General features: G+C 34.1%; 10 protein-coding genes and 2 non-coding genes across 14 annotated transcripts; 5 read left to right on the top strand and 7 right to left on the bottom strand.

Moving 5' to 3' along the window:
- The first annotated feature begins 1,100 nt into the window (after positions 1-1,100).
- On the top strand, positions 1,101-5,061 carry LOC132624029 (transcription factor SPATULA). Of its 2 annotated transcripts, none has more exons than XM_060338850.1 (8): positions 1,101-2,221; positions 2,351-2,455; positions 2,615-2,680; positions 2,792-2,857; positions 3,803-4,114; positions 4,191-4,260; positions 4,350-4,500; positions 4,580-5,061. In XM_060338850.1, exons 1-8 carry the CDS (start codon positions 1,862-1,864, stop codon positions 4,647-4,649), a joined length of 1,200 nt encoding a protein of 399 aa, XP_060194833.1. In that variant the 5' UTR covers positions 1,101-1,861; the 3' UTR covers positions 4,650-5,061. The 2 variants fall into 2 exon arrangements, with proteins under 2 accessions (XP_060194833.1, XP_060194834.1); XM_060338851.1 differs by having other exon boundaries at positions 1,129-2,221; positions 4,592-5,061.
- Positions 5,062-9,901: 4,840 nt separating this feature from the next.
- Positions 9,902-19,038, top strand: LOC132621952 (nicotinate phosphoribosyltransferase 2-like). Its single transcript, XM_060336435.1, has 15 exons — positions 9,902-10,213; positions 10,397-10,544; positions 11,438-11,557; positions 11,674-11,808; positions 11,890-11,951; positions 12,682-12,757; positions 13,793-13,894; positions 14,799-14,915; positions 15,252-15,310; positions 16,876-17,050; positions 17,633-17,767; positions 17,839-17,937; positions 18,082-18,190; positions 18,514-18,626; positions 18,729-19,038. Exons 1-15 carry the CDS (start codon positions 10,077-10,079, stop codon positions 18,804-18,806), a joined length of 1,665 nt encoding a protein of 554 aa, XP_060192418.1. The 5' UTR covers positions 9,902-10,076; the 3' UTR covers positions 18,807-19,038.
- Positions 19,039-19,080: 42 nt separating this feature from the next.
- LOC132621951 (DNA polymerase alpha catalytic subunit) lies at positions 19,081-31,768 on the bottom strand. 2 transcript variants are annotated; one of them, XM_060336433.1, is made up of 32 exons: positions 31,375-31,767; positions 29,847-30,664; positions 29,262-29,432; positions 29,085-29,168; positions 28,883-28,957; positions 28,646-28,710; positions 28,125-28,215; positions 27,849-28,037; positions 26,823-26,986; positions 26,617-26,731; positions 26,119-26,298; positions 25,914-26,027; positions 25,249-25,368; positions 24,828-25,151; positions 24,469-24,561; positions 23,920-24,038; positions 23,727-23,799; positions 23,584-23,640; positions 23,405-23,497; positions 22,704-22,826; positions 22,514-22,611; positions 22,372-22,417; positions 22,029-22,142; positions 21,792-21,875; positions 21,583-21,696; positions 21,333-21,422; positions 21,171-21,247; positions 20,544-20,760; positions 19,908-19,961; positions 19,701-19,820; positions 19,526-19,600; positions 19,081-19,409 (listed from the first exon to the last, which is right to left on the bottom strand). In XM_060336433.1, the coding sequence occupies exons 1-32, from the start codon at positions 31,688-31,690 to the stop codon at positions 19,263-19,265; spliced, it is 4,620 nt and encodes a 1,539-aa protein (XP_060192416.1). In that variant the 5' UTR covers positions 31,691-31,767; the 3' UTR covers positions 19,081-19,262. The 2 variants fall into 2 exon arrangements, with proteins under 2 accessions (XP_060192416.1, XP_060192417.1); XM_060336434.1 differs by having other exon boundaries at positions 19,257-19,405; positions 31,375-31,768.
- Positions 31,769-35,062: 3,294 nt separating this feature from the next.
- LOC132623128 (PI-PLC X domain-containing protein At5g67130-like) lies at positions 35,063-38,973 on the bottom strand. Its single transcript, XM_060337833.1, has 9 exons — positions 38,814-38,973; positions 38,636-38,716; positions 38,422-38,541; positions 38,185-38,322; positions 37,142-37,240; positions 36,748-37,051; positions 36,251-36,474; positions 36,080-36,166; positions 35,063-35,462 (listed from the first exon to the last, which is right to left on the bottom strand). Exons 1-9 carry the CDS (start codon positions 38,820-38,822, stop codon positions 35,286-35,288), a joined length of 1,239 nt encoding a protein of 412 aa, XP_060193816.1. The 5' UTR covers positions 38,823-38,973; the 3' UTR covers positions 35,063-35,285.
- Positions 38,974-56,196: 17,223 nt separating this feature from the next.
- On the top strand, positions 56,197-59,116 carry LOC132623126 (uncharacterized). The gene is made up of 3 exons (XM_060337831.1): positions 56,197-56,918; positions 57,702-57,887; positions 58,552-59,116. The coding sequence occupies exons 1-3, from the start codon at positions 56,430-56,432 to the stop codon at positions 58,834-58,836; spliced, it is 960 nt and encodes a 319-aa protein (XP_060193814.1). The 5' UTR covers positions 56,197-56,429; the 3' UTR covers positions 58,837-59,116.
- Positions 59,117-63,250: 4,134 nt separating this feature from the next.
- Positions 63,251-64,916, bottom strand: LOC132623129 (mitogen-activated protein kinase kinase kinase 20-like). The gene has a single exon (XM_060337835.1). It carries the CDS (start codon positions 64,667-64,669, stop codon positions 63,578-63,580), a length of 1,092 nt encoding a protein of 363 aa, XP_060193818.1. The 5' UTR covers positions 64,670-64,916; the 3' UTR covers positions 63,251-63,577.
- A 28,569-nt stretch (positions 64,917-93,485) lies between these two features.
- LOC132623534 (mitogen-activated protein kinase kinase kinase 20-like) lies at positions 93,486-95,006 on the bottom strand. The gene has a single exon (XM_060338314.1). The coding sequence runs from the start codon at positions 94,750-94,752 to the stop codon at positions 93,679-93,681; it is 1,074 nt and encodes a 357-aa protein (XP_060194297.1). The 5' UTR covers positions 94,753-95,006; the 3' UTR covers positions 93,486-93,678.
- Positions 95,007-110,584: 15,578 nt separating this feature from the next.
- Positions 110,585-111,968, bottom strand: LOC132621909 (mitogen-activated protein kinase kinase kinase 20-like). Its single transcript, XM_060336384.1, has one exon. The coding sequence runs from the start codon at positions 111,855-111,857 to the stop codon at positions 110,775-110,777; it is 1,083 nt and encodes a 360-aa protein (XP_060192367.1). The 5' UTR covers positions 111,858-111,968; the 3' UTR covers positions 110,585-110,774.
- Positions 111,969-123,120: 11,152 nt separating this feature from the next.
- Positions 123,121-123,918, bottom strand: LOC132622134 (protein RALF-like 34). The gene has a single exon (XM_060336674.1). The coding sequence runs from the start codon at positions 123,721-123,723 to the stop codon at positions 123,340-123,342; it is 384 nt and encodes a 127-aa protein (XP_060192657.1). The 5' UTR covers positions 123,724-123,918; the 3' UTR covers positions 123,121-123,339.
- A 5,241-nt stretch (positions 123,919-129,159) lies between these two features.
- LOC132623106 (transcription factor HEC1) lies at positions 129,160-130,396 on the bottom strand. Its single transcript, XM_060337816.1, has one exon. The coding sequence runs from the start codon at positions 130,273-130,275 to the stop codon at positions 129,634-129,636; it is 642 nt and encodes a 213-aa protein (XP_060193799.1). The 5' UTR covers positions 130,276-130,396; the 3' UTR covers positions 129,160-129,633.
- LOC132625297 (U6 spliceosomal RNA) lies at positions 129,370-129,473 on the top strand. The gene has a single exon (XR_009576733.1). It is a non-coding gene; the product is annotated as a U6 spliceosomal RNA (small nuclear RNA).
- Positions 130,397-137,113: 6,717 nt separating the features above from the next.
- Positions 137,114-137,186, top strand: TRNAR-UCU (transfer RNA arginine (anticodon UCU)). Its single transcript has one exon. It is a non-coding gene; the product is annotated as a tRNA-Arg (tRNA).
- The last annotated feature ends 6,993 nt before the right edge of the window (positions 137,187-144,179 follow it).

The raw sequence follows: 144,179 nt of genomic DNA on the forward strand, positions 1-144,179 counted from the left end.
ACGGGGGTAACATTCTATTCGTTTTCCTTCTTTTTCATTCAAGAGAAAACAAATGAAGACAGAGTACTACCCTCTTAGATTAGCCAACTCTATTTTGGAAAGCGACTAGTCAATATAATTGAGGAATCAAATGATTTCTGCTGTCAATTTTCACATTTCATTGAATTGGTAAGTATGAAAAAGCACGTCAATGTTCGTTTTCTTCATCAATTAACTACCTACATGCATAGCCTGCGACTACAAGGCAATTTCAATTGAAAGAAGGAAATGAAGTTGGTTGGGTGCAGGCCTTGCTAAAAAGTAAAAACTATGGTATCACTGTTGCCTTTCTCTTTGCTTCTTCCTTTCAATTAAGAACACACAAAAAAAAGCAATTAATACTTCTTGTAGCCAATTTGATGTGGTCCAAAATAAATCATTTTTAATGAAACAAAAAAGGACTTTTTTTAAAAAATATTGTATAATAGTTGCTTTGATAAATGAAGTAAAAATTTAAAAGACATAAATGGTAATTTGAGGAGAGACAAAAAGTAATTTACTGAAATAATATTCATATACCCGAGTCTAACTTGTTGTGGACTGAGACGCAGTTGTTGATCCGAAGTATTTATAACTACATCAACAACAAACCTAGTGTAATCGCACAAGTGAGGTTTGAGGAGAGTAAGATATACGGAGCTTTACCCCTACCTTTATGGAGTAGAGAGATAATTTTCGATTGACCCTCAGCAACCCTCCTCCTTAATTCGAGCTTGAGATTGACAATGTGAACGAGCTCACACTAGCGGAGTTGTAATATTTATAATTAATGCTATTAACTAATGTTATTAAAACAATATTCCCTCTATCTCAATTTGTGCGGCATTTTTTCACTTAGGAAGAATCAATTTGACTTCTATTCGTTGCAAAATTGAATTAGACCAACTTATTTTAGAAAATAAATTTAAATATTAAAAAATTGTATGAAAATACTATAAGTTGTAATTTTTTCCTATACCTATAAAATGAAAAATATTTTTCAAATATTAATAACAATTCACATTATTTGAATCTCAACAAACAAAAATGTAACATTGTAACATAAGTTGGGACAGAGGGAGTGTTTGTTTTGGACCGGAAGTGGTAAGCAGCAATCGTGGAGTAAAAATACTCTTGAAAACACAGAGAGAAGTCAAAAAGAGAGCATAAATGGATACTGAAATGGAGCAGAGTTCGATAAAAGTGGAGCGTATATACTGTCTCTGGAACTGAGCTAGTTCAAGAGCATGTCTACTATTGTGCCTCACGTGCACCAGAAAGTTGGCTTCACCTGACAGGCTGACACTGTTAATAATGTACACAACTAAGAATTTTCCTATCAACCAACTGCCCTCTGTCAAATTATTTCTTTTGGTTTTTCCAATTTACCAACCCCCTAATGGTTCAGTTCTCAGAAACAAAAGAAGACCAGTCAAAGTCTAAATCACTTGCTAGTTACCCCTACTTTGGTTCTCTTTCAGTAGTTTAATACAGTAGGTGGATAGTATATAAGACAAGTATATACTCTAATTATGACGTTAATTCAATTGGTTTATTCAATTTAATGCAATGACCTATGTCTGTCTCTACTGTTAAGTTACCTCAGCATGGTTGGCTAATAAATACACGCTCGTTTGGGGCATATACCCAAAAATGTCACTTACTCGTAGACACATATAAAAAGAGTGTGCTAGTGGGTTTTTGCAGATAAAAGAAATTAACATGACAAGTCTTTTGCCCAATAAAAAGTTGCAATCCTTTGGGAGTTGCCTCTATTTCTAACTTATTCTGCTCAATGCTGTGATAAAAAAAACTGTCTTTTTTGTTGCATCTCTACACTAAAATGGCTAACAACAATGTGTATTATCACAATGCTAGCAGTGCTCATTTTTCTTTGACTGATCCTGACCCTGAACCTGATGATATTTCTGTTTTTCTTCGTCATATTCTCCGTCCTTCATCTTCGTCTTCATCTAATTTTATGGCATTGAAGGGTAATGAAATGCAATATTCCTCATCACTACCTCAATTTATGCCTAAAAATCAACATGCTATGGGTATATCAAATGGCGAGTTGTCTTCCATGCTGAATTCGTATGGGGCTTATAATATGCCTGCAAGTGCAACAAATGTTTCTTCTTCATCTGTTGGGACCATGGACAACGACCCAGATGAGTATGAGTATGAATGTGAAAGTGATGAGGTATTTCTACACTTCCTACTTTGTTTTGATTAGTTTGTAAATTTTAAGTTCCGAATTTGATGTTTATTTTATTATATATGGCCCTGTTATATTACCTATTCTTCGTGATAACAGTGATTCATTATGTAGGGGGGTACAGAGGACTTTGGGGTGGAAGCTTCAGCACAACCACCACCATCTCGCAACTCTTCCAAGAGAAGCAGAGCAGCTGAAGTGCACAATATGTCTGAAAAGGTTGTTTCTGTTTTGTTAAGTTCATTTTTTTTATGGTTACTTGCAGAAGTTCAATAAGTTCTGTGCTAAGGGTCTTAAAAGTTGAACTCACCAAGTTTAAATCTTGAATATGCCTCTACCTCTGCTTAGCGCTGATGTTTTTTGGTATATGCTTGGCAGAGGAGAAGAAGCAGGATTAATGAAAAGATGAAAGCATTGCAAAAACTTATTCCAAATTCAAACAAGGTGAGGGGTTGCATGTTTAGCAATTTTGAGTGATTCTTGAAACTAGAAAAAAAATGATTTAACAGTGTATTGGATAGTGATTTAATTATTTTGTCATGGATTTTTGGACAGACCGACAAGGCCTCAATGCTTGATGAAGCCATTGAGTACCTCAAGCAGCTTCAGCTCCAAGTACAGGTCTGCTGCTTTTGTTTGAAATTTGCTGCATATGATTTATTATACTTGAGTTAGATTCTAGCTGGATGGATTTTAAGTGTATTTGGTAAGGTGTTATTTTCTATAAAAAATATTTTCCGAGGAAAAATGTATTATTAATAAATAATTTGCAAATTAGATAGTGTTTTAATGAAAATCTTGAGTATTAATGATAGATAATATAGTCCAAAAATGTTGATTTGGCCCAAGTGTTGTGAAATTGGAAATAAAGGTAGTTGTAAGGATAAATGAACATCCCTTTCCTGTCTATGTCTTCTGGTTCTGAAGTATTGAACACCTTGATTTTACTGTTTTAGTTTGGATACAACTTTCCCCACCAATGCCTGTGTTTCAGCATAGGACCATTCTAGCATTAATCGAGACCTGATTAAATACCTATATTTTCCTTCAACTGAATAATGTTGGCTTTCGTTTTCTGCAATGTTGAATATGAACTAATGCAATGTGTTATTCCAATCGTTCAGTAGGCAGATGACTCTTCTTTCTCCTTAATTGGATGATCAGTTCTAACAACTGGTGCGTGTGGAATGACATTGGCGTTATTAATGACGCATTGGCTTGAAAATGTTTGTGGATAATTTTGAATTAAATAACCAATTTCCTGTTCTATGATAATGGTAACTGATTATGAAAAGAGTAGAGAAAATGGAATTGGTTACATTCATATTGGATTAATTTGGTAACTGACCATGGAAAGAGTAGTCAAAATGAAACTGGATACACTGCCATTCCGCAGTTCTCGGGCTGCATGCTGTTTTGGATGACTATTAATGTGTTCTCCATCACCTTTGTCTTCAAAAATTCTTTTTGCTAATCAGGATATTTTCTGGATCGGCTATCATTTGACACCAATTAATTCGATTAAGTTATATGATTTGTAGCATAGCAATGTTCTTCAATTTTCAGATGTTGACAATGAGAAATGGCATGTATCCTCTGGGCCTACCACGAGTGCTACAACAAAATCAACTCTCCCTGCAAAAAATGGGATTGTGCAAGGGGAGTGGATTCACAAATGCTAAAGTGGCTGGGAATTTCCAAGTAAACCAAGATGCGTCGTTAAATGCCATTTTCAGTTCAGCTGAAAAGTATAAAGATACTAAGCTAACACCTGTGGCAACTATGTCAAATGTAAACCATTCAGAAAATGCTTTTGAGCCAGAGTCATCGATGAATATTCACGTTGATCCTTTCCACCTCTTAAGATCTACCAGCAAGGTAAGTTGAATATGTGACCTACAGATAAAGAAATCAATAATTATAACCATTTGACATTCACATTCTGTTTGTAAAGGAAATTTGGAGGGAAGATTGCTTACCTCTATATGGAATGAATGAACGAACGTCCGAATCTGCATCAATTGGTAGATTATTTGCTTAACATCCTTGCTTATTTGACAAATTTTGCCTCAGATCCTGGTCCCTTTACCATTATCTATTCACTGTTTTATAGGAGCAAATGTGGCATTCCCAGTTCTCTTTGATACTGATGAATCTAACCTGAAGAGAAACACTCTAGAGTCCTGCTTGCTTCAATATCAGTTTGGTGCTGGGAACGAGACCAATATGGATTGCGATCAACTTCTTGCCCCACTATTGTATAGGTAAGTTAATTTACTAAACACTATTGCGCTTCCATTATAACAGTGAATTACTTTTTGTTTCTATTCCTAAATTTCCTAGTTCTATTGTCAGTCACGTCGGAAGAAGTACATCTGTTGACATTATCAAAAGCGAAAGCAGCAACTTCTGACATTTTAGCCTGCATCATCCTGCTGGATTTTGTTGAAGAAATGTCATCCATCTTGCTGCTTACTGGCATAGGATATTGTTTAATGTAAGCTATCTTATGGGTTCAAAAGCCATTGTATTGACTGAATCGCATCTGACTTCTTGTAAGATCATTATGCGGAGAAGTTGGAATATAAATGTAAAGATTGGACTATTTTCAATCTTTTTAAGAAACAAGAGTAGTACTACTAGGCATAGAATATGCTTCTTGAATACTCATATTCGTCCTACTAATCTGAAGCTGGTATGACATGCTTCCAGGGGCGGATTTATAGTAATTTATTTATAGATATTTAGTAGATTTCTTCATATGTACACAAGAACCGGTAAAGTTAATGGGTTCACGTGAGCCTGTAACCAACACTCAAGATCCATCCTCGCATGTTTACAAAAATAACAGCATACCCAGTGTAATCCCATTAGTGGGGTCTGGGAGGTTAGAGTGTACGCCCTTGCATGCTTCATGCTCATAATCTTGTTAATGGATGAATCGAAAGTGGCTAATCACAAAGAAACAATAACTTCTATAGGTTTATATATACACATCTTCCTTGAAAGATTATAGATTCTTCTTTTCTTATTAGAGGAAAATTGGAGATTGCTATGATAATTTATTTAAACAATTGCTACTGTTTGTCAAAAAGAACAGGTCACGTTTTCTTTCAATCAGGCCATTTCCAACCTTGCACCATTTTTTGCACGAAATGCTATTTTGGTGCAAAAAATGGTGTTTTGGAGCTCCAACCTTGCATTATTTTTTGCACCATTATTATTCATTAATAATTTTTTATTATTATATAACACTTTTAATTTAACATGTTATAAATTTTAATTTATAATTTTAGATTCCTAATATACCTAATTATTTTTTATGTAATATCTTATAATATTAAATTTACATCTTAATTTTGGAGTGTAAGTTTTATAAATTAATTTTTGTATATATATTATTTTATATAAAATTGTAAGTTTATTGGAGCAACGTACTAATCATGGAAGTTGAATATTTATGTAGAAATTAAAATAAATTCTACCTTAATGTAATAGTATTTATTTAATTATATTTTATCAATGATTTCACTTTTATTTGAATTATCCATTAATATATATAACGTATAATATTTGCTTACGATTTATATTATTTAAAATTTTATGGTATAAAATAATTTTATATTAAATGATTATATAACAAAGGATTATGAATTACATGGGATGGATATGTAAAAAAGAAAAAGAAAAAAAAGGATTTTTTTTATGAAATTTAAAATAAAATTTAAGTAAAAGAAAATAATATAATATAAAAGAGAGAAGAATATAAAAGAAATATTTTTTTTTGGTGCAAAAAATGGTGCAATAGGTTGGAAATGCCCTCAACAATGGTTAATTGCTTTTAGACTTCACATGCTACTACATCTTGAAAAATAGTATGTAAATTGATTTTGATTTGAGGATCTTCTGGATTAATGCAAAATCCAAATTTGCTTCTTCCATTTTGGAGTGTTTGTCATAATCATGAAACCTTTGCTTAAAATGTTTTATTTGATGAAACCATTTTTAAGAAGTTAATTCCCTATATGGTCATCCAAGTTTAGGGAATTTTCTACAAAAATTATTTTTGTTTCATTTAGGACAATAAAGTCACTTAATTATTACTATTTTCCTCAAAAAGTACCTAAAACTGCAAAAGTCTCTTTTTTTCCTAGTTGACATGTTATGTCATTCAAGTCCCATCCTTTTTAACAATAGGCATATTTAACTCATCAAAACCTATTTAACCAAATTCATATTTTATATCTAATCAAATATGACCCGGTTAAAAAGCGTCAAAGAAATCAAACCATACTTTTTATTAAGCCACATTTTCAAATCCAAGATTTTTTTAATCTCAATTCAAATATATTACCTTTCAATTTAAATTAAAATTCAAATAGTTTAATCTTTCTATTTAAATTTAATTTTTTAAAATAGCATACTATCTTTTTTCACATTAAAAAACATATTCTTTCTACATTAAAGTAAAATTACTCAGATAACACAAAAATTATATTTATATTATTTTAACTTTAAAAAATCTAATTGATTGTCTAAAAATAAAGCTAGTGTAAATTTTTCCTTTGTATTTTGAGTTATTTATCCTTAAATACGTAATATGTAATTTTTGGTATTTCCATTTCCATACTATCAAAATCTTTTATTTCTCATGAAAAAGGTATAGAATTTCATTACGATAATATTTATTTTAAAATATTACATTATTACTCTTACTTTTTATTTTGAAATATTATATTATTAGTCTTATATGAAATATAATATATTCTTAATTCGTTAAGATTTAATTCCAACTTGTCATGTTAATATCTAGCAATATATTAAACTAAAACTCTAAAATAACTCATGTTCAATTTTTTTAATATTTTAACTTTAATTTTAAAATTTATCTATAGATTTAAAAAATTCATCTTTTAATTCAAATTCATTTAGATTACACGCTAGTTTGTTTCTTTTCCCCTTTTTAATAGGGTCATATTTGATTGGGTATAAAATATAAATTGATTAAATTAGTTTGATGAGTTAAATATCTCTATTATAATGACATGCCAACTAGGAGAAAGGATGATTTTGAAGTGTTTAATTACTTTTTGAGAAAAATAGTGATAGTTGAGTGACTTTATTGTCCTAAACGAAATAAAAGTGATTTTTATAGGAAATTTCTTAAAGGAAAATTTACATGTCATAACTACTTCTAAGAGCTATTTATGGATTATAACTATCTTTTGCTATAATTACATTCTGTAGCTATATTTTACATTTCGTAGCTACTATACATGAGGTGCTATAGCTGGAGTGGTCATTGGGCATGTGCTTTGCTCTTGCGGGCCCAAGTTTGAATCCCGCTGGCCACATTTTTTTTCCTGAGAAATTGCAATTTCGACTGTATTTTCGTGTTTTTAAATACAGCGAAATACATGTATAACAAAGTGGTTGCACCACATTCACATCATATTTATTTGATGTATTGGGCTGTATTTCGAATGACAACCTAACATTTCACTGTATTGGACTGTATTTTAGTGTATTTGGTCAGATTTATGTCACATGTATTTGATGTATTCAGTTGTATTTTCGGATATCAACCTTACAACTGTATTTAAAAACACATAAATACAGCCGAAATTGCAAAGGTAGCTACGATTTGTAAATTGTAAACTTATAGCTATATATTGTTAGGAGCTCATAAAAGGTAGTTATTTATGTAAATTACCCTTTCTTAAACTTGGGTGACCATAGGGAGAATTAACCTCATTTTTCAGTCTACCGTGTTTGAAAGTTCATTCAACGAAAATGCCTGTGTATTCACCTTTTTTCCTTGTTCTTTCTTTCTTATTTGGCGTGTAAATAATGAACATTGAAACCAAGTATATCAAACTTCGCCACAGTAAAATTCTGATATAGGAGGATACGAATAAGCTTGGAAGTTGTTTGGTTCAAATATTCTCCTTACTAAAGCGCGTCAGTCAAACAAAAGACCAGAACTCAAGTGATTCCCACTTAGAACGGTCCTCTTCATTTTTTTTTCCCTGTATAATGCAGAAAATTGATTTGCATTCTCATTCTATAAAGAATGGACTGAAAGGTGGAATTTCGAAGAAAACTGAAGTTGATTGACTTTTAGCAGTAGGAAGAAGAATTCTAGTCTAATCACTTAATTTGAATCACGTCGATTGACGAAGAACAGGAATAACTACTTTGAACGTGTCAATTTGGAAGGTAGAAATGGGTTCGAGACAATGTAATACTATAAAATTTTCTTAATAGCATTGTGCCAAGAACAAAAAATTAGAAACGGCATAAACAAAAATAATCTTAGAAAACAAATAGGAAGTGTTTTTAACCATCTTACTTCATTGTCATCGATTAAGTATTGAAGAATGTGCTTAAATTTGTCTTATTTCATTTCGCTATTAATTTTGGACAGATAAAAATCTTGTTGCTCAACGCTGGCACTAGCCAAGGAACATACAAAAGAAAAAGAAACGAAAAGTAGTGGTGTTGATCTATTGCAACCTTGTAATCGAAGAATAATTAATACCCACTAGTCCTCCATTCCTTTTTTGTGATGAATGGGAAAAACAAGATAGGTCTACATTCGGCAAAGATATCTAGTTTTCCTTTTTTTCCAAAAAAAAAACACTATTATATTGGGGGCAAGAAAAGAAACAATGAAAACTCAATGTACGGTGCGAGAGACTTGTATAACTAAATTATAAGCTTTATAATAAGAATAAATATTACGTCTTAATCTCAAATAAATTGAAGCAAGCTGTATGAGTTCATACTAATATTATAAAAATTAGATAAAATTAAAAATACTACGTATAAGCTTTTATATATCATTAAATTTCTCCCTTTTTATGATAGGGACGTATAATTTCTCTTACATGATTAAAAGATTCATAGAGAACATATGATCTATAATAAACATTTTTATTTTTGGTAACTAAATATTGTATTCTCAGGGAGAAAATATTTACAAAGTCATTCGAAAACCTCTAGAGTTGGATACTTGGATAGATGCCCCAACTTCCGGTGCAACTAAACACAATACACAAAACAAAACGTCAATGATTCACCATTCTTCAGCACTTGCAGTACTTTTACTAATCTAGGATTCTAGGCTTCTTCCCTCCTTTGCAATGCACATCTTATGTGATTGTTTTAATCACCACATCACATGCCGTCCTCTTGTTTTGAAAAATCCTCATATTTCTTTCTTGTCATATGTAGTATAAACATTAATATGAATAAAGTATATTACCTAATAAATATCGCTTAGAGAATTATTTTATTCATTATGTCATATATATTTTTTGCCAAGTCTCATCTAAGGATTTTAAAAAATTGACAGTACCAATTTCTTTCGTTTTTTCTCTTACATCTTTTCCTTTCCATTGGTGCGCCAAAGTGGGTGAATCTGACTTTATTACTAAAAGTTTACAACAAACACTACTCACCCCAAAACTTAAATAAATACTTAAAAGAATATATAGTAATAAATAAAGAAGAAGACTAGTAACTAATTATGTGGACTTCCTAGTTCAAATGTTTGACAAAAAGAAAAAAAAGACTTAGCAGTCCACGTAACCCGAAAAGAAAGCCAAGCCGGCAGGCGTAAATTAATAAGTGATGTACGCCTTTTCAGCATTCTCAAAAGTTATAAAAGGAAAAAGCTAACAACAATCCGATCTAATCCTATTCCTTGGCGCACTTCTCCTCGTCTCTTTTATTTATATATATAAGGAGTAATATAATATTCGTCTTTGTTTGTAACGGTCTCAACAAAAATCGTCTCTTCTTCACCGAAGCTGCTTTGCTAACCCTAGGATTGACAATGATGGCTGAAAATGGCCGGCCTGCCAGTATTGATGGACCGACTAATCCTATGGTGACACCGATTTTAACAGATCTCTATCAGTTTACTATGGCCTATGCTTATTGGAAAGCTGGTAAACACAATGAACGAGCCGTGTAAGTACTCATTTTCCCTCATATATTTTGAATTCGAACAGTTTGATGTTCTAATGTTATTGATCATTTACTTTATGGTAAAAAAAAATGATGGTCTCATGAACATTTGAACAACTTTGATCATGTTAGCATTTTTGTTTGCTGAGGAAGCGGATTATTTAGGTGTTTGGTTATGTTTTTCAGGTTCGACTTGTATTTTAGGAGGAATCCGTTTGGTGGTGAATATACCATATTTGCTGGTTTAGAAGAGTGCATAAGGCTTATTGCTAATTTCAAATTTACTGAGGATGAGATAGCTTTTATCAAGTCATCGTTGCCCGACTCATGTGAGGTAAAGTTGTTATTAATAAGCTAATATGGTGCCATCCATCATGTGTGATTCAGTTTGTTCTTATGCTGATATATATCGATTCTGCTATCTGAATTTGTGGAATAAATGCTTTCTTGATGCGCTTATAAAACATTAATGTATAATGCATACATGAGAGGAAATGGTAGGATTGAAGGCTCATTCTGAATCGTCGACTTTAAATGTTCTGCAGGCGACATATAAATGTGTAATTGGGAAAAACGATTCTTCACATTATTTTGTTGTAGATAGTATTTCATAAACCTAAATGCTTGAAAGGTTGAGGGCCTTATCTTTCTGCGTAATAGCAATAAACTGAGCATAGGTATTAAGAGCAAGCCTGAACAGTTGTGGTTTTGTCCAATTAATGCGACTGTACGTCTTCTTCTTTGGGAAGTCCTGTCCTATGTCATGAACATGTCGTCCCAGTATGTTTGAGATAATCAAGCTGCGACTTCTGATGTTCCATCTGGTCATGCTTTTATACTACTTCATCGATTCCATTTTGTTTATTCACTTATGACTTGGCACAATTTTTAAACAAGATATTAGTACGCGCTGTTCAATATTTGTTTAGGAAAACGCGGGCCCATAGTTTGGCTTTTGTCTTGAAGACAAATAGATTAAAAGATAAAAGTTCAATTGGAAAGTGTAGAAGTAAGTCTTTGATAAAACTTTTGTGGTATTTAAAATGTATTACGTAAAATTTTTGACTTATTAAAAGTGAACTGGGAAATCTAAAAAGGAAAAGTAGTATAAGCATTTGGGGAATGGAGTACCTCTTCGGGGAATATATTTCTTTGTACTTAAAGAATTTTTGCAATGCTAAGATTTGTGAGTGCTTGACTATAAGCATATTTAAATGGATTATGTAGGATGGCTTCTATGAGTACCTTCGAAGACTTGACTGTTCAGATATTGAGATATGTTCTGTTTCTGAAGGATCAGTAGTCTTTCCCAAGGTACCGCTGATGAGGATTGAAGGACCAGTTGCTGTGAGTCCCATTAACACAATCCTTTGTTAGTGCTTGTTTTTGAAGCATCTCAACAGGGATGTCTGTTTTATCAATGTTCATCTTTAATATGCTTGATGATTGCTTGTGTCTCAAAGGTGGTCCAACTACTGGAAACTCCATTCGTAAACCTCATAAACTATGCATCCCTAGTTACTACTAATGCTGCAAGACACCGTTTCGTGGCTGGAAGGTCCAAAAGATTGCTTGAATTTGGGCTTCGGAGAGCACAGGTTGTTTATCTTTCCTTTTGCTATCTTTCAATTCTATAAGACTTGCAAACTGTGAACAGACTTTTGTACCTTCATGATTAGGGTCCTGATGGTGGTATATCAGCATCGAAGTATTGCTACATGGGGGGATTTGACGGCACAAGGTGATTCCGTGTTTATTTCACTGTGTCTTCATAAAATGCATCATCTACTTATCTTATTGAGATGTGAATTCCTAAGTTCATTATATTTTATTATAAAATTTAGAGACTCAAGAGCTAGAAACATCATAATTTCTTTCAATACGTAAAAAGGACATTCTATAAGCTCTTCCAAAAACGAAGCAGGCCATATTAGAAAGGATCACTGCAACTGTGAGTCACATGTTGTTTGATTCTTATTCAAGGAGCACGATCACACGGTTGAAAAAAGAGTAGGATCTTGATATGAGGGTTTTCACATCAATACAACTACATACCCAGTGAAATCCCACAAGTGGGGAGTTTTAACATCAATAAACATCATGAAAATGCACATTTGCATGTCGCTGCGCATGTCAGATAAACTATTAACAGTATTCCTTTTGCTTTTTCCGATGATAGAACTAAAAATCAATCGTTCAAGGACGAATTTTATCCACAAGATGGACAAGTTCACTTGATAAACAACTGTGGTGCATTTTTACGTTTGAATGCTGCATTACTGCAACCTAACATTCTTTTTTTTTTTTCTTCCTGGTTATGTTTGTCATTTTATTGATAAGAAAAATACTGCTTCTTTTTGTTAGTTAGAACACTGAGATCCCCTTCATTTCCTTTTGGTGTTCTGTTTCTTTTATCATAATTTGTTTATGATAATAGCCTGAAGGATCACTGTGTTTTTGTGATTTGACAGTAATGTGGCAGCTGGAAAGCTGTTTGGAATCCCACTCCGTGGAACACATTCACATGCCTTTGTTAGCTCATTTCTGGTAGGTGCAACCTTCAGAACAACTTTGCCTTCCCTTGAAATAAGTCAGACCTGTACTGTCAAAGTGCTCTGGCAGTTTCTCTGCCCTCTATATTCAAGACGATAATTTCTTAAAGACCTAGTCTTGAGTCAGATCATAGTAAGAAACATGTCTTAGGCTAGTCAAATGCTCCATTCAAATTCCCATTTTAGTCCTTTCAACAAATGTTAGTTTGTCTTCAGTTACCAATCTAATATTATTACAGTACCAGTTTTCATTATTACAGTAATTTTGAAGGTAGATTTGCCACATCTATTTGCATTCTGGCCAATGTCAATGCAGGCATAATCATTTTTTTTGTAAACATATCTGATGACAATATTGTGAATTTTATACAAAAAGACGATTTTGGTTGTTAAACAAATTACTTGAACTCTCTAATAGAGTCATTCGCTGTTGTAAGTGGAATGCAAGTTCTTTGTTCTTCTTATGGCTCCATATGTATTGATTAAGTACATAAATGCTTGTATATACTCAATTGGTTAAGTGACAATTGTAGTTTCTTCCTCAATGTCATCGAGTGGCATCAGTCAATGCATAATTGCACATAGCTCGATTATGAGCTCATATTCGATCATGTGCATTGGAATGGAAAGCTTAGAACTAATTATCAGTACACGTGCGATCAAATGATTTTCCGTCCTGACTTATCAAGAAACACAAATAATAGTCTTTTGTCCAAACTTCAGCCAGAACCCTTAGTAGACGAGTGAGTTGTAATTTGTGAACTCGTTAGGTTATGATTTCTCCGTGGATACTAATTTCAAGTTCTGTGACTATCAATTGTTTTTTCGTATGCACTTTCTCTTGCTTCTTTGTGAATATAAAGACAGCTAAACTGACTATTCATTAATTATCTATTTCTTGATCAAAAACTAAACTAACTATTCAAATGTTGATCTCTACATGCCTAGTACTTCTTTTGCACTGGGCTATGCACTCAACGCTCTACTTGCTTGAAGTCATCTGTTATCTAACTTAATCCTTATAATGCAGAGCCCAGATGAAATCATAGACAAATCACTTCAAAATCATGATGGCTCTAGTGTTTGTGAGGATTTTGTTAGTCTGGTACAGACATGGCTTAATAAATTAAAGGTATTTTCTCACTTAAATTCAGCTGCTTATCTCATTCATTTGATGTACTAGTTGGATCATCAAAATTTATTGAACTCTCTCATTTGGTGTATTTTTGGAATCTGACCATTTCGAGTTATGCATTCTGATAAATCATACCATACTGGTTCTCTATATTGTTATCACCTCTTTCAATTCATATCATTTAGCTTTTGACTTCAATTTCACCTTCCATTTCTATTATACTGTCCAAGCTCCTGATCTTCCTTACCAAACCTGCTCAAAATTCACACTGTCAGAGTCAACGCTTGTTGGTGTTTAATAAAATTGGCCTTATATAGAAAACCTGATGAACTCTATGGTCCCTATGTAACCATTTAATTGCCAAAAGGGAGTATGATGTATATATTCTTTCATTTAATTCTGCTTAATCCACTAAGTATAGCTGAATTCATAGCCAGATTACTGGATATGTGCCTAATGTGTGATCCCTAGGGTATGGTTCTACCGAGCAAGTTGTGTCCTCTCAGGTGATTTGTGCGTGCAGAGGTAGCCAATGATGCTAGGTCGTGCCCCTACCTTCCACCCCATAAAGGAATAAATAATGCTATTGGGGGGTTGCATGCCATTACAGAACAGAATCTACATGTTTTTTGTGATTGATTACGGTGAAACAATTTCATGAATTATAGTCTTCTCAGTTCTCTGACAGTGATGCTGGAAAATGTATCATGAATCTTTTGTGGGCCTTCCCTTAATTCTGTTCAAATTAAAAAAAAACCCTTGTAGCATCATTAGATTATCTCCCTCGTTGAATGTATCAAGCATTTGCTAATCTATCAGTATAGGGCATTACTCTAGAATCTGCTTCTCTTCTATTTTGAGCATGAATATCATTGATGTGATGACTCTTTGATCTTTTCAGTGGTCACACTTATTAGGTGGAATTTTCAGTGAGACAAACCAAAGTGAGTTAGCAGCTTTTGCCTCATATGCACTTGCATTTCCTGGAAGCTTTTTGGCCCTGGTAGACACTTATGATGTAAGTAGAACTTGTGGACATGTGCTTTTCCTCTGTATTCTGAGATATTTGGCCTGGCCATCTAAAACTGTGCACATGTAGTTGGTAGAGTAAAAACTTAGTCAACAATCTACTTTGAAAGAGAAAAGTTTCAGTGTCATGATATTTATGTATCAGGCTAGGCATAAAATCTATTTGTATTTGAAGTTGGAAGTGAAATTCGGCTAATAATATTGTTTCTGTTGAGTTATAATTATGCTGCATTCCCCTTTGTTCTTTGTTTACAATGTGCTTCTGCACTGGTCAACTTTGTTGGTTGGTATTGATCTTTTAGAACGTTTGAATATACTTTAACAGGTCATGAGAAGTGGTCTTCCAAATTTTTGTGCAGTTGCTCTTGCACTTAATGATTTGGGGTAAGCTGTTTGCCTAATGAGTTCTATTTAGATTGTAAAATTGCTTTCCTTTCTGCATGTCTCGGCTCCCCATGTGATATTTAATTTTTTGGAAGGTGTGGTGTCATAATATTCTCAGGGATTATAAAGGATATGCCAACTGGAATTCCTAATTTTTCAATTGTGTTAACATGATAGTTTTAAGCTTGTGTTATTTTGTTTTTACTTCATGAACGTGTAGGCTGAGAAACATGTGCCCTTCCTCTTAGTATTTTCATGATGACATGTAATTATTTTTGCTAATTATATATGTATGGACCTGACAAGGGAGGGATAACCTAGTGGAAAGGACTCTCCACCTTCAACCATGAAGTTAGAGTTCAAGTTACCTATGGAACAAAGTAGGAATGGGCCATTATCGACTCTTGGGCAGAAGGGAGGGGCACGACCTAGCATCATTGGCATATTTGGACCTCTTATTTACAATTGATATTTACTTATCAAAAAAATAAAAGACATAGTTGAACCTCTTATTTACAATTGATACAGAACCTTTCTATTTCATAATTACACAGGAGCTATACATTTTTTAACTAAGAGCTCAATATAGATATCTCCTCTTCTTGTCCTAATCAAATACAGTCAGACCTCTCTATAACAACACCCGCATATAACAGCACCTCTCTATAACAGCTAAGATTTTTTGAAACCGATTTTTTATGTTATATTTTACTAGTCTATAACAACATTTTACCTATAGCAGCAACGACCAACTTTACAACAGTACGCTCTTTGTAAAATTACCCCCATATAACAACTATTTTTTTTTTCTGTAATATAATAATTAATCATCTTTATAAAAATAGAATATCTATTATTACCAATAATAAGTGTAGAGATTTTGATCAAATATTTAATTTGATACAACGAAAGTGCTAAAGAAGAACTTGGACCTTGTTACTTGGACCAGGATAGAAGATTCAATGGTTCAACTCTTAGATTCCTTCAAAGGAAAGCAATTGGATACCGGTTTGCTGAAAGTTTGGATGCAAATTTTCGTCAATTCAAGTGTTATATCACCACTAAGAGATTAGAATCTACGAAACAAGCTACAATTCTAAATTTCTTCCATCATTCTTGAAAGAATTTAATTTTCAAGTAGATTTAAAATGTGTGCCTTAGAGCTTAAACTTTATACATTTATGAATTTATTGAAGCTGTATTAATTTTCGTTAATGTTTAGTTAGTGAAGTATGCATATCTTTGAGATTTAAAATTTAAATAATTTTGTTATTTTTTATAACAATAACAAATAAAAACAAGATTTTATGCATCTTTTTTGCTTATAACAGCTATTCTTTATAACAACCAAAAATTTTCGGACCCAACAATGTTGTTATAAAGAGGTTTGACTGCAAATTTCTTTTGTGAGCAATGTATTTCTTTAAGCCTGAAACTTAACTATCTTTAAACTTGTCTGTTTCTATTTTCTTATGGTAACTTTCTAGTGTACTCGCTTTCTCTTTTGCGCCCATGCCTTCTATATTTTGTTTTCAGGCTATTTAGCATTACATACTATTATGCAGCTATAAAGCAGTGGGCATTAGACTAGACTCTGGTGATCTTGCTTATCAGTCATGTGAAGCTAGGAAATTCTTTTGTGCTATTGAGAAAGAATTTGGATTGCCTGGATTTGGAAAGACGAATATCACAGCTAGCAATGACCTTAATGAAGAAACGCTGGATGCACTAAATAAGCAAGTAAGATCATGAGGATCCTCTCACATACTGCTACTGTCTTGTAGCTTGAATTCTGAAGTTGGCTTAAATATGACTAGCTCCCGCAGGATTGTTGTGGACACAAACAGTTCTACTAGAAATAAATTCATAAATCATGACCTCCTACTGGTGGACAAAAGCATGTCCCTGTTCACTCATAGTTAATGGGAAGGTAGAAAGACCAAATCTTTGCCGACGTTGGAATATGATGTGGAGGCATGAATTTTCTACCTAAATTGATGCCTTCTCATGTTAAAACCCTCAATTTAATTTGGGTTTATAACTTGAATGTTGATTTTTCTTGCCTGTTGACTTTCATTTTTCTCCTTCAGTAAAGCTACATCAAGAAGGGAAGCCTTGGAGCAACAGTAAAGTTGTCTCCCTGTGACCTATAGGCCACGGGTTTGAGCCGTGAAAGCAGCCACTAATGCTTGCATTAGGGTAGGCTGTCTACATCACACCCCTTGGGGTGTGGCCCTTCCCCGGACCCTGCTAATGCGGGATGCTTTGTGCACCGGGCTGCCCTTTAGTAAAGCTACATCAACTAACTTATTTTTTATGCAGGGTCACGAGATTGATGCATTTGGTATTGGAACTCATTTAGTTACCTGTTATGCTCAAGCTGCTCTGGGTGTTGTTTTCAAGTTAGTTGAAATAAACAATCAGCCTAGAATCAAACTTTCTGAAGACGTATCAAAGGTCTGCTGAAGCTATTTAGATTCATTTGGCATTTAGATTCAGTGCGGAAGTTCATAATTTCTTGTTTCTAGGTCTCTATTCCATGCAAAAAGCGGTGTTACAGATTGTATGGCAAGGAAGGATACCCCCTTGTAGACATAATGACTGGTGAAAATGAGCCACAGCCTAAGGTGATTTATGAGGCTTGTCTTGCTGAGTTCCTAGTAGTTCTTCCTGATATTTCTTCCTTGGTCAATTTTAATTTTAGAAATTTGATAAATTTTGTGGGTACAAGGAAACAGATTATGGACAATTTTTTTCCTGCAATTTGACAGGCAGGTGAACGAATTCTGTGCCGCCACCCATTTAGTGAATCTAAAAGGGCATACGTGGTGCCCCAGCGTGTTGAGGAGCTTCTAAAGTGCTTTTGGCCTGGAAATTCAGGTGAGTTGTTATAACTCAATAATAATACCAACTTTTTAGTCTGAATTGTTGAATTTCCGTAAAAGCATGACCCTACTTTTCCGTAGATTATGTCAACTTTATTAAGTTCCAGTGTCCAGTGAGACTAAAAATTGACTACTTCGGCTTAGAACTGCCAGAAAATATATTTTACAAAATTATCCTGTTTGATCGCGTTGAAACAACCAAACCATTTACTTTTTTAAGGAGGCTTTGATGATTACATAGTGAAACCTTCCATATCAGCTGCTCCTAAAGTTCATACACAATGTTGACTAATGGATGTTGGTTTGTCATTTCTGAAGATAAAACAAGAGAAGATCTTCCTCCGTTGAAGGAAATCAGGGAAAGATGTATTGAACAACTGGACCAAATGCGACCAGATCACATGAGAAGGCTGAACCCAACACCATATAAGGTAAGTACCAATAAGAATGATTGGTACTCATTCTCATGTCATAGCTGAAGCATTTTTTTTCTTTCGAATTTTGCTGGTTTTGATTTAATTATTGTTGTGCAGGTCAGTGTAAGTGCAAAGTTGTATGATTTCATCCATTTCCTCTGGCTCAATGAAGCACCAGTTGGGGAGCTGCAGTGAACCATGAATGAAAAGTTTTGAGGACTTTTAACGGGAAATCTGTCAAAAAGAGTCTTCTGGGATTTCAGCTGTGTATCTTTTTCCTTGTGTCGACTAAAATTTTACATAAAAGTAACCAACCAAAGGAAAGAACTTTTCTTATTTATTTTTTCTCAGATGTTGTTCCGAGTCCATTGTATAAGCTTCCTTCGAAGTTTGTAAAGGTCAATAAAAGTGCGTATCTTCTTCCTTAGCTTGATTCTTTCTTTTCATCTCAATTAATGTGTAATCCATGGGCACAGAGAATAGTTATGATTAAGATAACTTCAGTGACTACAAAAAGTTTCAGTTGAATAATTATGGAATTTCATTCTTCTTAAATTGCTCTGCTAGTTGGTTGCTTGTTGCGATGCCAACTAAACATTTTTTCTTAATAATTTACACGAGATATCACAATGTTGTACAGTATTAGCCTTGCTAGAATGAGACTGTCAAGTCTTTAAGCTGCACCCACCCGTAGGCACATCTATCCCGGAACTTCTGTACGGTTGATGCTGCTGCTTCAACCACGGGCCGTATCCTAGCAAGCTCCTTCTCTACTTGTATCCTCATGTTACTCTCTACCTACCACTCGAATAGAATATTTCTAGATTAGCAATTTTCTCAATGGAGGCAAAAGTACAAAAACAAAAAAGGACATCTCATGTTGACGAATTCACACAGATTGAGCCAGAGACAACCTTATCAATGCAGCGTACAGTGTCTAAGACGTAGCAGAAATAAGCAAGTTGTCTGTAAAGATCTGCTTCCGTGTACTGCCAGGGTGGGTTTATGCAAAAGTTTTATCAGTAACCAACTAAAACAAACACTACAGGTTGACTAAACGGAGGAAGCAAGCTATATCAGAAAGCAAACCTGTCTTAGTAAATGCCCGTTACAACGGGGATAATTTGGACAAACAGTTCCTCTCTCTGAGTCCCCAATTACTCGCAGGTTCAGGCTACGAGTTGTGTAGTTGCAAGTTTCATCATCGCACTGAAAAGAACAAAAGTGTTTAATTAGACAGTTGCTGTCTAGCAAGCTCCATAACAGCAATAGCTGTATAAAATTTGAAGCACGTACCATCATCACTCCTTTATAGTATGTTGAAATAAAGCCTTCTACTTGCCTTTTAACCTGTCAGTGATGACATTACAACATGAGTCAACAGAATACATGCATCATTTTCCTTTCTTTTTCAGTCAATAGAACAAGAAAATAACACAAAGCAAGAAATATCCTTAAAGAAGTGACAGTTATTCAACACAGGGTGATATAACTTTAAAAAAGATGGCGATTGCCAAAACAAAAGTGAAAACGTGGAAATGAAAGGTTGAGCGCGCAAGAAAAATGAGATTGGTGCCAAGTAATCACTAATTCGGGGGAAGAAGACATGACACCAGGAGACAACCACAGAAGTAAGGTTTCGAATGAGAACATTTAGAGATGCGATGGTCTTAAGGTTTCGAATGAGAACATTTACAGATGCGATGGTCTTGCAGGTAACTTGGTGTAATCACATGGCAACCTAAAGGCTGAGAGCACTTCATTGCCATCTATAGTCAGACTGAGAATGAAATCAGATCAGTTGGAAAGAAAAATAGACAGTACTAGGGCAGTTCTCCATGATTACATGTTCAAACATTTTAGATGACAGAAAGCAGACGACACAAATAGTTAACATGATTGTGTAAGGAACAGTTGCAGGTCAAAACGTACCTGGTTTGCTATCAACGCCGATGATATATTCCCCCCATTCTCCTCTGGGCATTTGGGACAGCTAAATCTTTCCCAGTCTTTGCTGGCAGCCCCTTCTACTTGCAAGTCTACTGGCTTTTGACTAATTGATGAACATATGGAACTAAATATAGGTGCACACTCAAAAGAGCCAGAGCAGCTGGGACATGTCAAAGTCAAAGGCTCACAACCCCGATATCTGCAGAAGAAAAATATGTTCATATAGTAGAGAAGATAGCATACTAAAATGTAACTGAAGACTGGGAAGTTGGAGGAGAGAGGTGAAACAGAAAAAGAAAGTGTGAAAGGAAACTGATACCATAAAGAAAATTAGAACAAAAAAAGAGTTCAGTGAAATCAGAGAGAGATTGAGGAAAGGCTGAGATTGCACGAAAGAATAACTAGTGTGAATTAAAGTATATGAAAGGAAAGCTAAACTTGTTATTTCCTTTCAGTCAATTGCTAAAGCTCATTTTATTATAACTACTGAAACGATTGAGACAAAAATGTCACTTATGCCCCCAAAAGACGTCTCTCAAAAAGAAAATTCATGATCATGCATCGAGTAAATTAAATTGTTAGAAACACTTCTGTGAAAGAAATTGATACCTCTCTTCATCGTCTGCTGCACATAAAAGCAAGTTTGAGGGATCATCGTTGACAGCTTCACTTGATTTATTTTGGAACTGAAGAAAAAGTTACACCATTATGGTATTTGTCAAAAATGATGCCATGTTAAATTAACGTCAGTTTTGAAAAGTTACTATTTACCTTGGATGAATCTAGTCCCAAGCAATCAGCCAGACGTGCAGGGCTAGTACCCTGAATTGATGCACATAGACGAGATATTACAGGATGTATCTGTGACATTGAAAATGGTTCACAGTTAGGTGGAGTCACGAAATACATAGAAACCAACATTAGCCATTAAAAATTGAAGATCAAAATAAGTAGACTGCAAACATAGAAACCAATATTAGCCATTAAAAATTGAAGATCAAAATAAGTAGATTGCAAAGACCTGTTGCGCAAGGTAATAATCAATGTCAACCATCCAGTTTCCATTGTCTTTTTTCAGTTCATCTGGATGTCTTGCCCGCTGAGCAATCCCCACAGAGGTACTTGAACCATTCCCCTGCAAATGTGTGTGACAACTGCATTTTAAGACAACAGAAACCAAAAGAAAAATATGGATATCATCGCATTGACCATTAATAATAGGAAATAAACCTGCTCACAGCAGATGACATATGGTACTGTATCACCAGCAGAGCAACCAGTAACATAGCCACTTCTCTTCAACCTAAGTGCTACCTACAGAAGATGTAGAGGATGACAATGTTAAATCTTAGTTTGAAAGTAAGCTATATGGTGACAAGTTGACAACATAGAAAGGTAAAAGCAGAGATGATTGGCGATACAGTTCCTTGGTATGAGACACGAATTGATCAAAGTTTTCATACTTACTTCAACATGAGGCTGACTTTTAGCATCAGGATAGGCTTCAGGTGGTTTAGTCAATGATTTGGTGATCACGTATTTTTCCAGCTCAATTTGCCCATTCCTCATTTCCTCCTGTACCTGCAGTAGAGAACAGAGAAATTCAAGGATAATCACAGTAAATTGGTATTAAGACCAGTTCACAAAAATAAAACTAAAATGAGTTGACTGCCTCTCCAGGTGCTAACAATAGCAGGACCTGGAATTCTCAATCCTAAAGAGTATAGCCTATTACATAAACCAAACCGTGTTCAATATGAAAGGTGCACAGCTCCTGGCTTATGATTTTCCATATCATTGAGAATGTTACCTTCATAAGTGCATTATGTATTGATTCAACAACATCTTCACAGGACCTGCAACCATTATAGACACCTAAACTATTCAGTACTGAGCAATCACATGCATGAGGATATGAAAAGAAGAAAGAAACAAGTTCACAACAAAATTACCCGCCGGACAGTATTTGGCTCAGGCAGAAATCTCCCAATTCCTTTGACAGCAAACTCCAGTCACGACGCACCATATCAAGACCTTTTTTTTCAATAACCTAAACCAAAGAGTCAGTAACATGGAGTAGTTAGAAAATTATTTCAAGAAGGTCAAAAAAAAATTCAACTTCAAGTAACATGCAATAGCTACCTCATAGGGTCTTCCGTCCTTAAACTGCACTTTTACAGCTGCATATTTCTTTTTCTTGAGAAGCAGCATTCTCTTGTACAGACCATCAAGATCAATCTCTAAGCACCTATATTTCTTGTTAACCTATAAAAGAGGAGGTACTTTCACGTGATGAATCCTAGTTGATTAAGAAGAAATATCATATTTTTTCTTTGTAAAGAGATACTAATTTCAAGCAAAGTTATCTCAACTTTGATAACTACATGTATAAATAAATTGAAAAAAAAATACAAAAAGAAACGGTAATGGGAGTAGTTGTCCTATATGTATAAATTCAAATAGGGCGGATCTTTACCCAGAGTAGAGCATAAACCAGCCTGAATAAGAATGTTAGTTTTTTGTACTATAATATAAATATACCACATTGATTCATTAAGTATGGATGAATATTCCATTGATGTGGAAAAGGCCAGTATCAATAAATCTGATTTTGTGTATAGACAATTCCTCAATATCTTGTTCTTTCGCAACAAAATAGACAATTCCTCAATATCTTGTTCTTTCGCAACAAAATAGACAATTCCTCAATATCTTGTTCTTTCGCAACAAAATATTTTCTTTGTGCATCAGTTAAAAGTCAGAAAACCTAGACAGATTCTCCTTACAATTATACCAGTACATACAGATCTAATTCGGGAAAAAAGTGTGGAGCCAATACCAACCTCTTGAATGACTTTGGCTGCTATTGCTTTGGATTTTCCTATGTCATCAAGTCCACTATAAATCATAATTGAATCTGTGTCACCATAGATAACCTGATTCATAAGAGAACAATGGGTTCAAGGGACTAAATTTAACATCTAAGCAGGATACGCAAACAGAAATTCCATGAGAAGAAAACCTCAAGGTTAAGTGAAGTCTGAACTAGGTCAACAGTACTCTGTAGAATTTCCCTTCCCTACAAAACAAAATAGAGATGTCAGACTGCAGTCATAATCTGCTTAAATAAAACATACAACAGCTTAGGAAAAGCGAGCTTCCTACTTGTGAGGTTATAAGCTCTGCTAGCGACTTCGCATAGAATCTTGAATTGGAGAATCCTAGGCACCCATACATACTGCAGTAAAATTTTATCACCTCAGGAAAAATATCTCCAATAATATGACAATTGATGATGATGCATAAAGTAGCACAAGTATATACAATGAGTGTGTGTATATAACAAAGACAGTTAGACCTGTTTGCTGTAAGCTTCAAAGCTTGTTGCTGTATGTCAAACTGTTGGGCCTTCAGGCCAGATGCTGTTTTTAACCATGACTTAACCATTCTTCTCCTCTCAACCAAATTCTTAAGCAACTGCAAAATTTACCACAAAATCATGAGTATGTACCACCTTCAAGAATTGTCTAGAACTGCTTGATTACTTGTATCTGCAATTGACCATAAACTTAAAAGAAGTCTAGATTTAACCAAAGAAAGACCAGCTTAAAGTTCGATGGAATCAACAAATTGATACAGTATATTGTGAAAAACCAACAAGAATGCTCGTGCACATATTATGTGTATGTCAAATTGTGCTTCAGAGCAAAACTTCCAACACCAAATAGTCCTTTAAAATCTTGGGATGAATTATCTGGGGATGCACTTAATGCTTATAGAAGCTCAGGAGATGCAGAAGTGGTTGGTTTAATTATATTGCTCAGAAGCCAATTGGGAAGATTTGCTATTTAGGCTCAAAATTACTCAAGAAGTTATCAAAATATGCAATCGAGTATAATGTGCTTACCTCTGGTAAAAGTCCCGTTCTTTTACTAGATGGTAAGCGAGGAACTGATCCATCCAAAGACCTTTCAACTGTTGTGAAACAAATATTGAATTCCTAAAGAGGAAAAGAATAAAAGAGTAAATTAAAGTATGAAGCGTGCAACATCAGATGCAAGTATTTACTATTTAGCAATTGACATCACTTGGCAATAAATACTAAAAATATGGAACCTTCCAACCTAGCTAGCACTTAATCACATTCTGGGAAAGTTCAGGTAATGCTACCCCATTCTAAAGAAAAGAGGGCAGGGGAGGAGAAGGAATGAAGGGTAATTAATGATAGAGGGAAGGAGAAAGATAGATGTATTAATAACAACTAACCTGAATAATGGAAGGGTATAGACTGTTGAAGTCCAGTAGCAGGATGTACTTATCATATAAACCTCTTTTTGGCTCCAAAACTAATCCCCCAGAGTAGGAAGGCCCCTTTTTTGTTTTCCCATGGTCGACATCCGGAATCCCGCTTTCAACATTTGGATCATCAGCATCAAGGGGATCAGTTTCTTTTCCCTCATCACCGTGGTTCAACTTTCGTTTTGTAATTTTAGCTTCTTTTGCATGAGAAGAATATTTGTCTGGCACTATGAATTTCTTAGCATGGAATGCATGCAACAAGAGGTACTCTACTCTTTGGGCCCTAGCACCCTGAAATAAAATTTAAAAAAATTAGCATTCACATGTCCCTATAACATCGACAAAGTTTGGTCTCATGAACATGAAGCAGGTTTTTGTAACAATTCACCTGGAGGGTTTTCCCCCAAAGATTACCACTGATATTGGTCAACTGACGAGTTAGGGGAAGAACACTTAAATGAAACATGAGTTCCATTGATAACCATGCATCAGTTTCTCCGCATTCAATCTGCATAGATCACGAATGCCCATTAGGATGCTACTTAGAAGGCAATATCAGTTCTCTGTGTATTAGAGAAAACTATTAGGTCAGCAAACTTCATTTCAGAAGGACGAGACAAGGTCCAGCCTTAAAGATTAACTAGAAATGGAATCAGTACATCCGGAGATGCAAAGCAAACTACTCCATGACAATCTGTTAGCTAAAAGATGATGCTTCTAGTTTATTCATGTAATGTTAATTGCACAAAGGCGTGCTTATGTTATATTGCTTCAACATGTAAACTCCATTCCTATTTTGTTTCTAGCTGTTGAAAAGCGCATTAGCAGTAATTTTCGTTGGTTATGGAGTGGTACATTGTATTCAAAATGTTCAGCACAACAATAAATGGCACAATGCAGCTGGTACATCTATTATGAAATGGGTTAACACTTAGTTTTATTGTTGAAAGCAAATCCCAAAACTAAACTACAAATAACTCTCTCTATGCTAATAAAATAAGAGCAGTTGGATACTTGGATTAGAAAAATTGCTAAATTAGAATCGGAACCTACAAGTTCCACAAGTGAGTCAGCAGCCTGAAACATTCGAGGCACATCGTGGGGAGAAATCTCCTTCCTATCTTTGTTCAGTTGATTCTTCGCAAGTTGTGTCAATGAATAACTAACCTGAGAGGGAATATAGTTAAATCAATGGTTACACATGTCAAAAAAAATTATGCAGCTATCTCAAAAACAGCTCAATGAATAGGAACTCTACCTCTTTTAATAATTCACGTGAAGATAAAAAGGTGTCACATAGGAGACGCCCAGCAATACAAGACATGATCCCTGGACTTGCTCCTGAGCCGAAAATTGTACTGCCCTTGGTAAGCTTTGGCATGACAGAACGCTTAAGGCGACCTATCCTTGACCACATAATGCTTGGGACTTTGCAGGCCTGCAGAAATTGCAAGAATACATAGCACCGGAGGAACAATAAGCAGGCAGCTCAATCCCAGATTGTATACTGAAAACCTTTAATTTCTTATTTCAGATATTACTGCAAATTCGTCGCTTTTGTTTAGAGCTAAGCATTAATCGGAAAATTCTCAATGCCCTTTGGTATAAATAGGAAGACAGACTAACTATGACGAGAAAACAGTGAGTGTAATATATTAAGATTCAAAATAGAAATGGAAGATTCAGAAGATCCTGTATTCTATAATTTTCAGAGATCACTACTATGGAAGGTGGAATGTATAAAATATACACAAACCTGAACTCTGTGAAGAAGAACATCCAAGTCAAAGCCAGATATATTATGACCAATAAGCACGTCACTGTCCAATTTATGCAACTCTAGCATCAACCGGTTCAATAATGCCCTTTCACTGATTTCAAATAGAGAAAGTGACACTTCAGTAATGCAAACGAGAAACAAATAAAGGTATAGGCAATAACATAACTTCCCAATGAACTTGCCTGCTTTCAGAAATAATAACATTTGATCCAGCTTTTGCATTTCTCTCTGCTGTTTCCTTTGTAAATCCCATAGGAAATATGCCTCCCTCAAGCTTACGCACAACAGTAAAATGAGAAAGCATCCCTGGCTTTGTCCATTCAGATGTTAACATAGGCGTATCAATCTGCAAAATTAACATATGCTCTGTTTCGTGAAACTTCAAGGAAATTCTTGTCGAGCAGCTTTCACATCAAACAAACTACAAGTGTCCTGTTTTTCCTTTTCCCCAGTACCAGCTCTAACATTTTTATTTCATTGATACTTAGCAAGGATATTTATATCAAACAAAGTGAAATTCAGTTTTACCACATCAATATGTGCATATGCGTGTGAGTTGCATCTATGGGTGTGAAAGAAGACGACACACCCTGATACATTAGAATGCAACTTATTACGTGATTATGATACAAATACTGTTTCACTTCAGTCTTCATACAAGTAAATAATGTAGGGCACTTTATTAGAGACGAGGGTCTATCAGAAACAGCCTCTCCACCTCCCAAGGTAGGGGTACGGTCTGCGTACACTCTATCCTCGTCAGATCCCACTTGTGAGACGACACTGGGTATGTTGTTGTTGTTGTTGTTACTTTATTTGTGAAAATCATGTGCATCATACAAGATCTACCAAGCCAAAAAATCCCTAGTAACTAACCCAAGAAAATGACCCAATGTAAGCTGATAGATCCTCTGCAAGTGAGATGGCATTCCCTCGACCTGACTTACCATAATATTTACTTCATAACACATAATCAAGCAGAGCACAAATTTCTAGAACTGATGCACGAAACAATTACAGATGGCAACTCAGGCAATAAACATGACTGAGGTCCATTTACATTTTTAGAAGCATGGAATGAGTAAATAATCAGAAGATCCAATAATTCCTTTATTATAAAAAAGAGAAAAACTGCCTCCGATATCCTAAAACCCAATTGTATTTGATCAGACCGTGATTGCAAAAGTAACTAGCCCCATGGACTTTACCTTCGCACTCTGACAGCAAATGACAGATGCAGAGACAATTTCATTTATATTTTGTTTTTCGTTGATGATAGTTTTCAGATTTATTGCTGTAACAACCACTGGAGGAATCTCAGCAATATTCTTAGAGGACGTGGAGATTTGAATGTCTTTTGGACTATCTACAATGACCTCGAATTTACACCAGCTCACCTGTGCAGAAAAAAAAAGAAGCTCAGAAATATAGACCAGGTGAACCACCTGAAGACAGGGGATGTAAAGTTGCTTTCATGGCCTTACACGTTGAGCATTAGGACAACTAGAGAACTTCATAATTGATAGCCATGAAGGTCCTTTTATTTTCCTCTTGATCAGGAATAACTCCATCGCACTGCATATAGTAAAGACTGGTTGGATAACCTCACATAGACTCAAGAGATCCGAATCAAGTAGAATACTAAACAAGGAAATATACAAATATTGATGATAATGAATGTTCGCGGAGAGGGGGATGAGATCTTTATGTATAACTGATGATTCATAGCTGGAGCCACACACTCCATAGAGAAATAAATGCAAATTTCAAAATGTACTATTGGTCTTGAGCTCTTTCAGTTAATAGTTTCTATTGAATAATGAAGCACCCCGTTGAATTGATACGAAAAGTAGTCACCTTTCAATTAATCTCTTCGTAAAGAGAGATATCATACATGTTAGGAAGCTCGTAAACTAGAAAAATCATCCAAAATATACTTGGAATGAGTACACATAGTACACATGAATGTATAGCATGTAAACTAGAAAAGTTGGTAGAAATGTACCTGGAATGAGTACCAAGCAAGGCACTAAAGTTTTCTCCCCTGAGATCTGATGGAAGTGGTGGATCCTAGAATGAAAGTTCAAAACAGGTAACTTGAAGACATGACACTATGTAACATAACAGAGGAATCTGGAATATAACTTGAACTTGGAATTACAGAATCCATAATGTTTGGCTAGTGTAAGTTGTATATAATGTTCTAATCAATTAGTAATACATAAAGAAATACAAAATGTACCTTGAAAGGATAGTTAATCTTAAGGACAAAATTCTCCCCCCGAGGTACATCAGATCGTTCAAATGCATAATTTCTCTACAAATGTAGCAGAGGAATGCAATGAATAACAAAAAAGAAGAGAAAGAAAAGAAACAAATAGCATTGCAAATTGCTATCAGTAAAATTTACAGAATACAATTTGCAAGCAAATTACGCTTCAAACCTTCACTGGTGACATGCTGAAACTTGAGATGTTATGTTCTAGCAGCTTATTTCTAAACTCAGCCTTCAATCCTGATGCCATCTCCTGGAGACAAATTTGCAAGGGAGCGGGTGAGTAAATGGCAGTATGTAGAATAAATTCAAGTACATGAAATGAGAAGGCATTTCAAGAGATTACGTGCAACTGACTGAGGAAGGCAGAGGGAGAGATTTGAGACTCTTCTACATCTCTGGAGAGCTTTGAGATTATATCAGTACAAAATACAGAACCATTTGGGACCGCATAAACACATCTTTGCATGTTCTTCACAACAATACAGCAACTATCATATGTACCTCCAACTTTCACCTACACTCATATAACAGTATTCATCTGTCAGCTATCAATTTAACATATTATTATATGCTGTTCAATTGTCACTTTATCATACAAACTTCCCAAATCCCTACACGAAATAAAGTCCTCTAAGCAACATTAGGCTGTATAGTGGTTATAATCTTCAATATTGAAACACTACAAGTATGTTCATTTTACTTGGTCATAGGCTCATAGCAGCAAAGGGTCCAAATGATATTGTGCACTTATGGCTAAAGATAAGCAAATGGTTTCCAAACATAAGTGATGCAAGCACACACGTTTATCAGCAAAGTTTACTCAAACAGAGACACCAGATTTTCAGAAGGTGTCACTTGTCAGTAATGACTCGAGCTCATTTAAATCAGTAAAGAGAAGGAGTACATAAGCAAAGCCTTCGAAAACTACCTTCCCAAAAAGATAAATATTGCCGGCATTTGGACCATAGAGCTCTTCATGGGCATCAAGTATGAAGAAAGGCAATGATCCATCAGAATCCAACTCAAAATCTGTTTTATCTTCATCTAGTTTTGCCCCAGATTCATTGCAGTTCGAAACCCCGCTGCCTGCATTCCTTAAAGCCTGCCATTCAGCAGTAGCACTCAAGCCAGAATCCTTTTCCTCTTTAATTTTTGCATTTAGTGCAAACACCTTACTCTCCACCAAGGGCTCTAATTTCGCTTCAGCACAATTTACCACAGCATCATTATCCCTCGTTTCCACATCAGCATCTAAAACCTCACTATTTTGATAATCATTGGCCGAATCATTTCCTTCATTGATGCTAATTTTAGGTAAGCCACTGAAAATAGACTCACTATTTTCAACAATAACACTCTTGACTTCCTGTCTAACCATGAAATCAAGGTTATTATCAGCTACAGCCTTCTCAGTTTTGACAGTAAACGAGTTGGAATTAGCAATTGAACTCCTCGAAGCGTGCAATGAGTTAGAATTTGAATTTCCCCTTCGCCTTCGCTCTCTGTCAGCCTCATCAGGAGCAAATTCAGCTATAACATCATCTACAATGCTATCACACGACAAATTCCTCGTCGTCTTATCGTCTCTCTTAAACACTGAAGAGGTAAACATACTAGAAATCCTTTGCTTACCCATCAATGCTGCAGCAGCTGTAAGTGCAGCTGATGGCTTTTTTGTAATTTGTTGCTTCTTCTCCGATGCCTTCCTCTTATTCTTTGGCCTCTCATCCTCATCTCCCGATCCTTCTGTGGGAAATAATAATTCAAAGTTGATTAGGATTTGGTATTTTAATTCATGTCCAGTAAGCATCTATAGTCAAATTTATATAGGATCAAGTTTTCCTGTTTTGAGTTGAAGTAGATTTCGTACCACTAGAAATAGTGGTGCTAGTAGCTATTTTCATAGCGTGGAATTGTAGAGAAGAATTCAGATATTGATAGTTAAAAAAATGGAAAATTTTCGAAAATGTACAGCTTTTGAAAATATTTACGTGTAGCCCAATATTCAAAATTATACAACATTATACCTGAGGGTGAAAAGCATTATACGTAATGTATCAACCGTGTATAATAGATGTTTATAAACTAATATGTTGAAAATCAGGTGTTTATACACAAACATTAGGTGTTTATACACAAAGGTTATGAGTTACGTGGCGTACATATTTTCAAATATAGACATAGAGCGTAATTTTCTCATTCCTTCACCTTCGGGTGATGACACGTCAGCAACTGACCAATACTCTTCCTGGCCTTCATGAAAGTTGATTAGGTCATCGTATTTCAATTCATGTCTAGTTAGGATCCTATAGTCAAATTTCTATAGGAATAATTGTTTTGAGTTAGAGTAGATTTCGTACAATTATAAATAAGGTGCTGCTAGTTATTTTCATAGAGTGGAATTGTAGAGAGCTTTCAGATATTTATAGTTAAAAATAAATAAATAAATCGTTTACCTTCGGATGATAACACGCCGGCAACTGACCAATCCTCTTCCTGTCCTTCATCTCCATACCCTAATCCATCATCATCAACAATAAATCCCTTAGACGCTTCACGCCGCTTAGCAACTATGTCGTCATACTCGTCGTCTTCGACTATATCGTAAATCGGTTCATCTATTTTGATCTGAAAACCGGTGCTATCAGTGGACCGGCGATTACCGGTTCGGAGAGCTTTGATTCGTTCCAGTGCTTCTGCTCTTTTACTGACCGTTGGTTTTCGACTCGACCGCCTTCCTTCGACTACTGTTGGTTGCTCGTCTGAAGACATTTTTTTTTTCACTTTGAGATCTGGAAACGTAGTGATGGAAAAAAATTGGGAATGTAGTGTTGATGATGAGGAGATAAATGGCGGGAATGTTTTGTTTTCGCGCCTAAAATACTGAAAGCCCTATTGGGCCTCAAAGGTTCAAAATATTTGGACTGGACTATAAAGAAGCTAGCCCGCCCAATTGGACAATGAAGAGTTTCCTGGTTTTTTCAATTTTCCCATTTTAACCTCTTCGACTTTTTTTGGGTAAATTGCTCCCTGATGTGTTTATTTGTTACTCCCTCCATTCCCTTTTAAGTGATTTTTCCAGTATTTTTAATTTGTTTCAATATACTTAAGTGTTTTTAAAACGAATAAGGTATTAAACTCTTTTTTAATTATCCTTGTTTACTGAATGTTGATCAAGTTTTTCAAAACTTCTTTACATTTTCTTATGTACTCCCTCCGTTCACTTTTACTTTCTAGTATTCTAAAAATAAATTTTCACTTTTGCTTATCACTTTTAATATATCAAGAGAAGACAATTTATTTTATTAAGTGACTTTTATAATAAGTGTGTCAAACCCTTAAAAATCACTTAAAAGGAGGAAGTAGGATCTAATGCAGCCGTGTCTTAATTCCACGCGTAGTTCACTAAGTTTGACTTCTTCGTTATTTGTAACAATAATATAAAATTAAAAAGTATCCAGATTAAGAGATTTGTGCATATGATGGTGTATTGAATCTCTTACTTGTTAAAGATTATTCATTTGCGTCATTAGTAAATTGGATATATAGCGGTGATTCTATTGCATGAAATTTCGACCTACTCGAAAAATTGAGGTATTATAATCTTAAGATTATATATATTTCAATGATGTTTGGGAACAAGTATCTTCCATTTGTTTATGATATGCGATTACTCATTACTTATTTATAACTAATATTGCAAATATCTCATATAGATAATAATTGTCGATTTAATTAAATCCACGTTTTGTTGATTCAACATAACCATTCATTACAAAAAGATTTCCCTCAAAGCGTCCATAAGAAGATGTACTTTGTAAATAGAGTACTTTAACATCCTTGTATATATAATCTCTAGGTGCAACTCAACAAATTAAAAATTCAGGACCGTCCTTGAGGAGTTGCGCATATCCTGCAATTAACAATATAATGATGCCTAATTAAAAGAATGCCATTGATCTTTTAATAGGCATGGAAAGAAAAGTACTATAGTAGTTTTACGATCTTACTTTCTAGAGGGTGTTGGGTGACTGATCAGCTCATGCATCAGTAAATAACATTCAATTCAATCTAAGGTTGAGATAGGCAGTTTTACGATGCCTTAGCTAGCTCATAATCGGTTTACTAAAATAATCTCAAATTTAACTTAGAGTCGAGGTAAGACAAGAGCGTACTTCACCAATCAAGAAATAAATCTATCTTGAGTAAGCAAGCAAAATTTCTCATATCTCTTGGAATAGACCTTTATTTATCAATTGAAAAAAAGACCTTGTATACCAATTACCTAACAGTTTGCTGGACAGAAGAAGGTAAAAATCGCTACTACTACTTGTTACCAATATAGAGGGCGGGATTTTCTTATCTTTTGACGGTCGATATGAATGGTTTCCTTATGCAAAGGGGGCTTTTCAGAGGCGGATGGACTGTAAATCCGATGGATATTTTTACAAAAATATCAACTATATTATAATTTGAGTAGAAACCATTGCATACTCATTATTATTAGAGGGGCGGAGCTAGAAGGTTAATTGCATATGTGTTCAGCCAAACTCAGTAATTTTAGTTTAAACTCTAGATTTTGTTAAGAAATCCACCAAATATGCACAAAATTTAGATTCAGAACTCAGTTACTAACATCTGATATCTCTATCCTAGAATTTACAACGCATAATAAATTCAAATCACGGATCCATCTCATACATTGTTGCCTTGCAAGGTACATATGTACTCTATCAGTTAACGAGAGTGAATAATTGAGGAATACCAGAATTAAACGTACCCAAAATAATATTAGCTAGCATAATCCCTAGTAAAAGAATTGTGATCTGGATCAGTCATGATGAGCATGTCGGAAGACAAAACAAAGAGCGGGTCGATTCCTTGAAGCTCCGAATTCAGCACTAGGAACTTCAGGGACCTCCAAGCCTTTGCACATAACTTGAAAGGCAATGAAAATGAGTATATTATTATGCTCTTCCAATTAGCCATCCCCAAAATTTGCTCAATGCCCAGAATAATGTCTCACGCTTTGTGTAAATATTCATAATGCTTCTCAGAGATTCTTTCTGTGACTCATTAAGATCGGCGCAAATATTGATGATTGATCCTATCTATATACGTGCACGTACTCCTCATATTGGTGGCATGCAAAAGGTGATGGCCATAGTTTTAGCCTTTAAGAGAACGATGATTTCTCCCACGAAATTTGCATGATCCCCTTCATCCTAGTGTTATTTCCCGACTTTACTAGACATTTGGACAATATTTGGTTGAAGTTAAAAAGAAAAGAAAAGAGTATGGAAGTTGAAAGAAAATTTAAAAGTAGAAGTTGTGAACATGATTTTTTATTTTTTTTTGAGAATTTAAGATTTGTAAGTAAAAACTATTATTCACAAATTAAAATACACTTCAAACCAATATTGAAATATTTGTTATTAAAAACATTATCTTTGATAAGAGGGGCTTGCTCAAGTGGTAAACACCCTCCATTGTTAACCCTAAAGTTGTGAGTTGGAGTCACCGAAGGAGCAAAAAGTGGGGGAAAATAATATTTGCAAATTTCTGATGACATTACCCGTTGGTGACTCGAACCCACAACCTCAGGATTGGTTGGAAGTGGAAGGTACTTACCACTTGAGCAACTTCCCTTTTTATTTGCGAAAGAAATTAATGTTGAAGATGCGTAATTGGCAATAATTAATAAATTTTTAGTTTGAAATATCAAATGTGTGAATTATTAATGAATTCCAAACATCTTGATGTGAGAAGTAAATAAAATATGTTACGTATCAAATACTTCAGTGTGAATGTCAGCATATTTAACTTCTGATGACGTTACTCGTTGGTGACTCGAACCCGCAACCTGGTTGGAAGTGGAAGGTACTTATCACTTGAGCAACTTCCCCTTTTATTTGCGAAAGCGATTAATGCTGAAGATGCGTAATTGACAATAATTAATAAAATTTTAGTTTGAAATATCAAATGTGTGAATTATTAATGAATTCCAAACATCTTGATATGAGAAGTAAATAAAACATGTCGGCATATTTAACTTCACATTCATTTATGAAGATGTGCAGTTTGACCCTGTCTAATTTATGCGCTGAGAGGAAAGTCTAACACCAGCTGCGATACCTAACTAGAGAAACAAAAAACAGAACAATTCAATTTCCCGCTGCAGTTCATTGCCCCATCATGTGTCTATACACATTTTAATTATAAACACATCAATCTCCGATAAGTGAAGAAACTCAACCAGTAAATACAAGATATATTAAATAAAAAAATCAAAGATAAGGAGGATAGTCATTCCGGGTAATGTGTCTTATCTGAAAATTTGAGTATAGACGTTTGGAGAATGTAGCAATTATATGTGCAGAAGAAGAGTTGCTGCAAAAATTGTGCCAATCAACCAATAAAGTGGTTTACTTCTGCTTGAATGAGAGTTATTGTTGCCATCTTGTGATGTTCCTGTAGTTGTTGCTTGCGCGGGTGGTGGGGGTGACAACTTTGGAGCCTCGCATTTGTAGGATGTACCATTTGCCTGCTACCAAAGAAAATCAAGTTTCAGGGGAAAGCAAGACAAGAATAGTGCAATGAAGCAACTAACATAAAGAGAATCCAATTCTGGGGGTGAATAGAACGAACAAATTTTAAAAGAATACAGCAAGACGGGTTACACAGGTATACAAGAGAATAAAAAGGGAATACCCACATTATTAGTTCTGGTAGCATCAATAAGACAACCAAGTATGTGTCTAATTCACTTCTTTTTCACCTTATATTATTTGCACGCTGCCAAGTATAAAGTACTTAACAAACTTCATGTCTACTTATTATCAATTCAAATTTGTTCTTGGCCTAAATGGTCAAAAGTATTCGCCTTCTCTTGAATTGTTCCAGTGAAAACAGACTCTGAAATCACTCACTTGAAACCAGAAAATGCAGGAACTTCAGGCGTTATTATTGCAAAAAGTGTTCTTGGTTAGAATTTGCATCTTAGCTCATTTAATTTCTAGGTGGAAAGGGAGTAAAGTATCAAGAGCGAGCAAGAAAAGCAGGAACATAAAAATACGAAATACTGCTAGAATGATGATCTAATAGTGTCAAATGTTGTGTTATGTGCATTTTAGCAGTTGATATCAAAGCTAGCAAGCGCACCTTGCAATAGGCAATACTGCTACAGTTACAAGCTAATTGGCCATTTGCTTCATCTACAGCTTCTGAAGCTCCACCACCATCACTTTTCTGCATCAGTAAGAAAAATTCATAATGTTCTTATGTCTAACAAGAGATAACTTCAGCAAACGAACATGACTGCGGAGACTATACCTGATAAAAATCAACAGCAATAAAATTTGGCCACCTATTGCCAGCTGCTTGAAAGCAAGTCTTCGTCATGCTAACTAGTGGAGCAGAATTATCCAAACAAGCTTCTGTTTTGTTGGGATTGTCAGGAAAATAATTCTCCAGAACCAAAGAGATTGACGATGTACTCATAACAGATGATTCAGAACGACCTGGACAAGAACCAACTGTCATCCCACCCTTTCCATCTGCAGAACATAAACACGTCAAGTCATAATAGTTTGAATAACCGTGTCAGAGTGATACCAAATGTAGGAAAGATGAGCTACTGATAAGGACCGACTTATGCCATTCTGAAACCAAAACGACACTTGAAAGGTAAATGCAAATCAACATAACAAGATCTCACAGAAGCTGCTAAGTAAATACCGAATGCAAGAATATCTAGATTCTCATAGTATGTCATACAAGGGCAGCAGAAAGTAACATAACTATCAGATAAGGCGAAGATTGTAACTCACATTGGTTTTCTACAACGTATCTCCACTCATAAGCAATGCCCTCAGAAGCCTCTTTTGATGATTTAGAGGTGAAGACTACAAGACGTTGATTCTGCTTGACCATGTCATCTACTGTAGGCCAATCTTCTCCTTTTTTGGGCATACGAGAAACTGGAAACCAGTACTTATTAAGACCAGAAGCATTAAAAACCTTGCTCAAGCCCTTTGGAGATGTGACATAGTCTTCAATGAAGATTGTGACCACCTCTGATGGGTTTTTTTCGAGAAACCCTTGAATTTCTTTCAGCGAATTGATTGCAGGTTGCTGAATTGATACAAAAAGGAAGTTCCATCAATCACAAACATCAAGTGAATCAAGCAATCAAGTATAACTGGAATGTGTTGGAACACTTACAAATGCTGTAACATTGTAACACTTTCCAGCAAATGAATGACAGAGCCAGATATCATCGTTGAAATCATACATATCAAGCATAAGTCCTCGAACGCCATTCTACAGACATTAAAATCAAATTTCTTTAGCAGAGTTTTCACTTTAAGAATTTTCCGACTTGAGAAGCTAATAAATGATTAAATTCACTGCTTAAGTTATAGTAGTAAACTTTTATGTCAAATCCGAATACTATCTGAAATGGTCATTACATATTTACCGATAGCATAAAAAGGGCAGCCTGGTGCACTAAGCTCCCGCTATGTGCGGGGGTCTGGGAAAGGGCCGGACATTTTTTTTTTACTGGAGTAGTTCTCAGATTAGTTGAATCACACAGCTGTGAATATGCCAAAAACAATTTTTTTTTTTCGCAAGATCTTAAATAAAAAAGGCGGGGAATAAAGATAGCAATTTAATTTCATAATTAAGATACTCCGTATTAATTTGATTAAAGTAGACTCTAAAGCACCCATTAGGACATTCCCATGTGGACAATTTTGATGAGATGGTTAGGTGACAGCACATGCTTATGTTGTAAGCAAAAGTAAAATATGAGTTTTTGCAATTATATATTGCCACCCTACTCTGACTTTTTCTTCTCTTTCCTACCTAAAAGAGTTCCTACAGGCCACATAAAGTGTTCATCTTTTAGAGTAAGGCATTCCATCTTTTTGCATTAAACTGGCAAAAAAAAATCGCATTGAGCTCGTTGGGTTCCTTTAAATTCTCTCTTTTGCCTAGTGAAAGAAAAGTAAAATAGTGTGTAAAAAAAGTATTTTGAAATTGACCAAATAGCCCTTGTATAGGACAAAGATGTTGATAAAGAATGTACTCCTCAGACTAGGACTTTAATGTTTAAGTTGTTAATTTATTAAATATAAAAAAAATATTTTTTTTGAAAGATACTAAAAAAGAGAGTAAGATAAAAGGAGAGTGAGACACGAGACGGAGGAGTACTATTTGAGGTAAATATGCAGTTTATAATTACAGAAAATAGAGCATATCACCTGGAGCTGACTAGTAATGGAATCTTCCTGGTTGGTCGGAGCAAGAATATCAGACCCGGTTGCAGACTTTGACCCGGCAATCGCAAACGAGTTGTGAGTCGTCAACCACGAATACTTGTTAAATGGCAAACCTTTTACCTTTCAACCACAAAAAATAAAAACAAAAATTGAATACACCATTGATGAAAAAGAGAAAAAAGGTAAATAATTGGATTTTATAATATATGATGAATTCACCTTGGTGGTGGGAATAGTGGGTTGAACCCGAGTACATCTGGGCCGGGTATTGCCATTAGCAGGACATGTGGAACAGACTAGGCCTTCATCACAATTACTGCTGCTACAAGTTTCTCCAATCTGTTATAAATCAAAGTCCAAAGAAAATAACAGATATTGAATTAGTGCGATCTTAACTGGGGATTAAGATAATTAATGTTTAAGGATTAAATACCTTAAGGCAAGAACAATGGTGGAATAAGAAAGAAAGGCCAATACAGAGAAGAAGAAACTTGATGGGGTAATGGATTATCTCCTGCAAAAGAGAAAAGAAACAAAAGATTATAATGAGAAATTTTGATATAGTTAACAGTAATTGGGTAGCAAGGAATTGAGATTAAGAGATTACATGCCTGCATCATTTAGGCTCTGTGATAATATGTAAGAGGGGGTTGATAACTCCCCAAAATCCTCTAATTTCAGTTTATATATACGATGTCTTGTCTCTCTCTGTTCAATTGAACCCGTTTTTGGACAATAATGTTAGTTGGGAAATCTCTGTTTTCTATGACCCTTTCTATTTATATATCCCGTTTTATGTCTACTTCTCTTATATCCTTTTAGTTTTTTTTTTCTTTTTCTTTCTATCTCCCTTAATACTTTTCTATAATTAAGTTTTATGTTTGAGTGGGTGCAAATAAATTGCTTAAAAATCGGTTCGAATGTCTTCTTTCACGACAAGTATTTATAGTGCAATAAAAATAGTATCCTGTCATAGGATGAAATTCAGGGGCGAATATATATTTACGATATGATTCAGTAATGTTACAATAGCTTTAACTCAAATTCTATTTGTCTTAAAAAATTATTTAATATAAAAATTATAAATTTAAATGTTAGTAACTTTAATGGGATAGAATTCAAAATTTATAATTATCAAATCAATTTACATCTATCAATCTATATCTACGTCTTATGTTATTATAAAAATCATTTAGACTCTAAATATATATAACTTAAATTCTTTTTTAATAGGACTAAAGAATGATTTTGCTTACTATTTCTTTTGTCTTATTTTATGTGGTTGTTGTACTCAAAATTTTTGTCGCTAGACATATTTAGATGTTTTAGTGCAGTTACCCTGGTGTCATTAAAGAGGTCAAAAGTGATTAATAATACTCACTTTTGAATAATCAATAGGATTAATAAAGTGAGACGAAATATTAAGATTAAATAAAACGTTGTATCGAATGTTTCGAACGTGGCAGAAGATGATCTGCACACTATTTAATTTTTTCCAATTTCGCTAATTTCAAAGATCCTTTAAGACGTGGATTGCCGAAAAGCGAAAGGGAATGGTTTGTTTCCAACAATTCATTTACTTGTAAGCTTCATATTTGAACGTTATATATATCTGGAAGAAGCACATACTTTTCGTTTGAATTTTACTTCCTTCCCTCTTATACTTTTCTTTTCTTTGCGTTCTTTGGTCAATCCACATCCTATGCAACTACTTCTGCAGAATAATCTTCGTAAATTTCATAAGTTCTTAAAAAATATGCTTGAGTTATAAGAACAATGTGAAAGGCCAATAAATCAACTGAGTATTCAACATTTTAAACTCTTTCTAATTTCTATCATAAATGAATTGATGTGTGCATAGGGAAAGCCTGTGCAATGAAAAGTCCAAGCACGGCTTGTGGAGGAATTTTTACTTGTTTATTTAATTTAAGATTAACATTTATTTTATTTAACAAGGAACTTATCTACTCCATCCGATTAGTTTCAGGTTCGAATCCCGGGCAACCCACCATCATGTCGAATTTCTAATTCTCTGTACAGAAGTCTGTATTTTTCCAATCAACTTCATTAAAATTTTGAATAGATCCACATACACCTTGGTTGACATGAGTACATAAGTCATGTTATACTGCTGAATAACAAGCCTTCTATTCGAAATGGGTGTCTCCAGAGGCGGATCTAGGATCTAAATTCTAAGGGTTCAATATCTTAAATTTTTGACACTAAACCATTATATTCATAAAGTTATGGATTCATTATAATTTTAATTCATTATAATTCATTATATTCCTACTATTTATTATAATTTTAGTAATTTTTTACACATAAATATATACCCCGCATCGAAAGTTTGGGGTTCAATTGAACCCCAAGTTATAGTGCTCCATCCGCCTCTGGTGATCTCATAGTTCTTGGTCTGTGAAGATGCGTTGTTAGGTGCTTCATATTTTCCCATTGGGGCCGCAACTAAACCTGTGCTCGAGAAATAACTGTCCATACACTAATAAGGGATGTATAGATTCTCGAGAAGAGAGCAGCCGTGGTGGTCCCACGAATCGCCCGGATCCCACGAGTGAATCAAAAGTTGGATCTACAGTTAAGAATTCAAGATTTTTAAAGATAAAATGGAAAAGTCAGGGTGCTTAGTGACATCGTTCATCTGAGTTTAACTATCAACTAAAAATCGAACCAACTTTTACAAGATGATCTCTTCCGTATGATATTTATAAAAAAAAAACTGAACAAGTAATTCAGCATTTAGTTTGCGATATAAAACTCTTGATTACTACTGAGATCTTTTCATAAAAAATACCACGCACTACGTTTACTTGTGATATTAAACTTTGCATGACTGATGTAGTATTTGGTTTACGATATTAAACTTTATACCCATTAGCAAAAGTTATATATTATTGTCCGTGTAGCAGAATGTGAAATAAAAATATATACTAGATAATTAAGAGTATCCAAAAGGAAATGATGCCGTCTATGTAACAACTCTCATGCATATTATTATTATTCATCATAAATTTTAATATCAACACATTATTTTATTTTATTATATATAAGTGTGGAAAAGGAACCAACATAGCATTGGCCTGTACCAAAAGCTTTATAAATTGTACACGCAATGAATGTTTGTACGAAAAGCTATATAACTTGTACACTTTAACCAACTATTTTTTTATCCCGCGTGGACATATGTTGTAGTGCTTAATATTTATTTCCTTCTCATATTTAGACGTATGCACTTTAATTTTAATTTTCCGACACATGTATTTCCTCCGTGCACTTTTACTTGTTCACTTTTGACTTTTCACGTTCTTTAAGAATTAATAAATTCCACGTGAACATATATCATAGTACTGAATATTCATTCTCTTCTCATGTATACACGTATGCACTTCAATTTTAATTCTCCGACACATATTTATTTCCTCCGTGCACTTTTACTTGTTTAGTTTTGACTTTTCACATTCTTGTTGAATATTTATTCTCTTCTCATGTATACATGTATGCACTTCAATTTTAATTCTCCGATACATATTTATTTCCTCCGTGCACTTTTACTTGTTCACTTTTGACTTTTCACGTTCTTTAAGAATTAATAAATGAAGTACTCCCTTCGTCCCATATTACTTGGCCACATTGCTAAAAATATATGTCTATTTTTCTATTCTATGTTTTTCTTATTTTATATATAAATGTCTGAGGTGGACGAACACAATAACAATAAGTTGTACAAAAAGCAACTGAAATTGTACTTTAAGCTGGAACTAACATGTGTACATTTCCGAAGTTGAATATTAATTCTACCTCTTGTGTGTTTACTTTTTAAGTCCCCGCAGGTCTGCAGTATCTTAATTGTCCTTTCATTTCTTTCGTTTGGCATATACTCCCTCTGTCTCAATTTAAGTATCTACGTTTGACAAGACACGGAGTTTAAGAAATAAAGATAGACTTTCAAATCTTGTGGTTCTAAATTAAAAATGTGTATGTTATACTAAAATATCCTTTGAATCTTGTGATTATAAACTTGACATGTACGATATTTGAATTGTCAACTTACTAAATATAAAAAGAGGCGGACATAACCAAAATAAGATATTTTTTTATTTATTTAACAACAAACGCCCAAGGTGGACGAACACAACAACAATAAGTTGTACAAAAAGCAACTGAAATTGTACTCTAAGCCGGGACTAACATGTGTACGTTTCAGAAGTTTAGCATTAATACTACATCTTGTGTGTTTGCTTTTTAAGTCTCCACGTGTCCGCAGTGTCTCAATTGTCCTTTCATTTCCTTCGTTTGGCATATACTCCCCCTGTCTCGATTGAAGTGTCTACATTTGACTAGACACGGAGTTTAAGAAATAAAGATAGATTTTTGGATCTTGTGGTTCTAAATTAAAAATGTGTGTAATATAATAAAATATCTTTTGAATCTTGTGATTATAAACTTGACATGTAGGATATTTGAATTGTCAACTTACTAAATATAAAAAGAGGCAGACATGACCAAAATAAGACAAATTTTAACAACAATTGAGAAATTAATGAGAAAAGTAGGAGGAAAAGGAAAAAAAAATATAGAGACTCACTAAGGAGAATCGCAGAATTCTTTATAAAATATACAAATCATAAAGACTAACTAAATTAATCATGTTGGGCCCCATGCATCGCACGGGTATAGTTTGCTAGTATAACAATGCAAATCTTATTATTTAGAGCATGTTTGGAAAGCCACCTGGTAATTGAAATTGGTGTAATTACTACCCTAGTAATTACACAGTATTGTAATTACAACGACCTATTTGTTTGTCATAATGTAATTACAGTGTAAGTACAAGCATGTTGTTTGGTTGCACAAGTGTAATTACACAGTTAGTTTAATTTAAAAATAAAATTTAATTATAAAAAAATTAATATTTAAAATATGTGCCTTTATAAATGATATTAAATTAGTTATTTAATAATACATTATTTCTTGAAAATATGTTAATTCATAATCATATATTTGTAACTAATATTGTAAAAAATAATTTATATATAATTCAAATTAATAATTTTAATTTTAATTGATTATAAAAATTAAAAGCATACTTTTTTTTGTGAGAACATCGTGGGATTGGATGCTTGAAAAAAAAAATTATAAATATAATGCTATAACACTATTCAAATGTTTGACAATAATTGTATCAACTGTAAGTGAAAAATAAACAACATGCAATGTGAAATAACAAGTCAATAGTACTAAAGCAAATATGTTTAAAATCGGCAATATAACCTAAATTCAAAATCCAAAAAAATATTTTTAACATAATACTCTTATGTCAAATTCTAACGTTAAATAAGTAAGTTTCAACGTAACATAAGTAAATACTCCTATAATTCAAAAGAAAGGGAAAATATTAGTCAATAACCTCATTTACAACGAAATTCTACTTTAATAACATCATTTTTTATATGTCAAGTTTGCTGATGACTTAATACCAAGAGATGTAGTTTAAAAAAATAGAATATTAACATGGTTATGCTAAATGAATAAAATAAAAAAAATAAAAAAATAGGAGCAATTACATGGAACCACAAGAAGTAAAGATTGGGAATGAGAAGAAAGGAAATGAAATATAAATTCTATAAAAATAAAATATATTTTAAAAAATAAAAATAAAAAGAAATTAGAAAAGAAAAGAAATTAAAATAAAATTTAAAAGAAATAAACTAAAAAGTAACCCGTTAATTACAGCGTGTAATTACACCAAATTCTCAGCCCCGCCCTTGAGAATTGGAGAGTGTAATTACACCTAATTTCCACCTAACTGTGTAATTACACCCAATTACAATTACCTAGGTGGTTTTCCAAACAGGCCCTTAGAGAAAAGACATCATTGTCCCCCCCCCCCCCCCCCAACCCCCCCCAAAAAAAAACTTGGCCGCAAAACTCACTTTAGCAGTTTAACTTTACTGACATTTATATACCCCTAATAACTTTCAAGTGAATTAAATACCACCTTAATGGGTGACGTGGCAAAAAATGAGTGACGTGGCAAAAAAGTGTAATCATTTCTAAAAGCGCACGGGAGGGAGAAAAATAACACTAAAAATGGTCCCAACTGTACATATGTCTGTTGATACCTAATTTTGGCTCGACGTGCTTAAAATTAACGTTTTGGGGGCCCTGATTCGTTAAAGAGCACGAAATACATTTTTTACACATTTTTACATTTTTTCAACAATTTATTGATGATTATCCTTATTTTAGGAATTTTCTCAATTTATTGTCATTTTTTCAAGAATCATTATTTTGCACATGTACAGCATAATACTACAATTTTTTGCGCAATTAATAATTGTTTCTTAATTTTATAGCAATAGATTTTTCATATCATAGACATTAATGTTTATATTTTATACTTGCGTTATTATTTATACATGTATTAATTAACTATATTTTAGTACAGTCTGACAGTGCAGAGAAAATCGGAGTAATTAATTTTTAAACGCAGAGTAAAATCCGATCAAGTCAAGGTTTCATCACTTTTTTTTTTAAAAGGATTAAAGTAAGCATTGAGGAGACAAAAGGGTATGACTTCATTATTTTTTGACATAAAAATGGGTGTTTGTTTATATTATAAGAAAGGGGGGTTAATTTAATGAGGGGATCCAACACAACTCACACAAGCACATATCAGATTTTTCTCTCCCCTCTCTTCTAAAAAAAAAAAACAAAACCCTAAGTATCTCATTTTCTCCCTCTCCCCCACAAACCGCCGCCAGCCCCCTCAAGCTCCAGCGACGCACCCAAACAACCCCCGCACCTCCTTCTTCGTCTTCCTCTACTCCCTCCGCCACATCTCTCTCTTTCCACAGCCGCCGCCGCTCCCTGTCCCCTTCCCCTTGTTGTCCGAGCGTCAACAACAACGACCAACCAGCCCACAAAACGTGCCACCACTCCATGCCGGAGCTCCGAGCTCCGGTGACGCTCAAAACCTGCCCTCTGTTCGCTCCTTTTCTTCTCCTCACTTTCTTCTTGTATTTTTTTTGCTTCCAGGTATCTCCGACGAAGCTCGCTGCTCCGACGAACTCGCTGACCCGACTGATTGTTCCTCGCCCATGTTTTGCTATTTTTGTGCTTCTGTATTGCTGCTACAGAGTCCTTTATTGTGTTGCTCATTTTAGTTATTTTTGCCATAGTTTGGTTGCTGCCCATTATCAGTTTTGCTTTGTTTGGCTATTTTCCCGTCACACTTTGTTGTTGCTTCATTCTTGTTTTTGCCACTGGTTGTGGACATTTTTGGACCACTTTGGACATTCTTTTTGTTAAATTTGTGATGATTGTTGCTCCTGCTTTTTGCGTTTTAGGACTGATTTTTTTTATTTTCCAGCAGTGAATTTTGCTTTGTTTAGCCACTGCTCGTTTAAGTTGTTTCATTTTTGTTTGGTTGCTGTCCTTCTATTAATTTTGGGACTGATTTCGCTGCTGCAATTTGAGGCCAACGCTGCTGCGGTTTTTGGCCACTTTCTACTGTGTTTTAGGCCGTTTTCGCCTCATTTTAGGACTGATTTATTACCCGCATTTTGGCCAACTGATTGCTGCATTTTGGGGCTGAAAATGCCATCTTTTAGCGATTTAGTTACTACGCAATGGCTGCACTAAAGGGCTAAGTTTTCGCTGTATTTTTTAGGCTCATTCGGGGTTGAAACTGCTGCTATATTTAGCTAGTTGTTGTTGTCATTTTGAGCCAAGTTTAAGGCAACTTTGAGGTCTAATGCTGTTGGTTATTAAAAGCAAATAGTGTTGCCACAAATGGTATACTTACTGATGCCCTGATGAAATTACTATTACTCTTATGCTGCTTGGATACATTTGTTGTCTTCCCTGTAGTCATGGCAATCTCGTTAATTTCTATACTTGGGTTAATTGAGTCAATTTACTGCTGTTAGTTGTCTTGCAATTGATGCATCTTATGGCTGGTTAGTTGCTACATCTTGAGCTAAATCGCTAGCATGTTCCAGTGAACTGCTGCTAGTTGTTGTTGCTATTATGGTGTATGTTTGAGCTGAATAGCTGCTGGTTCTGACCAAAGTATTGCCACACTTTTAAGCAAGTATAATGTTCATTACTGCTATACATTTGAGTTCTGACTGCTGCTGGTGTTTTTGGTGAAAACTTACTGCTTCATAGCTATTTTGAAACAGCTGCTTCATACTGATATTTTCAGACGTTACACTTCTGATATTATTCTGATTTGAGTACGAATATGGCCGATGAAGAAATTTCCGTTGATTTCTAAGGCCTTCCATGTACAAAGATGGGTGTTTTTTATTTTAAGTTTATTCATTATTTCTTTAATTCATCCGATAGTTATTTATTTTCTTATTAACATTTTTATTAAGTCTCATGCAGGTATTCGGAGTTACTTTTGAAGATGACACTCAAAAGAAGTTCAAATAGCTTCTTAAATTCTCTGTTTATACATATATTTTTTTTACATTATTAAATTATACAAGCATAAAATATAGTGAAACTTTACTTTTTTAGGGTGCAGGTTGATGGTATTTATTTATGATCTGCTTAGGTCATTTAAATTTTATGTGTTTTAGATAAATCAATATTAGGCAGTTATTATTTTCGTAGCTAATATTCTTATAGTTATCATATTTCGCTAGAGTTTTAATTTAATAGCTTAGCACACTTAAGTAAATAAATAGGGTGATTTGCCTCAATATTTAGGCTTTAGAATGTACTCTCATAATTAATTGATTAGGCGTACATACTTAGCTAGTTAAATTAGTTAACTCACCTCGAGTGCAAAATAATTTCATGTCCATTCCTTATACCCTTTTCACATACTCAAGCTTCTAAGTTGCACATAACTTTTTTTTTAAAATAATTATTATATCACATATGTATAAAATACGTATTGCACGATTATTTATGTGAATAGTCATATTAGTTATTCTTCAGTCTAAATTCTACTAATTTTTGTAAATAATAATCAAGCCTTTTTACACATCCCTCGTATAGTTAAATTGGTCCAACCGAGAACCACATTTGTGGATTCTGAAGGATGCCTAACACCTTCCCTTCGGAATAATTTGAACTCTTACCTAGAATCTCACTTATTTTCGTAGACCATGTTAAGCTGCATATATTAATAATTTATAGGTACCCTAGTATACCTTAAATGCTAGGTGGCGACTCTGTACATAATTAATTATTTTCGAGTTCCATAAGTTGTGCTTTGTTTAGCGTTGGTAAAAATGAGGTGCAACAATGTCATCTTCTAATTGGATGATATATTAAGATTTTCTCAATATTTTATTTTCCATTTTAAATTAACTTTTTCCTTTTTCTTTCTTATTCTTTTCCCTTCTCTTTCCGTTCCCACCATTTTTTCTTCTTCTTCTTTGTGTATAGATTTAATTTATGGGTTTGATTTGACACAAATAAAGAGATTAAATTTGTTGAGTTAACAAAACTCCCACCCGTTCCCAATTCATAGCTCAAACTCATCCTTCTTCGGTGGTTTTCTGTTGATTTTTAATCACCTACAAGTGACAAAGCAGTGGTGATGGAGAAATTAAATTTTAGTCTCTATAAGATTAGTTGGTGGAGAGATTAAATTTCAAAAGGTCCAGATTTTTGATGGGCTTACAATGGCAAACAGAAGGGCAGAGGGGGCGGCATCACTTGAGAACAAAACCACCGTCGTTCAACATCGCCGTTCTCCTTTTTAAAACACAACTCTAAGCTCCCATGAATATGGAAAACGAAAAGAAAATAAGAAAGAACCCACTTACTCCTCTTTTCCGACTCGGTTGTCATGATTTCTCAAAAAAAAAAAAAAATCTCTGCTCCTGCATGGATGAGAGATTGAAGGGTGCTTTTAATTTGGGGTGAAGATTTGTTAGGGTTGATTTTGCTGGTTGTTGGGGAATTTTAAGGAAGAAAAATAATAATTTTATCTACTATAAGTAGAAGGAGAGGCTTGAAAGTGTTTGAAAATGGTGAGTGAAAGGGAAGGTGACCAGGCACCATCGAAAATGGAGGAAGGAGAAAAGAAAGAAGAAAGAAGGGAAATTATTTTTTTTAGTTTGGATAAAATTAATTAAAAATAAATAAATGACGTGGACGAATTAGAAGGTGAGTGGCTCAATACCCCCAACTTTGACCTGGTTTGGGCGAGAGCGAATTGAATAAAATTCACTTGAAAGTTATTTAGGGGATTATATAAATGTTCGTAAAGTTAAATTGCTAAAGTGAATGTTGTTTGGGGATATATAAGTGTCAATAAAATTAAATTGTTAAAGTGAATTTTACGGCCAAATTTAGGGAGAAAATGGTGTCTTTTCTCTATTATTTACTATATAAATATTCATGTTGTTAAAAGATGAACCTTAAACCTAACTCAACCGTAAAAAATAGTTATGACTTACGAGTTGACAATTGTTCAAGATTAAACTATGAGACCCATTTTTGAAGTACGAATAATATAATATGAGGCCCAACATTGAGTAAACTAAAAATTTAAGATTAACTTAAACTTTGATATAATGATAAAAAATGAAAAATGGGTCTAATTCAGCTCCAAAAATTGGCCCAAAACCATAACTAGATAAATAGCTAACTTTTATTGGCTTCTAACTAGATATAACTATAAAATGCAAAATTATCAAGCGTAGCTACTTTTTTTTAAAAAACGCTTGTTTTTCTATTTTTTTGAAATATAGAGAAATACAGTGAATAGTAAACATGCTCCAGTGAAATCAGGAGCTATTTATGGAATAGTTTTTTTGAAATACAGGGAAATACAAAATCGGGTTGAGTAAAAATTGGTTATGTCTTTTGAACAAATTCTTCTTTTTCTTTTTAAATGGTAAGTTAAATTAAATCAACCATATTTCACGCATTCCATAATAGCTCACGAATCTCTCTCAACTTTTATCACAATCAAAACTTTTTGAATTCAAAAATCACTAAAGATCTGAAAACTTTCAAATATAGAAAAATATACGCTGCAATGCAAACTTAAAGGCACCATCTGTCCTGTTAATTGACATGCCAACATCTTTCTTTGCTCATGACTTCCATGCTCAAAGAACTGGACACATAATTCAGATATGCAATGGTTTAAGATGATGGACGGTTAAAGGCTCAAGGGTTTAAAAAACTTAAAATGTCCTGAAGAGATGTAGAAGTACAGAGAACCAGAATGACTACCTTTTGAATGACATAGTTTCCAAAAACATCTGTTATTAGTTTTGAAGCATGTGGAAGATGAAATATATCAGAAACTATTTCATAAATTAGAAATACAAAATACAGAATTACATTGAGATACAGTGAAATACAAAAATCGTGAAAATAAAGTGGAGCAAAAATAGGTTCTACACACACACAAAAAAAAGAAGAAGATAAATACAGTGAAATAATACACTGAAATATACTGAAACATTTTATCAAACACTTGGTGGGCGTGAATCTCCACAACTCTCATCAATGGTGTTTCTACAACTTCCACACTAACCACAGATTCACCAAAAATCCAAGAAGAAGAAAAAGTGAACAACTTTGAGAACAATTCTCCTTTATCATGCCCAGAATTTTCTCTATCCTACAGGTGCCAACTTGAGCTTCGACTCTTTTAGTGTCTTCTCTGTAGATTGCAACAGGTTGGACTTTTAAAGCAAAATTGACATGGAGCACTTGAGCAATCCGTCTAGTTTAATGGGACTTTGTCATCCGAATTGGCTCCCTCAGCTCCCAATTCCCTTACCCAACTGGTTTTCGAATTTTGTAAACTTTCCTGTTGATCAAGACATCCATTTTCTTCATTTTACCTGTTGTCCTCCTTTATTCGTTACCTACACTGTGTGGGTAACGATTAAGGAAGATGGAATCATGCTAATAACAATGATAGATAATGGGCGTATAATACGGTTGAAAATATTGAAGATGAGAGAGAAATTAATTTGAAAAGAGAAGAGATTGAGAGTTATTGGGGAACATGGGCCGTAAGTTTAGGGGAAATACAGAGACACTTGTAGATCAGTTACAACTGATAATTTTGAAATTAATTTAAGCTACTAAAAATAAATAAAATAAATGGTAATTATTATTAATAAATAAGTCTTAGAGGTAGTTATGTCCAGTAAATTTTCCTATAAAGAAATCAAGTTACAGCTCCTCACATTTAAGTAGGACTCAACTCATGATATATCATAATCCTTAATTCCTTGTGTACCAAACATCCATGGTATCATATGGGTATCACTGGTTGAAAAGGAAATTTTACATATCACTGGTTGAAAAGGAAATTTTACTTAGAAATTGGACTTTGGACCCCTAGCAGGAATATACATATACATTTTGGGCTTAGATCTTTAGATGCAGTAACATCCTCGTCCAAAGAGTTGTGCTCCGCCTAAAGCCCCCTTTGATCTCCTATGTTTCTTCAACACCTCCTCCCTTATCTTTTTTTAATTTACTTTTGTATTTGCATAGGACTTGAAATAAAAGTTCAAACAATCAAGGTACTGCCTACTTTAGGATATTCTCCTAGAATGAGGAAGAGAGTAACATCTTGTGTCTCTAGAAAAGACTTATATTTAAAAGCATTAGTTGTTGACTTTTACACAAGTCAATAACTTGGAATTATTTATCAAAACAATACAACACAACAAGTCATAAAAACTCTTCAAAAGCTGTCCTCAAAGGTAAAAATAATTTTATTTTGGTAACAAATGTGAATATTACCATTGATAACAATAAAAGCAATACCTAAGGAGCAATCACCTAATCTCACTTGCACCTACAACTGGAGAAGTGAGAATCAGGCCTCAAAAATAGCAACTAATTACATAGTAAAGTATGCCAAAAACCTCTTCATCTATGAGCTTTCCTAGACCTTTTAAGTATACTTATCCTCTCTACAATTTTTATATATCTGATTGATGTATCTTAACATGGAATAATTTAAAGAAAAAGCTAAAATGCTTGTCACATTCAAACTAATTTGCGGTTAAGAAGCAATGGATTGTTGATTGATTGGTATAATATCACCTATCAGAACAAGATTACTTTACATGTTATGTACTAGCATTCATAGATACATGGCGTGCGCAGGATAGTTATTTAATGAAAAACGCCAAGCTGAGAAATTGGTAAGAAAAGATAGAACTTAATTGGTGATTTAAATAAAGAAAATTTTACCTGTCATAGCTAACCTAATAGTTATTTATAGATAATAACTACCTTTTAATTTAATTTCTTACTTGTCATAGCTAACTCTAAGAGTTATTTATAGACAATAACTACCTTTTAATTTAATTTAATTTACCTATCATACCTACTAAATACATAGAATTATTCCACTGTATCAATCTTTCCTCTCTTCTCCCTCACCTCTATCTATTTTTTCCCTCGCTATGGCTATAGCTACCTCTCTCCCTCCTTTTCTCCATCTCCAGCGAAACCCAAACCACCGCCCTACCACCCCCGCTCCATGACCTCACTTCCACCTTCCCCCTCTCTCTCTCTCTCTCTCTCTCTCTCTCTCTCTCTCTCTCTCTCTCAACTGAACAAATCCGCACCAATGAATTCGCCATCACCGATTTCCGAGCATTCAATCAGATAGGCGTCTACGAAATCGAAGAAGTATTATTCTTCATATTCTTATGCATACTACACCTAAACGTGAGATTTCGGATTTTTGACACACATAACCACATGAACAACATGAGATCTTTGAGTAACAAACATGAGATCTCAGATCTGAGTATATTCGTCATTTTTTTTGTATTTGATCAGAAATTTGACCAGAATCCATGGCTTTCATTGTTGAAGTTGTTCTCTTTTGCTAATGCCTATGATTACTTGTTGATGTTTATTGGACTCAATGGTGCTTGTATACATAATGGTATTTTGTGTATTTCTTCAAAATTTTTTAGGGTAAATACAGTGGTATTTTGTATTTCGCCGGAAATTTGACCGGTTTTGATTGTATTCTTCCTATTCATGCCGAAAATGGCAACGAGAATATTGGCCGTCATGGCTAGATCTGGTCCTTTAATAGGATTTGAATGTATTTTTCATTTTTTTGAGTGTAAATACAGTAGTATTTTTTATTTTCACCGACGTTATGACCAGATTTGATTGTATTCTTCATTTTCGCCATTTTTTAGTGTAAATACATTCAAACACAGTCGAATACATTCAACTGATGCGGCATCAGGCGGTGACTTTACTAATCTGAACATGAACACATTTAAATACAGCCAAAACAAAAGGACTATCAGAATATAGATACAATGAAATACATAACTCCTTCATGTATTTAAAGAATTTACTCCACTCAGTTTTTATGATACATGTATTTTGTTGTATTTAAAAACACGAAAATACAGTCGAAACTCCTTTGTGTATTTAAAGGATTTACTCCACTTTGTTTTTATGATACATGCATTTCTTTGTATTTAAAAACACAGAAATACAACCGAAATCATATAAAAGGTAGCCATGGTTTGTAAATTGCAAACTTGTAGCTATATATTGTTAGGGGATTATAACATGTAGCTGTTTATGTAAGTTTCCCTTAAATAAAATATCTATGCAATAACAACCCAACAATGAAATGTAATTTTTGCGTGGATTGTCCTTTTTTGGGGTGGTCTTAAAATTTTGCCCCTCAAATTGGTGGTCTTTAAGTTTTGCCCTTCGCTTGAAAGGGTGGCCGAAAATACTGAGATTCTGGGTTCGAACCCCCGCTTAGGCGTAAAAATAAAAATAATTTCGCAAGGCAAAACATTAAGAAAAGTTTACCTTATGCGACATAGGTTGCCTTAAGGCATAACTAAAGTTATATTGGATCCGGCATAGGTTGCCTTAAGGCATAACTAAAAGTTCGTCTTATAAGGCAACCTATGCTGTCTCCGGTAGAGGTTGCCATAAGGCATAACTAAACCTTAAGGCATAAATAAAAGTTTGTCTTATAAGGCAACCTTTGCCGGATCCCTAAGAACTTTAGTAATGCCTTAAGGCAACCTATGCCGCACAAGACATACTTTTTCAAAAGTCTTGCCTTGCGATTTTTTTTTTTTTAATTTTTATGCCTGAGCCGGGATTCGAACCCAGAACCTCATGATATTCTAGGCAAAGGGCAAGAATTAAAGACCAGCAATTTTAGGGGGAAAAAATTAAAGACCACCCGAACAAGGGGCATTCCTGCGAATTGCCCGTTTTGTGCGGATTACCCTTCTTTTGGGATGGTCTTTAAATTTTGCCCCTCAAATTGGTGGTCTTTAAGTTTTGCCCTTCGTTTGAAAAGGTGGCCGAAAATACTGAGGTTCTGGGTTCGAACCCACGCTCAGGCATAAAAATAAAAATAATTTCGCAAGGCAAGACTTTAAAAAAAGTCTGTCGTACGTGGCATAGGTTGTCTTAAGGCATAACTAAAAGTTTGCCTTATAAGGCAACCTATGCTGGATCCGGCATAGCTTTAGTTATGCCTTAAAACAACTTATGTTGTCTCCGGCAGAGGTTGCCATAAGGCATAACTAAAAGTCTTCCCTATAAGGCAACCACTACCGGATCCCCAAGAACTTTTTTTATGCCTTAAGGCAATCTATGCCGCGTAGGGCATACTTTTCCAAAAGCCAAGCCTTGCCTTGCGATTTTTTTTTAAAAAAATTTTATGCCTGAGCCGGGGTTTGAACGCAGAAACTCATGGTATTCTAGGCGAAGGACAATAATTAAAGACCAAGAATTTGAGGGGGAAAAATTAAAGACCACCCCGAATAAGGGGCAATCCTGTGAATTGCCCAGCCAACAACCATCCCGACCTGCTAGGGCAATTCACAGGATTTCCTTTGGGATGGTCTTTAGTTTTTGCCCCTCAAAATGTTGGTCTTTAATTTTTGCCCTTCCCCTTGCAATCCTAAGCTTTGCGTAGAAATCATGAGTTTTGAGTTCGAACCCCCGCTCATGCATAAATTAAAAAAAAAAAAGAATCCCAAAGCAAGGCTTGGGTCTTTTGTATGTCAGACCCAGCATACACTTTTTAAGGAATAACTATAGTTATGCCGGACCCGGCATAACTATAAGTTCTGTCTTATAAGGCAAAGTTTATGTCTTACGGAAAAGTTCCGTCTTAGGGGCATACTTTTAGATATGCCTGCCCCATAAGGCGTAACTAAAAGTATGTCCCATAAGGCGGAACTTTTCCTTAAGGCATAACTAAAATTTTGTCTTATAAGACAAAGTCTATATCTTAAGGAAAAGTTATGCCTTATGGGCATACTTTTAGTTATGCATTAACTAAAAGTCTCCCCTATAAGGCATAACTAAACTATGTCTTAAGGAAAAGTTCTGCCTTATCGGCAGCCTTTTAGTTAAGGTTTAAATAAAACTTTGCCCATAAGGCATAAGTATGCCGGGTTCGGCATAACTTTGGTTATTCCTTAACTAGTGTATGCCGGGTCCAGCATACACACGATCCAAGCCTTGCCTTGCGATTTTTTTTTTAATTTATCCCTGAGCGGGGTTCGGATCCAGAACCTTAAGTATAAAGCCATTTTTCAAGCGAAGGGCAAAACTTAAAGACCACAAATATGAGGGGCAATATTTAAAGACCACCCCCAAAAGAAGGGCAATCTGCCCAATTTTTTGGACTTGCTAATCTCATGGCCCAAAACAAATTCACATAATTAAACAGTAGCTTAAAACAGAACTTGTTGTTTAGAGGTTGCAATTTTTTTTTTTAAATCAGTGTATTGTCGAGGCTAACTTGTTTGCACCTCGACTGATTCTATGAATACGTGCTACCTCTTACTAGTACAAGTACTGAGTAATCTTTCCACAAGGCTTGGATAGAAGGGAATCATCAAGTGGTTTACCTCCATTGAGATTTAAACTTGAGATCTCATAATTCTCAACTCACTTCATTAACCACTAGATCACAACTTTGGTGCTCATTGGTTGCAGTTGTATTTGCACAAATTGGGACTTTACTAACGTCTCTTCTTGCTTCCATACTTAGACCTCATTTGTTTTCATTAAGATTAACACGTTTGAATCTGAATGCTCATATGAATGATTAAGATATTGTCTTTAGATCTGAACACTGGATGGTTAAGATTGTTTATTTTTCAACATTTGAATGTGCATAATGTATTTATTTAAACATAACAAATATACAATTCAAATAAAAAAGTAACTAAACATTAGAAAATAAATAAAAATTTAATAAAATAAAAGTATTATTTGATTAAAAAAATGAAACATTTATGTTTGCTAGTAATGATGGAGATGTTTATAGTGGTGGTGGATGGTGGGTTAAGTTTTGGGGGGGAGGGGGTGGGGTGGATAGTGGTGGGAGGGTTGTGGGGGGTGGGTAGGTGAGGTTGGGGTGGTGATGGTGGTGGCGGTAAGTGGGGGGTAGGTAGTGGAGGATTTGGGTGGGTGGGTAGCGGGGTGGATAGGGCAGGGGTGGGTTTGTAGGATGGGGTGGGTAGTGATTAGGGTAGGTGGGTTTGGGGTGGTGGGTTGGGGAGTTTAGGGTGGGTGGTGGGAAAAGGGGTGGGGAGGGGTGGAGCTGGTGGTAAAATTTATCCATACAAAATACCTCTTAATGATATTGAAATTTTATTCAAGATCTTAATGTTTAAGATCTATTCAGATCAATAAGTGCTTAGATCTTAATGTAAACAAATGTATTTAATGACATGAGGTCTGAACCAATAGATGTCCATTTAGTGCAAACAAGTGTCTACCAGTCCATTGCTTCTCCGAATAAAGCCAAAAATCAAATCTCTAAATTAGATAGTAGAATTGACCTTTTGGGGTGTGGGTTAGCTGGAAATATACAAATAATAAGCCAACATCAACAGTTTATTGTTTATCAATTACTCATTTATCTCAACACCGCATAAATATAGTCAAAACTCCAACTGGCACATACTAAATAAAGATTTTACATTTATTTTTTCCTGTGAGAGATACTCTTGGTCTCCTATTACCATGTCCTTTAGTCCCTCAATTCACTGCGTTTGCACGCAATATTTGGCATACAAAACAAATAAACAAACCGCAACCAACGTGCTTGTTGGACTTTTCTAGACTACATTACTTCATATTTCTCAAAGTTAGTGATCAGCCTAGATCTACTGATCTCTATTTCTCCACTCCTTCTTCATTCTGTTTCTAAAGAATTAAGATCAACAATGTCATCGACACATCATGCCAAGACTGATTCGGAGGTGACGAGCTTAGCCCCGTCATCTCCGAATCGGCCCGTTTACTACGTCCAGAGCCCGTCAAGAGACTCTCATGATGGTGAAAAGACCACGAATTCGTTCCACTCCACTCCCATACTAAGCCCAATGGGCTCACCGGGCCGACAATCCCGTGACTCATCTTCCACTAGGTATTCGGGCTCACTCAAGCCCAGTTCGCAGAAATCCAGCAATGGGTCGAGAAGCAACAGTGGGAGACACCACCATAATCGTCATCGCAAGGGAGATAAGCAACAATGGAAAGAATTTGATGCTATAGAAGAAGAAGGACTTCTTGATGACGATGCATATGGCAAAGGTTTCCCTCGACGATGTTATTTCTTGGCTTTTGTTGTTGGCTTCTTTTTGCTCTTCACTTTCTTTTCTTTGATCCTGTGGGGTGCTAGCAGAAATCAGAAACCTGTCGTCACCATGAAGGTAAATTTAATTTCCTTTTTAGTTTAAGTTTAGTGTAATATAGGTTAAAAGTAAAATATTTATATATTGAGGTTAGTCATGAAATAATTACAAGTAAGATTTGGACCAGTTTAACATTAATTGGTAAACTGATTAGAATAGTACTAACCTGCGATCACATAATTTTACTACACTGAATCACTGATAGTGGAACTGTCTGTAACGAACAGAGTTGTTGCTAGTTGGAAGATCAATCAGCCAAATTAACCGCGAGTAGTATATATACTTAAATAGACATCTTATTAGATATGCCAAGGCGCAGATCCGTTTAATTCCCTTCATGTACTTGCATCATTGGGGCTATGTAAATTGGGGCTCATTTCTTTTGTAGTCACTCAACTAATAGTTATTATCTTAGAACGTCACATTTTTTTTTCTTGATTCCAATTTCCTCAACAAAGAAAGTGCTTTATGAAATAATAACTATTACTAGTTGAGTGCATCTGAGAAGTCAACTCTGTAAATTCTTGTTATCCTAATTCAAGTTTACTTAAGAACTGAGATTCACAGTGTAAATTTGCCTTCATTTATCATCTGATGAATTGAATAAAGATGAAACGAATCTCGTGATCAGATATGTATGCCCACATTAAAAGATTTGTAGGTTGGGCTTATAGTACGATGCTAAGGCCTAGCAAATGTTACTATAGTATTTATAATTAATTAATACTGTATAAGCTTCAAATATCTCTCTAAATGGACGGTGGGGATACTTGTTAAAATTGAGTGATTTGTAATGCGCAGAGTATATCATTTAATGAATTTGGGGTTCAAGCGGGCATGGACTTCTCGGGAGTTGCAACAGAGATGGTATCAATGAACTCCACAGTGAAGCTCAGATTTCGTAATACAGGCACATTCTTTGGGGTGCATGTAACTTCTACCCCTCTCGTTCTCGCCTTTTCAGAGCTCACTGTAGCCACTGGCACTGTAAGTAGTCAATTACCTCTTATTAACATTATTTTTTAGTTGATGTAACTTGATGTACTTATAATTTCGAAATGGTTTTAGTGTGTGTTGGTTATGGGGGAAAATGATTTTTCACAGAAAATGTTTCCTGAAAAATATATGGGATTTAAATTTTTTCTTACTGTTTTTTAAGTAAACATAAAATATTGTCCCAAGAATATTTATATATAATTTAGGTAAATATTATGGAGGTAGGGGTGTGGGTGTGATTGATGGGGTGTTAGGGGGTTAGAGGAGACCATCAACGTGGTATACTGCTTATGGAACTTGTTTTCAGAAATCCCATGAGGCAAATAATTTTTAATCTTTAAAGAATTTGTTTTCCCCAAGAAAATGTGTTGCATAATTTTTTGACCAATCAAACGTGAAAAAATGGAGAGCCATTTTTCATCATACCAGACACACCCCATATATTTATAGGGTAATTGTGTAGATAATTTTTACATCATGTACTCTTTATTTTTATCCTAATACTAATTCCACTTATTATAGACAGTTTCCGATAATTATCTTGTAGATGATTTAATAGTGTAAAGAAATTCTTACACCATATAAAATTTTCTAAATAGACTCCTTAAGAATTCACATGTCGATAATGTTGTGTACGTGGTCTTAACTAGCGCAGGTAAAAAGGTTTTACCAACGAAGAAAAAGTCAAAGAACAGTAGCGGTGACATTGATAGGAAGTAAAATTCCATTGTATGGAGGAGGAGTCGACTTGTTGAGCAAGGAGGGGAAACCAATAGCACCAGTGTCGTTGACCCTAGATTTCATGGTTCGAGCCAGGGCTTATGTTTTGGGAAGAGTGGTCAAGCCCAAGTTCTACAAAAGGGTTCAATGCAACGTTGTAATGGATCCTAAGAAAATGAACGTTCCAATTTCGTTGAAGAAATCCTGCACCTACGTATAAAATAATTATTCAAGAAACAGACCCACAAGACGCCGAGTAACAAAGAGACAAACAACTTCACAACATAGGCAAGTGCTGCTTCGTTAAAGATCCAAGTTTTGTTACTTTTCAAATGTTAAATTATAGAGGAAAATGAGGTGTGGCTGCCAGGTTTGTCGCAGATGGGGAGTAGCTGTCTGGCTTGTTGTATTGAGTGAATTAAATACCCGTTGAGGAAAACATGAACTCTAGAAACCGATGTATTTATATATATTTTTAATTCCATGTTTTGGTTCATTCAGATGAGATTGTTACTACAGAACTTTGAGATCTAAGTCCATCGTATGTCTAGTGAATAAGTCATTCATATGTATGGTTTGGATGCTATTCTTAACATTTCTCGTCAGTTTTATTTGGGAAATCAATGATGCAAGACATCTATCTTTCATGCATATATTTATTAGTCAAGTATGGTAAAGTGATATATATGCATCCTCATTTTACTTTTTAATTACTAAGATGAAATTGCTCGATTTGATATAAACTTTGAATGCAAATAAAATTTTACTATATATAAGTTTCTCGATCTATACCAAAAAGTGTGAAAAAAGTCATTTTGAAAGGCGCCTCGTTGGGTTAGATAAACAAAGTTGGATTATATTAATTACTAACATCATTGCATACTTGTAAAAATAGGCTAGGTATTTTGTTTTCTATGAATTTCTTTAATCTTCTTAAGCTTTTAATGTACTTTCTATATTTGTGTTATTATGCTACTTAATTAACGTAGTATAAATTTTAAAAGTAAAGATCAATGGGACTTACATCCCATGTCTCGAGGCCTACGTCTCCTCCTAGGCTAACTAATAGCCTGTTTAACTAAACTTATTTTTTCCCAATAAGTATTTATTTTAAAAAAGCGAGGTGTTTGGCCAAGCATTGGAGAGAAAATAAGTACTTACGGGGAGTAGCAGAAACAGTTTTTCAGAGGCTAAAAAAATAGTTTTTGCTCAAAATTACTTTTTTGAAAAACACTTTTGAAAAAAATACATTAGATGTACTTTTTAAAAGTTTGGCCAAACACTAATTGCTTGTTGCTCAAAAATGTTTTTTTAAATTAATTGGTCAAGCACAAACTACTTTTAAAAAAAAATACTTTTCAAAATAAGTTAATTTTAGAAGCCTGACCAAATAGGCTATAAAACATCTTGTTGCACCCCTGCCTTTTAAAACACTGTTAAGTTCTTACAATCACTTGGGCTTGAAAAGAGATCATATGGACTAACAGCCATAATTCCGCTTTGTAATGCTATGGCCCTAAGCCCCCAAGCTCGACATCTAGTTCTTGTTTTTTTGCGCGGATTGTCCTTCATTTGGGGTGGTCTTTAATTTTTGCCCTTTACCTTGTTGGTCTTTAAGTTTTACCCCTCAAATTGGTGGTTTTAATTTTTGGCCTTTGCCTTTGCAAATTCTTCCTTAAGGCAGAATTTTGCAAATCTGTCCGTGCAAATTCTGCCTCAGAATTTGGGCCTTAAGGCAGAATTTGTATGCACAGTTTTGCAAATTCTGCCTTAAGACCCATTTGCAAAGGTAGAGGACAAAAATTAAAGACCACCAATTTGAGGGACAAAAATTAAAGACCACCCCAGCGAAGAACAATCCTGCAAATTGTTCCATCTAGTTAACCCCTACTCAGAAATTGGATATATGCACTGGGCATAAGGTTTGGCCCATAATAGACAATCCAAAATGATGGGCCACTCCTTGAAATTCACAGCAGGAGGCAATGAACCTAAAATATCAACAACGCCTTCGTAAGTGTCACTTTTACAGGCTGGTGATCCACTTTTGTTTATGCTTTTAAAAGGTTGTGCAAAAATATAGACTCAGCTGGCATAACTTCCTCTGCTCCTTTTATTCTTAATGTGATTTAGTTCAAAATTTAATTTTTTATTATGAAATTACTGTCATTATTTGAAACTTATAACATCGCGCAACATAAGCAAAGCAATTGCGAGCTTTCAGGTTCTGATTAGGAGGATAAGAATAATAATATTGTGGAGAGTGGAATAAGGACTAAGACAAAGGTGCATGTAGCATTTTTTTTTTTAAATTTATCTTCATCCTTCATACAAGTAGTCAAAAACGGATGCAAACATTAGTATTACAGTTTGGCATGTATGTATTTTGATGTAAAGGACCTAAAATGCTTTAATTCATGCCACTACAGTGAAACTTATGAACAATTTTATAAAATAGGTAGAATGAAAACGTACAAGTCATACCAATCTGGCATGATTTGTAACCAATTTAAAGATAGGTAAATGAAGATTATATTTAAAGTCATGTCGGCAAGACTTGTGAACAAGGCAAGTTTATTAATTTGACATGACTTGTTGACAAGGCAAATATGTTAATTTGTCATGACTTGTGAACAATTTAAGGATAGGTAGAATGAAGATTACACTTAAAGTCATGCTTGAATCAACATGACTTATGAATAATGCAAGCTTGCCAAATCTGCCATGACTTATAAATAATTTAAAGATAGCTAGAACAAAAATTGTACTTAATATCATGACCCGTGCAACGTGACGTGTGACAGACTATTTTTTCAGGTATATAAAACCAGAATTACTTTTGCGCAAATTGTGTTGGAAATAACAACTGGGTCAGGTTTACCCATCAGAGGTGCTAAATGCTAATTATCCCGTTAGCCATTAACTAGTCCTCCTCTAAACCCTATCAATAACGTATAAATACATTTGCTATAAGATTTTTCAACAATATTATGATGATTAGGGTGAACAAAAAATACATTTGCATCCTCTTGTGGATATCTAGACCGCGGATAAAGGGGATTCATCTGCTTAGTGAGGATTTCCTACAATCAGTGACACGAGCCGTGATTGTTACAGATCTGCTTTAAATTCACTTAGGAGAAACCCGTAAGTTTTCTGAACTAGTATGTATTTTCAGTTACATACTACAAATTCGTTAATCGAAAACAAAAGTTAAATAACGTGAAATGATTCTAATTGCGCAAATCACCCAAAGTAAAGTGACTCGTTCCAAACAAGAATCAACCTGTGGCTTGAGGAATATTCTTTGGTCCATGCTCTTAAAGATTAGGATTTGTATATTTAAGTCAGAATAATGATAGCAAGTTACTACTATCTTTTTCTTGTAGGACGTAGGCTAGTTAGGTTTTGAAAATTAGTCATAAATGTAAAATCAGGAACATGTGAAGATGCCAGTGGAGGGGTTTCTACTTGCAAAGGATTCCTAGTCCAATTGTCACATCATTAAAATATCAAAATCAACCTCCTTTTAATAGATAAAGTCAAGAGTAAATTATAAACAACTGGAATTGTTAAAATTCAATCCTGACATCTTGCAATTTGCAAATGCTTGGGAAGTTGCAAAGACATAGCCACTTGCAACTGTAGATGGACTAGGAAAGAATTCATTCTAAGATTAGTTTTGCACCCAACTATGTATTCCTTTCTTCAAAACTGATTGCGCGAGTTGACTTTTCTTTATTCAGGAAAATAAGAAGAATATCCATTATCCCTTCTCACGTCACATTTCTTGCCTTTTGGAATAAGATTTGCATGGCTTCCATTAATTGACGATCACAGGGTGTAAAAAGTTTTGTATTTATCTTTTTTGAGTAGTGGAGAGGCTCGATCGGGGAAGAGGAAATAAAAAAATAATTCTATCATTGAGCTATCCATTAGTATTCTCGATGAGTGTCAATTGATTACTTAGTATCTATGTCAGTGAAAAATAATAGGCAGTCGATAAAAAAGTTAATATGTGTGGATGTTAGCTCTGACACTACTGATAAATAAATAAAAAGAAAAAGTATTTGATTCAACATCAATTTATACTTGATCCGTGAAGTTCACGCATGGTATTCATGTAAATTTGACTACATGACTTGTTAAGAAAAACGCAATCCTGTATCTTTTACACTCTTTTTCTCCTAAATATGAGTATATTATAAGAGATAAAGCGGGGAAATAAAGAAGAGAGGCTGGATAGGAAGCATCTAGTCACAAATTTATTGTCATAATCTAAGGGACTGCAACTTATGCCGAAAGGTTTTTATCCGTTTATTAGTTGATGAAGCATTTTATATTGATTTTTCGGCTACTGAGCCAATGATTTAATTGGAGAAGTTGCAACTTATATTGATTTTTTGGCTAGTGAATGAAGTTATGAAGCACTTTATATTGATTTTTCGGCTAGTGAGCCAATGATTTAATTGGAGAAGTTGCAACTTGCCAGAGATAAGCTGAATAATTGCGTATGATTTAGTTGATGATTGTTGGCCCAAAATATCTGGGCGAAAAAAATAGAACAGCAACAAATCCAATCTAAGCACAAGTGCATCCACTGCCATTCTGCAATTCCCCTTTTTCCAAGTAACTAAGTTGTTTCATAACTTTCATTTACTAAATACGGCTGATAAAAGATAAAATTTGTACACACTTTGTTGAGTCCCAACCACTTGTCTTAATGTTGAAAGTGATATCCTAATTCCAAGTTCCAACCTTAGTATGTACTATGAACTTGTTTTCTATTTACAAAGAAGTGGGAAAAATTGACCTGCCCAACCAATAAGGTGAAACAAATTAAAAAAGAAAAAAAAAATCAGAGCTGATAACAAAAAATCTTCAGCACTCTGGAAAATCTAAATACTACTCTGGCTTCTTTTCTATCACTCAAATTTAAAACAATTTGATAAAGATAGACATCACCGAACGCTGACCCAACCATCAGCATTAGACCATTCAGATTGAGGTCTAAATTGATTCATTAATCCTCGCAATCTCTCAGCCGGTGATGTGGATAATGACCCACCGTTAAAACTGAGCAAATCTTGAATTGCCGGTGAGGGTAGAGATGTAATTTGACATGTGACTGTTGATTCAGCAGAGTCATCAGATACCCAATCTGGGAAATCAAATGGACACCTAGGAGATGTTGACGGGGTGCCACTCCCGCATATTTCGTCACACAATGTAACAGTGTCATCATCATAATTTTGATCTGCAACAAAGGGATGTTTTAGAAGCATCTCAGCCGTCCATCTTTTTCTTGGGTCCTTAACGAAGCATTTTCCAAGAAAATCTTTTCCTTCTTCAGATACTTTCGCTGGAAATTCAGGCAATTCATCACCAACTCCAATTGTCATAAGTAATTGGGTTATGTTTGAGTATTTCCAAACTGGAACACCTACTGCCAGCTCAGCAATTACACACCCAAGTGCCCAGATATCGGCGGGAGTGTCCTGTTCGCCGGCGGTAACCATTTCCGGCGACATGTACATTGGAGTACCCCTCAATTCACATCGTAATTTATCATCTTTCGGGGATTGGGATCTCTTTGCCAATCCAAAATCAGCAATTTTGACTTTACCATCTTCACCTAGAAGAATATTCTGCGGTTTAATATCACAGTGAACATATCCACAAGAGTGGATATAGTATAGACCTCTGAGTAAGGCCTTGGTGTATTTCCTGACTTCAAATTCCGGAAATTTACGATCACTGGAATTCTTGAGCTTATCCGACAAGGCCCCCCCTGAAGCATACTCCAACAAGACATTGTACAATTTTCCGCCATTTTCGTAGGTGTAGCTGTCACCAAGGCAATTGATGATTTGTGAACAGCCCTTAAGCTCATCCAAGATAAGTTTCTCGTTCATCAGAGTAGCTGAACAGGAAGCTGAAGAAGACTTGACCACCATTGACGGAGAAAACAGACTGCTCTGTTTTCTGGGTATTGCGAAACTGACTTTGCCAAAGCTACCATGGCCTACTGCTTCACCTCGAACCCAATCCATGGGGAAGATTTTTTGAGTTGGAATTTTGATATTTAGGCTTTCTGTTGAAGAGGGAAAGAAGAGAGAGAGAGAGAGAGAGAGCAGAGATACCCGCAATTAGCCGCGAACTTTGCTTCACACAGAGGACTTCTATATATAGTGCGGGGGAATTTATTTTCCGTTTTTTTAAGCCTTATTTATTAATTTCATTTGTGTTTACTTCCAGAATGAATTTAGTAAACAATGTTCACATAACTAGTGATTCGTGACGAATACATGCGACGTCTCGTGGTTTTTTTGGGGATTGTTTTATTAATAGTTCAAGTTGTGGGAGGGAAAATTAAAGGGCACGCGATTGTAGTAAGATATTTGTTCCTTTCTTTCCGCTTCAAATGATGTAGTTCCTTTCTAATTTCGCTAAAATAACGGACATCGCTTTTAGAGACGCGGTCCATTGAATTATTGGTTTTGAGGTTACCTATTTAACGTGATGGTGTCAATTAGATTTCAATTTCCATAAAAGTGTGAACTGTTTATGGTGAGTTTAATCCAACTTCTCGAGTCTACATATTTCCATATGTAGGAAAAACTATTTTAATTCATTAATTTTAATCGAGACATATTTGTATACAACATATTCATATATTGAAATTTATATAAACTGAAATTGTTCTACATTCACTATCTTCGAATCATTATCATAGTTGTACGTAAAAAAAAAAAAGAAAAAAAAAAAGATCTTTTCCATTAACGTGCAATAGTTGAGAAAATCGGATTCCCCGAGGATCGGATGGTGATGGTTGAAATATCCCAAATAGCCACTCTACCATTAGTCATATATTTTTTGATAAAATAAGCCTGCCCCAGTTAATAAAATTCACGATCACATTTTAAACATCCCTACTAACAAAATGCCAAAAGAAGAACAGAAGGTCAGTTTTCAATCAGAGAATAAAGTGGACGGTTTCTGTCACGGTTAAACTGTGAATTGAATTTGAATCGTACAAAAATGTTTGTACATGCATGATAGCCAATAGGTGACTCTAAAAAGTGGCAACATTTTTTGTTCGTCGTATTTGTTCGCAATAATTAGCTACCACCACTGAAAATATTTGGCACTCTTCATGGCTATTATGGGCTCATTTTAATGCATGTAAACCGTAGGCGTTGCACTCTTCATGGCTGCGGTGGGCTGCTTAGCTCCTTTTACTATTATTCACAAGTTTATTTCAACGCAAATTGCATTTGATTTGGCTAACCATAAAAACTAATTTTTTCTTTATTAATTATTATTTGTTCTGAATCATGTTGTTCAAGTAATTGTTTGTATCATAAATTATATGATTATGATATTCTTATGTCATTCAATGTCTTTTATCAATCACACGATTCGTTTTCTTTCATTTCACTAAACTTCCTGGTCTTTGGTACGTTGTATTGAGAAACAAATTTGTATTTTAAATAATCAAAATGACATTTACAATTTTGATGAAATAATTCGATTTAATGTGCTCAAACAGATAAGAAATATTTTCCTATGACTAGTTTCCTTTAACATTTATCCTGTATCGCATGCGTTCCTTTAACATTTATCCTGTATCGCATGCGTTCTTATACTAGTTAATGTGAATTGATAAATTTTGTCAATTCAAAATCAAAAGCAGTGGCGGAACTAGGATTTTTACTAAGGGGTGTCATAACATAAAAAAATAAATATACGATGAAATTAGGGGGGTTAAACACATAGTATATATACATATTTTTTTTTTCGTATTTATCCAGTGTAATTTTTCGACAAGGGTGTCGGTTGACACCACTTGAGTGCTTGTGGCTCCGCCACTGACCAAAAGTCAACATGTATAGATGTTTCGGGCTTAGAAATAATAAGCATTTGATTTTTGTAAAGAATTTGAGAACGAAAAATGCTTATGTCTAGGAGAAATAGTTTGACGAGAGATCCACCTTGATTTTTTATAAAGTCAAGCTGTTGGTTCATATTAGACGGAGCGTATGTTAGTTAGCATAAGCAAGGAAGGAGGGCATGAGATAATTAAAAGCAACAAGATACTGAAATATAGCCAAATTTTACGGAAAAGGACAAACAGAGTAGAATTTCAGGTGAGAAGAAAAGAAAAGAAGTGGAGAAAAAATTGGTATATTTGTCGATCGGTTGTTCGGTTGTCCTCCAGAGAAAGAAAAATAAAGAACCCATATTGTGCCAAATGTTAGAAAGTTGGTTTGGTGGGATTTATTATTGTAAGTAGGAATAAGTTATGTATGGAGTATGGACACACGATATCCCAGCTATGTTCCATATGGAACACATAATTGTACCACGCTTCCCATTATTTATGTTCATCTTTTGTTCTTCCCTGATTATAGAGTTAGGAATTCCCTGATTATCGAGTTAGGAAGATATATCTAGATAATAGTACTCGAAAACACAAGAGCTTAAGTTCATAATTCAATAAGGAAAAGGGTCAAAAATACCCCTCTATTTCGGAAAAAGGGCTAAAAATATCCTCTGAACTTATTTTGAGTCAAAAATACCCCTCTCATCCTTAAAGTTTTCAAATATACCCCCGTTTTGACGGAAATTATCCCCCAAAATATCCCGAGATCATTTTTTAAACTCGCTCCATAATTTAGGTTTGAAGTTTGAGGGAATTGGGGGAATAAGGGGACCTTATGGGTTATTATTTGGTTGGGTTGAGTTTAAATGATGGAGCGGATTTAAAAAATAATTTCGGGTTATTTTTGTCACGACCCAATCTGAGGGTCATGACGGGCACCTGGAGCTAACCTACCGAGCACCTCTGAACATACATCTGATAATCATTTCTACGTGGACCACAAAGATAGCTCTTGGATATCATTATCTGTAAGGTATATAACACAAGATAACGACACATTTCTATATAATCATCGACAACTATGCCCATCATCACAAGCCGACAAGGCTGCAAAAATGTTATACAACAATATGAACTGATAAGGTTATCTACATACATCTCTGTACGAGCCTCTATATAGAATACTGGAAGTCATAAGGACGGGCAGGACTTCGCCACGCCCAAGTATTTACACAAAAGAGTAATACCAATAAAATGCAGCTCCGAAGCAAATGGAGAGCTCCTGACACTTCGCGGATAAATAACCTAGGGTCTAATCCGTCTCCCTGCTTACCTGCGGGCATGGACGCAGCGTCCATAAACAAAAGGACGTCAGTACGGACAAAGTATTGAGTATTAAGGCATAAAAGTAACAAGAGAGAGAACATAAGAAAACTATAATGTAAATGAATGTAACGTGTATGTTTGAACAACTTCTGAGGACTGATAATATGCATAAATCATGTGCATGCATGCATGAGATCATACAAATACTTATATACGTATACAACGTCTGTTAAGCCTCTGTGGGCATCCCCTTATATCGTATTGGTCGGCATCATCATCACCATCCACATCATCATCGTCCTCGTATCATCATATGACCAGCCTATCAGGTTGTAATGCGTATATAACGCCGTCACTTTCCCCATACCCCATACATATATGTATCCATATACATAATACATAACATACGCGTATATAACGCCTTCTGGTCATGGGGCAATGTGCATATGTATAAATGAATGCAATGCATAAATAAGCTGAATAAATAGGACACTCAGAGTGACATAAAGTCCTACTACCCTCGATAAACATCTTTGAGCTAGCATCATCAGTATACATGATCTCAAGACCCATGAACAGAAAGAATAATCATAAAAGAGGTACAGGAACATCAAAGATTAGAGTACTCCTAATTTTTCTAAAAGTAGAGTAATATGGAAGTCTGTTCATACGTTCGTCCGTTCATATCATAAGGATCATGAAAATTATGGGCTTCTAGTGTTTCTAGGAATAGGAATATGGTAGACGTCTTGTGGAGGTTCAAAACCATGGAATCATGCCTTTAGAAAGAAAAGGGTTAGCCTTACATACCTTGTCTCCTTAGTATACGGATCCCACGAGTCCTCGTACGCTCTATGAATGATTATCTACAGTAAACGAAGTATCTGTATCAACGATGGGTTCATAACTTATAAAAGAACTCATTTAGACATTTTGTCGAACACTTTATGTGCATAAGATTCATGTAGCTTGTTTTCCTCAATCCTATACATATTTCGGTACCATCAATCCTTCACTAGTTCCCTTTTCATCTTCATAACTCACGTAACAATCCAACAACTTCATATTACAACTTTATCTGCACAAACCAGCCCAACAACATCACAACCATACCAAGTCTAGAACAATTCATACTCAAGCATAGCTAAGAACAAGTTTTAGCACAACTTAAACCTTACTTTCACAATTTCTCCTTCCCATAAGTTATGTAAATGCCAAATAATATTATAAACATGAAGATGGAGTGATCATCTTACCTTCAATCACAAGGATCACTCTAAGTTCGAAATTCCTTCATCTCCAAGAAGTCTCCAAATTCAACACCATAAGAGGAAGAACAATCTAATGATGACCATGGAATTCTTTATGTTAGAATCACTTGGTTTTTCCTTGATTTTGGTCTTAGATTATAAGTGTCACACCCCATTTTAACCGGGTTTGATTTAAGAGTATGACGTATTGGTGATTCCTATTTATTTTTGTTTTAAGGAGTCGCCACCTAATTAATTTAACGGTGAATTAGGACACCTAGAGATTAACTAAGGCAAAGTTAAAACTAAACCTCAATTAATAGTCTGCTTAACCAATATGATTCTAGGTAAGGGCTCTATATTATCCTAAAGGGAAGGGGTTAGGCATCCTTTAGAATCCGTTAACTACGGTTATCCGACCAAACTTAAGTTAATTAATTAGAGTTAAATAAGGTGCTTAAATTTTAAGAAAATGTCTTGTAAAGTTACTAAGGCTTTAAAATATAATAACACTGTTTAAAATAAAATTTAGAAATATGATAAGGCTTTAAATAAAATGCTATTTTTAGAACAAGATTCGTAAGATAATTTGCACAAAAAGAGATTTTGAATGTTATTTAAAGTAAACTATAAATATTGCTAAGCTTTAACTAATAATGTTATTTTTTTAAAAATGAGACTTGCAAAATATAATGATTCGCATATAAATAGAAATTTTTAAGAGAAGACCTAGCCAATTTAAACTTAGAATAAAATTACATTATATGAGTAGTAGTGTAGAAAATCTAAAACTTATTTTATAAATAGAATGCAAAAGAAGATGAATTTTCTTTATCTTTTTATTTAATTATGCTTGGCTAAAAAATATGTATAATTGGATGAATCTTGAAAATAATGTTTATGAAACATACTTGAGTTTATATTTGCGTATTAGTGTCATTTTAAAAGGTATGTGATAGTAAGAATAACACATGATTCCTTTTACCTAAAATATATAGTCATGCCATTTACAAATAAATTATTCCAAATGAAATAAATGTTAGACCTTATAAATAGTTTTAACATGAAAAGAAGAGGATAAAACTTATGGAATTGATTGTTAGTTTTCCCTAAACTAACTACCCGTTGCTAAAACTAAACCTACTAATTCATTAGGATTTATCTAGACTAAGAAAACAAAACAAACAAAAGTTAGTTGCATAATACAAATTAAATGCACAAAATAAAATAAAAGAGGTAAATAAATATCGAATGGGCCAGCCCATTTTTTTTACTGCTGGGAACTGTCCACGCTATTGGGCTTTGGCCCAGAATTTCCATTTTTTTCGTTCTTTTGGGTTTTTGCTGCGGATTGGGCTGGGCGGAGATGGTTTTGTTGGGCTTTTTGCCCGACTCCGAATGCGGAAGAAGATGAATCCTTCGGACTCATGTGCGATGGTCATGCATAAAAAGAGAAATAAAGATTAGAAATACACTTGTAAGTCTAATAGCATGCCGAAGGATGATAAAAATAAATATACATTTTCGTCTATTCAACCAATTGGAAACTAAAGCACATTTAACACACTAAGACTAATTTTCACACCAGACACAACTTCAGACAATAAGAGAAAATGAGGCTAAGCAACTAAATTAAAGCTACAAATATAATCTCTAGAACATAAAGGAATAGTGGAAATATGAGTCATTGAGTTGATAAAGATGCATCGTACAGCTAGTTTTATTAATAGAATATGAGTCATGGTATCACAGTAAAAAAAAAACACAAAGCATGATACAATAGGCTCCATTAAACACAGATACATATTCGAATGTTATTCAAAACAATTTGGCAATTCAAAAGCGTGGAGTTAAAATATATCTGCTAAGAAGAAATTAACTATTAAAGACCTCTTACAAATATAGATAGGAACTAACTGATATGTAACTTAACCAACACAATGGACTTCTACATTTAAGCACAGCAACTCCTTCAAGAATTGAACAGGTTCCGAGGGGGTTCACGCAGCATGTATTCATCAAATTTGACCAAAATAGAACCTCAACATGTGTCGTAAATTTCCCAGAATAGATTCACAGATGCTACAAGTTTCATTTAATAATCCTTTTATACACACTCTGCGACTTTGGAATACCGAACCACAGAACTTTGATGCCAACTTGAAGACTTAGTATTAACAATTAGGAAGGCAACAACGCCTATAACAGATTTTCTTTATCTCTTAAAATAAGGGGGCTAGTTGAATGGACAGACATACTCTAGCTCTACATCCTCATTTTTTATTTCAGCATTCTTAAGCAGTAAGCATGTCGAGGCTAGTTGAGATTTCAGCAGAGACTAAATTACTCAGCCGCAATGCCAACAAAACAACTTATATTGTAATCAGCATGCTGCCTTCAAATTAGACAACCAAAGGAGACACCATGACCCGAGAACAAGCAACAACTTATAGTTCCAAACAGAAGTAAAACATCATTCACATTCGCTTCCGTGAGCATACACAATTCTGGAACAGACCCATACTAAACAGACCGAATCAAAACTAGTCCTCTGTTTTTTAAGTTCAGCATATGAGCATTCATTTTTTGAGTAAAGGAGCAGGACTCGAACACTCTAAGATAAACATCGCTTTTGAGTTACCAACTATATTAATAGAGGGCCAATCCCACAGCACATCTAAACACGTTCGAACATTGTCATCTGGAGATCAGACATGCTTATGGAAACTAGCAAGTGCTTTAAACCAAACATAGTCCAATTAATCAGCGGATAGGCCACTTAAATGGACATTTAGTGAAAACATTGGATTAAATAACATTCTAAGGACTCATAGTCAAGCTTATTAATAACATTTCTTATGATTTTAATCAAACAACACAATCGTATTGGCATGTCTTTACCCCAATCATGCTCATTATATGAGCATCTAAACAATAAATCTTAGCCAAGCAACATAGGCATACAAGCATTTAACCACTAATCATGCTTACTACTATAATTACAACTAAACAAGTAACATAACTTAATCCCGATAACGCCTATTACTGTGACTCTGACCAAAATAAACATAATTATCCTAATCAAGCTTACTCTAACACAGGAATAAACATATAGCATAAACAGTATGAACAACAACACACGAAAGCAGTCGACTAAACTGCACAGAACATGGCTTAACAGCATAAAGTAAAACAACTGATGCGGAAGCGTGTCTAACTAAACATGAATCGAACTTAGCATATAAACACACGACCACACGTTAAACCGTTAAAACTGAAATCCACTAAAGGAAAAGCAGCTCACATACTTAAACACACTAGACTGCATTACCATACTCAAACATGCTTAATCGCACAAACAAACCAACACAGAAGCAGGCTTATCTGTCAAACTAAATCAACTTAACTAAAACTAGCATGCCTGAAATCACGGAATATTAAACCAGAATAAACAAGGCAACCAACTAATGCAAAATACATAATAAAAGAAGGGGTGGAGAATTACCTGCTTCGGGTGCAGCGAAGTGAGGCTTCGAGTCTTCGATCTACACTCGAACACTACCAAATTCGAGCTCGCGATGTTCGGATTCGCAGAAACACCACAGTAATCGACAGAAAACAAGATTGATTTGATATTTTGACTTGATAACAAAACAAGATAAAAACTGTTAATCGAACTCGTATTTTAGGGGATTATAGGCGGCTAACGGACTTAACTTTTAAAGGGATTTTGTGCGACTCCTACTTAGTTCCAATTTTTCTCCGTTTCCTGAGGGTCATTTCATGAACCCGAAAAATCCCCCCCTGATCTGAGACTATTCAACCCCATTTTATAGGGTTTTTGGGTTGAAAAGAAAATGATAAAGGGAATCGAGGGAGAAGAGGAGCGTGGGGAACAAGAAGGTGTGGGAGTGTCAGAGGTATGGTGGAGGCGACACAATGAAGTGGAACGGCAGTGAAGAGTGGAGGTGAGCGTGGGAGATGGCAGGTGAGCAGTGGGTGTAGGAATAATGGAGGTAACGTGGGGTGTCAGGGGTAACGTGGGGAACAGAGGAGGTATGGGTGTAGGTGATGGAGGCGACGGAGAGATAGATGGAGATGGCGGAGATGGGAGGAGAGAAGAGGTGCGATGGTGGAGATGACGATGAAAATGGGGAGGGAGACGAAGAGAGGAGGTGAGGAGGGAGCGGCGGAAGAAAGTGGGGCAAATGAAGGGGAACCCTAAAAGGGTTCCCTTATTCAAATGACAAAATGGATCGGACCCGGTCCACGAGTGGACCGGGTCAATTTTAGACTGGGTATTAAAACAATAGGCTAATAAATTAAAACACGAATTATTCTAAAAATTGAGATAAGAGATATGGACTAGTCCAAAAAAATATTAGGAGTCAATCGGGATTTGATTTGGAGCCCGGTAAGTCAAAAATACGGACCGAGTGCAAGAAATAGTTTGGCTTCTAAATTTAAATAAAAGACTCATTTAATTAATGAATATACCGAAGGTGACAAAATATTACTTAATACCAAAAAATGTGTGATTATTAGACTCGGGTAATAAGATCATATGGTGTTATGATAGCCGTGTAATAATATATATTATTTTTTCTTCGAAAATCCGCACTAAAATAAATACTTTTTATTTAATTATGCAAAGATAAATGCGATGCGTGCGCGTAAGCTGGTAAAATGCCGAAATGATAAAAATTGTGAATAATAATAATAATAATAATAAAATACGGTAAATAATAATAATTGATAGAATGATACAATGGCGGTATTGATAAGAGGCTAATAATTATAGTAAACATAATATATATTTTTTATTTTTTTTCCAAAAATATTAGAAGCTTAAAAATAGGTATTTTGGCAGAGAGACGGGACAAAATTGGGTGTCAACAACTTGTCCCTCTTTGCCCGGTAATGATGAAAAGAGTTGTCGGGCAAAGACGTTGACTTAGTAGCCTATTTTGTCCCGGCTAAAGGAAACTTGAGAGGATTATGACCGGACTCCGGTCTCTGAGTTGCATACATATCTCGGGCTTTACGAGAATCAGGTCGAGTGTAGTTCTGGGATAATTACGACATTTGAACCCCAATTGGCGCAAAACTTGCAAAATATTGTCCCAGTGCTGAATTATGATAACACTGGGTATTGTGATAGAAACTTTAGAATTCTGAAAATTGAATTGCTGGAACGCAAGAGAATACTTGCAATTAGAGACGAGTGTTCGAGGTAGATCTTTGACCCGTGTCGGGAAGTTTGATTATCCTTCCCGACAACTTGCCCCAGTTCGCTGCCGAAGAAATAGTTCCACGATTTGATGTGTGATGCCAACTTTGATGTTGTCAAAAGCCACCAGCTAAAAACAATTGTTAGCAATAAAGAAATATATGTAAATAAGACAGGGTTGGAGAAGTTACACTTGCAGCCCCTGTTTCGAAAGTTGAATCCACATTCGGAGGTGGATGCCGGAACTGAAATATAAGATACCCGCATTCGGAGGTGGGTGCCTGAACTTGAAATATAAGATACCCGCATTCGGAGGTGGGCGCCTGAACTTGAAATATAAGATACCCGCATTCGGAGGTGGGTGCCTGAACTTGAAATATGAGATACCCGCATTCGGAGGTGGGTGCCTGAACTTGAAATATAATATACCCGCATTCGGAGGTGGGTGCCTGAACTGAACATTGAAATACCCGCATTCTAAGGTGGGTGCCTAAATTGAAGATTGACATACCCGCATTCTAAGGTGGGTGCCTAAAGTTGATCATTGAAATACCCGCATTCTAAGGTGGGTGCCTGAATTGAACATTGAAATACCCGCATTCTAAGGTGGGTGCCTGGATTGAAATTGACATACCCGCATTCTAAGGTGGGTGCCTAATTTGAACATTGAAATACCCGCATTCTAAGGTGGGTGCCTGAATTGAACATTGAAATACCCGCATTCTAAGGTGGGTGCCTGGATTGAAATTGACATACCCGCATTCTAAGGTGGGTGCCTGGATTGAAATTGACATACCCGCATTCTAAGGTGGGTGCCTAAAATTGAAAATTGACATACCCGCATTCTAAGGTGGGTGCCTAATTTGAATTTGGAAATACCCGCATTTTAAGGTGGGTGCCTATATCATGTCCACTTCCCATGGTGCAAAAATGTAAATCCACATCCACTTTCAGGGTGCAGAAAAATAAATCCAAGTCCACTTTCACAGTTCAAAATATAAATCTACGTCCGCATTTCACGGTACAAAATATAAATCCACGTCGACTTTGACGTCCGTATTATACGGTACAACAGTAAATTTACATCTACTTTCACGTCTGCATTATACGGCGCAAAAATAAATTCACTTTTACTTTCGAAACATAAATCTGTATCCACTTTCTACAATTATATGTATATTTTTGTAATATAATTCTACTCCCACTTCCATGCTCGCATCCACAATGTAAATGTAAATCCATGTCCACTTTAGAAATAGTATTGTAAAAAGATATCCACATCTTAATCCATGTCCCGTTGTGACGGAAATTAAATCTATAATTAACCCCACAATTTGATATACGATGCAATATTTAGATCTTGCTATCTTATTAAAATACCTCATTTTAAAAGAATTTGATAATGATTTGAATATGTATGAAATGATGTCGAAATTGAGGAATTCTAACCAATAACAGGTGATCAAGGTCAGTGTCCATGATTATATGTATTCGATCCATCAATGAATGTCACGAGCTAAAACAATTGTTAGTGATAAGAATAAATAGTTGGGTCTGAAAGAATTATACTTACAGCCCTTGGTTGAGAAGATGAACTTGTGTCCACTGTTGCAATTGAAATTTCGTGATGAGTGGAACGACGCCCACCGTTCGGCATAAGCTACCTTTGCATCCACGCTGAAGAGTATTTGCATTTTGAAGAAAGTTAACTTTTGATCACGCCCATAATTTAATACATGCACCGTGTTCATGTTAATTGGACCTGTCTCAACAAAGAAAAATTGTGAGTTTAAAATAAAATTGGTTGACTTGTGCATGTCGGGGAACTTGGCCCTTGAATTGACTTTTGTCTTGGTCGCGTCCACGTTCTTCGATGTCTCACCACATATCTTGCTTTGTCGGGGAGTTTCAGTTATAAAAAATGTATTTTGAAAATAAAAGTAATGAGATTTGGATGACTTTGAAAGGAAATACTTAGTGGCTCTAATATGTAACATGATTAAGAAGACTCGATTTTTGAATTTACTCACATTTTAGAAATATGGATGGACTTTTGTTTAAAACCACTTTTATGCTACTTCTAAAAATTTGTCCCAGTTTCAGTCTTAGAGATGCTTGATTCTGGACAATTGAAAAATAAGAACTTATAATGAAAGTTTTCGAAAGTGATTTGACCGACTTTGAAATTTGTCCCAGTTTCAAGTCCTGGGAACGCTTGGTTCTAAACGATCGAAAAGTGAGAAAATTGTAATGAAAATTTTTTTTTGAAAGTGATTTGACCGATTTCAAAAATTTGTCCCAGTTTCAAGATACTAAGACACATGAATTTAAGCGGTGGGAAGACCAAGTCTTGTATAAAAATCCTTATGTATTTTATAGGAACCAAAATGTTTGGACAAACTGAAGATAAAAATTTTAAGATAGAAGGGCCGAACCCGCCTCGGGTTGCCTACGTATCCCAAAGGAATCAGGCCAGACGTAGTTCGTGGTAAAAATAAAGACTTTTGAATTTTTTTGTTTTTTTTTTAATAAAGGGGGGGCCGAACCCGATATGGGTTGCCTACGTATCCAAAAGGAAATCAGGCCACACGTAGTTCCACCCATACAACAAAACACTGAAATATTTTGAAAAAAAGTGGCCGAACCCGATGTGGGCTGCCTACGTATCCAACAGGAAGTCAGGCCAAACGTAGTTCGTTCCACAAACAAAGATACTGAAATGATTTGAAAAGAGTGGCCGAACCCGATGTGGGCTGCCTACGTATCCAACAGGAAGTCAGGCCAAACGTAGTTCGTTACAAACAAAATGACAGAAATCTTAATTTAAAAAGGCCGTAACAAAACATAGAGGCAACATGACAAAAGGAACTAAATGTTCTAGTTGATGCCTCCGGCCTACTACAAAAGGAAATTTAAACTTAAAAACTGAAACTCCCGACGAACCGGGGCTAAGATAGAAGTTCAATTTTGCAACTCAGGTCCTGGCTCAGCAGCCTATAAAGTCAATATTTCAGCAAAGTCTTTGATTATCGCAGCATGATCATTTTCATCTTCCACGAACAGGTTCTTGACTCCCTCCACGATATCATCATAGGCAACTTCAACAATCAGATCTGAAGGTTTTGAGAAAGTTTGATCAATGGTAGGAATAGGTTTTGGCAATGCAATCTCCTTCCTTTTATTCTTTCGTGCTTTCTTCACTTCTTCCTCAGTTGGCTCATATCCCAAACCGAATGTAAACTGTTGCGTAGGGAGAACGACTGGCTCAACTCGCCCATTTAGTGTTTTCCCTAGCCCAAATCCAGGTTGGTACCCATTTCTCACCATTTCTTTTGCAACCATAATTGCGGCACATGATCTTTTGAACTCTTGAGTTTGACATACTTCACTCTCCTTAGTGACATTCACAACCTCCCAAGCGTGGTAAGCTGCTCCGTCGAAACCTCCTTCTGCCTCGATGAATGGAGTGGATTGCTCTATATAGAAAGACGTGTCTCCTTCTCCATGTATACATATTTGTTGTTGATCCCACTCGAATTTGACAGTTTGGTGCAAAGTAGATGGTACAGCCCCAGCCAGATGAATCCACGGCCTACCTAACAGCATATTGTATGACGTGGAAATATCAAGTACTTGAAAGTCCATAATGAATTCAACAGGGCCAATCAACACTTTCAACTCTATTTCCCCAATAGGACGCCTTGGAGCCCCATCAAATGCTCGAATATTCATATCACTGGTCTTGAGCTCGCTAACATTATATCCGATCTTCTTCAGACTTGTTAATGGACAGATGTTGAGTCCAGAACCCCCATCAACTAATACCTTAGCCACAAACATGTTACGACACTTGACAGTTATATGGAGTGCTTTGTTATGCATGCATCCTTCCGGCGGCAATTCTTCATTATCGAAGCTGATTCGATGACTGTCAAGCACGCGCTCAATCATCCCAGCTAACGCCTCACTAGTTGTTTCGCTTGGAACATATGCTTCATTCAAAATCCTCAACAGTGCATTCCTGTGCATATCTGAACTCAAAAGCAAAGAGAGAATAGGAATTTGAGCATTGGTCTTTTTCAACTGATCCACAACTGAGTACTCACTAGCCTTGATCTTCCTCAAAAATTCTTCCGCTTCGGTTTCAGTCACGACCCTTTTGGGAGGTACATTGGCTTCCTTAACTTGCCCCAATCTAACTAGCTCTTCTGGAGAATAGCATCTTCCAGACCTTGTCATTCCTGATGTCTTAACCTTGTCAGTGATCGTGTCCTTTCCTCGACATTCCATCACAGTTTGTTGATAATTCCATGGTACGGCTTTTGTATCGAGCACTGGTAACTGATTTGGTGCTTGAACTACTTCCACAGGCGTTGATGAAGCTCCTAATATCTCGACAGGAACACAACCTCTTATCACTACAGCCGGAGAAGCAACGGCTACAAAATCATGATCCTCCACACGATCCACAGGCACTATAAATTCGGCTGGGTCGTCAACATTTTCATCTATTCCAATCATATTTATCGTGGCCCCATCATGGGTCGGGAGTGGATTGTTAACCACATTTGGTGTTGGTGGTTTGACCGTGATCTGTTTTGCTTCAATAAGATCCTCAACCTTATGCTTCAATGCGTAACAACGATCAGTGGAATGGCCTTTTACCCCCGAATGATATGCACATGTTTTAGTGGGATCAAAGCTTCTGGGTAATGGATCTGGAATTCTACCTTCCACGGGATATACTAAGCCTGAAGCTTGCAGTCTTTCGAAAACAATGCTCAGTGGTTCTCCCAATGGTGTGAAATTGCGAAACGGTTTATTTGGACGAGGTGCAGATGCATTGTTTGGATGATGAGTTTGTGATGGTGGAGCTAGATATGTTGGTGGTCGTGGAGCTCGATATGCTGGTTGTGTGTTGTAAACAGGGTAGGATATTTGTGGTGATTGAGGTTGGTAAGATGACAAAGCTTGGTCGTAGGGATGTGGAGAATATTGGAAATATTGTGAGTGGTGAGCGTTAGGCTGGTATCGCGGTGGTCGTTGATGGCGGTATGATGTGTTTCCCAAGGCCATCACCGATGCTGCTTCTTTCTCTTTTTTCTTTCCATTTCCGAGAGTACCTGTTTGTATAGCCCTACTGGTAGACTGCAAAGCTGCTAGACTTGTTATTCTCCCTGTCTTAATGCCATCTTCGATCATGTCCCCAGCTTTGATCACTTCTGCAAAAGTTTTTCCACTCATTGTCACCAAACGTTCATAGTATTCCGGTTCTAGTGCTTGAATGAAGAAAGTAACCATTTCTGTCTCCTCCATGGGTGGGTGTACCCTAGATGCTTCTTCCCTCCACCGTATAGCATATTCTCGAAATGATTCGGTGAACTTCTTCTTCAATTTTGTAATTGAGATTCTGTCAGGAGCGATCTCAACATGAAACTTGTAGTGATCCACAAAAGCATTTGCCAAATCATCCCAAGTACGCCATTTGGTTGTATCTTGCTTAGAATACCACTCCAAGGCTTTTCCACTCAAACTCTGATTGAATAGTTTGACTCTTATCCCTTCATTCTTCCCCACACCAATCAACTTTTCACAATAGACCTTCAAATGGAAGAAAGGGTTCCCCGACCCATCAAACTTCTCAAATTTTGGAATCTTGTAACCTGGTGGCAATTCTACCTCAGGAAATGCACATAATTCTTCATATCTCACGCTTTGGTTACTACCAAGTCCACGCAAACTTCTCATGGCATCTTCCAAACTTTTGAGCTTTCTATTTATCATTTCATCATTAACTGACCGTGCCTCATTTTCAACTTCGACATAATGATCAACATCTGTGCGACATTGTCCTTGAATCTGTGTCATGGGTGGAGCTGTGGTATAAGTATACACCGGCGGAACTTGATGTGTGTCATGTGCTGGCGGTATGAATTGTGCTTTTGAAGAGGTGGTTGTAAATAAAAAGGGAGCATTTTGAGTGAGGTGTTCGGAACGAACTGGCTGAGAAGTGGTGAAATAATTTGCTTGGTTAAATTCGTCCAAATTTGGGAATGGATGTGGCACAGGCAAAGTTTGACGAACTCCCTGGGACGGAGTCATATGTGGCGGTGTTTGAGAAAATGACCGGTTATGAAGTACCATATGACTTAGTTCGGCAACTCGTCGCTCCAGACGAGCAATGGTCTCCAAATGTGTTTCTGGTTCATTAGAGGATGTGGGATCACTCGTGATTGGTAAACTAAGAGATGGCTCAGATGAAGTGGTTGCATTGATCAAACTTTGCTCCATTTTAGAACGCGTCCTTTTAGTTAACCAGGTGATTAGTGATGAGTCAGAATCTGATTTCTTGGCTTTAGACCGTGTGAAATATGGATGCTCCGCCAGTTCCCTTTTAGCACAAGTCAACCTTTTTTGTTTTGAAAATAAGTTTAAAAAGAAAAAAGATAAAAACAAGAAAAAGAAAAGGAAAATGAGTCAGTATACGGTAAGGATAATATTATTGCATATAAACACATTATTGCACATAATACATCGCGTTTTATAATGCAAGGGACCTCTTTATGCCAGAGGTAGGCCTAACGAATATTTGAAGGACAAACATGTCTTTTATGTATCATTCCACAACTCCTCCTAAAAGTAATTTGCAAGAATAAAAATTATTACATGCCAATAATACATCTCAAAATCAACCTAAGATATCTAATACTTCAACTTCACTAATTTCCTTTGGTTGTCTTCAACCTCCGGCATTAATTAATGCTCCACGGCAACCTGCAACAAAATGTCAGTTTCCTTGAAATATTTATCTATAGAGTATTAGGTCCACATATTCCACATATTTGTCCTTCAAATAATGCACATAGATAGTGAGTAGTGTCACTTAGAGTCATAGACTCATTTGGACATTTGGTAAGGTTGACTAATGAACTTAATACACCAAGGGTATTAAGCTTCCTAGGTTTAAAATGATGCATGTCCTTACAAGGTTTTGGTTTTCGCTCTACCTAGGTAGACTAAGAATGGTTTTCCTATGACACAAGGCTCCCCCAAGCGGACAACTTGGAAGTGGAAAGTCTGTGGCCGTCGACTGCACCGCCGATCGACTAAATCCACAAGACAAATCCAACTAAAGGGGTAATTTAGTAGTGCACGGGCGCAAACTGCGAAGCCGCTTTAAGTGTGTGAATATGTGTGAATTTTCCAGGAGTGGAGAAAATATGAACGGAATGCCAATTTAAGGAAAACAATAATATACATATTACATAGAACAAAAAAATGCATATAAGGAATGGAACAATAATACTTGAAATCATATAAAACTACAATACAGGCAAAATAAAATAAAACAAACAAAATATCGCACAAATTATTTATTAACCTAAGTTGTTATGGTTAGAGCCTAAAGTCCCCAGCGGAGTGGCCAAGCTGTCACACCCCATTTTAACCGGGTTTGATTTAAGAGTATGACGTATTGGTGATTCCTATTTATTTTTGTTTTAAGGAGTCGCCACCTAATTAATTTAACGGTGAATTAGGACACCTAGAGATTAACTAAGGCAAAGTTAAAACTAAACCTCAATTAATAGTCTGCTTAACCAATATGATTCTAGGTAAGGGCTCTATATTATCCTAAAGGGAAGGGGTTAGGCATCCTTTAGAATCCGTTAACTACGGTTATCCGACCAAACTTAAGTTAATTAATTAGAGTTAAATAAGGTGCTTAAATTTTAAGAAAATGTCTTGTAAAGTTACTAAGGCTTTAAAATATAATAACACTGTTTAAAATAAAATTTAGAAATATGATAAGGCTTTAAATAAAATGCTATTTTTAGAACAAGATTCGTAAGATAATTTGCACAAAAAGAGATTTTGAATGTTATTTAAAGTAAACTATAAATATTGCTAAGCTTTAACTAATAATGTTATTTTTTTAAAAATGAGACTTGCAAAATATAATGATTCGCATATAAATAGAAATTTTTAAGAGAAGACCTAGCCAATTTAAACTTAGAATAAAATTACATTATATGAGTAGTAGTGTAGAAAATCTAAAACTTATTTTATAAATAGAATGCAAAAGAAGATGAATTTTCTTTATCTTTTTATTTAATTATGCTTGGCTAAAAAATATGTATAATTGGATGAATCTTGAAAATAATGTTTATGAAACATACTTGAGTTTATATTTGCGTATTAGTGTCATTTTAAAAGGTATGTGATAGTAAGAATAACACATGATTCCTTTTACCTAAAATATATAGTCATGCCATTTACAAATAAATTATTCCAAATGAAATAAATGTTAGACCTTATAAATAGTTTTAACATGAAAAGAAGAGGATAAAACTTATGGAATTGATTGTTAGTTTTCCCTAAACTAACTACCCGTTGCTAAAACTAAACCTACTAATTCATTAGGATTTATCTAGACTAAGAAAACAAAACAAACAAAAGTTAGTTGCATAATACAAATTAAATGCACAAAATAAAATAAAAGAGGTAAATAAATATCGAATGGGCCAGCCCATTTTTTTTACTGCTGGGAACTGTCCACGCTATTGGGCTTTGGCCCAGAATTTCCATTTTTTTCGTTCTTTTGGGTTTTTGCTGCGGATTGGGCTGGGCGGAGATGGTTTTGTTGGGCTTTTTGCCCGACTCCGAATGCGGAAGAAGATGAATCCTTCGGACTCATGTGCGATGGTCATGCATAAAAAGAGAAATAAAGATTAGAAATACACTTGTAAGTCTAATAGCATGCCGAAGGATGATAAAAATAAATATACATTTTCGTCTATTCAACCAATTGGAAACTAAAGCACATTTAACACACTAAGACTAATTTTCACACCAGACACAACTTCAGACAATAAGAGAAAATGAGGCTAAGCAACTAAATTAAAGCTACAAATATAATCTCTAGAACATAAAGGAATAGTGGAAATATGAGTCATTGAGTTGATAAAGATGCATCGTACAGCTAGTTTTATTAATAGAATATGAGTCATGGTATCACAGTAAAAAAAAAACACAAAGCATGATACAATAGGCTCCATTAAACACAGATACATATTCGAATGTTATTCAAAACAATTTGGCAATTCAAAAGCGTGGAGTTAAAATATATCTGCTAAGAAGAAATTAACTATTAAAGACCTCTTACAAATATAGATAGGAACTAACTGATATGTAACTTAACCAACACAATGGACTTCTACATTTAAGCACAGCAACTCCTTCAAGAATTGAACAGGTTCCGAGGGGGTTCACGCAGCATGTATTCATCAAATTTGACCAAAATAGAACCTCAACATGTGTCGTAAATTTCCCAGAATAGATTCACAGATGCTACAAGTTTCATTTAATAATCCTTTTATACACACTCTGCGACTTTGGAATACCGAACCACAGAACTTTGATGCCAACTTGAAGACTTAGTATTAACAATTAGGAAGGCAACAACGCCTATAACAGATTTTCTTTATCTCTTAAAATAAGGGGGCTAGTTGAATGGACAGACATACTCTAGCTCTACATCCTCATTTTTTATTTCAGCATTCTTAAGCAGTAAGCATGTCGAGGCTAGTTGAGATTTCAGCAGAGACTAAATTACTCAGCCGCAATGCCAACAAAACAACTTATATTGTAATCAGCATGCTGCCTTCAAATTAGACAACCAAAGGAGACACCATGACCCGAGAACAAGCAACAACTTATAGTTCCAAACAGAAGTAAAACATCATTCACATTCGCTTCCGTGAGCATACACAATTCTGGAACAGACCCATACTAAACAGACCGAATCAAAACTAGTCCTCTGTTTTTTAAGTTCAGCATATGAGCATTCATTTTTTGAGTAAAGGAGCAGGACTCGAACACTCTAAGATAAACATCGCTTTTGAGTTACCAACTATATTAATAGAGGGCCAATCCCACAGCACATCTAAACACGTTCGAACATTGTCATCTGGAGATCAGACATGCTTATGGAAACTAGCAAGTGCTTTAAACCAAACATAGTCCAATTAATCAGCGGATAGGCCACTTAAATGGACATTTAGTGAAAACATTGGATTAAATAACATTCTAAGGACTCATAGTCAAGCTTATTAATAACATTTCTTATGATTTTAATCAAACAACACAATCGTATTGGCATGTCTTTACCCCAATCATGCTCATTATATGAGCATCTAAACAATAAATCTTAGCCAAGCAACATAGGCATACAAGCATTTAACCACTAATCATGCTTACTACTATAATTACAACTAAACAAGTAACATAACTTAATCCCGATAACGCCTATTACTGTGACTCTGACCAAAATAAACATAATTATCCTAATCAAGCTTACTCTAACACAGGAATAAACATATAGCATAAACAGTATGAACAACAACACACGAAAGCAGTCGACTAAACTGCACAGAACATGGCTTAACAGCATAAAGTAAAACAACTGATGCGGAAGCGTGTCTAACTAAACATGAATCGAACTTAGCATATAAACACACGACCACACGTTAAACCGTTAAAACTGAAATCCACTAAAGGAAAAGCAGCTCACATACTTAAACACACTAGACTGCATTACCATACTCAAACATGCTTAATCGCACAAACAAACCAACACAGAAGCAGGCTTATCTGTCAAACTAAATCAACTTAACTAAAACTAGCATGCCTGAAATCACGGAATATTAAACCAGAATAAACAAGGCAACCAACTAATGCAAAATACATAATAAAAGAAGGGGTGGAGAATTACCTGCTTCGGGTGCAGCGAAGTGAGGCTTCGAGTCTTCGATCTACACTCGAACACTACCAAATTCGAGCTCGCGATGTTCGGATTCGCAGAAACACCACAGTAATCGACAGAAAACAAGATTGATTTGATATTTTGACTTGATAACAAAACAAGATAAAAACTGTTAATCGAACTCGTATTTTAGGGGATTATAGGCGGCTAACGGACTTAACTTTTAAAGGGATTTTGTGCGACTCCTACTTAGTTCCAATTTTTCTCCGTTTCCTGAGGGTCATTTCATGAACCCGAAAAATCCCCCCCTGATCTGAGACTATTCAACCCCATTTTATAGGGTTTTTGGGTTGAAAAGAAAATGATAAAGGGAATCGAGGGAGAAGAGGAGCGTGGGGAACAAGAAGGTGTGGGAGTGTCAGAGGTATGGTGGAGGCGACACAATGAAGTGGAACGGCAGTGAAGAGTGGAGGTGAGCGTGGGAGATGGCAGGTGAGCAGTGGGTGTAGGAATAATGGAGGTAACGTGGGGTGTCAGGGGTAACGTGGGGAACAGAGGAGGTATGGGTGTAGGTGATGGAGGCGACGGAGAGATAGATGGAGATGGCGGAGATGGGAGGAGAGAAGAGGTGCGATGGTGGAGATGACGATGAAAATGGGGAGGGAGACGAAGAGAGGAGGTGAGGAGGGAGCGGCGGAAGAAAGTGGGGCAAATGAAGGGGAACCCTAAAAGGGTTCCCTTATTCAAATGACAAAATGGATCGGACCCGGTCCACGAGTGGACCGGGTCAATTTTAGACTGGGTATTAAAACAATAGGCTAATAAATTAAAACACGAATTATTCTAAAAATTGAGATAAGAGATATGGACTAGTCCAAAAAAATATTAGGAGTCAATCGGGATTTGATTTGGAGCCCGGTAAGTCAAAAATACGGACCGAGTGCAAGAAATAGTTTGGCTTCTAAATTTAAATAAAAGACTCATTTAATTAATGAATATACCGAAGGTGACAAAATATTACTTAATACCAAAAAATGTGTGATTATTAGACTCGGGTAATAAGATCATATGGTGTTATGATAGCCGTGTAATAATATATATTATTTTTTCTTCGAAAATCCGCACTAAAATAAATACTTTTTATTTAATTATGCAAAGATAAATGCGATGCGTGCGCGTAAGCTGGTAAAATGCCGAAATGATAAAAATTGTGAATAATAATAATAATAATAATAAAATACGGTAAATAATAATAATTGATAGAATGATACAATGGCGGTATTGATAAGAGGCTAATAATTATAGTAAACATAATATATATTTTTTATTTTTTTTCCAAAAATATTAGAAGCTTAAAAATAGGTATTTTGGCAGAGAGACGGGACAAAATTGGGTGTCAACAATAAGAAGACTTGTTGAGAGAGTTTTAGAAGTTTCTAGGTTCAAAAATGGTGAAATAATGATTTAGGGTCGAATTGGGTCTATTTATAGTAGTCCAGAAAATTCTGGACCGACACAACAAGCTGCAAGGTTTGCGGCGTCGCAAAACGCGCTTTGAGAGTCGCATGCTGTGTCGCAGGCCTCGCAACATCACCAAAATTCACTGTCACACTTTGCTGCACAACTGCATCTTCTCAAAGCGTGCTTTGCGGCCCACATGTTGTGCTCTGAGAGCCACATAATGTGACACTTTGTCAAACTTTCGCTGAAACTTAACTCCGATGATTCGACAAGTCTTAAACCTTCCCGAGGATTACTAAACATGGTTTTACTCTCTTATATACCCAAGACGGGCATATCTATCCTCAAGACCTCGAAAAAATTGTCCTACTTCCCAAGACTAGGATAACTAGCACTCGGCGAAACTCAACGTACAAAAATGCGAGGTGTAACAATTTTGGGGGATCATTTTCGTCAAGACAGGGGTATATTTGAAACTTTAAGGATGAGAGGGGTATTTTTGACCCAAAATAAGTTCGAAAGATATTTTTAGCCCTTTTTCCAAAGTAAAAGGGTATTTTTGGCCCTTTTCCCATTCAATAATTGTACCACGCTTCCCCACTATTTGTGTGTTTTTTTTTAAATCTTCACTTGATTATTGAGTTAGGAAGATATAGCTAGATAATAGTAATCAAAATACAAGAGATTAAGTTCATAATTCAATTGTAGCGTTCTAGTCTCTAAGCTGTCTAAAATGAAGGCTAAAGTCATAAGCCACCTTTAAAGTTGTACACATCTTTCTGTATACATGACAAAATACAACTTAATACGTGTCAAAACAATATTGGGACACGTGGCGGAGGAAGATGAAACGTTTCCAGTTGCAATATTCAATACAAGCAAAAGAGCCCCGATTATACCCGGAGTCAAGTTACAAGGGAAAATCACATCGAGTAATTAATAGCGGAATAACATTACACGACCGGACCACATCTGAAGCAGACGTTACAATTTAGTATTAGAGGCAATATTAATTGCTCATTGTGATTCATTATTAGGATTTAATTACTGGTTAAAGGGTCCATATATTTGTGCTATAAAAGGAGCTTAACAGCCCAAAAAAGAGGATCATCGAATACAACATACCATACTTTATTCTTACAAGCTTTTGCTAGTTAAATTGACTCTTTTAAGTTATTCTTTTGCTCCGGAATATTGCTGAAGCTTTGATACTGTTCTCACCGGATAAAGCTCATCAAGGGATTTACTCCGAGAAATAATCAAGGTGAGGCTTAATCATTTCATTATTATTTATTTCAATAATTTATCTGCTTAATATCACGTTCATTTCTGTTAATTATTTATTTTATCTTTGATAACAAACACAAATCACGTATCTTTTAAACCCCTAAATAAATTTGACTATTCCCTTTATTTTTAGGTTAAACACTCTCATTTTTCACTTGAACTACGACTTGTTCCTATTAAACACTTAGGGATCGTTTGGTACGTGGGATAAGATGAGATATTTCGAGATTAACTTTGAGATAAATTTTATAAATTTATCCCAAAGTTAATCTAGAATAACCCATCTTATCCCATCAAGGTTGATATTATTTTATCCCATCTCCTAGGGGAAATAATTTGAGGATTATAATATCGGGATAATTTAGTCTGCGTACGAAACGAACCCCCATGGTATTCAAACTTGTACCTGACAGAAATGATGATATGACAAAAAATGTGTGACATGACAACAAATGTGCTCTTCACTTTTTTTGAGGTCAGAAATATTTTGCCACTTTGCGGCGCAGAGGAAGCAACACCAGATTTTCACAAAGCTTTGCTTGCCGGTAATTGCGGTTGCAAAAGGTATTGTAGGCCCAGATTTGATGGCTTGCAAATAAGGTGAGAGAATAATACAGCTTGTAAGTTGTGTATATGAAAGAGATCTCCTAGCTTCTACTTTACCCTTCATAATAATGCTTATTGTCCTTCGTTTTCGTGACACACAGATAATGTTCATTCATTTGGTCTAAGAAATTTGATTGCCTTGAATAATCGTACAAAAAATCTAAATCTAAATATAAATTAAACATTAAGGTACTAATAAGGGTTGTAACTAATGCTTACTATTTTTTCCCAATGCCCATAAATATACACAGAGAAACGAAAGACTAAAAAAAAAAAAAAAAAGGGGGGGCCATAGCCGAGAGGGTAGTGCCAATGTTCATGCAAGTGAGATTTAGAGTGTAAAATAACTAAAATAGCCAAAAATATACTAAGACTAACGTCATTGGAATAAGTGCAGTGAAACTGTAACGATCACATGTTGGCATGTTCTTCCCCAAATATAAACTACAACTGTATGACGGCAACACATAATTGATCCTGCCTTCCCATTGGTTATTTTATCAACTGCAAGCCTCGCATTTTGCGGCTCTAAACAACTTGCATACCCTCGGGACCTTTTCCTTTGCAATTTGCTATTCTGAGGATTCTCATGATCCATGATTTTTCTGAATTTAATTTCTATTTTTGTGGTTTATAAATATAAACTTAAAAAGTGACTCTTTCTAGTCTTCTAGAACAATATCATGCAATAAAGATTGGCCTGTCAACGTGACACTTTCTTTATTTCTAGTCATGAAAGCCTGACCAAACTGTTTCCAACTGTTTCATGAATTAGAGTCTATGTACACACATTTGTAACTTTCTTTTTACTTAGGCTCAATCCGCCCACTGAAACTTGACCTTTTTTCTTTCTTCTTTCGGTTGCTTCCACTCTTCCCAAGTAATTATTTAAGATCAGAAATATATATAGGAGGATACATCAACTTTCAAGATTCAACTATCTGATTCTTATCCAAAAAGTTGAGGGAGTGCAAGCTTTGACGCAATTGGTAATAGGAGACTGTCCGCTGCCTCTTTTCAGAAGGAAATAATCTTCGATAATCAGTTATAATTTGCATAAAGCGAAAATAATTTTATATTAACTATTTTTGTAGTTTACTTACTGCTTTCATTTAATCATGTTAATGAGATCATATAACTGAAAGAGCATTAATTGTAATCTTTAATGAATCATAAACTTAATTATTTCGTTCTACAGGAAACATTCACTATCAGGGCTAACCAAAGCTTATTTCTTCAAACTCGCACTTACATTACCCATTCTTTTACTATTCTATTCTTCTAGTCTCTTTTATTAATCTTCAAATTATAAAGGGAAAATCCTATTCCTTTTGAGTTTCTAAAATTTGAATACTTCAATAGTACACTTTTTCAATTGATGATAGCGCGTTCAGATTACAATAGCCAAAAACAATTGGTGGCGTTTGTTTGAAATTTTCAAAAATTGAGTTTTCACAATCTCTTTTAAAGATTTCCTTAGTCTTTTTACCCTTTCAAAAACATAGAAACTCTAAAACTAGTTAACGTTGTGTAAATTCAACAAATATCCTCAAGCTAGCTGGTCAAAATTTTTCTTTTCGATACGTGATTGAGAACGTGGGAATAGATCTTTATTATATACATACAAGACAAATTAGGATATTTTTTGTTCAGATACAAAATTTAAAGTTGAAACCACACAAGGGTGGGATGGTGATGGTTAGGAAATCTCCGAAATGGATACTCTACCAGTCATTATATATTTAAAAAATAAGCATGCCCCATTCTATTATTACTCAAGACCACCTTATAATAAAAAAACAAATGCAAAACAGAACACAAGAAGTCTCAATCAGAGCACACAGTGGTGAGAAGTTGGTATCATCAGTTTTTGTCACGGTTAAATTGTGAATTGAATCAGTTCAAAATATTCTTACATGTATAGCGGCTAATAGGTGAATCCAAAAGCCACAGCATCTTTGACTCTTATATGTTCCAGCAACACTTAGACACCTACAAGTTAATCACAATCTTTGGCACTTTCATGCCTCTAGTGGGTCGTGCACATACCCTTTTTACTAGTACTTCTACTATTATAATATTTTTACAAGTCCATGTTGATGCAAATTGCAGGATTAATGGCACTCTTGATGGTTCTAGTAAAAAGAACTAACTACATGTCCATTTCAATGCAAATTGCATTTGACTGATCCCAAAAGTAAAATAGGATAAAAGATTAATTTAACCTTTGGCTAGGTTGGAAGGGGGATGTATTAGTTGAAAAGAATGTTAAAAGGAGAAAACTTTCCATATTGTAACAAGAATTGAAGTTCTTGGTTAGGTAGGGACTTGAAAGGGGAGTGGAGAGCATTATATGGAATTATTCATGCCAAAACAAATTCTTTATTTGTACATCTAAATTAGGAGATATGTCTTGCAGGAAGTATGTAGCAACCGACAGCTATATCTATTGGTTGCCTAATCTTTAGTTTTATCCCATTTCATTGCATAAACAACTATAATCTCTTCTTTACGACGGATATGATATCCGATTTTTTTTATGTAGTATTTATTTTTTTAGGAAGAGAAGAATTGCATGATTTTGAACCTCCAAAACGTGCTAACAAGCTCCTAAAACGTGTGATTTGTAAAGAAGAGTACGTTTCACGATCTTTCTTTAAAGTAATACATGTGTATGTAGTTAAATTGTAGAAGTAATTGATAATTGTTAACGCTTAGATTTTTTATAGGATTAACTACACTAAATATCCTTGTACGATGACTCAGTTACGGATAAACCCCTTGCATTTAAAAATCAAACACTTACACTCTCTTTACTATGAAAATTGTACACCCTCCCATGATGTATACTGAGTCAATTGTACTGAGGTTAACCCTAATTTCTTTTAACTACTAGAGCTTATGAAACTTGTTCGTCGCTTTTTCATATAGTAAACAGAGCGTAGGTAAGATATACTCTGCACTAAGTAGTTTGGAGGGCTAATTGGAACTTTTAGCATTGAATCTCAAATTATAACCTTGTTCAATTGAAAAATATTTATCTGTCAATTTCTATTAAAACCACTTTCACTAGTGTATATTTTAAGGAAAAACAAGGTCACTATGATTATCAGCTTTTCGGCGAACCGGCAGCAATACCTGATTTTGCGCAAAGCTTGCCTTGACAGTTATTGCGGTTGCAAATGGGCACAGAATACTTGTAGGAAAGGCCTCACTTTTCCTTTTTATGCCTTACCAATAAACGAGAAAAACCGCTTAGTCTGTTGCGTATAAAACCAGTTTTACTTGCCTCTTGGTTTACCCCTCATAATGCCATTGCCCTTCGTTTACTTCAAACACTCGTAAGGTCCATTCCGTCTGGTCCAAGAAATTTGATTGCGCGGGGTAAAGTTGACAAGTTTAGTACCACCTCCAGCCCAATATTTCTCAATCACAATCATATGACGAACCCAATTACATATGGTGCCTATAAAGTTGAAAATATTAGTACCACCTCTATTCCATTTTAAATGTATTGGCATACATAGGATTAGATTCAAAATAAATAGATAATGCCTTTTTGGTCAAGAGTTTATATTTGCCCATTTAAACATTTCGATTAAAAAAAAAGCCTCTATTAAATCAAATAACGCAAATTTTAAAGACTATTGTTGTTCGAGTTCATGTCTTTGTGAACTCAATGCTTCCGAGCTACAAATTAACATTGTTTCGGTACCAAAGATTGCGACTTGAACGTTTAATATTTTTCTGGCCCAGTTTGCATCATACAAACGAATTGTTTATGCACAAAACAAAGAGGTGAAAATGATAGGTGGGGCAGAGGGTGGAGGGTCCATAGCACAAAGGCCAGGATCAGTGCTCATGCAAGTGAGACAGTAGCTCCTATTAAAGATCACATCATGGGATATGTGCAGTGCATTGTAGCAACCACATGTTGGCATGTTCTTCCCCAAATATTGCATGAAGGCAACATATAATTAAGTAATTGATCCTATGCTATACTATACTCCTACTATTGGCTTTCTTTATTAATGTAACGCGCAAGTTTGCGGCTAAAAGGCATGGGATTTGCCAACTTGCATATAGCCTCGGGACCTTTCCCTTTGCAATTTGCATTTGAGGATTCTCATATATCAACTTAAGAAAATGACGTTTTCAAGAACAACTAATTGAATATCTTCCCATTTTTTTGGCCTAAGAGCCCGCAGAAATTCGAGTTTTTCCTTTCCTGTTTCAGTTCTTCTCCTCTTTTCAAGTAATATATAAATTAGATCCTATTGACTATTGTAACAAATCATGTGAAGATATGGCCCGTCAACTTTCAAGATATTCAGCTTTATGATTCTTAATTTATAAAAAAAAAAAAGAAAAAGGACCAAGATGGGCACAGTACTGGGATTAAGGGGTCCGCTAAATCAAGATTTTTTTCATTAACGAATTCAAAATATAAAAAATTATAAGAAATACATATACTAAGAAATCAAGGAATTTAACATGTACTCTATATATAGAATCTATTTTTTGATGAAAGGGTCTGAATGAACTCCTTGCCCTAGCTTGGCCCCGGTTTGCTAACTCTGTTTAAGGAGCTTGAACCTGTTCCGGAGTTCACTATAAGGGCCAATCAAATACTACATCTTAAATTTCTCAATTCAAACCATCCAGTCGTTCCTTTTATTTTTCTAGTCACTTTTGTTAACCTTCAAATTACAAAACGCGGACCTTCCTTGACTTTCTCAGTTAGAAATTTGAATAGAGTACTTTAATACAACTCCCCTGTTTCAAAACAAAATGACGAGCTCCAAGAACAAGGTCATTTTCTTATTTCTAAACATAAAGTTTTTATAATTAACAACTACACAAAAATAATTACTCCATCAATCAAAAGTTTTTTTTTTTTTTTTAAATTGTAATAAAATATCTTGTTTCTTTATTTTTAAAATATCTTTCGGAATTATGACACTGCCATTCATTTGGAAGTAATAATTAATAAAGAAACAAAATAATACTGTAAACTTCAGTGAGCCCCAATCAAACTTGTTTCATGTAGAATGTCATATCATAAATATAATTGAGTTCTGTTTTATATACGATGAACTGTACAAAAAAATTGAAAAATTTGGCCTAGACTATCACTGTTGTGAAAGAAATTAAAAAAAGAAAAAAAGAGCTGCTAGCAAAAAATTCTGCAGAACTCTGGAGAATCTGAATTAATCTCAGGCTTCTCTATACCTAAAATTTTACAAGCTTTGACATCATCTAACACTGACCCAACCATCAGCAGCAGACCAGTCAGATAATTCAGGTCTGGTTTCACCCACTAATAATTCTCGCAGCCTCTCAGCCGGCTCTGTGGACCATGACCCGCCGTTATAATTCATCAATTCTTGAATTGCCGGCGAGGGCAAAGATGTAATTGGACATGTAACTGTTGATTCAGCAGAGTCATCAGATACCCAATCTGGGAAATCAAATGGGCACCTAGGTGATGTTGTGGGGGTTCCACTCATGCATCTTTCGTCATTCAATGTAACAGTGTCATCTTGATTAGCAACAAATGAATGTTTTAGAAGCATCTCAGCCGTCCATCTTTTTCTCGGGTCCTTTACGAAGCATTTTTCTAGAAAATCTTTTCCTTCTTCCGATAACTTCGCTGGAAATTCAGGTAATTCATCACCAACTCCAATTTTCATCAATAATTGGGTCAAGTCTGTGTATTTCCACACTGGTACACCAGCTGCCATCTCAGCAAGTACACACCCAAGTGCCCAGATATCGGCGGGAGTGTCCTGTTCGCCGGCGGTAACCATTTCCGGCGACATGTAAAGTGGGGTACCCCTCAATTCACATCGCAAATTATCATGTGATTCGGCTCTCTTTGCCAATCCAAAATCAGCGATTTTAACTTGACCATCTTCGCCCAGAAGAATATTCTGCGGTTTAATATCACAGTGGACATAGCCACACTTGTGGATATAGTGTAGCCCTTTTAATAAGGCCTTGGTGTATTTCCTGATTTCAAACTCAGGCAACTTACGATCACCGGAATTCTTGAGTTTTTCCGATAGAGCACCACCAGAGGCATACTCCAGTAAGACATTGTATAACTTTTCGCCGTTTTCGTAGGTATAGCTGTCACTAAGGCAGTTGATGATTTGTGGACAACCTTTAATCTCATCCAAAATTAACTTCTCGTTCATAAGAGTATCTGAGCGAGAAGCTGAAGATGATTTGACCACCATAACTTGAGTGCTCTGGTTTCTGGGTACTGCTAAACTGACTCTGCCAAAGCTTCCATGGCCTATTGCTTCACCTCTAACCCAATCCATGGCTATGTTTTTTTTTTTTGCTTTGAAATGGATGTTTCTTGAGCTGAAATTTTGGTAGTTTAGGCTTTTTCAAATGGAAGTTTCTTGAGCTGAAATTTTGGTAGTTTAGGCTTTCTGTTATAGAAGGAAAGAAGATATCAGATGAAGGAGCAATTTACATCGAACTCTGTTTCACACGGCACTTCTATATATAGCGTGGGAATTCCTTTACTTTTCCTTTTTGTTTCAAATTGTAGTTTCGATGTATTAATGTTCACACAAGTCTATTAAATGAATATATGCGCCTATGGGTTTTATCATTAATAGTACAAGTTGGAGGAGTGGCAACAATAAAATAATAAAAAGAACACGTGATAGGGGAAAGATCTTTCTTCGTTAGTCATCTAAACTGTTTACATCAATTTTAGAATCCCGGTCCAATGTATCTTGGTCTATGTCGACAAGTCAATATTAAGGAGTTAAATTAAAATCATGATATTTTAGGCTGAAATCTTAAGTCGACGTGTTAAATTAAAATCATGATATTTTGGGCTGAAATCTTATCGAAGTTTAAGTGTGTTTATCCAAGTTGTGTGTTGATATTCAAGGAAATAATTTGGGTTATGGTGACCATGTGGATCAGCCCTGATAGTAATCCAATAAAAATCAAAGGTGAAAAATGGAGAAACACAGCTTTTGGTAATTGGATTGTTATTTAAACGGAGAGATTTCGTGTGTGAAGAATTTCTAAAAGATTCCTGAAAAGAATGAAATCGATTTTCACAGAAAGTTGGAATAAACTTTGGTAGGTGGTTAATTAGGTACTACGATGGACCGGTCATTTTTTACGATATATACTCTTCCGTTTGTTTTTACTTATTCATTATATTAAAATTAAATATTCACTTTTACTTTTTCTACTTTAGCATATCAAGTGAACCTCGTAACACTTTCACTTGTCCACGTTTGCGTGTTGATATTCAAGGAAATAATTTAGGAACGTGTTTGTTATGGTATTCTAGATATTCTTATTTTTAATTTTTCAAAGGAAGAAAAGATCTTTTCCATTTACGTATTAAATTAAAATTGAACGTACCACAGACTCTATTTATGGTCCTAGTTTGAACCTACAATCAACGATATGCAAAACAAAACGGAAGAGGGGTCTCGATCAGCGGATACAACATAGAAGAAGTTGGTATCAGCAATTGAATCTTCTCAAAATAGTGTATATGAATGATGGCTAGTTGGTAAGTCCAAAAGTCACAGAATCTTTTACTGTCACTATTTGGTTTCTCGCGAAAATTAGCCACACACGTTGCAGTTAGCATCCCTTTCTACTCTTCATCACTCTAGTGCCATCTTGTTAGTACTTTCTTTAATTACTAGCCACTACAACTATATTTGCACGTCCATTTCAATATTGCAAATTGCAGGCCTGGCACACGCCTTCATGGCTCTAGTGGACTGTAGTGTTCTATACTATTACTTCCACAATATTTATTGCACTGCAAATTGCGTTTGACTATCGTAAACTAAAGATTAACTCCCAAAAAAGGTAGCGGTCCTCGCCTTCATTTGACGGCGGAAGCTATTACAATTCACTAGTTGCTTATAAATTTCATACGCGAAAACTTAAACGTTGAAACAGGACCTTGAAGGCTTGAAGTTTCTTTGGGTGGCTGTGCCGGGGGGGGGGGGGGTGGTGCGGTCGTGGAAATATAAATTGTCAAAGGTATCTAGTCAACAACCCAATGATCAACTCCCCCCTCTACTTTCCCACCGAAATTCATAGGATTATATATTATTTGAAGAGTTATGCAACCGACAGTTTTGTAGTGTTATTTCTCTGTCCAGATTTAATTGTTTTAGTTTGACTTAACATAAAGTTTAAGAAATAAAAGTTGTCTTTTGAATCTTGTGGTCTTAAATTAATGATGTTTGTAGTCATTTTTGTTGTAAATTTCTAAATATAAAAAGGGATACTTTTTTTGAAACATACCAAAAAAGAAAATAAGATATTTAAATTGGAGCGAAGGGAGTAATCGTTTATATTGGTTGCTAAATCTTTTATTCGACTTTTTTTTTCCAGGTGGATGTTGGAAATTTTGATGGATTATTGAAATTTGGCCAAAATTAGGGGGAAAGATAAATAATTAGGATAACTTCTAGGGGAAAAAAAAAAAGAAGAAGAATTGGTCGAAACAAATGAAATTAGACGGTTAGCTATAGAAATTAGTTATATGGAGTATGAACACACGATATCACAACCATGGTTCATGTGAAAATAATTAGTACAACCACGCTCCCCACATGGGTATCCAATCTTGTTAAATCCTAGTACAAATATTATTAAGAATAAAATGCCAGCAGATTAGGAGCATGTTCATGTATCGGGGACTACTACGTTAATTGTTTTCCATTGATAGTACAATGATATGAACTCGAAAGGAAACTTATAAAATACAATAAAAGATTAATTAATTGCTACTTACATTAAATTATTTAATTAACTTTGCTAGTACAATGATATGAACTTAAAAGGTAGTAAAAGGAAAAAGAGAAGGTCGAAAGAATATAATCTGCTTTGCGGCGCCGGCACGCCGGCAACAACACTTGATATTGCGCAAAGCTTGCCTTGCCGATGAATGCAATTGTACGTAACAAAAAAAAAAACACAAAATGTTATGCCTTAACCAATAATAACAAGTGATACTGCCTGATAGACGGGGATAAATGGGATATGGAGTACATTAATAAAATTCTCCCTCCTGATATTTGTCATATAATTCAGAGAGTGGAGATTGGATCCAGAAACAAGAAAGATCAGCCTATTTGGACTCATAACTCCTCAGGAGAATTCACTTGTGCCAGTGCATATCAAAAGCCTGAGGAAAACAATGCCTCAGATTCCTATATGGAAATGCATTTGGAAAAAAGGAATCCTTTCAAGATGGCATTCATCATTTGGAGAGCCATAAAAAAGAAGCTCCCTATGTATGATAGAATAAAAAAATACGCTAGGAATGCATACCCTATGTGCATCTGCTGTGATAACCCTGAGGAGGAAACCATCTGTCATGTTTTCATAAATGGGGGTATGACCAGTAAAGTTTGGATTTTTTTTGGAAATTATATGGGAGTGAGCATGCAAAATCAGAATATTCAAGCTAGAATTCTAAACTGGTGGAATCACAAGACTAAGAATGCTATGTTGAGAGTGGCTTATCAAAGTATTCCAATCTTTATTTGCTAGGAAGTGTGGAAGGCTCGGAGCTCAGTTAAATATGGACATAAGAAGTACTCAATTTCCAAAATCTACTATGAGGTCAATAAACATGTGATTGGTATTATGAATACAAATGGTTATAGAATAGACTCAAGCAGCAATTGGAGCAAAGTTTGCAGCATCATGGAGGATTATAAAGCTAAGCTAATCAGCACTCCAATCGTATGGAGCAAACCTTCAGAGAATGACATTAAAATTAACACCGATGGGAGTAGTATGGCACTGAGTAATAAAGCTGGTATGGGAGGAATTGCTAGGGACTATAGAGGGAATCTCATCATGGCATTCTCCAAGTCCCTACAATTCTGTTCTAATAATAGTGCAGAGATCAAAGCAGCAAGCTTTGGGATCAATTGGCTAGACTTTAAAGGCATCAATGGTGCGACTGTGGAAGTTGATTCGTTGCTGCTAATCAAATGGATCAATGGATCATATGCTGTACCATGGGAATTTCTACAGGAAGTGGAGCACATGAAGAGGATCATTGACAAGAGAAGTCTTAAAATCCTACACTGCTTAAGGGAAGCAAACACAGTAGCTGATAGTTTGGCCAAATTTGGAAGCAATTCAAATCAGAGTTTGATTGCTAACTTGTTTACTTCTATGTAGGAAATGCCTAGAGAAGCAAGGGGAGCATACAAGATGGACAAAGTCCAGATGGCAAATTTCAGAATAAGAGTCAAAAGGTGTACATGAAGCAGAAATATAGGATGATGTGGAAAAGCTGCATGCAGGAGAAGAGAAAGAAAAAGAAAAGGAGTAGCTGCATCAACAAGGAGCGTGATTTTTTGTACAAAAGGATAGCACTTATTTGCTGGACAACTGGTAGCACCTTCCGTTTGAATGTGCTACAAGTCCAATGTAAAATAAGTAGGATCTTTGCTTATTTTAGTTATGATGTCCCATAAGTACATAGGTCTTTTGTAAGGAGAACATAACTAATTAGGCTCATAACTAATTAGTAGTGTTCTCTATGTTAACTAGGGGCAGATTTATTAGAGAGGGGATCCCTCGCACTTGTAAGAGCCCGTTTGGATTGGCTTATAAGTTGCTTATAAGTTGCTTATAAGCTGTTTTCAGATTTTTTGAGTGTTTGGCTGGCCAGCTTAAAGTCATTTTGTGCTTAAAATAAACTCAAAAAAATAATTGGGCCCATTTGACTTAGCTTAGCTAAAGCAGCTTATAAGCTGAAAACAACTTATAAGCCAAAAAAAATAAGTTAGACTACCAACTTATTTTTTTTTAGCTTATAAGCTGTTTGCAGCTTATAGGCATAAGCCTATCCAAACAGGCTCTAAAAAGGGAGTCATGGCGTAACCCTCCTCCCATGTATATTTTTTGCTAAGCTATTAACAAGGTAGGGGTCAATGTCAAACCCCCCAATGGCCACAGACAGTTGTAGTCTGTCGAATTGGCTTAATATAAAAAAAAATAAAAAAATACTGCCCGATTATATTCTCTTGCGTATGAAACAGATTTCCTTGCTTTTTGGTTTAACCGTCCAAATGATATTCCATTAATTCGTTATATTATAGACCACGTTCATTTCTTTTGGATTAAGAAATCTGAATTCCCTGAATAATGTTTCTGGATTTTTTCTTTCTCACTTATAGGGGGTTTACCAATTACATAAGATGCGGGTAAAGTTGAGAAGTTTAGATCTTTTTCTACTCATAATGGCTAAAGGCTAAAGTGTGTGATCAATGACCATCTTATTTAAGAAGTTTAGATTATTAAAGTGTAATTTTTAGTTACCTAATTATATCTCCAACACATTTCGTCATGTGATGACTTAATTCTTTTTATTGACAAAGTAGATAAAAATTAATTCTCAAGTAATGCACTATAGTGAAATTCGAACTGAGAACCTATGCCTACTATAATAATCAACAAAGAAATATGACACTTTAAAAAGGCCAATTTTAGTCACAAGTTGTGTTTCAATACCACTAGTGAGGGAGAGAGTGAGTGTGATATAAGGATCAGATAATAAATTAGAATCAGTGCAGTGCAGTGCACTGTAAGTCTGGAACAATCACAAGTTGGCATGTTGCTCCCCAAATTTTGCAACAGATAATATTTGATGCTATAAATCAACCAATTGTCTTCTTAATGAAATGCATCTAGCTCGCAGTTTTGGGCGAGCAGTTTTGGGTTTCCTAACTTGCGTCATCTACCGGTCTTTTCTTTTGCAATTTGCATTTATGAGTATTCCCATTATCCCTTATAACTATAATTATTTTTTTATTTTGTTGAAATTATTATTTTTTATTTATTCAGTATATTAAAAGTAATTTTTCGTTTTTACTTGTCTATTCTAGTAAATTAGAATTTCTTATTCTAAATTTTACAATAATCATAAAATAAGTATTTCTCAAACTTTTTAGAATTAGTAGTGAGATTTACATTTTTTAAAAGCATGATTAATATGAATAATTGTCACGACCCGACTAGGAGCCGCAACGAGCACCCGGTGCTACCCCACCCGGGCACCCCTTAACACACATTCACATAATATCTAGGCGATTCATAAATCAAGTCATGCATTCTAGTCATCAATCATATTAGTCCCGTTGGGCGACGATCATCTTGGATAACATCATAGGCATCTATGCCACATCAAATGTACAAGGCCGGCGAGGCCAACAAAATGATATACAAAACATAGGCCGACAAGGCCAAACATATCTACCCACATACACATGTCTACGAGCCTCTAAAAAGAGTATACATATCACATGAGCGGGACACGACCCCGCTATGCCCACAACTATATACACAAAAGAATAAGTACCCAAAAGCTATGGCTCCGAATGAAATGGAGCTCTGCTATGAAATCTCTGAGAAAGCAGCTACGGATCAAGTTTGTCTCCCTGTGCACCTGCGGGCATGACGCAGCGTCCACAAACAAAAGGACGTCAGTACGAAGATTGTACTGAGTATGTAAAGCATGATCAACATCGATATAGAAGCATAATGAATAACATGTGAGGTTGCATAGGGGAGGAGTCAATAATATCATCATCATGGCACTTACTTACTTTCCATAGAGACATTCTGTTTCTACTGCGTATCCGCATACATATACCCATATTCGTACTTGGTTACCCTCATGATCATGTACATCTCATATTTGTAGCATATTCGTACTCTTAATGATGTCATATACATAGCATATACATATATATATAGGCATACATAGCGTACCCGACCATAGAGGTTCGGTGTTTCATACATACTTGGCCAACCAAGGCTCAAGGTTATATCTACCTGGCCCTACCAAGGCTTCCGGGTTATCCGTACCATCTGCAGATGTGTGCGCACGTTACGTAATCGTATACATACATGTACATATATTCTACCCAGCGTTATAAGCTCGGGGTTTCATTATAGCCCTTCATAGGCACACATAAGTATAATAGCTCATAGGCACCTTTAGCATCATTATTATTATCATTAACATTTCTATCATCATTATTATCGTTACGTCTATCTTATAGGCTTACTCGTCACATGAGGAGCGTAGTACAATCGTAGTACATATCAAGGATTATGAGTTTACGAGCTCGGAAGATCAATCATTTGAAGACAACATACTCGTATAGAGGATTTAGAAATTTGGCCAAAGAACCATGCCTTATGAAAGAAGGGTTAGCCTTACATACCTTTTCGTCGAACTATTCTACGCTTGCACGTACTCCTTCGGTGCTCACGTTTCTACCTTCATTAAGGTCATACTATCATTAGGATCGATAACTAACACACATGGCCAAAGCTAGAGAAAATCGGACAGCATCTCCTTTAATTATACAACATTTGTCCATATCGTAATTCAACTCCCAAACGTCAACAATACATTCATAATATCATATCAATGGCCATTAATCATCCACATTATCCACATTATCAAGGTTTCTCAATTTACTTTCATTTCTCAAATACCTTAAACAACATATGAATATCATGAATCTTACCTTAGATGTTGTAGGAACAAGCTTTAGTTGATAATACTCCACTTTGAGCAAAACCCTAGTTTTCCTCCATTTGGATTTCTTGACTTGAATGGTCTTTAATGGGTTTCCTTACCCTTGATTCACTTGATTTATGTTGTTGATGGCTTATAATCCTTGAAAACTTGTGTAATAAATGTAGAGAGATGTTTTAGAGAGAAGGGATGAAATGTGGAAATGATTTTATGAACTTGGTCCCTATTAAATAACCCATTCACTGATCTGTCGGGTCCATTATGCGGTCCGTATAATTGACCATAAAACGTGCCTTTCCTTCACCCTTCACTGTGACCATTTGACGGTTCATTATACGGGCCGTAAAAATTTATACGGTCCGTATAATTGACCGTAAAATTGCACCAGTGAGCAACCTTCGTTGTGATGGTTTTACGGTCCATTATACGGTCCGTAAAACATTATACGGTCCGTATAATGTGCCGTAAAACTCACCAGTCCACTGAACTTGTTCTCGTCACTTCGTTGATCTCCAATCCTTATGGAACCTTCTTAACACTTGTTTAACACTTCATTAGCAATCTAAGGGACGTTATAACTCTTTCCCAAAATGCCTTTAAGTCATCATTAACCCGATACTCGTATTTCACTAGTTCATTCACTTGCGTACCAACGGAAGATTTTTCCGAGGTGTAACAATAATCAAGTGAAATAAATACTTAATAAATAACTGCTTAAGAATAATGAAAAATCAATATTGGAAAAGGAATGGAAGAAATAGATATGCACTCAAACCTCTTTATAACGTCATTGTTTTTCCGGATGTTTTTTTAACTTTTATCGTGAAATGTTGTTATAGAAAATATATAATACAACATAGGGTAATAGGAAAAATCGATTCTAGAAAATACTTAGCTATTATAGATAGTAATAGATATTTAAAAAGGTTTGATGTACTAGACATTTTAAGAAAACGATTCGAGAGAAGGTCATGATTTAAAGAGTTGAGTTATATACCCTTATATCTTAGACTTTTTTTTAAAATTGTAATCAACATTAATTAACTTATTGTTTAATTGTTACTATCCAATATTTATTAAATAAAATTATACACTAAAGAATTAAACTATATAAATATTTTATACATATCAGTAAAAAGAATTTAAACTCCGATCAAAAAAAAAAAAAAAGAATTTAAACTCCGATCTGAATAGTAACTAGTAATTAAATAAAGTCAAAGTACTAAAGATTGGTTCTCTCTCACGTGCTAGTTGCTAGTTGCAACTTACCTTATTTGGGGTCTTTCAAAGCCTGACAGAACTATTTCCTATTGTTGCAGATGAAACTATACTTTATATACACAATACCAAAGCCGCCCACAGGAAAATCGATTTTTCCTTTTTCCTGTTTTTTATAGTTTCTTCATTCATCCTTCCAAGCAATATATATATCACACCTTTTTGAGACAATTACTATATGAGGATTTTGAAAAGTAACGACATTGGGAACAGGGGAGTGTTCTGTGCCATAGTTAAAGGAGCGTGAACCTGCTTTATCACCTTCAGCTGCTTTCCCTATTCTGCTCCAATCATATCTTACTTCAGTCATGCATTCCTTTTCTATCTATATATTCCTTTAAATCAAAGCGGATAAAATTCTCCTTTGACTTTCTCAATTTGAATGCTTTCAATACTACTTCCTCTGTTACAAAACTTATGGTGTACGCTAATTTTTAGTATATATCAAAGAGAAATATTGTCTTTATATATAAAAAAGTAATTTATTTTAAATTTCTCATTTCACTAAATGACTTATTGCTACATAAATATCTTAGACTAGTTTTTTTTATCATAAATTTTTAAAAAGTTCATTTCTTTCTTAAATTATACTCCCTCTGTTTCAATTTATTTGAACCTATTTCTTTTTTAGTCCGTGCCAAAATGAATGACCTCTTTCCTAATTTGGAAACAAATTCACTTTATGAATGATTTACAGTCACACAAATTTTCAAGGCTTATTTTGAACCACAAGTTTCAAAAGTCTTCTCTCTTTCTTAAATGTCGTGCCCAGTCAAATGGGTTCATATAAATTGAAACGGAGGGAGTATAAACAATGTTACAGGACAGAGAAAGCAATAAGAAAATAATTATATGGAGTCTTAAGCAATAAGAAAATAATTATGTGGCATAAAGTCTAAGAAACAAAATGAGAGTTTTGAATCTTGTGATCTTAAATTAAAGATGTGTGTAGTCCTTTAAATCTTGTGTTCTTAAATTTGTCGGATAAAATATTGGAATTGGAAACTTACTAAATATAAAATAATAACAATTTCGGGACAGATAAAAAAAAAACAAGGCATTTAAATTGGGACGAAGAGAGTAATAGTTTATATTGGTTGCTAAATCATTTATTCGACTTTCTTTTCCCAGGTGGTTGTTCGAAATTTGGACGGATTATTGAATTTAGCCAAATTAGGGGGCCAGATAAAAAATTAGGATAACTTCAGGTGGTTAAAAAAAAAAAAAAACAATAGCAAAGGAATAAGATGCAATTGGCCGAAACAAATGAAATTAGGTAGTTAGCTATAGAAATTAGGAATATGGAGTATGAACACACGATATCACAACGTGCATGTTTCATGTATTAGTTATGCAGGATTTAATTATATAGGTATTAGTTATGAAAGGTTTACTTATGCATAAATTATTTATTTGAATGTTGGTTTGTTATATTAAAAGTTAATAAATATTATATACTCTTTAAAATTTAAATTAAAATATTATATATATTTTTTACAAAATATTATAGCGAATATTATATAAAGATATTTGTTTAGAAAAGAAAAGTATTTAAGTTGGAAGTGATGAGGGTAATATTGTCATTTCAACTTTTTATTCATGTATTAGTAATTTCATCTTTTACCCCGTATAAAATAATATATAGATTCCCTCATAACTTATACATGTATTAGTTACGGGGTTCTAAATTGCAAACTAAACGTCTTACTAATTTTATACATGAATAACTTATTTCCTAATTAGCAATCAAACGCGGTATAAATATGCAGAAATTAATACATGAATAAGTTATCTCCTTACTAGCTACCAAATATTGTATTAGTTATGCAGAGGATAATACATGAATAAGTGATCTCTTAACCAGCTACCAACGACCGCTAAGTACTTGGGATATTACATGCCTGACATTTTTGGCTGGATGTGTTTGCTCCAAAATTAAAACAATATGGAGTTTCCTCAATATTATAAATCTGGGAGTAAATATAGAGACTAGACAAGATCAAAAAAGAGAAACATGTTTTATCGTGATTTTTATGCCGTTTATTAAACAAAAAAATTTCTAGTAATATTTCCCATTCTTTCTATTCCTTGAATGATAACGAAAATAATGTTTCAAAAGAGAAAAACGTGGGGAGGAAATGCAATAAAATTTCTTCATATATCAGTTTTATTATACATAGAAAGGGACTAAAATTTCACACGAGGATTTTTTTGTTGATTTCACTCCTTGGGCTTACAGTGAGACGCATTTTCGTCTATTAAGTATGCGTTTTGATAACATAACATGTTGAAGCTGAGGAAAAACTATTTGAATTTAGAAGTGGAAAAAAGAAGTTATCTTTGGATAGTTGTCGATTTTAGAGGGAAAAAAAAATTGAAATTGAGATTTGTTAGTAAAAATCAAAAAGTTACATAAAACATCACTTGAAATACACCTTCAAGATGACATAGCAGCTGTCTTTCAGCTGTGCAAACGTGCAGGAGATTAATTCATTTGATATGGATATGAAATGTCAATTAGTATAAAATACCCTAATTATGAGGAATAAATATCAATAATCAAGCATTAATATTTACACTATATGGAAGAGCCGGTTGGGCTCCCCTTTCGTCGTCCGTTTGTGGGCCCAACCGGACTCATATATATTAAATAAATGGTGGGCTCACATATTATTTATTATTAAAAAAATGGTGGGCTCATATATTATTTATTATTAAAAAAAAACAACAACTCATATTAAAAAAACAATTGTGACTATATATATTAAACAATAACTCATATTAAAAAAAAATCATGGACCCCATATTAAACACCAACCAGTAATAAAAAAAATAAAAAATAAAAAAGTAGAACCCACCACATTCAAACTCATGGGGAAAAAAAAGTGGACCTCATATTAACAAAATCAAGCAATATTAAAAAAAAGTGAATCCCATATTAAAAAAACACACAATGTTAAAAAAAAAAATGCTTAGAAAAACAAACAATTAAATCAATAATCAATAACTCATATTAAAAAAAAATATGGGCCCCATATTAAATACCAACCATTAAGGAGAACCCACCACATTCAAGCTCATGGGGAAAAAAAAGTGGATCTCATATTAACAAAATCAAGCAATATTAAAAAAAAAAAAAAGTGAATTTCATATTAAAACAACAAACAATGTTAAAAAAAGTGCTTAGAAAATCAAACAATTAAATCAATAATGATGAATTTATTGTCATATGCGTATCAACCTATTAGCGGGAGTAAATGAAATTATTGTACAACAACATACAAAAAAAAACTCATATTAAAAAAAAAAAAACGTAGAACCCGGCACATGCAAACTCATGGGAAAAATAGTAGAACCCACCACATTCAAACTCATGGGGGTAAACAAAGTGGATCCCATATTAACAAAATCAAGCAATATTTAAAAAAAAAAGTGAATTCCATATTAAAAAAACAAATAATGTTAAAAAAAAAGTGCTTAGAAAATCAAAAAATTAAATCCATAATGATGGATTCATTACCACATGCGTATCAACCCATTAGAGGGAGCAAATGAAATTATTCTACAGCAACATACTTAAAATATAAAAGTGCTTAGAAAATCAAACAATTAAATCAATAATGATGGATTTATTGCCACATGCGTATCAACCCATTAGTGAGAGCAAATGAAATTATTGTATAACAACATACTTAAAATACTTATATATTAAAATAAGATAAAATTTAATTTCTTTTTCATTTTTTTCCTTACTCTAATAAATGTGAAAAGAGATTAATGTCATAAAAGGAAAAATATTATTAAATGGAGATCAAATAATTAATAAGGTAAATTAGTGAAATTCTAATTCTAATTGACGTTTCCTTAAAAAATTGTGTAAAAAATAACGTGACAAGTAAAATTGTCCCATGCTTCGTCGTCCATTAAGCATTTAAAAAAAAGTATGGTCCCCATATTAAACACCAACCAATATTAAAAAATAAAAAAAAAATACCAACCAATTAAGCATTAAAAAAAAGTGTGGTCCCCATATTAAAGACCAGCCAATATTAAAAAAAAAAAAAAACGCCAACCAATATTAAAAAAAAAAATGAAGTAAATTAAGTGGAACCCACCATCTCCAAACTCACGGGAAAAAAAAAGGTGGACTCCATATTAACAAAATCAAGCAATATAAAAAAAAAGTGAACCCCTTATTAAAAAAAATATAATGTTAAAAAAAAAGTGCAGGCTTTGTATTCGGAGCAAACACTAATATAATAAAATTTTAGATACGGAGCACAAACTACAATATTATATTAATTGTGTTTTGAACATAGTATATGTATATATATTATATGCATAAAAATAGTACAAACTAATAATGTTAAAAAAAAAGTGCACCCCTTAAAGGGTGGACCCCATATTAAACGACATCAAGTAATATATAAAAAAAGTAAACCCCATATTAATAAAATCAAGCAATATTAAAAAAAAATGAACCCCATATTAAAAAAAAAAATAATGTCAAAAAAAAGTGCACACTTTGTATTCGTAGTAAACACTAATATAATAAAATTTTAGATACAGAGTACAAACTACAATGTTATATTAATCCTGTTTTGAACATAGTGGGTGTATATATATATATATATATATATATATATATATATATATATGTGCAAAATAATAGTGCAAATTAATAATGTCCAAAAAAAGATGCACTCCATATTAAAAAATCAAACAATATTCATGTAATTTCAAAGTATCTCATTAAGTCAAATGAGCTAAAGCGAGAATATTTACATTCTTTTAAATAGAAAATCAATTTCTACTTTGTTTCGTTTTAAACATGTAAAGGTAATTTAATAATTTGAATTAGAATTATCCAAATCCAAATTTGATAAAAAATAATAAGTATTTTACACTTTTAAATTAATCAAATTATAATTGAAAGTATCAACTGATGCTTAAATATTGCTATTATTTTATTTCAAAAAGAGGAAAATGGTTTCTTTTTAAACAACTCTTTTCTTTTAAAAAATATTAATAAATTTTCGGATTTTGTATTCGTAGCAAACATTAATATAATAAATTTTTAGATACAAAGCACAAACTATTCAAAGATAACTACATACACATAGATACACTATAATCCGAAGTGTTGCGCACGGGCATAGGTCATCCAGTATATCCTAATAAAACCAAGTGATGATCACGGCTGCTGTTGACCCGGCAAAATAGTACTACTTCAAATTGGTGGGCATAGGTCATCTAGTATATCCTAATAAAACCAAGTGATGATCACGGCTGCTGTTGACCAGGCAAAATAGTACTACTTCAAATTGCAACCAATCTTGGACTTCATCAGTTATATATCATATATTATATGCTTATTGAAGGGATTCGCTGTAACTGATTGAACTCAGGCTTTCAAAATCGAAGTATTGCAGGTAATTAATAGTTAAAGAGCAGTGCGTTCATGCACATTTCCTAGTATTTGATTCACTATTTGACTAAAATTTCCTGCCTCATTCACATACCACGTGTTAAAATAAGCACATCTGGGATTGGTGAGCGGGGTAGATATATTAAAGACCAAACATCACATGTAAGCTGAATGGAAGGTGCATGGAAAGTATGGAACTTTGGTTTCTTTTTCCCTACCAACTAACATCAAAATTGTCTACGGCCATGAAATTTCCAAGTAGACAACGATGTGACCGCGTTCAGAGTCCAAAATCATCTCAAATAAAACACGTGCTACCAGTAGCTACCAAACCCCAGTATTAGCCAAAATGCCTAGATTGCTGGAGGTGCTACGTTTCTTATTTGAAAGGTATTACTTCCACCGTTTAATTTCAACTTACGTAAATTCTATACAGAATCCTAATTTTTTTTTAAGATTTTTACAATATGTTGTCCAAAACGTATTTTAATATTTGTGTCACTATAAATATTATTAAAAAATATGAGTTTAAATAATCTTTAATATTATGCTATAAAACTTTTCAAAATTGAAGCTTTAAATATGTCATACCCTTTGTGTTATTATAAAAACTTCTCATAAATGATAAATGACATGTACAAAGTTAATTATTTTTAAATATACAAGTGTCCCCTTTTTTGGATGGACTTAAAATATAAATGATAAATGACATGTAAAAAGTTAATTATTTTTAAATATACAAGTGTCCCCTTTTTTGGATGGACTTAAAATTGAAAAGCCTAATAAACTGGGATGGAACTAGCCAGTGGCTAGTGTCCTAAGGTATTCCTATATTTCACGCGGCACTATTATTATTTATAAAACTAACTTTTTAAGGTTGAACTACGATTTTATAAAAACCTGTTGTAAATATTTTTAACATCGATCCTTTTTTAAAGTTTTATAATATTTGATTATTAATTGTGTAATCCCTCCAAATCACAACCATTCTTTTATTTGTATTTTTTATTTTGGAGGGAGTATTTGTTATGTCGATAATTGGTGTTCAACTTAAATGGATAAGCATGCGTATGTAGAGTCATCTTAATCAACTCTTCATGATAACCAAAAAGGTTGGTCAATTACCAAGTCTGCTAAGAATGAGAAAAGGTAAATATAGTATAGTAAAAGATTAGGATTCATGCATGCATCCTGATTCCTTGTATTTGATTCAATTTACGTTCCTCTCTCACATATTATATGTTATAATTGGAACACTTGTTGGAGGGGTAGGAATATGACATATACTATACTAAAATGTAAAACGACAACTAATAAGAAGGTGCATGGAATGATCGATACAGAGCCACGAAACTTCAAATTTCCAACTTCCCGAAAAGACGACTGTGGCGACCTCGTACCGGGTAAAAAAAAAACTATCTCAACACACAGACGTGCAACAATACTAGTGGACACTGGACACTAAGCCAATTATTACCAAATGACGCAGTTATTACGAATAGGAGAGTGTTTATCCCTTTGTTAAAGGAGGTGAACCTGCAGTACCGGTCTATTTCGGACAGAAACATTCACTATTCAGGGTCAACCAAATCCTAATTCTGTTTTATAACTGTCTCATCCTCCATTTTTATTCTTCTAAGTAACTTTTATTAACCTACAAATTACAAAGCGCTAGTCTTCTTCCTTTGGCATTCTCAATTTGATTACTTAGTACTACTCCCCTCTACCAAAAGGAATATGAGTTAAAAAGTACAATGGTTAAAAAAGGGAAAGTAGTTCTGTAATATTTGGTACAAAAAGGTAATCAAATAAGAAACAATTTAAATATCTGAATGAACAGAATTAATTTATTTTAGGGAGGAAAATATAACAATTGGAGAAACAAGATACTCTTTAACTGTACAAATCCCTCGTCATCATACAGAAATTCATCACCTAATTTCGTCCACGATGTATCTGTTCTCTATGTACAAAAGAATTGAATAAATTGCCCTATCCTAATCACTAAAGTGAAAGAAATTAGAGAAAAAAAAAAATCAAAGCTGCTATCTAAAATATTGACATTATCTAACGCTGACCCACCCATCACCAGCAGACCATTTAGATTCAGGTGTACGTTCACTGACTAATCCCCGCAACCTCTCCGCCGGCGATGTGGACCATGACCCGTCACTCAAGTTCATCAATTCTTGAAACGCCGGCGATGGCAGAGATGTAATTGAACATGTTACTGATGATTCAGCAAAGTCATCAGATACCCAATCTGGAAAATCAAATGGGCACCTAGGAGATGTTGAGGGGTTTCCACTCTCGCAAGTCAATGTAACAGTGTCATCATCATAATCTTGATCAGCGACAAATGGATGTTTTAGAAGCATCTCAGCTGTCCATCTCTTTTTTGGGTCCCTCACAAAGCACTTGCCTAGAAAATCTTTTCCTTCTTCGGACAAATTGTCAGGACAATCAGGCAATTGATCACCAACTCCAATTGTCATCAACAATTTTGTCATATCTGAACATCTCCACACTGGAGTACCTGTTGCCATTTCGGCAACTACACACCCAAGTGCCCAGATATCTGATGGAGCGTCCTGTTCACCTGCCGTTACCATTTCAGGCGACATATTAAGGGGAGTACCCCTCAATTCACATCGCAATTTATCATCTTTTGTGGATTCGGATCTCTTTGCCAATCCAAAATCAGCAATTTTGACTTGACCATTTTCGCCTAAAAGAATGTTCTGAAGCTTAATATCGCAGTGAACATAGCCACTCTTGTGAACAGAGTGTAATCCTCTGAGTAAGGCTTTAGTGTATTTCCTAACTTCAAATTCCGGCAACCTATGATCACCGGAATTCTTTAACTTATCGGACAAAGCACCCCCAGAGGCATATTCCAATAAGACATTGTACAACTTTTCGCCATTTTCGTATGTGTAGCTGTCACCAAGGCAAATGATTACTTGTGGACAACCCTTAAGCTCATCCAAGATTAGCTTCTCGTTTATCAGAGTAGCTGAGCAGGAAGCGGAACAAGACTTAACCACCATCGATGGAGAAAACAGAGTGCTCTGTTTTCTGGGTATTGCAAAACTGACTTTGCCAAAGCTTCCATGACCTACTGTTTCACCTCTAATCCAATCCATGTTGTTATTTAACGGAGATTATTTGCGCTGAAAATTTTGGTAATGTTAGGTTCTTCTTTTTAGGGAAAATAAGAAGAGAACTTGCAATGAATTCTGTTTCACGCAGCGGACTTCTATATATAGCATATAGAGTGTGGGGGATTTTTTTTTTTCTTTTTCAAAATTCATATTTGATGGCTTTACTGAATGAATGAATTAATTAATGATTACACAAGTGATGATGAAGACATGTGCGTATTTAATTTTGCAAGGTGTGCAAAATATAATATTATTAAATTAAAATAAAAAGAGCACGTGATTGTGCAAAAGATATTTCTACCTAATTTGGCTGTTTAACACCGTTCATTATTTTTATTTTTAGAAACGTGCCCTGATTTTCTAGGTTAATAAATACTCCTAGCATAGTGATAGTAAAACTATGACCTTTCAGGTTAAATTTCAAGAAATTTGAGGTAACATTAAAATTATATATTGGTATATTCCCAACTGCTGTGTTGATCAATTTATCAATTTTACAAGTTACTGGTGTATAAAAAAAAATAATTAATATCTGCTTATTACTTGGTGCAAGAATTTCAGAAACGTGGTTGTTGAGGTGAATGGAACTTCTTTTCTCATTCGAAATGACTACTTTATTTCTAGTTATTTAATTGAGCAGTAATCCTGCCCCATAGCATGAACATTCACCATGACATTTTAAACATTCCAATCAACAAAATGAAACAGAACCAAAGAGGTCTCAATCAGATCAGGACCAAAATCTTTAACTAGAGAATTGAATGATCATTTCTAACTATTTAGAAGCGCCGGTTGGGCACCTTTTTCGTCGTCCAACCGGCTCCTTTTTGGTCGTCATTCCAAGTTAAAAAATTATGGGCCCATATATATTAAAAAACAACAACTAATATTTTTTTAAAAAAAAATTGGCCTCCATATTAAACACCAACCAGTATTAAAAAAAAAAAAAGAGAAGAAAAAAAAAAGTGGAACCCACCACATCCAAACTCACGGGAAAAAAAAAGTGGACCCCATATTAACAAAATCAAGCAATATTAAAAAAAAAAAGGTGAATCCCATATTAAAAAACAAACAATGTTATAAAAAAAAAAGTGCTTAGAAATCAAACAATTAAATCAATAATGACGGATTCATTGCCACATGCGTATCAACCCATTAGTGGGAGCAAATGAAATTATTGTACAACAACATACTTGAAATACTTATATATTACTACTATATAGAAAGGGGGGTTTGGGCACTTTTTCGTCGTCCGTTTGTGGGCCCAAAAAAATTGTGGGCCCACATATTTTAAACAACTACTAATATTTTTTTTTAAAAATGTGGGCCTACATATTTTAAACAACTACTAATATTTTAAAAAAAATTATGGGTCCCGTATTAAACACCAACCAGTAATAAAAAAAAAAAAAACTGGAACCCACATCCAAACTCACGGGAAAAAAAAATAGATCCTATATTAACAAAATCAAGCAATGTTAAAAAAAAAAAAGTGAATCCCATAATAAAAAAATAAACAATGTTAAAAAAAAAGTGCTTAGAAAATCAAACAATTAAATCAATAATGATGGATTCATGGCCACATGCGTATCAACCCATTAGAGGGAGCAAATGAAATTATTGTACAACAACATACTTAAAATACAAAAATGCTTAGAAAATCAAACAATTAAATCAATAATGATGGATTTATTACCACATGCGTATCAACTCATTAGTGCGAGCAAATGAAATTATTGTACAGCAACATACTTAAAATAGTTATATATATATATATATATATATATATATATATATATATATATATATATATATATATATATATATATATATATATATATATATCCGTTTTTCAATTTTTGAAAAAACAAATTTGTGGGCCTATATAGCCTAATGGATTCATTGCCACATACGTATCAACCCATTAGAGGGAGCAAATGGAATTATTGTACAACAACATACTTAAAATACAAAAGTGCCTAGAAAATCAAACAATTAAATCAATAATGATGGATTTATTGCCACATGCGTATCAACCCATTAGTGGGAGCAAATGAAATTATTGTACAACAACATAATTAAAATACTTAAAAAAAAAGTGTGGTCCCATATTAAACACCAACCAATATTAAAAAATTCAAAAAAACACCAACCAATTAAGCATTTAAAAAAAAAAGTGTGGTCCTCATATTAAACACCAACCAATATTTAAAAAAAAAAAGTAAATAAAGTGAAACCCACCATCTCCAAACTCACGGGAAAAAAAAAGGTGGACTCCATATTAACAAAATCGAGCAATATAAAAAAAAGTGAATCCTATATTAAAAAAACAAACAATGTCACAAAAAAGAGTGCAGACTTTGTATTCGTAGCAAACACTAATATGATAAAGTTTTAGATACGGAGCACAAACTGCAATGTTATAGTAATCGTGTTTTGAACATAGTATCCCATATTGACAAAATCAAACAATATAAAAAAAAAAAAAAGTGAATCCCATATTAAAAAAACAAACAATGTCAAAAAAAAGTGTAGACTTTGTATTCATAGCAAACACTAATATAATAAAGTTTTAGATACGGAGCACGAACTATAATGTTATATTAATCGTGTTTTAAACATGGTATATATATTATATGCATAAAAATAGTGCAAACTAATAATGTCCAAAAGGGTGGGCCCCATACTAAACAACACCAAGCAATATAAAAAAAAAAACTATATAAAGTATTGGTTTAGACCCATGCTTCGTCGTCCGTTAAAAAAAAAGGGGGGGGGGGGCATACTAAATAACACCGAGCAATAAAAAAAAAGGAAGAAAAAAAATGGAACTCACTATCTCCAAACTCATGGGGAAAAAAAAATGGACCCCATATTATCAAAATCAAGCAATATAAAAAAGAAAAAACCCATATTAAAAAAAATATAATGTTAAAAAAAAAAGTGCAGACTTTATATTCGTAGCAAACACTAATATAATAAAGTTTTAGATACGGAGCACAAACTACAATGTTATATTAATCGTATTTTGATCATAGTATATGTATATATATTATATGCATAAAAATAGTACAAACTAATAATGTTCAAAAAAAAAAAGTGCACCCCATAAAGGGTGGACCCCATACTAAACGACATCAAGCAATATAAAAAAAAAAGTAGATCCCAGCATCTCAAAACTCACGGTAGAAAAAGGTAGACCTCATATTAACAAAATAAAGTAATATCAAAAAAAAAAAAAAAGTGAACCCCATATTAAAAATAAATAATGTCAAAAAAAAAATTGTAGACTTTGTCTTCGTAGTAAACACTAATATAATAAAGTTTTAGATACGGAGTACAAACTACAATGTTATATTAATCGTGTTTTGAACATAGTGTATATATATATATATATATATATATGCATAAAAATAGTGCAAATTAATAATGTCAAAAAAAAAAAGTGCACCCCCTATTAAAAAATCAAACAGTATTCATGTAATTTCCAATGTATCTCATTAAGTCAATAATGATGAATTCATTACCACGTGCGTGTCAATCCATGAAATTGCTTTTCTTCAAAAGGTTAAGTAGTCTAACCATACAATTTTCTTTCTTTTTTAATATTAGTCTAAGATCTAATCTAAATATTAAACTGTTGTATTTGCTATTCCGCCATGTCATTTATTTGTTATGTTTACTAAAATAAATATACTTAAAATATTTATATTTTAAAATAAGATAGAATTTAATTACTATTTTTATTTTTATTCTTACTCTGATAAATGTGAAAAGAAATTAATGTCGTAAAAAAAATATATCAAATGCAGATCAAATAATGAATAAGGTAAATTAGTCAAATTATAATTCTAATCGACGTTTTCTTAAAAAACCATGTAAAAGACAACATAACAAGTAAAATGAGCTAAACCGAAAATATTTACTAAAAATTAAAAAATAGTATTTCTTTGTTTAAATAAAAAATCAATTTCTACTTTGTTTCGTTTTAAACATGTAAAATTAATTTAATAATTTGAATTAGAATTGTCCAAATCAAAATTTGATAAAAAATAATAAGTTTTTTACACTTTTAAACTAATCGAATTAAAATTGAAAGTATCAACTGATGCTTAAATATTGCTATTGTTTTATCTCAAAGAGAAGAAAATAATTTCCTTTTAAACAAGTCTTTTCTTTTAAAAAATATTAATAAATTTGCCGATTTTGTGTTCATAGCAAACATTAATATAATAAAATTTTAGATACGGAGCACAAACTACAATGTTATATTAATCGTGTTTTGAACATAATATATATATATTATCACTATTAAAAAACAACTACATACACATAAATGCACTACAATCTAAAGTGTTGGGCCCGTGCACAGCACGGACATAGGCTGTCTAGTTTATATATATATATATATATAATTTTAGCACACGCATTGCGGCTAGTAGGTGAGTCCAAAAGTCACAGTATCTGTTCTTCTTTCTATTTACTTTCTCAAATAATGAGCTACCACTAGTTGCAACTTAGCTATCTTTGGCACATTCCATGGCTCCGGCCAAACAACACCCAACGATCTGATTGGATTCACTTTTTAACGCTATCACCGGTCTAACTCTGACAAAGCAAGCCATCTTCGGCCAGATCTGTATTGTTCCGGTCTAACTCCGGCGAAGCAAGACATCTCCGATCAGATCTATATTGTTACATATCTGACTGGATTCTCTTTTTAATGCCGTCACCGGTGACTTTTTGTTTTTGTTTAAATGTTAATTGTACAGGTCGGACCAGATTTGCGTTTTTCCGGCGACCTCCGTGAATGCCGGCGAGTGCCGTTTTGGTGTTTATGTATATAGGTGTATAAATATGGTGGTTGGTGTTGTTTCGGCGTGATCTCCAGGGATGACTGGTCGCATGTGTATATGAGTTATAATATTGTATATGGGTGTATACGGATATATGGGCTATAATATTGTATAACATTGTATATGAGTATATGGTTTATAATATTGTATATGGGTTAAAGCTTTGGACAATTTTTTTGTAATGTAAATGACCAAATTGTATATTTATGAAATTTCCCCATTTTAAAAGGTAACCAACGGACGGAGTAGCTAATCATTGCTAATTAAGTATTACTGGTAAATGCATACAGACAGAGGTACAAGATTTTGTTCACACTTGATGTAACAAGCTAGTGAATTAGGAGTTATAATTAGATAAATGATAGATCACATTTGGTCAAAGGGCTTTTCACATGATTTCCATAGTGAATAATAGAGTAGCACAACTTGTGAATGAAAAATAGTATGCTCATGCTCAATCTTATGCAACAAATAGTATGCTCATGCTCAATCTTATGCAACTTAGTATAATTCAAGGTTCACACTTAGTATCCCAATTTCTTCGCATTTTTCGAAACCATTAAAATTAGTTAAACTAAAGTAAAATTCAAAATGTATCGCATATATCTATGAAAAGAAAAACAAAGAACCCATTCTTTACCAAATAGGATAACTGTCGAAATGTGAATAAGTTATTTATGGAGTATGGACACACGATATCACAGCTATGTTTCATGTGGAGTTACTTGGTACTACCACGTTCACCACATGGGAATTCTATATTAGAAACAACCTATTTCGCTAATAACTTGAAAAAGTTATCACATTAATTGAATACTCAATAGAAATAAAATTAATTTTGTAATCATAAGTTAAATGATGTTACTTGTATAAATAATCTTTATATATATATATAAAACTTATGAAAAAGATGCTAGAAACATTCTGAGCTATGCGACGCACCGGCAAAAACACCTGATTTTGGGCAAAGCTTCTCGTCTTGCCTCTCATTGTCGGTTGCAAGTGGTGTTGAAGTCACATGAAAAAAGCCTCATTTTGATGCCTTACCAGTTACCAAAAATGAGGGAAACTACACATATTTTCTTTTGTGGATAAACCAGATTTGTTAGCCTTTTGGTTTACTTATCGAATTCATATTGGCCTGGTTTTTCTAATTTAGACGACCCAAGGCACAGGTTCATTTCGTTTTCTTTAAAAAATAGGAATGTCTGTAGTAATCTTTGGGGGAATTTTCCTTTCTCATTCATAGAGCATAGTAGGTAAATCATGCGGATAAAGTTAAAAATATAAATCGAGATTAATCCAAATATAACAGTATTTGGGAACATGGAGTGTTTTATGCCATAGTTAAAGGAGCATGGACCTACTTTATCACCTACAGCCGCTTACACTATTCTGGGCCAACCAAACTTTACATATTCCTACTTCAAGCATCCATTATCCAAAATTCATTTGCTATTCAAGCTATTAGGAAAAAAAAATTAGAACATGGATGATGGGACATCCATTTTAATGTTAAATTTGAGAAATATAAAGGATGGAGAGACAAAAACGTTGCGTACAAAACCAAAAGTAATATCTCGCAAACACGTGGGGAAACACAGTGGCGCTAAATCCCCTCAATTATATTTGTGTTTCGTAACTTATTTGAGCTAATAAAGTTAAAAGTCGCATCCAAATTCTAGTGAAAGAGTAGAATTGTATTTGATTGAATATTGACTAAATTCCATGCCTCCCTCACATATCACATGTTAAATTTACGACACCTTTTGGGGTGGGTAAGGGAACATATATTGAAAAATCACAAGTGAACTGATAGGAGATTTGAAGGTGCATGAAGACTCCCTGAAGCCTAAATAGGCCGGAGAAATGATTTTTTAGTCCTTTAAATTATTTTTTTAAGTTTTATGACCCTTTAAAAAGAGATCTTCATTTTTTACACATAACAGATTTGAAAAAGTTATTTTCTTCTATTCAAATTTTAAGAGGCCAAGATATCTCATTTCCTTTCTAAACTTTGGTTTCTTTAATTTTCCCCGAGTAAGAAACAACGGAGCTTTCAAAATTGCAGGCAGCCAAACAAATTGGGCAGTGTACTGTTTGCAGTACTTTTGTTGTAACGTTACTATGTTGGTTTTATTAACCCCTAAAAAAAAGATGTCTAATCTATATTTAATATTTAATTGGCAAAAAAATAATAATCAGTTTTTCCTTAATATTTAATTGCATGTTCCTAAATTGTTGCTTACATGCCCTTCCCGAGATGTCATATATAACTCATCACGTTTAAAATGTGAAATGTCAGGATGTTTACAATACCTGCTCATTTTGTGTTACAATTACATGGCCATATTTTTATAAAAGAACCGCTTCGAATCATGTCAATAGTTTGTGAAGGACAATCCGTGAAAGATATACATTTGGACGATGTGAAGATGTCTTTTTGTAGTTAAATATAACTCATGAATGACATCATCTTGCAACGTGCTTTACAAAAACTTTTGAAAATATGTTTTTGAGCCAAGTTTGTAGCATACTTATGCACTAATATCAACGTATTCCTGTGGTGAGTATAGAAAGATATGAAATATTTTGTTATTTTATCCTTATGTTATTATTAGAAGAAGAAAAAAAGGATCTAAATTATATTCAGAGACAACATAAAGCTTTTTTATACTGTCATAGTAGTTTAACACGCAATAACAAGTTATCATTTTTACTAAGTTAGAGTTTAGATCACCTCTCTCCTCTATCTCTCTCCCTCTCCCAATTAATTGATATCAATTTGAGTTATAGGTTTTGAGACAATTTGTGATTTAGGGACATGGTTAGGGGTGTTGATTGCTGAAATAGAAATAGGAGAAAAAAAAGTATAGATATATAACACAAGAAGTAATAAGGAAAGGAAGAGAAAACTGTATTAGGAGGCATTTTAGAGGCATGAAAAATGTTATTAAACGGAAGTGTCCAACAATTTATACTAAGAAACAAAATAATAAGAAACTAAGAGCATGAAGGAAACAAACAAATAATATTTCAGGTATATAGTAACTAGATTTTTACATTATCTTATTGCGTTTTTGTATTTTTAAAATTTTTTGTATATTTTATTCACGTTCTCATATACAAATTAAATGGTTTATTCCATATTTAATCTTAGGATGTTTCTTACGTATTTGTTTTGTCAGAATTTTATATAGGATGTTAGCAGGATCATCAAAAGATGATAAAGTCATGAAAATATTTTTGATTAAGAAAGATTAATTTTCTTTTATGAAAGCATTATATTAATATTCAATAATATTTTAATTTTTTACTGACCGCACGAAGCGCGATCAAATACGCTAATATTACCATCATTCTCAATTTCTTTTCTAAGATTGAGAAAGTATATAGTTCTTAGGTAACAACCTCAATTGAGAATCTTTCTAAACTTAACCATCATCATACGTCACTGCTTACCAAAATAGAAAAGAACCCAAAAAAAAGAAGAAGAGATTAATGAGTCTGCTTCATCTCATTTTATGTGATAATTTTTTTTCTTTTTAAGAATGAAATTATTTTATACTTAAAAATAATTTACCTTAATGAATAATTTTTGATCATATAAATTTCTACGGGTTATGTTGGACCATAAGTAAAAATTTGCTTTTTCTTTTGTAAACTTTTTACCAATCAAAACGCCATTAGATAAATTAGAACATAGAAGTAATGCTTTTAGGTTTAGCATGTGGCTCAAAAGAGAAATCATCAGTGGTTTGATTTAATGATTTATACATATCTTGGGTGCGACAAAAACTATTCCCACAATGTACATACACCAAAAAGGGTCAGTTCGCCGAATATAAAGTTGTGCTAGCCGTCCCCATGTTGAAGTCACATGGACTGGGAGCCCTGTATTGATTGTGCTTCCTCAAGGAAATCAAATCACTCATAAAGATTTTTAGAGATAAATTTTAAGAAAAGTTGATTTTATCTAGATTGTGCTAGATTACATTTGACGCTGGAAACCCACTGGTCAATAAGGTACGAATAAAATAAAAGATCAATTTTAGGGCACTCTTACCCCAATATTGACAGCCCCTTTTTAATATGATACGTGTTTATTGTAGTTTCCTGTAAACCAAATCTGGAAGGGTCAACGTCAACTAAAAAGGCGTTCACATATGTGCGACTCTCTAGCAATTTCAGCGGGCACTATTTTGCTAAAAGATCTAGAGAGCGATACCGTAAGCAATTTGATAATTGTATCTCTATTCTCTTATAGTTATCCTATTTTTTACTTTTCGATAGTTTAATCAGTTGATTTTTTATTGAGACTTTTAAGTTCTGCACCTCCTGATATTTTTTTGCTTCTATCGGCAAAATTCTGAATATTTAAATTTTGCTTCTAGTAAATAACCAACTAGATAGATTTTCAAAGTAAAACTGAACGAGGTTGACGCTGGATGAGCAAAGATTATACAAAGTTGAAACAGAAGGAATAAATAAACAGCTACTGCTTTTAGAACTTTGTATAATTTTGACTTCCACCTCAGAGCTTGACTTGAAGTTCTTTGGAGTTGACTGCTCCATTGGGTCCTCATTGACCAGGTAGGTTACTAACGAGGTTTGGTTGGGCTTTAAAGTAAGCTTTTCATTTTGGGCCAATTGAGAATTTGAGGGGACAATTTTCAGGATTGGCCTTCGCTGGGGATGGTCTTTAATTTTTGACCTTCGCTAAAAATCTCTTGATTTCGGATTTGAACCCTCGCAAAGTCAAAATTTTTTTAAAAAAATCGCATGGTAGGGTTTGGATTCGCATGGCAAAGTTTGGACAAAACTCTGCCTTCAGGCAAAATTCTGCCTTAAGGCAGAGTTTTGAAGTCAAAATTTTTCCTTGCGAATCCAAACCTCTATCTTGCAAATTTTTTTTATTTTTTTTAGTGAGTTTGAGTTTGAACCCAGAACCTCGGAGTATTAGGCAAAAATTTAAAACTACCAATTTGAGGGACAAAATTTAAAGACCACCCCAAAAGGACAGTCCGCGCAAAAAAATGAATTTGAGGCCCACCTAGAACTTCTAAATAAATGAGAAAGGCTCAATCCAATCCATTTTAGCTCTTCTTGGGCCGACCCAGAGCGCCTTCCACCACCTTTATTTCCTCTTGCTTTATTACTGAAACTACTACACCATTATTCTTCTTCTTGACTCGCTTTCTTAGCTCTATTGCTTTATATTCTATGGTTAACGTAAACATAAGATTAAATTTCCTACTTGGTTGCTTTAAGATTTCACATAAATCAACAAGAACAACAACAAAGACAATTGGCAAAAATATTACTCCAGAGAGATAGGACTATGCTCATTGATTTATATGTAATAAACACTGCTCCATTTAAAGGCACAAGTTAGTTAATATCAAAGGCATTCATGAGTATGTACATCGATCCTTTGAACGTAGTAGGAGTCATTGAAATAATGTAGAGGAATCGCGGGACAAAAAAATGAATCTCCACGTTATGACATTTATAACAATTTTATGTTTATTGGAAATTGTATAACAATAGATCCTTGTGATCCGGCCCTTCTCCTGATCCCGTGCATAGCAGGAGTTTGTTGCACCAGTCTGCCCTTTTTGGAAATTGTATAACAAAGTCATTTTTTTTTTATGACATGGGAACCTGCAGCCGCTATCCTTCGGGTGCGCACGGGGTAAACCCAGCTCTTATGCAATAACTCGCAAACTACACATGAGAGGTAAGCGGCACTAGGCAAGCCCCGTGCGACAAGCTCGACCCATAAGGCAAATAACAGAGTCATTTTTTAAAATTTGGTAATAGAAAAATCACTTTTCTACACTTTACTATTACTGTGTCACACCAAATATGTACTCTTAGCTGAAAAGTACATTTCGAGTAACAATTATATGAAGATACACATAATTTTTATAAAAAATAAAAATAAAAATAAAAAACTAAAAGGTAACCGTAAGTCTGTAACTAGTGGAAGGTGAAATTAGTTACCTGCTTCAAGTTAAAACACAGTACTATACTACTACTATAAGGGGTCGTTTGGTTTAAGGACTTATTAGTCGCGGGACTAATTTATCCCATCTATTGAGATTATTTTATACCATCTAAAAGATGATATAAAATAATCTCAGTATAAGTGGGTTAAGAAGGTATAAGCTGGGTTATCCCAACACTAATTTTTATACCATGTTTGGTACAAGATATAAATTTATCCCAGCACTAATTTATACCTTATACCAAACATGATATAAAAATTAGTGCTGGGATAACCCAGCTTATAGCATAAACCAAACGACCCTAAGTTAAATCTTTGCTAAACAAAGTTATCTATGGATAGTAAGGGGAAATTAAAGTGAAGGTATAGGAGCTCGATAAACACACACATAACGTGAGTAAATTGAAACTTTTGTCTAAACAAAGAAATAATGCCGTCTGAGAGCACCAAACATCAGTCGATAAGTAGTAGATCTAGCGCAAAGAAGCTAGCTAGCTCCCAAGTCCCAAGCTATCACAGAGATAAGTACATAAACTGAAAATGCAATGGACAACATATATAGATCCCAAACAATAAATAGAAACATAAGGTAATTTGTTCATCTACGGCAACGAGTAATAGCAGAGCAACCTCTAGTGTAAGGGTGAGCTGGACCTGTTGCACTGAAGCAGTGATGAGTGTAATATGATCTGCCTGAGCGCGGTGGGCAAGGGATTCTGTTTGCTGACAAAGCTCCATAAGAAATGTAGTACTTGAATTTGAATACTCTGTGCCACAACAGAGATCTCCCATTCATTTCCATCCCATCTAGTTGTGTGTCATCCTCTTGGTCTTCGTATAAAGACATGGCCATTGGCAACTCAATATCTTCACTCACAAACTCTAACCGGTCATCAGCTTGTGCTTTGATAATAATTGCATTCTTGCTAAAAGTCAATAAGATGACAAGAATGAAAAGCAAGAAAAGTTTCGGAGATTCCATTGTATATTCAAGAATGATGGTTTAATTTGCTTCACTTCAGCTGTGCTCTTGAAATGAGATATGTTGTGTACTTGGAATACATCTAAGATAGACAATGTGCTTGTGGGGGTCCCTCAATTAAGGCCTGCAATGTCTTGGTAAGGTCGCACCTACTGTTCCCTCTTTCCATTAATACTTGCTGCTGCATTTGCGGTTGGGTCAACCTCAACTTTGCTGGTTCAACCTCAATTTTGCTTTAAAAATTAAATCTCCTCAACTTTGAATAACAGTGATTCTCCCTTCTTTATTTTAATTAACTTTTAAAATTTTTTATTTTATTCTTATATTATCAACTTATTTATTTTACTTTTACTTCTTTAAAATCGTGATTTTTTTCTCTTTAATCTATGTAACAAATTTCTTATAAAAAAATAAATATTACTTTCGAGACGGAAAAAGAAAAGTAAGAAATACTAATTAAGTATATAGCTTAATGTTGTTCTATAATGAAATAAATGAGAATTTTTTTTTATTATTATTATTAATAATTAAAACTCTGATATCTATTTATACAAGTAAAAATAACATATAATAATAACTTTATAAATATCTTTTAATGCGGGTATACAAAAATAATTATTAAAAAGTAAAGGTATATTCTATAACAACTTCCTAAAAGATTATCTATGTATATTATAAATGAATTTTAAATTATAATTTAAAATATTTCATTAATAACAACCAAAACTCGTTTATATATTGACAATCGGGAATAAATTTTATATAATATAAAAAGATATTATATAGATGAAGGATTGAAAATGTCAAGAGTAAAATAGACATTGCATAGAATAAAAGGGAGAATATCTATTGTTCAAGTTGAGGGAAAGTTTGAGTTTTAATGCAAAATTGAGAGGTGAAAATGTTTTTCACCCTCTGCGGTTAGGTGACCAACTTTCCTCTCCCGTGATTAATACTGGGGGCTCACAGATTTTATTTAACTTCTACCGCATCCTCCTAAATGTTTGTACTAGAACTAGACCATCTAACTATTGCTCCATTATTGTTTTCGTACGAGGGTTAAAGTTAAAATACTTTGGTATCTAAATTAGCAAGCCTTTGATCACATTCAAAAAAGTTCTTAATTTCTTTTTAAGTTGCTGTTAGTTTTTTAGGTGCATAGTTGAAATTTAATATTTCCACTTCAACTCTTGAAGTAGATGTTATCATTACTCCCTCCGTTACTTGTTTTACTTTCTCTTTTTAAGAACTTATAAATAAAAATATATTTTTACTATATTATCATTATCTCTCTCGAATTAATTGCACTCTAATCAATATGATTACTTTAAAAAACAATAAATGTTAAAGGGCAAAATAAGAAAAATTTAACTAATTCTATCTTAATTTTATAAATGAACAAATATTTTTGGATGAATATTTATAATAATGTGGACCACTAATATGGGACGAAGTGAGTAAAAAGCTGACTAGTTGAGGATAAGTGTGACAGTTTGGAAATTTACTTTCCTAAGGCCCCATTAAGTTTCACTCCATGAATGTCTGAATTTGAATAGGTCAATAACGTGTTAATTATACTCTCTTTTTTTTCATTTTGCAATCACTTATTTGCTCTACGTAAGCCTGCTTTATTCCGACCTTGCGAAGAATTTTTAGAAGTTGTTAATGTATATATTCATCAACATTTTATCACTACTACATATGTTATGTTGCCGCTATATCATACAACCACCAACACCGATCCCCACCATATATTCATTATTGCCAATCATCACTTCAAAAAAAAAAAAATTGTGGAGGTTAAAAATGCTATTTACGAGTTACAAACCTCTACTATTTGCTGTCAGAAAATAACTAACCCCCACAAATTGTACTTTTAACCTCCCAAATTATCTTTTTTTTTATGTTGCGATCAGTCACCTATACTACTAGCTACTATCACAAAAATCACAATTGTTATTCACCTTCATTACCAACCACCTCCATCATTAGCATTCACCATCAACCTCTACAATCAACTATCACTGTACAACCATCACCATCAACCACCCCTATCGTTAGATACCACTATAATAAACTCCATGACTCCATTACCTGTGATCAATACCAATGCCTGCCACCTCCACTGCTACTCATCTCTACCAATCGCCTCAACCACCTCCGCGTATCAACAATCACCTCTGACCATCATCGCACAATTACTACCTCACAAACAAAGGTGGATCTATGTGTATGGGAGGGAGTGCCATGGCACTCGCAAACTTTGGTCAAGACTGCGTGTACACCTATGTAAATATAGAAAAAATAAGCTAAATAGATTAATTGGCAAAGGCTCAAATATGCCCCTAACCTTTGCGAAATTTTACACATTTGCCCGTCGTTAAAAGGTTGGTGCAAAGATGCCCCTAACGTTTTTTTTTTTTGCCATACATGCCCTTGAGTTAGCGGAAAATATTGGAGGGCATATTTGTTCAGTTTCGCAAACGTTAGGGGCATATTTGAGCCTTTGAAATTCCTGAATGTTATGGCACAAAATATCATTGCATTCCAAAACATAAAAAAAAACATTTGTAATTACAATCCATCCACCATTGTATTACATCAAAATTATACAACTAAAAGAGCAGATGCAATTACAAACATCTTTTAAAGACTGTTTTCACAACAAGAGCATCATTTTTCCTTTTCAAAAGATTTTTTTTACTAATGATAATACTATTTTTATTTTTCAATTTATTGTTCTTTCTGGATATTTTTTGTGTTCTGAATCCCAATATCTACACAATAATGGATGCAACAATTACCGTAATAAAACATAAACATAAAAAAGGAGATAACTTATATTAGACTTATGACACATGAAAAAATGTCTCCCGCGGCGCTCAAAATTTTGATAATAATAATAGAAAGAGTATCACATTTTAAGCATTTATACAATTTCTTACATAACATTCAATGTGGTTTGGCTCTTTCGTGAATTTCACGCATAACCGAAATTTAGTAGAATTATTTGAAGTCCATAAGTGAGATGGAGTGCAGTAACTCTACGTCCACAAACTCTTCCACAACTCCACATCCACAAACCCTTCCACAGCTATTTGAAGAACTCGAAGCTTCCGACATTTCATAAACAAGTGAAAGAATAAGAGAGAAAAAGTGAGGGGTTGTACGATAAGTGTGAAATTTCAAAATGCAGTTGCAATAAATTATTGGCTAGCATAAAGTGCACTACAAAAAAATCTGAGAACTATTTGTGCCGTAATATTCAGGAATTTCAAAGGCTCAAATATGCCCCTAATGTTTGCGAAAATGAACAAATATGCCCTCCAATATTTTCCATTAACTCAAGGGCATGTATGGCTAAAAAAAAAATGTTAGGGGCATCTTTGCACCAACCTTTTAATGACGGGTAAATGTGTACAATTTCGCAAAGGTTAGGGGCATATTTAGACTTTAACCGTAGATTAATTGGCACCCGAATTACCAAAAGGGTGCTGGGTGCCACTGACAATGTGTTGAATTGTTCACCTTTGTGGCAGGAGTTCGAATCCTGCTAGCACACTTTGTTTTAATATAAGCTTTAGTTTGCTGCATTTAGGAGTTGTTTCTTCTTTCTTTTTCTTTAATTGCTTAGTTCTTACTAACTTTTTCTCTGGTCATATTAATACATTTTTGAATATTTTTTCTCACTTTCTTTAAACATTAAACATAAAATATAGAGGTTTGCTTCTTCACTGATGCGCTTTCCCAACTCCTTCGAAGATTTATTAGTAGATGATAGAAAAATTATTATTTTTCTCCGGGAGCACAACCCTGGTATTCTATTCAGGGGCGGAGCTAGGATTCCGACGAAGGGTGTTCATATTTTAGGACAGGGGATGTGTGAGCGATAGTTTGCACACCCTTAGCCGCTAGGCTATCCTTCGTTTCTATGTCAAGGTTGTTCATTACTAGTATATATCCACAAAATTCTATATTTAACATAGGCATTCGATAATTTTTTCCGACGAATGGGTGTGGCTCCGCCACTGATTCTATTTGCAGAGACCTACAAAATAGAAATTCTTGAATAAATTACTGTTTTATCAAAGATGAAAGTTATTTTTGCTAGATATTCTTTTGGTAGAAGGATAATTGTGTAGTATAATTTTAAATGAGTTAATTTTCATGAAAAATGATGAGTTGAAAAACGTCTCTAAACTTGCTTTTGTTTCAAAGTTCAGAGTGCTTATTAGTATAAGTTTTTGCTAATGAGCCATTTTACTCGTTCAAAATACATACTCCAATTGAAAAATATATTATGCTTTTTTCCAAGTTATCATAATTAATACGTAATTTTTTGCTCGATCAATTTATTTATACAAATGAAAAGACGAATAACCCGAACCGAAACGTAAATAAATCAAACCAACCAAGTGTATACTCTATTTGAACCATGTAAATTTTAATATGTTTACGTTCAAATATGTGAAATCCGGATCTCTAAATTCTGGATCCGCCTCTGCTCACAAAGCATCATGGTTGACAACCATATTAGCCATCACTTCCACTAAATTTTACAGTGTACTTGATCAAACAAACAGCTTTTATAACACCATATAAATAAATAAAAATCTAATATTTTGTGGTTACAATATTTTTTTAAAAAAAAACAATTACAAAGAAACCTAAGGGTTTATTATAAAAGACTTAAAAGTAGATCTCCACATCAAAAAACTGAGAGAAGAGAAAAGCTTATTGTATACGTGCATAAATAAAAGGAGAGAAAGCTGTCGTTGGAGATATCTCAGACAGCACCCCAAGTTGTCGCAAACAGGTGGGTCTGAAAAGTGAAATGCCTCGTTGGTCTAAATATCTCATTAGTTGTTCTTGTTAGCTCTTTGTTGGTTTACTCTTTTTTGGGAGGGCAGGCTTTTGTTTGTAATTTCATTTGCAAGTTGCTAAACAATTGTAATTTAATATCATAGCTAATCGTTGGTCGCTTGTCTGAGACTTTTTTTTTTGATCTGAGACATATTTGTAAAATAAAAACACACAACAGTTAGATACCAAGGAAAATGGCATTTTTGTTACCAAAATTTGTCCCATCAAACGTGATTCGTATGTATTAGGATTTCTGTTCCCTTTAATCTAATGTTTTCGTTATACTACCATCTTCATCCTATGCTCTTTTTGTCAAAAGAATATTTGTTAAATGACCTCACTAGACATTATATATAAGGAACTAATTAATAAAGTGAAAAAATCTACTGCTAAAATTAATAAAAACAGAGATCATCGCATGACTATTGTAACTTAATTAGTAAAATAAGTAGCTAAAGATGATCCCTAAACAAGTTGTTTGGAGATGATCCCTGCAGGTGTCAACATCTCCAGAAGGTAAGAACATAGTAATAACTTCTATTCACTTACTTATAGGGAAAACTCAATTAGAAATTTCATTAGAAAAAGGTGGTCATAATTAAAACAGAGTTACAGTTATGACTATCAGACAAAGTAGTGACTTTGTCACGGAACTCTCAACACCTTGAGAAAAGATCAATAAATCTACTCAACAGTGCATGAACCCAAACCTATTAAGTCCAGAGTGTCCAGCTCTTCTCACCATTTGTGCAAGTTTGGAATTACAAACAGAAGAACAACCTAGTCCCTTCAGGAACATTCGATAAAAATTGAAGGATACAGAGAAAATTAGCATAGTTCTTGTGCAAAGATAACATCGCACAAATTGAGAAATGATCCAAACACAAGATAAACCTAAGACTTACCATGTTGGGGTTCAGGGACAAGGGGGAAATTAAAGTAACACACTAAACACACACCATATAGCCAAATCTTTACAAAAAACTCATTAGCGTGATCATGATCTAGAGGTTGCCTACACCGTGTAGATATGTTATTTCCGTTATTTTAACTAAGCATTTGTGCACTAGAATTCATGGATGGATGAGGCTGGCAATTATAATTTATGGGCGCTGGCGACATTGCTGTTGAAAATCCAGCAATCATAGGCTTATTATTAACCGCTGCTTGCTCTAAGGACTGAAGTTGCTTCTTTAGAAACTTAACATAATGGACAGCTTCGTCTAACATTGAAGCTGTGTCCATTTTTGTTCCTCCAGGGACTAATCTTTGCAAAATCCTTATCCTTTCACTTATTCGTTCCCTTCGATGCCTCGCTGCCACACTTTGTGGATCCTTTGATATTTTGACATTCTTTCTTTTAGGTGGCTTTACTGATTCGGGGTCAATGTGAATCGGCTGCATCATCGCGATACGGAAAATCATCTCCCTCATGGCTTCCATGGAATTTATCTTCTGTAAACAAGAGTAATCGTTTCCATTACCATGAGCTGATGCAATAAATTCATCGATGGATGAAAGTAGTGGCATTGTGGGCTCTTCAATGGGATTGCCCATGAAGGAGAAATTAGAGGGAGGAGAAGTCATTAGATAACTGGAGTTATGGAGTGGTGGTTGCAAGGGTATCATTTCAATATTGCTGCTGGAAAATCCAAGTTCTAGTGACTGATTAAAATCCTGTAAATCCATGATATGTTTGTAAGGTAGAAAAAACAGGGGATATATAGAAATATGGAATGAAAATGGGCTTGAAAGATTCAGGGGATACCACTATGAGAAGTGTTCGTTTGGGGCACAGCATGGAGTTGTCAGTGATATATGTGCATATATATGACAAGTTCCGACCTACTCCTATGTTTTTATATTGCCTAAATCCTTACTATATTACAAAGAATACGCAATCATACAGATCACTATACTATTTTTTAAATTTTCTTTATAGCATAAGCATTAAGTACATAAGTAGCATTTCCATTTAATTCCCAGTTACAAAAGCTTGAGTCATAATGTTTACATGAAATGAGGAAGAGAAGTCCATAAATATAGCCAAGATTAACAGTACATAATTCTGTAAATATAAAAAGGGGAAGTCAGATCAGGGGAAAGAAGGGGGAATGCGGTTGAGTAAAGGTGCATGAACCAAAAAATCCAGCCATCACTAAGAGTTAAACAGAGGTATGGTCCTAGGGATGAAAAACTATAGATTTGCCTTTAGAAAAATTAACTTGAAAAAACTCGAAGAGTAACCCCACAACACATGACATCTGTCAGAAGGATAACAAGTCTGGTTTCAGAAGTGGGGTAGCAAAGAATGAAGAACTTACCTGTAAAGTAGCCCATCTTTTTATTCCCTAATTTCTACACCGAGGAATTGAGCTAGAGGCAGGGGAGCTACCATATCAGTTACGTACTTTGTAAGTATTAGTTACGGTTTGGACGAAATTTTTTAGATGTTGTATTTGTATAAAAATCCACCAAACATACATATTAATATTTAATGTTAATTCAATAATTAAAAAGAACTATGAATTTATGTCAAGTTCAAAACTCATACACTTTAAATTTGTAGCTCCAATCCGCATCTAGCTAAAGCCTAAAGGTACAAAAGGGTAGCATGCATCCTGCTACACAAGTGAGTTACTGCAATATAATGATGCTTCCATGGCACGCATCTCGATGTCGATTTAGGAAGTTTTTGAGAAGTTAACTTAGTTGGACCGACCTTCTGCTCCTCTCAAGTTCAGAAAATGACTTGTTTTGAACCAAACATGGAAACTTACTTGACTGCCTGGTAATAACTATCAGATGGTCTGACTATTTTTAGTTGCATCATGAAAATGCTTGTCCAAACTCAGCTTACAAGTTACGGCTCTTCTGCAATATTCTGCTTGTCGCCACACCACAAGAAGCAATGTTTATACTGGAAATAACTTACTCATTTATATGATTAGTTAGTAATAAAATGAAGTTTAATTTCATAGATAGTCATTAAACTTCCATTTTATTGAACCAAAATCACTAAACTATTTTATGTACGAAAAAAAAAACATTCAATTTTGCTTAGTAACTTAGAAAGTCACTGTATTTTTTTTTTTTTTAATAAAACAATCACTCAACTTTTGTTTGAATATCACCTAGAGTCACTAATTATAATCACACACAAGAAGGTGTTGCAACCTTTGGTGATTTATTATGATACTTAGGTAAAATTGAGTAACTTTTTGCTTACATAATGGTTTAAGGAATTTCAAGATACTAATGTAAAATTGAGTGACTTTTACATTGTAAAAAATAACTTAATGACTTTAGTACCACAATAAAATGAAAGTTGAATGATCATACGTGTGCCTTACCCCAAAAATGAGGCTAGACGTGTATTAATTAAGTGCAATAGTTAGTTGATAACAGTTTATAGAAATGTCTCATAGGCCTTTTTCATCTGCCTGGCTTGCTAATGTTAACGGGGACTTCCTTCAAAATGCTATATAAAATGATCTGTTGTCATTTGTGTCCTCTGGTCTGAAGATTTTTCTTCCATCCCATATCATTAAACCTTACCTTATGAAACATTTTCCTATAATAATGACAGGCAAATAGCACTCTAAAGCGTGTGTTTGTGAGATTAAAGAAGATGACCTGTAAATGTTGAGACTGCTTGGATCTCACCAAAAGAAATGCTCAGAGGAATGAATGCAGAGAAGGAAATCAGAATGGGGCCTGCGCACTTTGTTTTGGATTCAGCAATAGCTTATATTTTAGGGTAAATAATTCTATCAGGATGACCTCAGACCTCTGCAACTATATCATAAATCCTAATTCTATATGGCGGAGAGTAGAAGTCAATAATTTCATCAACATGACAGAAAGCAACCCAATTTTCCTCATAAGTTCTAGTTGGAAATGCAAAAAGTCCCAACCCCATATTGTTCTTGGTTATAGTATTTTAATATTTCTTTCTACAGTCCAACAAATTAGACAATGAGCCCTACCCTACCAATCTAATATTATGTCATTGAAAAATGTCTATATATTCCAAATAATTGTACTGGGTAGGACGTATCTTCTAAAGATTTAAATGTTTTTCATCAGCAATGTTAGATAATATATACAATAGTAACAAAAGTAAAGTATTGTTCTGCAAGTGGTTCCAAAGATAACTTACTTTTTTCGTTTAATTTCCCCCCTCCCAAAAGCGAACTTCTATACATATAGCTATCTAATTCAATGAGAACCCTTAGAAGGTCTTTTACGAATCTAGATGGTTGAAAAGCCCAGGTTTCAATTTTAGTAACAAATATGCTTCAATACAAAATAAGTTATGCTCGATCATATAATATGATTATTAATATTTATGTCGCTCTATTTGAGCCCATCTTAGTAAAAGTAAAAAAAAAAAAAAGGAATAATGATCAAGAAAATGATAAAGAAAGGATCTTATATTGGTGATTAATCTAGAAGATTCGAAGGTGCTACGGCAATATAATATCAAATTTGATATTTGTTGGATACCAGTACTGTCTCATGATTGATGATATTTATTATAAAGGAGGAGTATGCAGAGCGTCATGATCCCTCTAAACCGACAATGGATTACCTTTGCAAAATTTTGAAGAAGAAAAAAGTCTCTTTTACAGATCGTGATTCACTGCATATAGTTTTGATTTGAGGTATGTTCCCACAAGGCTAACTGATAAGTTTAGTTTTAATAGTAACGGATTAATTTGTTTTAGTAAACTTCATTACGGTTAACCTCACGACGGTTAATGGTAAACTTACAAAAATAATTACTTTATTTTAGGTTCTTACAATTAATAACTACCCTTTTCAATATTACGATATGTAGCAATCATTTCATTAGTTTATGTATTCACTTAAATTTAGGCATTAATAGTGGTGTTTATTAATAGACAGAATGATATCTTTTTTTAATATCTTTCTCTCTTCTCTTCTTTTGGTAAGATAAATTTTGTTCCATAATTTTAGCTTCCATTTCTTTCTCCAACCAAGATTTTCCTTCTTTCTTCCCTTCTTTTTGTAACTAAATTCAAAATTCAAAAATATTAATAATAGAAGGAAACACAAAAACAGAGACTATGGTCATTCAACCGGTAATTCGAAAAATACATGATTTCTAACTTCAAAACACTTAAAAAACAATTGTATTTAAGTTTTTATTGAAAAATTCAAATACACAAATACATTCAAACATTCATAAATGAATTTAAATGACTGTGTATTTGATTCGCAGTTCATTACTATTTCAAATACACAAATACATACAAACAAAATACGTCACTCATTGGTTCAAATACACAAACACATGCAAACATATGCATCACTGGTTCAAATACACAAATACATAGAAACATTCATAACAAATTTAAATGATTGTGTAATTTATTCGTAGTTGATCATTATTTCAAATACACAAATACATACAATAGAATACGTCACTGTTTCAAATACACCAGTACATAAAACATTCATATACAAAATTGAATGTATGTGTATTCGATAAACAGTTAATCACTGGTTCAAATACACAAAAACATGCAAACATATGCATCACTGGTTCAAATACACAAATTACATACATGTTAATTAATGAAAACAAAAATAATAGTGTAGAAAATCAACGAATCAAATAACATTGAAAGCCATTGAGTCATCAAGAAGGTATGTTAACAAATGTCATATTTTGATGCAAAAAAAAAAAAATCTAACATGTTTGGCAGAACCTACAACAACAATGATAGCCGTTGTTGAGAAGAAGTTATGATTTAGTGGAAAAGAAGAAGTTAGGGTTTAGTATTTAGAGGAAGAAGGAGATGGAACATGGTTGAAGAAGGAAAGGGAAGCTAAAATTATGGAACCAATTTTAATAATAGTTAATGCCTATTATTAAGGGTTTTGTTTAACCATATATGTGTATAGTTACTGATATAGCTATGGATGATAAATTAGAAAAGTAAATTAGTTACTAAATATAAATAACTAAAAAGATAGTTATTATCAATAAATGGGTCTTATAAGAAGCTACATCAAGTAATTATTGTGATATAATATAGGAGTATATATGTTAAGACCTAAGTGGGGGTGAGCGTTCTGATAGTTCGAATTGAATATGAAACTTGAGCTTGGATTTTCGGTTTTTGAATTCAAGAAACTGAAATCCAAAGCCATATTGAATCGTTGTAAATTCGATTTCGGATTAATTGGTTTGGTTATTTTCGATTTATGATTTTAAGACAATAAATTAAGTTTCTTCTACTTACAAAAATAAACACCCTAATAACGTATTCATGTCAAACTGTCTTCATAATTTTTCATTCCCACCACAATTATCATCCAAGAAAAATGTCCATTCAAGCAATGAAAGCATTATCAAAGCAATTCCTAATCCTAATAATTCATATTCAAGTCAACTACTACTCAATCTTTATAAACTCTATATGATTTAAACATTAATTAATATGCTTCCTGAAGGATCAGTGGCGCAGATCTTCAAATGACAATAAAAATTTACGGTTAGATGCATCTCAGTTTGCATTATTTATTAGACTAGCAGGGTATATTGACTGATTTAGTAGGGTACTTTTTTTTTGTTTTTTTTTATTACATAGGGGAGGGGGAGGGAAAATGGGGAAAGGTATTACAATGTGGGGATTCGAACCCTCACCAACAAAGTGAGAGTTCAGGTATCCAACCAACTAAGCTACTAAATCGCTACTAGGGTACTTATTAAGTATATGGGCATATCTTTTATTGTTAGGGATAAATCAAAAGTATAAAACGTTTTTTTTTTAAGTATAAAAAATTCAAATTTTCGGATATCTAAAAAGTAAAATCCCAAAACCAATCCAAATCCGAAAATCCAAACCAAAACTCTAAATAATTCGGATTTTGATTTGGATTTCAATTTACCCAAACAAGGCCCAGCCCTAGCCCAAAGTACAAACTCCCTTCAAGTCAGTGAGTACATAAGGTAGAACTTCACCTCCGTGAAGTGTTGATTTAGGTGTTGTTTGGCCATAAAAGTTATTCACTTTTTTCACTTTTGGGCGTTTGGCCATAAATATTCCGAATACAACTTGAAGTTATTTTCCAGAATACCAAAAACTCAAAAAATTTGTTTTTGAAAAAAAATCACTTTTTTTACTTTTTTACAACTACATTTCACTAAAAATTACAATTTCAAAAACTATGGCCAAACACAACTCCAACTTCAAAAATTCCAAAAAAAGTGAATTTGTTTTTGGTATCTATGGCCAAACACCTACTCAGTATTAACTACTCTCTTATACAGAGTTCAAGAAATAAAATAAGATTTTTAAATCTTATGGTCTAAAATAAGTCAAAGATATTTGTGCAATTATAGATCATCTCGTTAAGCGTAAAAGGTAAAGTCTAAAGTTAAATTATTATGGCTTAATACCCAGATGGACCCTTAAACTTGGCATGTTTTGTAAGATAAGCATATAAACTTATAAGGTGACCAGATAGACACTTAAACTTACTCAAAGTGTATTTTTCAAGTTTTTCAGTTGTTTTGAAAACAAAAACTATATTTTTCAAACACTCACAATTTTCATGGCCAAACAAGCCCTAAATATATCACAAAATATTTTTTTTAAAATGCAAAAATAAGGCAAACACATATACACGAGACTATAAATGTGCACTTAAACCAATAAATACTCGCTAATCGCAATTTTGCAGCTTTCAATTAACTCGGTTTTTTTTTTTACACTTGAATAATTAAAAAACAATAACTTTAACCAATAAAAATCCTTAAAAAAAGAAATTTCAAATTAAGAAATTTCTTTTTTTTAAGGATTTTCTTCTCGGCTTTACAGTTTTCTTAATTTGAAATTTCTTTTACACTTGAAATACTGAACTTAGAAATTTCTTAATTTGAAATTTCTTTTTTTAAGGATTTTTATTGGTTAAAGTTATTGTTTTTTAATTATTCAAGTGTAAACAAAAATCCGAGTTAATTGAAAGCTGCAAAATTGCGATTAGCGAGTATTTATTGGTTTAAGTGCACATTTATAGTCTCATGTATATGCGTTTGCCTTATTTTTGCATTTTAAAAAAAATATTTTGTGATATATTTAGGGCTTGTTTGGCCATGAAAATTGTGAGTGTTTGAAAAATATAGTTTTTGTTTTCAAAACAACTGAAAAACTTGAAAAATACACTTTGAGTAAGTTTAAGTGTCTATCTGGTCACCTTATAAGTTTATATGCCTGTCTTACAAAACATGCCAAGTTTAAGGGTCCATCTAGGTATTAAGCCAATTATTATCAAATAAGAAAATGTTTCATTCTTTTTTATACTGACTAAAAAGAAAAGTATGATAATATAAATTGGGACCGAGGAAGTATCTAGTTTTAGAAGTTTGAGGCAAACTATCAGCTTGCTTTCAACCGAGGATCTTCCGACAGTTGAAACTGGTTGGTATTCTATATAAAACTTCCTCTTCGTAAAATGTTATATAAAAAGCCCAAGCACGTGGTATCAACCAGCGCCCATGGCCTAATGGATAAGGCGCTTGACTTCTAATCAAGCGATTGTGGGTTCGAGTCCCACTGGGCGTGAGCTCCTTTTTTGCATTTTAAAATCCTCATTTTCATTTTGTTATTTCACACCATGATTTGGGAGCGACACTCAAGATGACAAAACAAAGAAATTACAAATTCATCAGAGTTTTAGGTAGCCAATTATACCTCTAACTAGTCAAATTAATCGCGAAGTACCTCCACCAGTGAAATTAATATTTGAAATAATTAAATTGTATGTTTATGAGATAATTAGAAGAACTTTTTTGCATTTTAAAATCCTCGTTTTCATTTTGTTATTTGACACCATGATTTGGAAACTTACACCTATCCTGGTCGAGCGACACTCAAGATGACAAAACAAAGAAATTACAAATTCATCAGAGTTCTAGGTAACCAATTATACCTCTAACTAGTGAAATTAATCGCGAAGTACCTCTAACTAGTGAAATTAATGTTTGAAATCATTAAATTGTGTGTTTATGAGATAATTAGAAGAACTAAATTATCATGTATGGAAAAATAATTTTTAGCGTGATAGTTCACTTAAAGAAAATATTAATCCAACATTGTTCATGATTATATCGTCTTTTAATAGTTCTTAAAGCATCCTATATGATTTCCTCAACTAAAAGTATTTGTGGAAAATATTTCAATATAAATATGAAACAACCCATTAAAATTAACTATTTAGACTTGAAAAACATATCTAATGAAATGTAAGGGAAAAAATATTGAAAAGTTGCTGGAATACATGGTGGGCTAATAATTGTTTTTACCTGCAAAAAAGTAGTGCTACTCCCTTAGCTTATTAATAATCAAATTTTCAGTCCTTAATTAGGAAGACAGCAAAAGATGAGAAACTAAACACTACTTTAGAAGTCATGAAAAAAAGAACGTTTCATTATAATTTGTTAAAAGGAGACTAATTTGTCCTATTTCGTTCGACTTTTTTTCTTTTTTCTTTTAGTGATTCAGTCGAAATTTGCAAACCACAAAGCATGCTAAAAATTACATGGCTAATAAGATACTCTTAAATTAAATTAGAAATATGAAGAAAACGTGTTGATGAAAGCTTTCTGAAGAAATCAATAAGGCAAGTTACCTATGTTCCTGCAAAATATAAAATTATAGTTTAGAGTACACACTTCATGGACAGCCATGTGATTTGGTATATTCCTTATAGAAAGTGTATATATATAAAAGGAAACAGATCTTCCCACTTGCCACCAGCAATTCTAAAAATAGACGACGTAATATCGCCACCATTGATTTAGTACTTACCTTCTCAGGCATTTGTACTTACAGGATGTTTCATGGAGTACTCAGCTGTTTCATAGGTGTTGTTCATGTCTCTATTTTGCTCCTCCTTATATTTCTGCTTTCTAACTAGCAGTTACTATTTATCAATGAGTGTAAGTGTGTAACTATTAGGGTTAAATGTCTTGAAAGTAACCCCTTTTCATCCTTCATTGTCTTAAATAAATGTAAATTACTTCTGGATTCTTAAAATAAGTTTTACAAGGAATATAAGAAGAAAATGCTAAAATTTTGAGAAAAAAGATAAATCAGATAGTTGGCCATAAGCCCGTCAACCGGTCCGGTTTAACTGGTTCAAACCGGTAACCGGACCGGTAAAACCGAAACCGGTTCCGGTTAACCGTATATTTTGTACCGGTCCGGTTCCAATTTTTTTGAAACCGGAACCGGTAAACCGGTGGAATTTAAAAAAAAAAATTACTTTGTAGCCGTTGCGGCTTTGGGCCCAAATTGGACCGTCGGGCAACAGTCCATTTGCAAAAATGGTCGTTGCCAAACGGTCCCCAACTCTTTTTTTCCCCCCCCAAACGCCCCAAACTTTTTTTTTAACACTTTAACCCATCCCTCACCCCTATATAAACCCCTCTCCATTTCCATTTTAATCCACACCAATTCACTCTTCTCTTTCTCTCAAATCTCAATCTCTCGATTATAGTTACTTTGCAACAATTAGCCACTTTAAATTTCTCTCAAATAAATATTATAAAGTCTTATTATAGTTTCAATTATTAATTTTGCAATTATAATATTGTTGGTGGAGCTGGTGATTTTGCAACAATCTGAAGTAGCTTTGGTGGATTTGCAATTATAGCCGCCTTCACTTTGTTGGAAATTAGTCCGACAATTTGGTACCTTCGTTCCAACTCTATCTTAATTTAAGCAATTTAATTCTAGCAATTTAATTTGTTGCAATTCATTTTCTTGTGATTTATTTGAGCCTACTTAGCAGAAATAGCTAGAGTTTTACAAGAATATAAATATAAACCCGGTTATCCAGCGGCTATTTTTGATATAAAAACAAAATTTAAGAAGTATTTTTTTCCCATCCCAACTTTATTTATATTGGGTTCTCTTTTAAATCCTTGTTTAAAAGTGTCTTATACTAAAGCATTGGTTGGTCAAATTTATACATTTTTAGAAATTGAAAAGGGAGTTCAACCATCTTTAGCTGAAGCCGAAACCGCTATTGATGATGAGTTTAGATAAGTTTTTACTCATTATTCTAGTTTGGAAGAACATGCTACACCCGTTGCTCCACGCCCTACTACTTCTCAAAGTAGCAAAAAGGGTTTGTCGGGTTTAAAAGTTTTACATTCACATTCAACTCCTTCTTGTAATGCAAACTTTAATGAATATCACTTTTATTTGATGCAGCCAAATGTGGATATCAAGGAACTGGATGAGCTGGACGTCTTAGCATGGTGGAAGAAATACAAGACAAGTCATCCGATACTCTCAAGAATGACTCGAGACATCCTTACGGTTCAAGTATCAACCGTGGCTTCGGAGAGTGCATTTAGCCAGGGATGACAACAAATTGGAGACCATAGACACTCATTATCCGGTTTTAGCTTGCAAGTACTAGTGTGCATTCGCGATTGGATTAGATCGGAGCGACGCAACCAGAACTTAGAAGCGGAGGAAGGCGAAGAGGAAGAGATTGAAGATTTGATAGCAAGTGGACCGGACCAAATAGAAGACTTTGAAGATATCTCCATGGCCGAATATGATATGGGGGAAATTAACCAAATGATTGAGAATTGGTGATTTTATTATTCTACTATTTTTTTGCAACTCATGTATTATTTGCAAGTTAAAAAAACTACAATTTGCAAATAAATGTTATCCAAGAATGAATAAAATATATGGCTCATTGAGCTTTCTTCTATTTAGTTGTGTTCATATTTTTACTTATATTAAGTTAGGAATATACCTAAAATATACTAAGAATATACTTATAATATACATGATACATCTACTTAAATTAAAAACTAGAAAGTTATATACTTGAAAAATAACTAAAATATACTAAGAATATACTTATAATATATATTATACATATAACTTAAACATATATATATATATATATATATATATATATATATATATATGTATGTATGTATGTATGTATCTCATAATAAACTTAAACACATATATATGTGTATATATGTAAGTTATACAACCTAAGTATATTGATATATATAAGTATATTCTTACTATATTTTATGTATATGTAGTATAACTTAAGCATATAACTTAATATATATATATATATATATATATATATATATATATATATATATATATATATATATATATATATATATATATATACACGTATATGTTGTATTGCTGACTTGCTGTTAGCCTGTTAGTCAGTAAATATATAAGCTTTACTTATAAACTTATATAACATATGTAAATATACCTACAATATACTAATAAATACTATAATATACATATATACTATACAAAAAACAAAAACAAAAAAGAGGTTTTGGACATTTTGAACCGGACCGGTTCCGGTTTGGGGTTTCAAACCGGTAAAACCAGAACCGGTGTCAAGTTCCGGTTTTTAGACCAGAAACCGGCCGGTTTTATAACCGGTTGCCGGTCCGATTCCGGTTCGGACCGGTTGACGGGCTTAGTTGGCCATAAAAAAGTGTCGCATCACTTTATCTATGCACTGTTTTAACACACACACATATATTCATTTTTTCTGTTATTCAAATACTAAAATAATCACAAAGCATATTTTTCGAAACTCAAAGTAAGTTACTATATATCCTTACTTGTTTGTTTATACTATTTTGGAAATGTTTAAATGTGTCAATAACCCAATAAAACTTTAAAAATAAATAACTTCGGGAGATAATACATGTATAAAGAATAAAGAATATAAAAGTGCAAAAATAATATAAAATTAAAGAACCTGAAATGAGCAAAGGTCAAGCACAAAAGCTACTAATAATAGTTTTGTGTCAATGAACTTCAAGTAGATCTACAAATTTCATCAAAAATTATCTGTGCACAAAACTCACAATAAGAGGTTAAGAACATGTATAAGAATAGTGAACGAATGAAATAAGAGTGTCGATTTGGAAGCAGAATAAGAATACCGTAATCATCACATCCTAGTATCTCTTTTGCCTAGTAAAGACTGACCCACTAAAAAAGAAATAGTGGTGGCGATAAAATTCTCCTTGATCTATTATATAAATACATGCAGGAAGTAATATGAATTTAAAAAACATAAGATGATCAAAGAATCAAGCAAGAAATTAAACATACCAAAGCAGATGCTTCATATTCTACCACACTCCACTACGTAATAGCAGGTTACAATTATTCATCTTGAAACGGAATGGTAAGGAAAAGGTGTGATCTATTTATATATAATATAAAACTAGGCATACACAAGGTGATATGACACCTCTCTATGACTATAATTTCTATTTATTTTTTTTCTCATTTTTTTGAGCTTTTTACCTAATTTCTCTAATAAAAATCTATAAAATTGTTTTCCCGTTTTTGTATCCCCACGTTCATTCCCCCATTAAATCTCATTATTTAATCAAATGTAACCTTGATTATATTCCTATTTTGCACCCACGTTCATTCCCATTAATACTCATTACTTCAATCAGAGTTTTGAGGTAAATCTTTATAATTGATGTCAAAACTAGAAGAGGAAGTGGTCTACAAGATCAACGCTGCTTTACATTTTCATTTGCTTTTTTTTTTTTTTCAATTTTCATTTGCTAATTCTAATTTGCTTGAAGTGAAAGATTCTCATTTTTTCAACCAAATTTGGATTCGCGAAAGCTTCTCAAACGAGGCAAGTTGTTCACTATTTCATTTGCTAATGCAAAAGTAATGCTTGATCCCTGATAATTTTTCTTTTCTTCTAAACCAATTGCTTGAGGCAGCGGAACAAGACAAGGATTTTAGACTAAATTGCTTAGCAAGAGTTGTTATTTTTTGGATAAGAAGTATTGATTTATCAATGACTATTACGCTCTCTCTCTCTCTCTCTCTTTAATGACCACTAAACTTTGATTTCTCATTTTATGGTGCAAATTTTAGAGTCAGATCGTTAGATAGTATGCTGAAAAAGAAAAGTTATAAGGTTCATGTCTTTGATTTTTTTCTTTGAAGCTTAAATTAGGCATACTTTGACAATTATTTTTTTCGAGGATGTTACTACAGTTCGCAGAAACAATTTCAGAGAGTGCGATATCCACAAGATCGAAAATTCATAAGTATACTTATTATATATCTTATCATTTTATTTTCATAAATCATGATTAAAAAGTGTTTTTATTCATAGGTGTATATCTATTATATTATACCTTAGAATGATAAAAAGATTTATAAGAATATAAAACTAAACCCTGTGTTGAATTTTTTTCAAATATTTATTATTCTTGAAACTACTCATCAGATTATAAAAATATTGCAATAATACATAAATATTATACGTTGGGTTCAACTATTCATTTAGTATGAAATATAGAATACTACTTATTTTAAAGTTCATTATATCTAAGAAATTGAATTGCTCAATGGGATAACATCAATATGTCGGTGATATCAGCAAAAGAGCCCAGAGGATATCAGTAAAGAGCAATCAACCTTGAGAATACAATTACATCAAGGAACAGTCAATAGTATTGGTGTGGAGAGATAAAATTGATCAATAGTTAAAATAGACATTTTTAATATAAAACATATAAAAATAATTATTTAGCCATAGTTGAATTTTCATTAATAATCGCGCGAAGTGCGGATATATTCACTGGTTAAGATAATAAAGATGTGTAATTAAGAGAATTAACAGAGTGCCTTTTGAATTTTTAATACTCAGCATATTAATTTTAAAATGAGAGAAAATCCAAAAAAAGGAGAAAAAAGAAAAAATGTCAATGGAGGCCATAGAGAGGTGTCATATAGGATTGTATATGCTTAGCTTTATATTATATATAGATTTGTTTTTCACCATCACATTATACTAGGATATACATTCAACTAGTAAATAAATCCGCGCATCGCGCGGTTATATAAAAACTCGTTTTACTTAGGTTATGTGTAACAAATATGTATTTTATTTGCATTTTTTTTTAATGAAACTTTTACTTGGAAGAATACTAAAATTGATGTTGCAATAAACCTGAATTAATTCTTCTTTGAAAAGAATAGAGCCTCTAAAAATGAAGATAGTATCTACAAATTTTATCGTAATTTCAATGTTAACATTTTCTCTTTTTTGTTCTTTACTAAATGATTTTGGTGGGGAGAGAGTTTGTAAAACAAAAAAACTTGCATCAACATTAAAACTGTGTATGTTCTTAGAAGGTGCAAGAATAAAAGTATAAGAAAGTGAAAATTATCCACATCTCAAATTCTCCAACCATTTTAAAAATCTCTAAATGATTGGATATTCGAATGTCTATAAAATTTAATGAGTTTATTGTACGTGTATCTGAAATAACAAATTAAAGTGAAAATAATTATTTATTTGTTTCTCCTAATTAAAGCTTACTAAAAAATTTCAAGAATAGTATATACTCCTCAATAAGTTATATGATTGTCCACAAATAACTCTAGAGTTACAACAATCAACAATGTTAAGTATATTTTAAAAAATAAAAGGGCATGAAGAGAATATGTATATTTCTTTCTTTTTCTTCACGCAATAAATGTTTCGAAATA

Source organism: Lycium barbarum, chromosome 12 (genome assembly GCF_019175385.1).
Source record: "Lycium barbarum isolate Lr01 chromosome 12, ASM1917538v2, whole genome shotgun sequence".
NCBI classification, from domain to species: domain Eukaryota; kingdom Viridiplantae; phylum Streptophyta; class Magnoliopsida; order Solanales; family Solanaceae; genus Lycium; species Lycium barbarum.

What these genes read in the sequence shown, in the direction of transcription:
- LOC132624029 (XM_060338850.1), top strand. Translation starts at nt 1,862, where the DNA reads ATGGCTAACAACAATGTGTATTATCACAATGCTAGCAGTGCTCATTTT. An exon ending in ATGAATGTGAAAGTGATGAG is followed by an intron (nt 2,222 to 2,350) that starts GTATTTCTACAC and finishes TTCATTATGTAG; the next exon opens with GGGGGTACAGAGGACTTTGG. An exon ending in AGCTTCAGCTCCAAGTACAG is followed by an intron (nt 2,858 to 3,802) that starts GTCTGCTGCTTT and finishes TTCAATTTTCAG; the next exon opens with ATGTTGACAATGAGAAATGG.
- LOC132621952 (XM_060336435.1), top strand. Translation starts at nt 10,077, where the DNA reads ATGATGGCTGAAAATGGCCGGCCTGCCAGTATTGATGGACCGACTAAT. An exon ending in TTTCTGAAGACGTATCAAAG is followed by an intron (nt 17,768 to 17,838) that starts GTCTGCTGAAGC and finishes TCTTGTTTCTAG; the next exon opens with GTCTCTATTCCATGCAAAAA. An exon ending in TGAACCCAACACCATATAAG is followed by an intron (nt 18,627 to 18,728) that starts GTAAGTACCAAT and finishes ATTGTTGTGCAG; the next exon opens with GTCAGTGTAAGTGCAAAGTT.
- LOC132621951 (XM_060336433.1), bottom strand. Translation starts at nt 31,690, where the DNA reads ATGTCTTCAGACGAGCAACCAACAGTAGTCGAAGGAAGGCGGTCGAGT. An exon ending in CCTTCCTCAGTCAGTTGCAC is followed by an intron (nt 29,169 to 29,261) that starts GTAATCTCTTGA and finishes ATTTGTCTCCAG; the next exon opens with GAGATGGCATCAGGATTGAA. An exon ending in CTGACTCACTTGTGGAACTT is followed by an intron (nt 25,369 to 25,913) that starts GTAGGTTCCGAT and finishes TGATCTATGCAG; the next exon opens with ATTGAATGCGGAGAAACTGA.
- LOC132623128 (XM_060337833.1), bottom strand. An exon ending in CCATTACTAGTCAGCTCCAG is followed by an intron (nt 37,241 to 38,184) that starts GTGATATGCTCT and finishes TAATGTCTGTAG; the next exon opens with AATGGCGTTCGAGGACTTAT. An exon ending in TTGCTGTTGATTTTTATCAG is followed by an intron (nt 36,167 to 36,250) that starts GTATAGTCTCCG and finishes TTACTGATGCAG; the next exon opens with AAAAGTGATGGTGGTGGAGC.
- LOC132623126 (XM_060337831.1), top strand. Translation starts at nt 56,430, where the DNA reads ATGTCATCGACACATCATGCCAAGACTGATTCGGAGGTGACGAGCTTA. An exon ending in AACCTGTCGTCACCATGAAG is followed by an intron (nt 56,919 to 57,701) that starts GTAAATTTAATT and finishes TGTAATGCGCAG; the next exon opens with AGTATATCATTTAATGAATT. An exon ending in TCACTGTAGCCACTGGCACT is followed by an intron (nt 57,888 to 58,551) that starts GTAAGTAGTCAA and finishes TAACTAGCGCAG; the next exon opens with GTAAAAAGGTTTTACCAACG.
- LOC132623129 (XM_060337835.1), bottom strand. Translation starts at nt 64,669, where the DNA reads ATGGATTGGGTTCGAGGTGAAGCAGTAGGCCATGGTAGCTTTGGCAAA.
- LOC132623534 (XM_060338314.1), bottom strand. Translation starts at nt 94,752, where the DNA reads ATGGATTGGGTTAGAGGTGAAGCAATAGGCCATGGAAGCTTTGGCAGA.
- LOC132621909 (XM_060336384.1), bottom strand. Translation starts at nt 111,857, where the DNA reads ATGGATTGGATTAGAGGTGAAACAGTAGGTCATGGAAGCTTTGGCAAA.
- LOC132622134 (XM_060336674.1), bottom strand. Translation starts at nt 123,723, where the DNA reads ATGGAATCTCCGAAACTTTTCTTGCTTTTCATTCTTGTCATCTTATTG.
- LOC132623106 (XM_060337816.1), bottom strand. Translation starts at nt 130,275, where the DNA reads ATGGATTTACAGGATTTTAATCAGTCACTAGAACTTGGATTTTCCAGC.